At 32.0% G+C, this 144,179-nt stretch overlaps 13 protein-coding genes across 13 annotated transcripts in view; 8 read left to right on the top strand and 5 right to left on the bottom strand.

The window, feature by feature from the left end:
- Positions 1–1,308, top strand: part of LOC139515200 (mucin-22-like) — a 1,934-nt gene extending 626 nt beyond the window's left edge. Inside the window, exons 1-2 of the mRNA XM_071304764.1 lie at positions 1–590; positions 917–1,308. The exon at positions 1–590 is cut by the window's left edge and continues 626 nt beyond it. Of these exons, the coding sequence (XP_071160865.1) occupies positions 1–590; positions 917–1,308 (982 nt within the window). The remainder of the gene's footprint in view (positions 591–916) is intronic.
- Positions 1,309–1,482: 174 nt separating this feature from the next.
- Positions 1,483–3,339, top strand: LOC139515199 (mucin-22-like). The gene is made up of 3 exons (XM_071304763.1): positions 1,483–1,516; positions 2,291–2,686; positions 2,828–3,339. The coding sequence occupies exons 1-3, from the start codon at positions 1,483–1,485 to the stop codon at positions 3,337–3,339; spliced, it is 942 nt and encodes a 313-aa protein (XP_071160864.1).
- Positions 3,340–6,865: 3,526 nt separating this feature from the next.
- On the bottom strand, positions 6,866–10,864 carry LOC139515198 (uncharacterized). The gene is made up of 3 exons (XM_071304762.1): positions 10,819–10,864; positions 8,359–8,433; positions 6,866–7,206 (listed from the first exon to the last, which is right to left on the bottom strand). Exons 1-3 carry the CDS (start codon positions 10,862–10,864, stop codon positions 6,866–6,868), a joined length of 462 nt encoding a protein of 153 aa, XP_071160863.1.
- On the bottom strand, positions 8,359–45,584 carry LOC139516263 (eIF-2-alpha kinase GCN2-like). Its single transcript, XM_071306261.1, has 11 exons — positions 45,357–45,584; positions 44,469–44,593; positions 43,751–43,853; positions 42,191–42,364; positions 40,184–40,264; positions 39,621–39,805; positions 32,457–32,584; positions 31,364–31,524; positions 30,127–30,237; positions 13,919–14,070; positions 8,359–8,433 (listed from the first exon to the last, which is right to left on the bottom strand). The coding sequence occupies exons 1-10, from the start codon at positions 45,459–45,461 to the stop codon at positions 13,921–13,923; spliced, it is 1,323 nt and encodes a 440-aa protein (XP_071162362.1). The 5' UTR covers positions 45,462–45,584; the 3' UTR covers positions 8,359–8,433; positions 13,919–13,920.
- LOC139516261 (E3 ubiquitin-protein ligase TRIM71-like) lies at positions 15,681–17,607 on the top strand. The gene has a single exon (XM_071306259.1). It carries the CDS (start codon positions 15,688–15,690, stop codon positions 17,374–17,376), a length of 1,689 nt encoding a protein of 562 aa, XP_071162360.1. The 5' UTR covers positions 15,681–15,687; the 3' UTR covers positions 17,377–17,607.
- On the top strand, positions 25,177–27,165 carry LOC139516262 (E3 ubiquitin-protein ligase TRIM71-like). The gene has a single exon (XM_071306260.1). The coding sequence runs from the start codon at positions 25,248–25,250 to the stop codon at positions 26,934–26,936; it is 1,689 nt and encodes a 562-aa protein (XP_071162361.1). The 5' UTR covers positions 25,177–25,247; the 3' UTR covers positions 26,937–27,165.
- A 3,558-nt stretch (positions 45,585–49,142) lies between the features above and the next one.
- On the top strand, positions 49,143–64,917 carry LOC139515197 (ABC transporter G family member 7-like). Its single transcript, XM_071304761.1, has 2 exons — positions 49,143–49,251; positions 64,484–64,917. The coding sequence occupies exons 1-2, from the start codon at positions 49,143–49,145 to the stop codon at positions 64,915–64,917; spliced, it is 543 nt and encodes a 180-aa protein (XP_071160862.1).
- Positions 64,918–65,148: 231 nt separating this feature from the next.
- Positions 65,149–69,713, top strand: LOC139515196 (mucin-22-like). The gene is made up of 5 exons (XM_071304760.1): positions 65,149–65,298; positions 66,774–67,019; positions 67,504–67,749; positions 68,234–68,479; positions 68,964–69,713. Exons 1-5 carry the CDS (start codon positions 65,149–65,151, stop codon positions 69,711–69,713), a joined length of 1,638 nt encoding a protein of 545 aa, XP_071160861.1.
- A 490-nt stretch (positions 69,714–70,203) lies between these two features.
- LOC139515195 (mucin-22-like) lies at positions 70,204–73,311 on the top strand. Its single transcript, XM_071304758.1, has 4 exons — positions 70,204–70,626; positions 70,902–71,495; positions 71,771–72,307; positions 72,640–73,311. Exons 1-4 carry the CDS (start codon positions 70,204–70,206, stop codon positions 73,309–73,311), a joined length of 2,226 nt encoding a protein of 741 aa, XP_071160859.1.
- A 2,861-nt stretch (positions 73,312–76,172) lies between these two features.
- On the bottom strand, positions 76,173–82,504 carry LOC139516270 (uncharacterized). Its single transcript, XM_071306270.1, has 4 exons — positions 82,395–82,504; positions 80,308–80,366; positions 78,666–78,740; positions 76,173–78,190 (listed from the first exon to the last, which is right to left on the bottom strand). Exons 2-4 carry the CDS (start codon positions 80,330–80,332, stop codon positions 77,850–77,852), a joined length of 441 nt encoding a protein of 146 aa, XP_071162371.1. The 5' UTR covers positions 80,333–80,366; positions 82,395–82,504; the 3' UTR covers positions 76,173–77,849.
- Positions 82,505–84,040: 1,536 nt separating this feature from the next.
- LOC139516256 (eIF-2-alpha kinase GCN2-like) lies at positions 84,041–127,705 on the bottom strand. The gene is made up of 15 exons (XM_071306253.1): positions 127,473–127,705; positions 125,282–125,406; positions 124,131–124,233; positions 122,881–123,054; positions 121,011–121,091; positions 120,446–120,630; positions 118,774–118,901; positions 117,493–117,653; positions 115,687–115,797; positions 106,473–106,625; positions 93,786–93,850; positions 92,960–93,071; positions 91,413–91,513; positions 90,697–90,830; positions 84,041–84,287 (listed from the first exon to the last, which is right to left on the bottom strand). Exons 1-15 carry the CDS (start codon positions 127,575–127,577, stop codon positions 84,100–84,102), a joined length of 1,926 nt encoding a protein of 641 aa, XP_071162354.1. The 5' UTR covers positions 127,578–127,705; the 3' UTR covers positions 84,041–84,099.
- On the bottom strand, positions 98,934–102,963 carry LOC139516265 (uncharacterized). The gene is made up of 2 exons (XM_071306263.1): positions 102,768–102,963; positions 98,934–102,030 (listed from the first exon to the last, which is right to left on the bottom strand). Exon 2 carries the CDS (start codon positions 102,020–102,022, stop codon positions 101,051–101,053), a length of 972 nt encoding a protein of 323 aa, XP_071162364.1. The 5' UTR covers positions 102,023–102,030; positions 102,768–102,963; the 3' UTR covers positions 98,934–101,050.
- On the top strand, positions 111,248–113,203 carry LOC139516258 (uncharacterized). The gene has a single exon (XM_071306255.1). The coding sequence runs from the start codon at positions 111,282–111,284 to the stop codon at positions 112,968–112,970; it is 1,689 nt and encodes a 562-aa protein (XP_071162356.1). The 5' UTR covers positions 111,248–111,281; the 3' UTR covers positions 112,971–113,203.
- Positions 127,706–144,179: the final 16,474 nt, after the last annotated feature.

Here is a 144,179-nt window from a genome sequence, read left to right as displayed (position 1 = left end):
CTCTGATAACACTACAGTTGATGCTAATAACTCTGATAACACTACAGTTGATGCTAACATCTCTGATAACACTACAGTTGATGCAAACATCTCTGATAACACTACAGTTACTGCTAACAACTCTGATAACACTACAGTTGATGCTAACATCTCTGATAACACTACAGTTCATGCTAACAACTCTGATAACACTACAGTTCATGCTAACATCTCTGATAACACTACAGTTGATGCAAACATCTCTGATAATACTACAGTTGATGTTAACATCTCAGAAAACACTACATTTGATGTTAACAACTCTGATAACACTACAGTTGATGCAAACATCTCTGATAACACTACAGTTGATGCTAACATCTCTGATAACACTACAGTTGATGCTAACAACTCTGATAACACTACAGTTGATGCTAACAACTCTGATAAAACTACAGTTAATGCTAACATCTTTAATAACACTACAGTTGATGCTAACATCTCTGATAACACTAAAGTTGATACTGACAACTCTGCTAACATTAAAGTGGATACTGAAAACTTTGATAACACTGCAGTTGATACTGAAAACTCTGCTAACACATCAATGGGTATTGATAACTCTGACAACAGGTAGTGAATACTGCATGACAACTGTGATAACATCACAACTCTGATAACTCTTCAGTAGATATTGATCGATACTGTAAACTTTGATAACGCTGCAGTCGATACTGACTATTCTGATAACAATATCGTAGAAACTGACAACTCTGATAACACAACCATTGATACGGACAAATCTGATAACATTATCGTAGAAACTGACAATTTTGATAACACAACAGCCGATACTGACAACTTTGCTAACACTACATTTAATACTGACAAGATTCTTAACATACAGTGAATACAAACAAATTTTATTACTCTACAGTGGATACTGACAAATCTAAGAAAACTGCAGTTTATGCTGATAACTCTGGTAACACCACAGTGGATACTGATAACTCTGGTAACACCACAGTGGATACTGATAACTATGATAACACCACAGTGGATACTGATAACTCTGGTAACACCACAGTGGATAATGATAAATGTCATAACACCACAGTGGATACTGACAAATGTCATAACACCACAGTGGATACTGACAAATGTCATAACACCACAGTGGATACTGACAAATGTCATAACACCACAGTGGATACTGACAAATGTCATAACACCACAGTGGATATTGATAAATGTCATAACACCACAGTGGATACTACCAATTTTGATAACTCTATAGATAATGCTGAGAAAACCGTTAAATTACAATAGATAGTGACAAATCTCATAATTATAAAGTAGACACTGACAAATCTGATAAAACTTTACCACTACTGAAATATAAATTCACAAAGCAAACGGACATATCCAACAAAAGTACAAGGGACCACAATACAAGATACTACAATGAACGTTAAACACCTTTCTACCAGAGTTAACAAGAACATGTTGCAGCACCATAATGATCAGCCAAAATTATGTAATAGATGTTTCATTGACAGCAACATCAACTGTACAGAGAACCCAAACAAACTCTATAAATCTAATTGGATAACTGACAATTTTCGAGGCAACGATATGCTGTTACAAATTTAACAAAACATGAGCTTACAATGCATATTAAACAGCTATTTCCATTGTAAATCCACGCTTAAACGTCATAGAAACAGATGATAACTACCCACTATTATATAACTGCCAACCTACCAATAGACATTAAGGCAACGATAGAAAACATTAAAGAAACGCCAATTTGCCGACAAGCACTGGATTGAAAACAGAAAACATCAAAGAGACAATCAAAAACAACAGATTGATCACATTAATCAACCAAACCGACAAAAAAAAATGACATCAAACATCAGTGGATCAATGGATCAACTGTTATATGATAGTCTGATTTGACAAAAGGAACAACTCACAACGTTTTCTACAAAACAAATATAACCAATAGGTGATACTTCGGATATATTTTCAAATGTCTTTAAATTCTGTTATGTAGAAAATTGTGGATTGAACCTGGTTTTATAGGTAGCTAAACTTCTCACTTATATGACAGTCGCATCTAATTTTATTATATTGACAACGATTATGTATATTATCTGTTGCTACATTTTGTTGTAGATCAGTTATATATATATACATGGTGATATACAAAACATACGTTGGTTAGGTGCAATTCTAGGGTTAGGCTTTTCTTCTTTAGTATCATAACACTCACTGCATACTGACAACTCTGATAACCCTACTGTAGATAGTGACAACTCTGATAACAATACAGTTGTTACTGATTGCTCTGATATTATTTCTGTGGATACTGACAACTCTGATAACAATACTGTGGATACTCAAAACTTTGATAATAAAACCGTGGATACTGTCAACTCTGATAACACTACAGTGGCTACTGACAACTCTGATATTATTACTGTGGATACTGATAACATTACCGTGGATACTGACAACTTTGATAATATTACCGGGGATACTGACAACTCTGATAACAATACTGTGGATACTGACAACACTATCGTGGATACTGACAGTTCTGGTAACATTACAGGGGATGCTGAAAACACTTCAGCATATACTGACAATTATGATATCATGACATTAGATACTGACAACTCTGATAACACTGCAGTGGACTGTAACAGTAGATACTGACAACTATGATAACACTACAGTAGATATTGATAACTCTGATATCAGTACAGTGGATACTGATAACTAAGATAACACCACAGTGGATACTGACAACTCTGATAACACTACTCTGATAACGCCACAGTGGATACTTACTATTCTGATATTATTACTGTGGATACTGACAACTCTGGTAACATTACCGTGGATAATGACAACTCTGATAACACTACAGTGGATACTGATAACTCTAATAACATTGCTGAGGATACTGACAACTCTGATATTATTACTGTGGATACTGACAACTCTGATACCATTACCATGGATACTAACTACTCTGATAACATTACCATGGGTATTAACAACTCTGATATCATTGCCGTGGATACTGACAATTCTGATAACATTACAGTGGATACTGATAACTCTGTTATCACTACGGTGGAAACTGATAACTCTTATTGCATTACTGTGAATAATGACAATTCTGATAGCATTACAGCGGATACTGACAACTCTGATAACATTACCGTGGATACTGACAACTCTGATATTATAACTGTGGATACTGACAACATTACCGTGGATATTGACAACTCTGATAACATTACCATGGATACTGACAACTATAATAACATTAACCATGGATACTGACAACTCTTATAATATTACAGTGGATACTGACAACACTACAACATAAACTGGCAACTATGATATCATGACATTAGATACTGTCATCTGATAACACTACAATAGAAATTTACAACTCTAATAACATTAGGTTACTACCTATTTAATAGTTTTACATTTGATGTTAGTTTGTTTTGGGGAAAATGCTCTTTTGAACTTTTATTCATATTTGATATTTGCTATCTTGTTCTTGATTATTCCTCCTTGGTTAATAAGCGCCTGGTTTAAAATGGTCAATCAAGTTTTTTTTCATTTTTTGTTATTTTTCTATTAATATATTATTATTTCCTTCATTTTATTGTATTTCAGATCTACAAGGTTATATAATTAACATATGGTTGCTGGACGCTTTCTAGGAAGAGGTTTTTCTTCTTTAGTATCATTTTTTGGTTTGTGTTTGAATCATGTTTGGTATGTGATGTTTTAAATTTGTAGATGTAAAATGAACACTTTTTGACTCAATAAAAATATGTATTTCATTGAGTACTTATTTTCATTGATAGAAGGAAAATTAAGAAGACTTTCACAGTTTTTTTTCTATCTTAATTTCTCAACGTATAATTGTCTATTCTAAAAACAAAAACAAACATAACTTAGTCAAAATGAAAATGAAGGTGTATTCATGTCCAAATATTCTTAAAATTTTGAATAACTAAATTTACATAATTTATTCACGCATGACTTTTTAACAAAAAAGGTATATAAATTGACCTTAACATAATGTCATGTAAAATTTTCATGAAATCTTGTAACTCAAGACTTTTCAATTTCTAAATTTCATATGCTAGAAACAGGAGAATGAACTAAGAAAATCAGTAGGGGTAAATTTGGAGACTTTAATTCATATTTTCTTTACCTCAATTTTTGTACTTTATATAACGTTTTCTATTTGATAAAATAAATCATGAAGAAAATTCAAACTTGCTAGTCATATTGAGGGCCCTTTATAGCTTGTTGCTCGGTGTGAGCCAAGGCTCCATCTTAAAGACTGTGCTTTGACCTATAATGATGTTTCTTTTACAAATTGTGACTTGGATGAAGAGTTGTCTCATTGGCACTCATACCACATCTTCTTATATCTAATCAGAAGGTTTTAACTAAACTAGTTTTGATACCATATGAATCATGGAAAAATCAAATATTTGATTGATCATTTTTATCATCTTTTAAATCTTCAATCTTCAGTTTCAACAAGTGCAAAATTTGTTTTTTTATGATTTGAAATTTTATCTTTGAAGGAAAATTTGTCGAATATTTTTTCCTTTTCATTTCAACCAAGTATGATTTAGATACCAGAGGTCAAATGTATTTTTCTATGAATTTTTGTTGTTGACATTTTTGTATTTCAACCAAGTACAATTTTGATAGTAAAGTCCAATGTCTCGGCCAATGTATTTCTATGAAGTATTTTGTTGACACTTTTCAGTTTTGTATTTTAACTATGTATGATTTTGATAGTAATGGCCAATGAATTTTTCTATGAAGTTTATTGACATTTTTGTATTTCAACCAAATATGATTTTGATAATAATGGCCAATGAATTTTTCTATGAAGTTTATTGATATTATTTGTATTTCAACCAAGTATGATTTTGATACTAAAAGACAATGCGTTTTTCTGTGATTTTTTTGTGTTGTATTTTAGTTGTTTCTTGTTGCTAGGTGTTGTCAGTCTCTTCTACCAAGGATTTGTACAGTAAGATCAAAATCCTTCCTTCGAGTTACAAGTTTTGAATGGATGGCCCTTTGATATAATCAGCCTCACTCAAAAAACATATTGGTCAAACAAATATAATAAAACACAAGCAATTAGTTTATTACAACAATTTTTATTTCTCTGGAATTTTGCTCAAAATATTTGACAATCTCGTATTAAAATTCCCTAAAATTTTTCACAAGTCCCTAAGCATCAAGCTCAGCTCCACACTTCACCACACACATCATTGCAATCTTTCATTTCCTCATAGTCAGACACATTCAGACAATAATCAATTTCAGTGTATTTTTGGTAAACTCGTGCATGATTGTCTAAGATTTTCTGAAAATTTGATACATCTTTTTCAGTTATTTTTTGTTCATTCTGGCATTGAAATGATAAAAAATGTAAATATATATTTATTAGGGAATCATAAAAGAAGTATAGTTAAGAAATGTAATATCGGACATCTTGAAACAATCTAAAATAATTGCTACAGATATACATATAAATATGTCTTTCTCTAGTTAAAATCAGTACAAAAAGATAAAGGAAAGATTTCAGCAGTCTCTGACATTAATATTACTTTACAATTAAATACACATGTAGTAATTACATCCCAGTTTAAAATCTGCACTTTAACATTTTTTTAAAAACATCATAAATAAATGGTCAGCACTTAGAAATAACATAGTACTTGTTTTTAGATAAAAGAAAAAAACAAAAAAAATCATTCTGTAACAAATCACAAACCAAAAACAAATTGGTTAATTATCAAAAAAATAAAATCTGGCAGATCGAATAAATATCAAGCTTAAAATTTGTTCAATCTAAAAAAAAAAATATTCAAACAAACTTCAACAAAAACAACAAAACATTTACAAATTAAACTGCAAGTAGATCTAAACAGCCTGGCCAGAAAGTATAAAAATGTCACACAAAGAAAAAAATGTCCAAATAATGATTTTTCACTTTCATACACAATAACATATATAAACATACATTCAACAAACATCTTTACTATACAAATAATTTGCACCAAATACTTTTTTTAACATGCACCATTAAATAAAATGTCCACTTCCAACACAATGGAACTGGCTATAATTACAAAGGAATAATAATGAGGTTAATCTTAAAGCTTTAATTTAATTGGTCACCCCACTACAGGGCAACTCTTCTGATTGGTTTAACAATGTCATGTGACAAAAAATTCAAATATTCCATGGCACAAAAACATATTCCTTCAACTGAAGAGTTGATGTTTGACAGAATATACTTTGACGTGGAATGCTTTACAAAGTCATGGCCATTCAAATGTACATTTATTTTGATCATCATGAGGTATGCGGCACATATGTGACCAAGACGTGTTTCTTGTCCAGAGACAACAAAATACATATATAATACTTGGCAACTCATTGTCAACATGAACTGCGTTTTTTTTTAATAATACTTTTGCGTAGTTTTCACCATATCCCATTATAACAAGTTGTGAAGACTAGTTTTAAAACTGCAGTCAGTTGTCGACTCCCTTACTCTGTAGAATGACTAGCACACCAGTTACTTCCCTTGGCTAGCCTGCAACCGTTAGGAATTAGATTCCACACAATGAGTGACTGCTAAATGATTGAGAGATCACTGTGATTGTATAATAAAATAGGCCGTAGTTTTAAACTACTGGACCCACAAATACTTTTTAGTCACGCTTTATTCCTTGGCTTAATTGTATGTTCGCAGGCCAAGCCAAATGTCCTTGTTCTTTTTAAAGCACAATGTTTACTCCTGATTTTTTTATCCAGCATGAATATCCTGAATGTGTGCACCCATACTGTGCAAGCTGCCATGTAATGGAGGACTTTGAGCAGATCCCATCGACATGGGACTCATGCCGTGGGCTCCGTGTCCCATCATCATATGATGCTGATGCCCTGGTATTAGCATTGCTTGCGAATGAACTGGTGGTCGTAACTGTGACATCTGAGAGTATGAACTACTGCCAGTGACAGCAGTACTTCCGAACATGTCACTACTATGCATACCCTGAACTCCAAGCATATCGTATCTTTGTCCTTCCATATGAGAATATCCCTTCATTTGATCATACATTTCACTACCATGTCTTCCTTGGAACACTGGAAATAAAATATTGTTTGTTTTCTATGAGCTTATCCTTTGAACCAATTAAGCTTTACAATAAAATTTAAACTGTGAACAAATTACACTTAAGCTGTGAACAAATTGACTTAACCTTTGATGAACCATTAAGCCTAATCTGAGATTAGCAAATTCATTATAATCTGATCTTTCAATTTATAATTATAGGTTAGACAATACTTGGTCATGTTTTATGAAGATTTAAGCCCAAGGCGAAGCCGAGGGCTTAAATCTTCATAAAACATGACCAAGTATTGTCTGACCAATTTAGAACATATTCACACTTTCGAGTGACCTACACAATTATCCTTTCCCATTGTAATATTCAAACCTGAATAAGAGTTCACTTTTTATAATGAACTAAATGTAAAACATAGGTAACCATCATTTCAATGGATGGAATGAAAAAGCATTGACATAGTTTGTGAGGACCGTATGGATAATAAACTGTTTTTCATTTGCTTAAGGTAAAATTTAATACTTATATATCTTGAGAATTTTTTTAATTTTAAAAAGCAACACAATGTTATATAAATGCCCTTTTTGAAATTTGACTTTTTTTTAAATATAAAACTCTCTGTATCAATATTTAAATTCAGACCATTCAGCATTAAATGCTTACTTTTTATTTTAAAATTTACGTGTATTTGTGTTTCTCCAAAAATTTCTTGGCTTTATATATCAACAGTCTGGCATTGTTTTCTTGAGAGAAAAAAATCCGTCAAATGTCAGGTATACAAATTGAATAAGTATTATTTTACCTACATCCTTGACCAAATTGTTTTTGTTTATTCTATATATGTGTACCATTAGAAAATGCATGAAATTTGGAAAAATTCAAAATGTTTTTATTTTAATCTTTGCTCTTTCATCTTTAATCAGTAGGCTATTTTCCCAAGGAAAATGACTTAGGGGGATTGTACACTTCGTTAGTGCAGCTATTAAGAGTCCACTTTCATAATTAACTAACAATGAAAAGTCATTCATGTATAGCATTTCATAGTGCATGGAAAACTATGTACTTTGAAAAGTAGAGGGCAAAAAACTGACTTTTCATTGGACGAGAAGGGGTGAGTATGTTCTAAGAGTATGTAATATGTGTACTAAGTAGGGATCTAAGAACTACTTACTGTGAGGACTCATATGTGCCATGGCCTGGCTATCCCAACCCATACTCTCTGGACTATATCCATGACCTCCTGGTGCTGAAAAGATTAAGACAATGATTATGTTTGTCTTTGTATTTATCTTTATAAAACAGCTGTTTTTACATACAGTATAATTATTTTGTACTTAGATCAAATATTTGTGGTCGTAAACTTCACAGATCATAGTAATTCTTTCGAAATTTCAAATTTCAACAAAATAAATATTATTGTTTTGAACCGAAAGTGCTATTAACGAAAAAACACTTTTATTGCCGAACAATGGTGCTTACATACATAGGTATTTTTCGATAATATCTTACTCCTAACAGCATGTGAAACAAAGAACGGCCTTGTATAAACTGAAAACAGATAGGGAACACTAGAGGTACATCTAGATCACATTTAAACCATTTAGTACCCACTTACAGACTCTCGTTTTGAGGGAAGAGGAATTTCAATTGGAAAGATTTTCGCTCCTCAGGAGATGTGAGATTCTATCAAGAATAACAAGCTTAAAAGAAATGCAATTTTCATAAGAGCCATGCCACCAAAGATAAAAGTTTCATCTCAGTTTCAACTGGAAAATGTTAAGCAGAAATTCAAGGATGATCAAATTAATCAGCAAAATCGTGTTACTGAACTTCAGTCTCAATTAGAAAAATTGGTAAATGAAATAATTCAAGCTCGCCGAATAATTGCCAAATTCATTGACCAAACATCAGATTTAAAGCAGGAAAATGAAAAACTCTCAATAACTGTAGACCAATACAAAGAGTCAGAAGCTGTAAGAAATCAAATACTGGAAGAACTTACAAAAAGGGAACAGTGAACTATTAGAGGAACTAGAGGAATATAAAGTGATAGAAGAAGAAAATATGATGTTTGATTCAGATGGTGAGGAAACATATTTTATTACGAACAATAATGTTGACAAAATACTGGAGAAACAAAGTGACACTCATCTTAAATTAGTTTCAAAACTTAAGGATGAAAAAAGAACTCTAAAAAGTAAAATGGAACATCTGACATCAGTTCAATGTGCAAATTCAACCCTAGAGAAACAAGAAACTAGACTAAATACAGTGACATGTATGCCTCTAATAAATATTGTTGACAAATTGATTCAAAACCAGAATTCAAAACATTCAACCAAAATTAATTCAAAGAACTCAAAACACAAATCTCGTGTTTCCAAAAATACATTTTAAGCTGTTATTCAAAAACTTGTGGAAATGTTTTAGTCGGACGGGGAGAAATATATCACAGAGTTAAAATGACTTTCAGATGTGTTTAGGTTTTTAATGCTAATGTTTGAGACTCAAAGAATTTATCATTAATTATGTTTTATATTATATATTCTACTTGGACAATAAGTTAATATATATCTAATTGATAATGGACATTTTATAATCAAAGGTGACAATAATGCCTCAGGGTTTAATCCTTTATCCTTCTTAAATTAGAGACATTGCTAAAAGAGTTGTATTAATTATTTATCTTTCTTTATCTGGATGATAACTTGTTTATATTTGTCAACACATTATGTAATAATTGATCTTAGCTTATTGTTTAATTCTCATATATATATGTTCCAGACCGTATGAGTATTTGGACCGTACGCGTACGGTCTGGACTGTATGCGTACTTTTTCAAAATACTCATATGGTCGGACCGTACGCGTACGGTCTGACTAATATTAAGAAGTTGGTCAAGTTTATTAGATACCAATGCATATAACAGATCAACATAACCTAACTGTCAAATTAGTATGAAAAAGTTCAATTTTAGTTGTAATGCAAACTTTGTATTTTAACTATTTAAAAAAATCAGGCAAATCAAATCTGTTAATCTCTTGTATTTAGCATGTCGATCAGTACATTTATAGAATTATGATCACTGAAATTGAAGATATCTGAAGTTAACATAATGTTGAAGGAAAATAGAACATTTAACAACATTGAAGGACAAAAAACGCAAATGGAAAGGAACATGCATGAACTGCAAACATTTTAATTTATTTGTCGTAGCAAGTATCACATAGGGGGGGAGTACCAAAATAGACTTTAGATATCCAATTGAACAAATACATATTTAATTTCAATGGTTCGTTTGTACATTTTATCCATCCAATTGTAACAATTTGTAAAACTAGAAATAAAGATAGTGGTACATGTTTGTTTAAATTTGAATTTTTCAATTCACATAAATGATCAAGTAACATGCATGGTCAGCTCGTACTGGACCATACGCGTATACTCATACGGTCGGACAGTACGTGTATGGTCGGACAGTATGAGTATACGTTTACGGTCCAGACCGTACGCGTACCGTCCAAATACTCATATGGTCTGGAACATATATATTGAACTATTTTGTGAAAGATATAAGTTTGGAAGTCACAGCGTTGGTGACAAGTTCCAGTCTTGGAAATAAATTATATACTAAGTGGAATTAATCTTCTGTGTAATACTGCTAGTCTATGGTGCATGGTTACTTAGGTTTAACATTTAGTTGTAACCAAATCCTCATATCAGTCTCCTAGTTTTAGACTTTGGATTTCATGGTTACAGTATGCTTTCTTTATCAGCTGATAGTTTACTTTAAGCTTGCTTGCAGGATTAGCAAGCATTCTTTGTTACATACAGCTTCAATTAAATTGTTTTGCATCTTAAGGTGGTACCCAACACTTTCACTAAAATTAATTTGGCTCGTTTAATTTTCATAAAATTTTGACAATGTATTTACTTTGACCCTTTAACAAAAATATAAAAATTTCAAAAATTTTGAGCCAACCGTTTTGTCAAAAAAATTACACTGGTTATATAGCTGTTTGACAAACATCAATTTTGATCATTGAGAAGCTCAATATTCCCTTTACAACACAACGTTATTAAAACGTTTCGCTGACTTTACAGAGTTATCTCCCTGTAGTGTTAGGTACCACCTTAATTGATTTAAATTGTATGTTTTATCTCTGTATGATTTAATTATATATATTGATCCAGATAAAAAAAAATACTTCAACCTAAAAATTTGCAAGGGTTCCGCGGAACCCAGTGTCTTGCTACTTTTGCTGTTAATGGCAGGCTCAACAAAAATGAGGAATTAAATCAATAAAAAAAAATTCTCTCAATACTATAGTTTGATTGTAAGAAGCTTCTGTCCAAGTTTGGTAAACATCCAGGATAATTTATGCATCTCATAATTGTTTTAAAAACTTTAACTGCAGACTTTCTGTAATGTTAACTGGAAGAAAAACTAAGTCCATTTATAAGTAAAATACTGAAAAAATAGAATTTTGTTTTTAATAAATTTACTTCTGGATACTATCTTATGGTCATAAACAAGCTTCCATCCAAGTTTGGTACAAATCCAGGATAGTTTAAGACAGTTATTAATATTTTAAAAACGTTAACCACAGAGTTAAAGTAATGTTTCCTGGCAGAAAAAACTAAGTCCATTTATAAGTAAATTACAGAAACAAGAGTGCACATGCTGAAATGTCTTGCCTTCTTTACTAATCCTTGATATTATGTTGATAGTCCTAAATATAAAGCTTTATTACAAATGTCACATAATCTTAACATAAACCAAGAAAACTAAACCTTGACCAATGAACCATGAAAATGTGGTCAAGGTCAGATGAACCATACAACAAATATAGTTATATATAACCTATTGCTTATAGTTTAACAAACAAAAAATAAACCACAAAACTTAACACTGAGCAATGAACTGTGAAAATGAGGTCAAGGTCAAATACAACCTGCGCTACTGACGTATAGATCATAAAATATTTCCATACACCAAATATAGTTTGACCTACTGCTTGCTGGTAATAGAAAAAAGTACAAAACTCATAAACTTAACTGTGACCACTGAGCCATGAAAATGAGGCCCAGGTCAGATGACACCTCCCAGTTGGACATGAACACCTTACAATTATTCCATACACTAAATATAGTAGACCTATTGCATACACTTTAAGAAAAGCAGACCAAAACACAAAAACTTAACTATAACCACTGAACCATGAAAATGAGGTCAAGGTCAGATGACACCTACCAGTTGGACATGTACACCTTACAATCATTCCATACACTGAATATACTACACCTATTGCTTATAGTATCTGAGATATGGACTTGACCACCAAAACTTAACCTTGTTCACTGATCCATGAAATGAGGTCGAGGTCATGTGAAAACTGTAAGACGGGCATGAGGACCTTGCAAGGTACGCACATACCAAATATAGTTATCCTATTACTTATAATAAGAGAAAATTTAACATTACAAAAAATCTTAACTGTTTTTTAAGTAGTCACTGAACCATGAAAATGAGGTCAAGGACATTGGACATGTGACTGACGGAAATTTTGTAACATGAGGCATCTATATACAAAGTATAAGTATCTAGGTCTTCCACTTTCTTAAATATTAAGCTTTTAAGAAGTTAGCTAATGCCGCTACCGCCAGATCACTATCCCTATGTCGAGCTTTCTGCGACAAAAGACAAAAACAGAATTTTTTTCAAACAAATTTACTTCTGGATACTTTCTTATCATCATAAACAGGCTTCTGTCCAAGTTTGGTACAAATCCAGGATAGTTTAAGAAAGTTATTAAAATTTTAAAAACTTTAAGCACAGAGTGAATGTTATGTTTCCCGGCAGAAAAACTTAGTCCATTTACAAGTAAAATACGGAATAACAGGAATTTTATTTTTACGAAATTTACTTCTAGATACTAACTTATGATCATAAACAAGCTTCTGTCCCAATTTGGTAGAAATCCAGTATAGTTTAAGAAAGTTATTAAAATTTTAAAAACTTTAAGCACAGAGTGAATGTTATGTTTCCCGGCAGAAAAACTTAGTCCATTTACAAGTAAAATACGGAATAACAGGAATTTTATTTTTACGAAATTTACTTCTAGATACTAACTTATGATCATAAACAAGCTTCTGTCCCAGTTTGGTAGAAATCCAGTATAGTTTAAGAAAGATATTAAAATTTCAAAAACTTTAACCACTGGGTGAATATTTGTGGACGCCGCTGCCGCCGCTGCCGCCACTGCCGCCGCTACCGCCACTGCCGACGACAATGACAGAATGTAGGATAGCTATGTCTCCCTTTTTCGACTAAAGTCGAAGGCTCAACAAAAATCACAAGTCAAATGTTGAAGATAAAATTGAGAATGGAAATAGGGAATGTGTCAAAGAGACAACAACCAGACCATAGAAAAAAACAACAGCAGAAGGTCCTCAACAGGTCTTCAATGTAGCGAGAAATTCCCGCACCCGGAGGCAACCTTCAGCTGGCCCCTAAACAAATATATCCTAGTTCAGTGATAATGAACGCCATACTTATTTCCAAATTGTACACAAGAAACTGAAATAGAAAAAATACAAGATGTTGCTTTTGTTGTCTATTGTGTTTGTGGATTGCTGTCGCATAGACAATAATTTATCCCGATCCTAATTATACATATTTAATTGAACAAGCATATACTTTGAATATAATTTAAACATCAGTTACCTACCCTTAGATACTTATGTACCACATCTTTTTTGTGTAAATATCTAATCCATACAAAATTCCCTCTGTGTAATCCTTGATGATATCTACAGATAGTGGACGTGATTCTGTTATATGTTTGTTGAGACTAGCACCTCCAGAGTAATCCATTAAAATCTGTTTGGAAAATAAATAAAAACAATTATAAGATATAGAACAAAATTATATAATTGTCTTATATATAGTACATGTACTGATTTCATGCTAAGAAATCAATTTGAAAATGTAAAAAAGAATTTCTCATGTTTAACACAATTGATAACAGTACCAGTTAAATAGAATTAGTTGTATCTTAATTGGTAATAACATTAACAGTACATTTTTTACTTAACCAGATGCACATTTTGCAATTCAGTGCCAATCTGCCTAAAAATAAGACAGTGGTGAAAATATGACAAACAAGAATGTGTCCATAGTAAACGGATGCCACACCCGCACTATAATTTTCAATGTTCTGTTGACCGTGCAATTGGGGTCAAAACTCTAATAAAGCATAAAAATTTAAAAGATCATATCATGGGGAAGATGTGTACTAAGTTTCAAGTTGATTGGACTTCAACTTCATCAAAATCTACGTTAATCAAAAACTTTAACCTAAAGCAGGACAGACAAGACAAACGAAGAACGGATGAATGGACGAACAAACGAACAAACGAACGAACGGACGCTCAGACCAAAAAACATACTGCCCTTTAGTGGAGCATAAAAATTATACAATGGTCTTATATACGCTACTGATTTCATGCTAAGAATCAAATTAAAAATGTAAAAAAGAATTTCTCATATTTAACACAATTGATAACAGTAATGTTTTTAAAAATATAATTAGTTGTAAATATGACTTTCCTGCATGACTGATACAAATGCAACAACATATATTTCTATTCAAAATATTGACTGAGACCCATTGTAAGTCACATGACTCATGTCATATCAATATTTGTTACAAATGATAAATGTCCTTTGTGATGACTTGACATTGATATCACTAAAATTATAATGCTCTGTTAGCATCTTCAACCATAATAGCATTAAAGGTTCAAATTTTGACTGCATCTCGTAAAAGAGTCTCTTCAGTACTAATGTAAGCCAAACAATTTTAAAGTCTAAAACCTAATTCAAACATTGAAGGGCAGATCAAACCAAAATGGACAGAAAAGAAAGTAGTCTAAACAAGAATATGTGTCCATCCGTCTCATTGCCCCGCTCATACTATCACATTTCCATATTCAGTAAACCGTGAAATCTGGTTCAAAACCCTAATTTATTTTGTGTTGATTTTTAAGTTTCAAGTTGACATGACTACAACTTTATTGGAAACTACCCTAAACAAAACTTTAACCTGATCAGTGATCTGTAATATATGGGTGAAAATCATTATTTAGCATAATTTTTTTTAAAGTTCACATCATTTTTGAACTTGATTTGGAATGGATGGATGCATTGATAAACAGAAAGACTAACAGTCAAACAGACTAAAAAATAAGTAGATTATCTTAGGGACAGTCAGTTAAGTTAACCTAATTAGTTGTAAATTATTGTAAGCATGTGCAATATAATATTTATGGTCTTCTCAATCATGGTATTTAAATTTACACAAACGATAAATTATTTGTTCACTGTTATCATGTTTCAGTATATTCACTAAGTACAAGGGTATTTAACTTATTGATCATAACAACTTAAAAATAGATCAAACAAGGAAGTGAAATACTTTGAACACACCTGACAAATATGGCTTCCTCTCAGCCGTTTGGAGGAGGTCAAGTTCCTGTTAATTGTAAATTATGTAAAACAGATAGACCAATTCAGTGGAAATGCATGGACTGCAGTATTATGATGTGTGCCCATTGCAAGGACAATGTACATTCTCAATTCAAAAATGCACTTGATCATAAGATCATCAAAAGAGAAGAGATTGGACTGCATAAGGAAGAACTGGATTTTACTAATATTAAGTGTAATGAACACACTGGACAATCATCATGTCTTTACTGTAATACATGTGAAATCCTAGTGTGTCCAACCTGTGTTGCCAAAGTTCATAAGAAGCACGATTTAATCGAAATTAGTGATGCATACAACATCAAAGTAGAAATATTAAAAAAAGGACAAAGTAAAATGCAGAAGAGTAATTATACAACCAATGCAAAGAAAGACCAGCTCAATAAATTAGTGTCCGCTGAAAATATAAAGTATAACAAGGAAAAAAGAAATATTCAAAGTCATGAGGAAACCGTAAAACAACAAGTAGAACAATATTTTAAAGAACTCAAAAATAAACTGGAACAGAATCACGAAACTGTTTTATTATCAGTCAAATCTGATCTTAATGCTATATCATCATTCACAAACCAGAAGGAGGACAAAATCAATGAAGTCCAGGACTGTATTGACATTTCCAATGCCTCGGAGTTTTTCAAAGAGGTCAAGAAGATGGAGAAATTCACTGAAACCCAAGAACCACGAACCAGGCCTAGCTATAGTTCTTCACAGAAATTTATTCCAGGGAATTTTACCCAATCAAACATTGGATCGCTACAAGATGATGGAAACTTGTCAGCAGAAATAAACACCTCCCTAGTCATCAATAGTGAGTACCAGACTGAACTTGAGTCAATAGCATTAGTAGGTCCATGCCTTGATCAGACAATTTGGATAAGTTCTGGTAGTTATGGAATGTTACAGAGAGTAAAACCTGAAGGAACCAACCTAAAGGTGATGTCTAAATTAAACATTGAAGTGTATGGAATGGCAGTTACTCCATCTAATCAACTCCTTCTGTGTGCTAAAGGTAAAAAAAGTTTACAACAAATCAGCAGTAGTGGTGAACTGACTGATTCTGTTTATAATGTATCACCTTTACTTCCCAATGCTATCCATGTTATCAGTGACAATAAACTAATAGTAGCAGCTTATAATAATGAACTAAAAAGAGAAACTGTGATCATTATGAACAAGAAAGGAGACAAGGAGACTGTGTATGAAAATGATGAACATAATCAACCTATATTTAATAACCCATGGTATATAACCACTACATGTACTGGAAATATACATGTAGTGGATAGGATTTCAGATGATGCTAGAGGTAAAGTAGTGGTCTTAGGACAAGGAGGACATATCATAAACCAGTATACAGGTCATCCAACTATCAATAAGAGTAAACCATTCAAACCAGTACGCATTGTGACAACACCAAGTGACAATGTTGTTGTGACAGATCTGAATATTCCAATCTTACACATCCTCAATGACAATGGTCATTTGATTTCATATTTCAATACCAAGGATATAGGAATAGAGTTTCCAATTTCTCTTGCTATCAACACAACTGGACAACTTTATATAGGATGCAGTAGGGCTGCAGGTACTAAAACTAAAGATGCAAAGCTATATGTAATAAAAATTGAAGGATTCTAAAACTTTCAAACTTTAATGAAAAAGAAATATGTGAAATAGTATAAGGCAAACAATATCCATGTCATATGCATATGACAACTGGACTGACAGCTTACGAGTGAACTTACCAGAACTGATTAGACCAATATCTTGTATAACAGTTATTTTCCTTTTTATTCAAAATGTTACTTTTCAAGCATACCATGGATCCCAACTAAAGCCAAAGATCATAATAAGAATTACCTTAATTGATAGTGAAATTATTTTTAGTTTGATATCTGACAAATATGTATAAAAGGGGGACATAGTGTATTGACAATAAGACAGCAACTTAAAAACAAAAAAAGAGATCTAAACAAGAGAAATATATGCATCAACAAACAGTCTTCAATGATAAGTGAATATACCAGAATTATTATTATTAACACTATCAAAAAATAAAATCAATTGTCGAAATAATTGTCAATGGACGTCTCCCCCTTTACTAACATACATTTTTGGTTGGTTGATCCGTTGGTGATTGATTTTTGTTGGTTGTTCCAACATCCAACAAGATCTGAGGATATTTTCTAAATATTGGTTTGTTGGTTTATCGTTACCCAGTTATCAAAGTTAGAAATGAAAGTTCATATTGATCAATTGATTGATTGATTTGTTGATTGATAAGTGGATTAATTGTTAAGCAGTTATCACAGGTAGAAATGAAAGTTCATATTGATCAATTGATTGATTGATTTGTTGATTGATAAGTGGATTAATTGTTAAGCAGTTATCACAGGTAGAAATGAAAGTTCATATTGATCAATTGATTGATTGATTTGTTGATTGATGTGGATTAATTGTTAAGCAGTTATCACAGGTAGAAATGAAAGTTCATATTGATCAATTGATTGATTGATTTGTTGATTGATGAGCTGATTATTCTTTAAGGAGGCTTGTGGTTATAAAAATTTCAGAAATTTTTTTTTTTTCATTACAATTTTTTTTACAGCAATAATCATTCCAAAAAGTCAATTCGTTTTGACCCCAGATGACTTTCAAAATGGATATATCACCGAAAAAGCTCCAAATTATCTCCCTTTGGTGCAAAAATGCAATTTTTTTGCATTAAAATTGAAATATCTTTTTTAACTCAACGGTGATATATATTTTTTTTCATTATTTTTTTTTAAATAAGCTGTACTTAAACTACTCTATTGTAAAATTTGGGTGAGTTCTGTAATTGCTTTCTTTTTTTATTTCGATATAATCTATATTTCTCCTATTAGTTCAACAGAAAAAAAGTAATTTTACAAAAATGTATGCTTCTCTCGAAGGCAGATTGTGAGAATAAATGTCCGGTGACCCCATGTTTTTATTCTATATTTCTATTAAGTATAAGATGAAGTTTATTTATAGAAAAATATAGGGAAATCCCATATAAGGAAAAAATTTGGTTTATACCCGCGAGCCCCCTTAATCAGTTGTCACAGGTAGAAATGAAAGTTCATATTGATCAATTGATTGATTTTATTTGTGGAGGAAGCAGGAGTATCAACAGATATCCCTGAAAAATATGCCCAATTACTGGTTGCTTGATTGATTAATTGTTGGCGTTTAACACCACCTTCACACTTGGCTATATTATATGATCAGTTTTATTGGTGAAAAAGCACAAACAGAGACCAACCAAAAATCTGTCAAATTTTGATTGATTGATTGTTGGGGTTTAACACAACTTTGACCTTTGGCTATATTAAGTAATCAGTTTTAATACTTGAGGGAGCAGGAGTACCAACAGGGACCCTAAATATCCACTTAATTACTGGTTGTTTGATTGATTGATTGTTGGAGTTTAACACAACTTTCACCTTTTGCTCTGTTTAGTGTCCAGTTTCTTGGTGGAGAAAGTAGGAGTACCAATAGAGCCCCACCATCCTAACGACCAATTACTGGTTATTTAATTGATTGCTTGTTGGTGTCTAAAACCACTTTTCTGACAATTGGCTATACTACAGTGATTAGTTTTATTGGTGAAGAAAACACGAGTAACAACAGAGACCCACCAACCTAAAGCAGGCAAACTCCATTCTAGTCAATTGAAATCTGAGTCAAAAGCACCTTGCCAAATTGAGTTGAAACTCAAGATTTTTTTATTCGAGCGTCACTGATGAGTCTTTTGTAGACAAAACACGCGTCTGGCGTTTATATAAAATTTCAATCCTGGTATCTATGATGAGGTTATTCACAACCTCAATGTTGACTTGCTAGTGTAGATGAACTACTTAGACCACTCATCCACTGAGACTGAAAACCGGAGATAAAGGTTAATAGACAAAGATTTACAGTGATAAATAAACACATTACATTCAATATTTACTGTATAATAGAGTAATCAACAAGTGTGGAAGCATGAAAGTGACTACCAGCATATCATTTATCCATAATAAATCACAAAATGCTTAGAGTCTTCAAGTTCTGTTCAAATGATAGATGTCAGACAAACATACTTATATGAAAAAGAGAAAATGTCAGTTTATGCCTATGAGTTGCTACAGTAAAGCTACACAATAATAAATATAACTAGAGACTCTCAAGAGTCTGTGTCGCTCACCTTGGTATATGGGCATATCAAACAAAGGACACTCTCCAACACTGTAGAAGAGAATAGACCATGACAAAAAATCTGTATTTTGTTGATCTTGTATATCTGATCTTTTAGTGTTTAGTTTCTTTGACTTGGCAAAGTTTGGATAAATTTGTCTTAGTAGTTTCAGGAGAAGAACTTTGTAAAAGATTACAAAAATTGTAAAAAAAAATGTTAAAAAAGTTTATATGACCGCAGAGGTCGATCCCTGAACAGTTGGGACAGGTATGGACAAAACATTTAAGCGTGATACAGCTCTGAATTTGGATTGTGATCAAATTTTTGACATTATATGGGTTTTTTACACAAAACAAATGTCAAGATTTTACAAATCAATTAAAGATTTCTTCTTCAAACTTATTTAAATCTAAAATTAAATAGTTGACACAGCATAGGTTTCTGACACAGAATGAATGTGGTCTAATGAACTTAAAATTTGTTTTGCCTTTAAGCAATTCACTATGCTGTTGAATATTAATCCTGTCAAAAAAATGTTTGAAGAAATTTTCTTTTTATTTATGAAATCTGAAATGAGAACAAGTATAGACACAACTTTTAAGCTAAATATATTTTAGATAAGATAAGGAAAAAAAAACTTCATCAGCAACATTTTATATTGGCAAATTTCCAATGAAGTTATTTACATAAAGTTATTGGCAAATAAAAATAGAAAATGACATCATAGTCATGTCTGGCAAATGTCCAACATACATTATCTAAAAACATTTTAGATAAGATAAGGAAAAAAAGCTTCATCAGCAACATTTTATATTGGCAAATTTCCAATGAAGTTATTTACATAAAGTTATTGGCAAATAAAAATAGAAAATGACATCATAGTCATGTCTGGTAAATTTCCAACATATATTATCAACTACTATTCTATACAAAGAAAGATAACTCCAATTGAAAATTAATTTTGTGCAATTAGATATTTCTTGCTATTGTGCAATACTGTGCAATTGAAAATTTCTTGCTATTGTGCAATACTGTGCAATTGAAAATTTCTTGCTATTGCACAATACTTAATATGGAATCCTGAATTGGACCAACTTGAAAACTGGGCCCATAATCAAAAATCAAAGTACATATTTAGATAAAGCATATCAAATAAGCCCAAGAATTTAATTTTTGTTAAAATGAAACTCAGTTTAATTTTGGACCCTTTGGACCCTTTGGACCTTAATGTAGACCAATTTGAAAACTTGACCAAAATTAAGAATCTACATACACAGTTAGATTTGGCATATAAAGAACCCATTTATTCAATTTTTGATGAAATCAAACAAAGTTTAATTTTGGACCCCCATTTGGACCAACTTGAAAACTAGGCCAATAATATAAAATCTAAGTACATTCTTAAATTCAGCATATCAAAGAACCCCAAAGATTCAATTTTTGTTAAAATCAAACAAAGTTTAATTTTGGACCCTTTGGACCTTAATGTAGACCAATTTGAAAATGGGACCAAAAATTAAGAATCTACATACATAGTTAGATTCGGCATATCAAAGAACCCCAATTATTCAATTTTTGATGAAATCACACAAAGTTCAATTTTGGACCCTTTGGGCCCCTTATTCCTAAACTGTTGGGACCAAAACTCCCAAAATCAAACCCAACCTTCCTTTTATGGTCATAAACTTTGTGTTTAAATTTCATAGATTTCTATTTACTTATACTAAAGTTATGGTGCAAAAAACAAGAATAATGCTTATTTGGGCCCCTTTTTGGCCCCTAAATCATAAACTGTTGTGACCTCAACTCCAAAAATCAATCCCAACCTTCCTTTTGTGGTCATAAACCTTGTGTTAAAATTTCATTGATTTCTATTTACTTATACTAAAGTTATTGTGCGAAAACCAAGAATAATGCTTATTTGGGCCCTTTTTTGGCCCTTAATTCCTAAACTGTTGGGACCAAAACTCCCAAAATCAATCCCAACCGTCCTTTTGTGGTCATAAACCTTGTGTCAAAATTTCATAGATTTCTATTCACTTAAACTAAAGTTATAGTGCGAAAACCAAGAAAATGCTTATTTGGGCTCTTTTCGGCCCCTAATTCCTAAAATGTTGGGACCAAAACTCCCAAAATCAATCCCAACCTTCCTTTTGTGGTCATAAACCTTGTGTTAAAATTTCATTGATTTCTATTCACTTTTACTAAAGTTAAAGTGCGAAAACTAAAAGTATTTTGACGACGATGACGACGACGCCAACGTGATAGCAATATACAACCAAAAAATTAAAATTTTTGCGGTCGTATAAAAACTGCATTTTACATGTATGTACTATATGTTTTTCCATGGCAACCATCTTGGTTAATGGGCAGGGTCATCGGATACATTTTAAAAACTAGATACCCTAAGAATGATTTTAGCCAAGTTTGGTTTAATTTAGCCCAGTATTTTTAGAGGAGTAGATTTTTGTAAGAACTTACAAAAAATTCAGAAAAGGTGTGAAAACTTGACTCTAAAGGGGTCAATTGACCATTTCGGTCATGGTGACATATTTGTGACATACTTTGCTGAACAATTTTGCTATTTACAGTTTATCCCTTTATTTTTAAATATTCAAGATAATGATTTAAAAACTAAAATTTCCTTAAAATTACCAATTTAGGAGCAGCAACCCAACAACCGGTTGTCTGATGTGTCTGAAAATTTCAGGGCAGATATATCTTGATCTGAGGAACATTTTTACCCCATGTCTGATTTGCTATAAATGCTATAAGCCAAAAACTGCATTTTACCCCTATGTTCTATTTTTAGCCATGGTGGTCATCTTGGTTGATTGGCGGGGGTCATCAGATACATTTTTTTAAGCTAAATACCATAAGGATGATTTAGGCCAAGTTTGGTTTCATTTGGCCCAGTAGTTTCAGTGGAGAAGATTTTCTAAAAGTTAACAGACGAAGGACGACGGACGCCAAGTGATGAGAAAAGCTCACTTGGCCCTTTGGGCCAGGTGAGCTTAAAACAAAATATAGGGGATCTCATCCTTAATGTTGCTAAAATCACAAGAAAAATGTTTCAATGAAACATGATTTGATTAGAATGATATCTATACTATGGCCTACAGTAGCCCATGATAGGTCATGTTATATTGAGCAATTTTGAAATTAGTGATCAGATAATTTTTGAGTTGTTAGAGAATATACAAATATCCTGAGTATTAGATTGCAGGTCATGACAAATTAACTGATGCACCAACTGCAGAAAGCTCTAGTCACTCAGCTCATATAAAATCACTGTTTTTCACACATGTCAATATCAGTAGTGTTTAACAGTTCAAAGGGAGAAAACCAGATACTCTGCAGGGCGCAGCTTTATATGACCGCAGAGGTTGAACCCTGAACAGTTGGGGCAAGTATGGACACAACATTCAAGCTTGATACAGCTCTGGATTTGGATTGTGATTAAATAGTTGACACAGCATAGGTTTCTGACACAGAATGAATGTGGTCTTATAAATTTAACAAATTTAATTTACCTATTATGGTCTAATATCCAAAATCTAAATACATGGCCATGGCTTGATTCAGCATTTCGAAGAATCCCAAGAATTCAACGTTTGATGAAATCAAACAAAGTTTAATTTTGGACCCTTTTGACTTTAATTTGGACTAATTTGGTAACAGGGCCAAAAAATCAAAAATCAAAATACATGGTTAGATTAAGCATATCAAAGACAGAGAACCCCATACATTCAATTTTTGTTGAAATCAAACAAAGTTAAATTTTGGACCCAATTTGGACCAACTTGAAAACTGGGCCCATAATAAAAAATCTAAATACATGTTTAGATTCAGCATATCAATGAACCCCAAGAATTCAATTTTTGTTAAAATCAAACTTAGTTTTATTTTGGACCCTTTGGACCATAATGTAGACCAATTTGAAAACAGGCCCCAAAATTAAAAATCTAAATACAGCGTTAGATTTGGCATATCAAAGAACCTCAATAACTCAATTTTTGATGAAATCAAACAAATGACCTAATGTAAACCAATCAAAAAATGGGGACCAAATTCCAAAAACTTAATACACTGTTAGAATCAGTATATTTAAGAACCCCAAGAATTCAAGAATAAAACCCCATTGAAATTGGTCAAGAAATAAGCAATTCATACAAAGTATAAGAGAAGTATTGTTTTTGGTCCCTTTTTGGCCCCTAATTCCTAAACAGGTTTGGGCCATACCCCCAAAATCAATCCCAACCTTCCATTTTGGGAATGGAACCTTGTGGTTCAATTTCAGAAAGATCAATACACTTACACACAAGTTATTGTCTGGAAACTAGAAAAATACTTATTTTGAACCCTTTTTGGGCCCCTTGTTCCGAAACTGTTGACACCAAAACCCCCAAAGTCAATCCCAACCTTCCTTAAGTGGTTATAAACCTTGTGATAAAATTTTATCGATTCCTATTCACTTAAACTAAGTTATTATCTGGAAACCATCCGTCTTCAATCGACGCTGACGACATGATACCAATATAAGACCAAATTTTTTTTAATATTTGCGGTAGTATTAAAAGAGAAGTGCATTACTTTAGTTTTATATAATGTCATTTCCTATGATTAAATCTCAAAGATCGTAAGAAATTATTTTACAAGTCTCTAACAATTACTCATTTTTACAGTACTATTTCAAGTTAGGTTAAAGTTTGGTGCCTGTTGAAATGTTAAAACCTGTTGCATTTATTTCCACCTGTTCAAAGTCAGAAATCTGTTAATCAGTGGTTGTCGTTTGTTGGGCTGGATTTTAAGTGTTTCTTGTATCTTGTTTTTATATAGATTAGACTGTTGGTTTTCCTGTTTAAATTGTTTAAACTGGTCATTTTGGGGGCTTTTATAGCTTGCTGTTCGATTAGAGCCAAAGCTTTGTGTCGAAGACCCAGGCGCGGATCCAGAAGGGGGGGGGGGTTCCGGGGGTTGGTACCCCCCCTTTTTTTTTGACGATCAATGCATTTGAATGGGGACATGTAATTGGAACCCCCCCCCCCCCCCCCCCCCTGTGTCCTGGGTTAGGAACCCCCCCTTTTTAAAACTTTATGAAAAACTTATACTTATCAAAAGTTTATCATATATTTATCAGTATCCTCAATTTTAAATATGATATCACTGAATATACATAACTACCTATCTTGTGCATTATCAAAAAATAGATACTATGGTACAATCATATGACACATTTACATTACACCAATAAATTAGTTTAACTGAATATTTTTTTCTATATCATACAACTTGTGACAAACTTAATATGGCATGTCCTCAACCACATGGAAGTGGTCAAGTACCTGTTAAATGTGGATTATGTGAAACAGATAGATCTATACAATGGAAATGCATGGATTGCAGTATTCTGATGTGTAGTCATTGCAAGGAAAATGTACATTCTCAATTCAAAAACGCACTTGATCATAAGATCATCAGTAGAGAAGAGATTGGATTGCATACTGAAGAACTGGATTTTACCAATATTAAGTGTGATGAACATGCTGGACAATTCTCATGTCTTTACTGTAATACATGTGACATTCTTGTGTGTCCAACATGCTTTGCCAAAGTTCATAAGACACATGATTTAATCGAAATAAGAGATGCATACAACTTGAAAGTAAACATGTTGAAAAAAAGACAAAATCAAATGCAGAAGAGTCATTCTAACATGAGTGAAAAGAAAGATGAGCTCAATAAATTAGTGGCAGCTGAAAATGTTAAGTATCACAAAGAAAATCAAAATATTCTTAGTCACAAGAAAACTGTAAAAGAACTAGTAGAACAATATTTTAAAGAACTCAAAAATAAATTGGAAAAGAATCATGAAACTGTTTTAACATCAGTTAAATCTGATCTGAATGCTATATCATTATTCACAACCCAGAAGGAGGACAAAATAAATGAAGTCGAGGACTGTATTGACCTTTCCAATGCATCTGAGTTTTTCAAAAATGTCAAGAAGATTGAGAAATCCACTGAAATCCAAGAACCACAAACCAAGCCAAACTATAGTTCTCCACCAAAATTTGTTCCAGGGAATATTAACCAATCAAACATTGGATCATTACAAGATGATGGGAACTTATCATCAGAAATAAACATCTCCCTAGTCATCAATAATGAGTACCAGACTGAACTTGATGTTATAGCATTTTTAAGTCCATGCCTTGATCAGTCAATTTGGATAAGTTCTGGTTCTTTTGGAGTATTACAGAGAGTCAAACCTGAAGGAACCAATCTGAAGGTGATGTCTGAATTTAACATTAAAGTGCATGGAATGGCAGTTACTCCATCTAATCAACTCCTTCTGTGTGTTTTGGGGGAAACAAGGTTACAACAAATCAGCAGTAGTGGTGAACTGACTGATTCTGTTTATGATGTATCACCTTTACTTCCCAATGCTATCCATGTTATCAGTGACAATAAACTTATAGTAGGAGCTGGTAATGGTAAACTAAAAAGAGGAGCTGTGATCATAATGAACAAGAAAGGAGACAAGGAGGCTGTGTATGAACATGATAAACATAATCAACCTATGTTTAGTAAACCAAGGTATATAACCACTACGAGTAATGGAAATATACATGTAGTGGATAAGATTTCAGATGATTGGAGTGGTAAAGTAGTGGTCTTAGGATATGGAGGACATATAATAAACCAGTATACAGGTCATCCAACTATCAATAAGAGTGAATCATTCAAACCAGTACACATTGTGACAACACCAAGTGACAATGTTGTTGTGATGGATCTGGATACTGACATCTTACACATCCTCAATGACAATGGACATTTGATTTCATATTTCAATACCAAGGATATAGGAATAGAGTTTCCATATTCTCTTGCCTTCAACACAACTGGACAACTGTATATAGGATGCACTAGGGCTGCAGGTAGTCAAACTAAAGATGCAAAGCTATATGTAATAAACATTGAAGGATTCTAAAACTTTCAAACTTTAATGAAAAAGAAATATGTGAAATAGTATAAGGCAAACAATATTCATGTCATATGCATATGACAACTGGACTTACAGCTTACGAGTGAACTTACCAGAACTGATTAGACCAATATCTTGTATAACAGTTATTTCCCTTTTTATTCAAAATGTTACTTTTTAAGCATACCATGGATCCCAACTAAAGCCAAAGATCATAATAAAAATTATCTTAATTGATAGTGAAATTATTTTTAGTTTGATATCTGACAAATATGTATGAAAGGGGGACATAGTGTATTGACAATAAGACAGCAACTTAAAAACAAAAAAAAAGAGATCTAAACAAGAGAAATATATGCATCAACAAACAGTCTTCAATGATAAGTGAATATACCAGAATTATTATAATTAACCCTATCAAAAAATAAAATCAATTGTAGAAATAATTGTCAATGGACGTCTCCCCCTTTACTAACATAAATTTTTGGTTGGTTGATCCGTTGGTGATTGATTTTTGTTGGTTGTTCCAACATTCAACAAGATCTGAAGATATTTTCTAAATATTGGTTGGTTGGTTTTTCGTTACCCAGTTATCAAAGTTAGAAATGAAAGTATATATTGATCAATTGATTGATTGATTTGTTGATTGATGAGTTAATTATTCGTTTAGGAGGCTCATGGTTATAAAAATTTCAGATTTTTTTTAATTTTTTTTTTTCATTACAATTTTTTTTTTTACTTTATTAGTTGTTAATTTATTAAACAGCAAAAATCATTCCAAAAAGTCAATTCGTTTTGACCCCAGATGACTTTCAAAATGTATATATCATAGAAAAAGCTCCAAATTATCTCCCTTTGGTGCAAAAATGCCTTTTTTTTGCATTAAAATTGAAATATCTTTTTTAACTCATCGGTGACCTGTATTTTTTCATTATTTTTTTTAAATAAGCTGTATTTTAACTACTTTATTGTAAAATTTTGGGTGATTTCTGTAATTATGTTCTTTTTTTATTTCGATATTATCTTTATTTCTCCTATTAGTTCAACAGAAAAAAAGTAATTTTACAAAAATGTATGCTTCTCTCGAAGGCAGATTGTGAGATTAAATGAACGGTGACCCCATGTTTTTATTCTATATTTCTATTAAGTATAAGATGAAGTTCATTTATAGAAAAATATAGGGAAATCCAATATTGAAAAAAAAATTGGTTTATACCTGCGAGCCCCCTTAAGCAGTTATCACAGGTAGAAATGAAAGTTCATATTGATCAATTGATTGATTTTATTTGTGGAGGAAGCAGGAGTATCAACAGATATCCCTGAAAAATATGCCCAATTACTGGATTTCTTGATTGATTAATTGTTGGTGTTTAACACCACCTTCACACTTGGCTATATTATGTGATCAGTTTTATTGGTGAAAAAGCACAAACAGAGACCAACCAAAAATCTGTCAAATTACTGGTTGTTTGATTGATTGATTGTTGGGGTTTAACACAACTTTCACCTTTTGCTATGTTTAGTGTCCAGTTTATTGATGGAGAAAGTAGGAGTACCAATAGAGCCCCACCAACCTAACGACCAATTACTGGTTATTTAATTGATTGATTGTTGGTGTCTAAAACCACTTTTCTGACAATTAGCTATACTACAGTGATTAGTTTTATTGGTGAAGAAAACACGAGTAACAACAGAGACCCACCAACCTAAAGCAGGCAAACTCCATTCTAGTCAATTGAAATCTGAGTCAAAAGCACCTTGCCAAATTGAGTTGAAACTCAATAGTTTTTGATTCGAGCGTCACTGATGAGTCTTTTGTAGACAAAACGCGTGTCTGGCGTAAATATAAAATTTCAATCCTGGTATCTATGATGAGGTTATTCACCACCTCAATGTTGACTTGCTAGTGTAGATGAACTACTTAGACAACTCATCAACTGAGACTGAAAACTAGCTTTAAAAAATTGCTGGACAAAAAAGTTAACTGACAAAGAATTACATTGATAAATGTAAACATTACATTCTAAACTTACTGTATAATAGAGTGATCGACAAGTGTGGGAGCATGAAAGTGTCTTACCAGTATATCATTCATTCATAATAAATAACATGCTTAGAGTCTAACAAACATAAAGAAAATGTCAGTTCATTTCTATAGGTTGCTAGATTTGATGTCAGGCTACGCAACAACAAATATACAAAATATAATGGATCTCATCCTGAATGTTTCTAAAAATTTGACAATCAAAAGAAAAATGAGTTTGTGATACATGAAATGATATTCATTGTCTCAAGTAGTTTATTTGGGCATGTTACATTGAGCAACTAAGGCAACTGTAAAATGTAGGCATAAGTGATCAGATTGGGATGTATTGTACTGGACAATTTCATAAAGATTTGCTTTTAAATGATTCATGAAAAATGATCTGACACCCAGACTCAAGGATCCAAAAAATGCATATGAGACACAAAAAAGAAACAGAGGCACAGACTCCAGGCGCCAAAAAGTCCAACAAAAATGAGCTGACGCACAGACTTGAGGCCAAAAACTTTAACCTGAAGCAGGACAAACTAACGAATGTGCGGATGGACGAACGGACAGACAAACAGACCCACAGATCAGAAAACATAATGCCCATAATATGGGAATAATAAATGGGGCATAAAAATTGGGCATAAAAATTGTTGTGTTTGGCATTTGACAGGAACAGTGCATTTCAAGGGTACCATATGTACATTCCATTTATATACTTTCCATATTCTGCTGAACTGATTTTACAAGTTAATAACAGGTTCATCTAAATACTTATTAGCAGTATAATTGAGATTAACATGCAGCAATTCTAATCATATAGATCAGGATTTCCTGTGGCACATATGAAAATACTGAATCTGCTTCCTATCTACACTAGAAACGAGGATCTCTAAGGAGGTCTCATTGTGGGGTCTGATCCCAGATCACGCTTATTTAGTGAGAATCCTGTATCCCGCTTCTCATTGCCAAAATAGCACATGTAATTACCCATGTCCTGGCTGTCTTCGTTTCTCATTTTCACGCTTAATCATTTGATTTTTTTATGTGTTAAAAATTCAACCAAGCCCACATTACGCTTAGAAAATTTATTTTCAACAAAAATTCTGACATTTATGAATTTTTCTCAAAAAATTGCTAAAATCTTTATTCATATTAACTTACATAAACTGTACATTTCCCAGCTTCCTGAATATATTTAATAGCTAAGTAGTGAATAAGATTTTTATGTCGTAATCGAATCAAGCTGTGTATTTCTTGTTCAATGCTTGTAATCTGGAATAAAAAAGCAAAAACTTTGATACCATATTTGTATTGCCATTTGGACATCTGCAATACTTGAACTTTGAACATCATAAAACATTCACTTTTTTTTAAGATCATTAGCCATTTTCTCTCATAAATTCAATTTTTACAAACATTTTTGCCTTTAGCTTGTTATAATGTAAAAAGAGGGATAAGGTGGATAATCATCAACAAAATACATGACATCACATAAAACACCAAAATTTTTCACACCTTTTGGTGTCACTATTATACTAGGACTTGCCTACCCTTTCACACCCCTCAGTTCACCCTTACTGAGTTTCATTGTCATTGCTTTATCTTTAATCTTCTATCTGGGGCCTTGTGGAAAGTTGTTTGTTTCTATGCCTTTATTCTCTTAATTTTCTAAAGTCTCTTTAGTTTTCATTTTCTCTATACTTTCTGGTTATTTATGTCATTGGGTTGTTGTCTCATTTACATGTACCCACATTTCTTTGTATTCAAATTTAAAAAAATTACATTCATTAAAAGTTACCGACAACTGCACAAAAGATATGCAAACACAAAAAAATATATATTCAAAGGGAAACAACTCGGATTTTTAAATGTAAATTGGTCATAAGTGAGACATAAAATTGAGAATGGAAATGGGGAAGGTGTCAAAGAGACAACAACCAGACGATAGAACAGACAACAGCAGAAGGTCACTAATAGGTCTTCAATGCAGTGAGAAACTCCCACACCCGGAGGCATCCTTCAGCTGGTATATATACAATACATGTTGATTGTTGGACAATATAAAAATAAAAATATTAAAGCTTTTCTCCTGTTTCGTAGTGAGTACATTCTATATTTTCAAAAATATACATACGTTGATGTTATCCTGCAACTAACACTTGCACTACTTGATCATAAGTCTGTTAAATTCAAATCATTGCCTATAATTTTAAAACAAATCGACAAACACGGATAAATGTTCATAACAAAATTGCAGCATGAGAAAAATTCTACCTAGAGCTTGAAGGCATGTTGTCCTCTTAGTTTTCTTATTAATCTCAAAGTGTTTTCACATTTTTAAGTTGTCCTCTCAACGACATTGACCAATTACATTTTTTAACTCATTTCACTCATGTACCTGTTTTAAGTAAGTAGCACCCTCTTTGTCTTCATAATCAACTCTTTGAGTTCTTTTCTGTTTTATATGGCGCCACTTTAAAACCCATTCTGATATAGCTACTAATTCTCCACTGGCTGTATCTATCCCAGCATACACTGTACTACCATGGACGCTATGACCTACAAAAACATATGTTATCTTAAAATAATTTGCATAAAGCTACTAATTCTCCACTGGATGTATCTATCCCAGCATACACTGTACTTCCATGGACACTGTGACCTACAAAACATATGGATTTTTTATTTGATTTTTGGTGTGTAATGCCACTTTTAAGCACCCCATTTAGGCTATTTCATAGTGGCCAGTTCTTATTGGTGGAGGAAGCCAGAGTGCCTGGAGAAAAACACCAACCTTCGATAGAAAAACTTACAATCCTAGTCAATTAAGATTGAATAAATATGGATGAATGGACATTCAACATCAAAAGACAATAATAGTGTTGAAGTTTCAAAACACTCCTTACTGTCCTGTGCTTTGTAGAAAAACAGTGAAGCCGTGGTGTAGTAGTTAGTGCAGCGGACTTCTAACACAAAGGTCCCTGGTTCCATTCCCTTTCCAAGATGAAAGTTTCAGGGACTGAATTTCGGCTCTCCCTTAACACCATTTGCGAGTATGGTCTCGAGGAAACGATGATAGTCCGTCAGAAGGGGATGATAAATGGCTGACCAGTGTTAAGAGAGAGCCATATCTCATGCACCTTAAAGACACCCTTGTAGATTTCGTAAAAGAGCAAGCTAATGCCGCTACAAGGCAGCACTCGCACCTGCAAAGTGGAAAGGGATTAATATAAGTTGCAAAACTTGTTTCCAAATCCACTATAAATAAATATGTTTAACCTAGTGAAGCAGTGAAAACAGTGATATACAGACCATTTCCTGCTTAAATATCCAAACATACTTTCGAGAGAAAAAAATACTATATTTTCTCATAAAAATTTCGATGACAAATTCTGTACATTCGTTAAATTCTGTACATTTGTTTATGAAAAATTGTGCATTTACCCACTTTACACTTCTAAACAATGGGATGGATAAAGTGAAAACATTACCTAAACATGTGCCTCTATGTATTGTTCTCTCTGATTTAGTATTGAAGGCTATTACCACTATCCCTCCAGTATGGTCTTTACATTGGTGATCAGAATCATCGGTATCTCTCAATGGGGTACTGGTCCTCCTAAATATATCAAAATAGAAAATGTAAAATAAAATAAACTTGAGGCTCCAAAATTACTCACTTGGATAGAAGCATGGTTACTGAAATAGTGCAAGCAGGATATACTACATGTATTCCTCATATGGATCAATGATAAACTGTTGAAAATCTTGGATTTCTAGAGGCCATATCATATAAAATATCCATTAAGGGCTATTCCATTAAAATGTTAGTGGGATGGTAGGAAGGGAAGTTTAATTATTGAATGTGGGTCATGGGTCTATTTTCAGTATGCTTCTATTACTATTATTCAAAATTATCTACAAAATGGTTCTTGGTTGTAGGGATATTTTAAAAGTCCCTTACTAACCTCCCATATACATTTTAATGGAATAGCCCTAATGGTTTTGAGGACTCATTTATGGTTTTTTTCATGTTCAATGTCGGTGATTCCAAAAGATTTCACTTCCTCAAAGTTTAAAAATAGTTTCATACCTTATCATGTGATACATGCATCAGTCCATCTGTTTTTAAGGTTTTTTTCATATATTTATTACCATTTTTAAAAAGTTTAAAAGCAATCTGTATATAATCTTATAAAATAGTACAACAGAAAACTTTTCTAAAATATAGCAGTTATCTCCCATTGTATATATGTGTAAATAAGATTGGTATTTTTTATTTACATGTATATGAAGCAAATTAAGTGTGTAAATGCAAATCTTGTGCAAATAGTTTCAGATAATGTCCTTACAAAAATATGTGTACCTTCCATTGTTAATACTTATTAAATGGAAACAATGAGCATTTAATAAAATTACTTTTTATAGATATAAGAAGATGTGGTATGAGTGCCAATGACACAACTCTCCATCTAAGTCATAATTTGTAAAAGTAAACCATTATAGGTCAAAGTACAGTCTTCAACACTGAGCCTTGGCTTACAATGAACAGCAGGCTAAAAAGGGCCCTAAAAATGACTAGTGTAAATCATTGAAATGGAAAACCAACAGTCTAAACTATATCAAAAATGGAACAATTTGTTCCCAAGTTGAGATTTTTAATAATAGAGTTATACCTACCAGTGAAAATTGACATTTATTAAATTAGAATATAATTCGTGTTAACTAGTTCTCATCGCAAACATCTAGAAGATCTAGAAATAAAAACATCCCTAGGATGTCCGATCACCTTACCTGTGTAATACACCCCACTACAGGTAAATATACAGGTATTCTCATCAGTTTTGATTTTTGTCATGTTCCTTCAATCTACACTTACATGTATCTCGAAATTCATCTGGGGGATGGTGGTGGCCCCTTCACTGGTAGGTATAACTCTATTATTAAAAATCTCAACTTGGGAACAAATTGTTCCATTTTTAATAATATTCATTATACCTACCAGTGAAAATTGACATTTATTAAATTAGAATACTCACTGATTCCAAAGCAGTGTTGAATTCATTCAACGGTGGTGGATGAATTTCCTTTTCTTCAAGAAAAAATCCACAAACAAATATCTTTCCAACAGGATAAAATACTACCACCATAACAAAAAACCCACTATTTACATCTATATACAGCTACATGTTATACTGCAAATACAAATAAAATATCATACAAATAAATGAATTTGTATGCTTATATCCTATTCTAAAACTTTAGTGGCATCAAAATCTCGCAAATAAAACTTTGTGAATGTTGATTCAACTGCCCAGTCGGCAGAATCTAGAATTGATTTCAAAGAAGCTCCCTTGTACAAAGCCCAACTTGGAGCTATAGCACATGTGGAATGTGCATTTACTTTCATATTGTCATCATTATATGCTATTCTAATAGCCTGTACAATCCAACTTGAAATAGTTGCTGTTGATACCGGTTTGTGCGGTTCATTTATTCCCAGAAAAAGCTTAATTCTTTCTGATTCACTCAACTTTCCTCGAAAATTCTTAGTTTTATCCAAATAAACTGAAAGAGCTCTTTTTGGATCTATTAAAGTTTTCTCTGGAAAACTGGGAACAAATAATTTTTCTCCAAAATGTTTTTGTCTATCTTGCTTGGCTAAGCCATGTCTTACAAAAGTAATACCCTTACTTTGAACTCTCATTGACTTGTCATCAATACGGAGACTTTGCAAATCACTACATCTTCTGAATGTAGTTATGGCAACTAAAAACACTGTTTTTAAAGTTACATGCTTTAAATCAACTTCTTGCATAGGCTCAAAAGGTTTCTTCTCAAGAGCCAGTAACAATAATTCTAAGTTCCATTCAGGCAGAATTTTAACCTTAGGAGGTCTAGAATTAAAAACACCTTTGATAATTCTAACTATGTTAGGATGTTGGCCGACAGGAAAATTTTGCACTGGAGGTAACACTGCAGATAACATAGATCGATAACCTGCTATTGTCCTATATTGCAAACCAGAATGAAATAAATAAGCCAAAAAATCGGCAATCTGATTTAAATTTGCTGAATATGGATCAATTTGTCTCTCACCACACCAGCTATTAAACTTTTCGAATTTTGAGGAATAGTCCTTTTTTGTACCATCGCGCCATGAAGCTGAGAGCAATGTTCTTGCTGATTCAGAAAATCCCTCTGTTTTAAAACGTCTGTCGAAAGAAGCCATGCTGTCAGATTTAATATTTCTGGATTTGGATGAAACATTTTCATTTTGGACTGAGACAACAAATTGTCCATTACTGGTAGTCTTATTGGGCATGCTATCAGTAACTGTAAAATCTCTGTGTACCAGTGTCTCCTTGGCCACTGGGGTGCAATCAAGATAATCTGACAGTGGAACAGCCTCATATATTGCAATATCCTTGGAATCAGACAAATTGGGGGAAACACATACGCGTACATGTTCTCCCAAGGAATTGTCAGAGCATCCAAGGCCAGAGCATTGGGATGAGGAATCCAAGTGCAAAAGATTTCTGTCTGGCGATTTTCCCATGACGCAAACAAATCTATCAAAGGAGTTCCCCATATCTGAAAAATCTGCTGCACTATTGACTTGTTCAGAGACCATTCTGTGGGACAAACCTTTTCCCGACTCAAATGATCTGCCAAAACATTCTTCTTGCCCATTATATGGGCTGCTTTCAATACTATGTTGTTTTGAATTGCTATCTGCCATAGCTCCCAAGTCAAGTAACATAAATTTGGTGACTTCGTCCCCCCTTGACGATTTATGTATTGCACTACGCTTGTGTTGTCGCTCCTTATCAGAACACATTTTCCCTTCAAAATCTTCAGAAAATGCTGAACTGTCAAAGTTACAGCTTTCATTTCCAAACAATTTATGTGCCAAAGTTTCTGTTCTGAGTTCCAAACTCCCTGAAAAATCTGTTTTCCCATATGACCCCCATAACCTTTCATTGAAGCATCTGTCGTTATGGTCACATTGATTTTCGGCAATTGCAAATATCGGCCTTTCAGAGTGTTGGCTGAATTTTTCCACCATAAAAGATGGGATTTCAGATGTTGTGTCAATGGAACATGTGCCAACATATTTTTGCTGACTGGTCTCCAAAAACTTAACAAATGAAGTTGGATGGGTCTCATAAACAGACGAGCATTGGGAATCAATTCGATGCATGATGCCATCATCCCCAAAATTTTCAAAAAATCTAGAGCCAAATTCTGACCTGAAATCATTTTTTCTAGTAAAATCTGTAATTTTTCTATCCTTTCCATTGTTGGATAAACTAGGCCCTTGTCTAAATGAAAAACTCCCCCTAAGTAAGTTATCACTTGACTTGGAACTAGGCTCGATTTGTCTATGTTTATCATAAAGCCTAGTGAAACCAACAGATTGAGACATTTCAGACGCTCCTGAACTAATTGCTGTTGGTTTTGATTGACTATCAACCAATCGTCTAAATATACTGACATTCTGATATTTTGAGTTCTCAGATATGCAGCTACTACTGACACCAGTTTTGTAAAAATTCGAGGAGCACATGTTGGGCCAAAGCACATTGCTTTCCATTGATAACATTGATTTGCTATGCAAAACCTCATGTACGGACGATGTTTCTGAAAAATTGGTACATGGAAATATGCATCGCTCAGATCTATTGAAATTGCCCAATCTTTTGGTTTCACTAGATTTATGACTTTGCTCATTGTGTCCATCTTGAAATGGACTTTCTTTAGATGTGCATTTAATGGTTTTAAATTTGTCACAGGTCTCATTTTCCCGTTTTTCTTTGGCACCAGAAATAGTGTACTGTAAAAACCTGTGAGAGATTCCGGAAAAAATACTTTTTCTATAGCATCTTTTTCTAATAAAGAATTTATTTCTGCCAAAAATATATCTGCGTTTTTGTGAGATAGTATTGTTTTCTTGATGCCTGTCCATGCAGGTCTTTGAAGAAATTCCAGTTTGTAACCTTCCTCTATTATAGAAAGTACCCACTGATCTGTTGTTATCATTTTCCAATTTTGAAGAAAATATTTTAGACGCCCCCCTACCGGAATCTCTGTACACATCATTAAACATGAGCCTACCTTTGAGTCAACTGTTGTTCTTTCTGGGGATCCGAAAAGACCCCCAGCTACTCTGACCAGCCTTGTTGGTCTTGTCCTTATTTGACTCTTTTGCAGGACCCTTATAGCCTTGATTGTCTCTTTGTGGCTGTCTCCCACTATTTGATGTCTTAGGCACATTGAACCTATTGTTATTTGAGCCTCTAGTCTTATTGGCATTTACAATATTATGCTCAACATTGAACTTGGGAGTTTTATTTTGCCAATCTCTGTCAAAATCTGCCCTTCTCTTCCTACCCTGACCTAGTTCAGGTAATAAATCATTCAATTGATCTTTTTGTTCCTTGCGCTTTTCAAGGCATGTCTTAAGACCATTCCCAAAAACACCTTCTCCTGATAGAGGCAAATATTGAGTTTTGTCTTTTATATCAGACAAATTCACAAGACCTGATTCATGTGATGCAGCCTTACGTCTGACTAAATGAAAGAATGCACCAGTCCTACCCGACTGGTCCAAAGACTTAGTTGACATTGAGAACAAATCTTTCACAATTTGACAACATGATTCTTTCTCCTCATGCTCTAAAGACGGAGAATTTTCAAGCTTCCCAAGCAGAGTACCCATTGTCTGTTGCATATACATGCCTGAAATCACATTCATTCGAGACGCCATTTGCCCTTGATATGAAAGTTTTTCAATTTGTTTTAAAGGCTGTGTATATAATTGCCTATGGCCAGTATCCCATGACTTTACTGCCTTTGGCCCATGATTCTTTCTCATCATTGGTTCTAGCAAGTCGTCCAGACTAGGAACTTGCAAGAACTCTACAGCACTATCATGCACAGGAAAACAACTCCTGTATTCCTCTCTATAAGCGGAAAGTTTCTCTGGGTGCTGACACCGCCAGGAGTTTTCCAAAATAGTGACTTGTGCCTGATCCATAATCAACCCAACACTACCTTTATCATTGTTTGAGGCAATATCCTCACTAAACAATTCTGACAAAACATTATGTCTAGTTATATTGTCTGAGCTTAACTCAACATCTTTGTTTACATCATTTGAAACAGTTTTTAATTGTACATGTTTCATAAACCTTTCACCTTTTCTAGCAACACTACCTGTTGACTGCTCAAATCTAATTTCGCTCTCATTATCTGACTCATTGTCAGAGCGAATATCACCAAGTATATCCCTTTCTATCGGATTTACATGAATAGAAATTTCCGACCTTGCGTCGAAATCTATATTTCTAGAAATTCTAGGAGAACCCAAATCCTCGTCTAGATTTGAAACTAGTGGGATGATGGGTCTAAGGGTGTCAGATCTGAGAAAACCTTGTGTTTCTCTATTCTGACCCCTTGAATCTGGATTAGTTTCAGATCTGGGCATACCTTGCGTATCCCTATTCTGAACTATACTCTCGTTATTTGCCCCTCTAACATTGGCTAACGACTGCATCATGCTAAATAATGTATCAAATTTACTATCAAAATTGTCTTGCAAACCTTGGATTTTCTTGTCATATTCCTGCTGCAATGCAGTTGACTTTGACGGCTTTTTCTTAGCCTTACCAGTGGTTTTGGTTCTGGACATATCTTTACTTGCCGGTAAAAAAGATGGCGTATCTTTGTTTACCTCCTCCGAATTCTCGTGCACCTCGAGATCGGATTCCATGCTCAAAAATATATTTAAATTTTCAATTTAAACGATATATTATTAAAACTTTGTTATCTAAAGAAGTCTTCAATAGAAAAAAACTAAATTTCTAATTTTGTTGAAAACTTTGCAGCGACGAGAACATCTGTTCGCTAGCTCGCAAAAATTAAAACTGATGAGAATACCTGTATATTTACCTGTAGTGGGGTGTATTACACAGGTAAGGTGATCGGACATCCTAGGGATGTTTTTATTTCTAGATCACCTAGATGTTTGCGATGAGAACTAGTTAACACGAATTATATTCTAATTTAATAAATGTCAATTTTCACTGGTAGGTATAATGAATATTATTAAAAATTAGAAACAAGAAAAACTTATGAACCACATCAACAAACTACAACCTCTGAACACCAGGTTCATGACACTTACATCATCGTCATGTATGTGAAGCAGCTATATTTTCCTAGTCTAGTTGTCATAAATAGAAAAAATATGAATATTTTAAACAAATATATTTGAATCTGCATCCATGAAGTGTGTTTGGTCTATAGCTACCAAATGAAAATTTAAGAAATGAAATATGATAATATAGGATCAAGTATGTGTATGTAGGTGTAATACCACCAAATCAAAGTATGTCACATCAGGTTGCATATGTAAAAGGGTTGAAAAAAATTATTACCTTAAATTTGACATTTCAGTAAAAAATTGTGGTTTCAAAGCACCATTATTTTTTTAATTGGTGTTTCTATAGAATATTTTGGAAACTTGAGGTAACATGGTTTATACTATTAAAAGCTGGTACACAGGAAGAAAAATGATGCAAATTTTATTGATTAACTCCCATGACTGCTTTTTTAAAAGGACATAAAATAAAAACATAACAACCACATACCTTCTTCTCTTATCCTGGTTATATTTATTCTCATTACTTGGCAGTACAATTAATGGCGAGGGTGAATGAGACATTCTTGGTCTTCTAGGAGTACTTGGTGTACCAATTGGGGAACATGTTGGTACTTCAGTAATAGGAGTAGCTGGTACAGCTTTCTCTGGCTCTGTTGGTTTCTCATCAGATATCTAATTATAGAAATAAATAGATAAATATATGGATCATATCAAGACGATTGTACTACTAAACGATTTATTTCAGTACCTTACTTTTAAACTAATGCAAATACAATTTGGTAGCTGTATTTATTTATTTCACAAGATATTCATTTCTGCAGTCAAGCATATAAAGAGTAAAACACATTGATGGTTAAATGACTGTTATACTGTATGTCCAACAGCAAATATTTCAATAATATTTAACATGAAAATTTTGTCAGGTGAATATTATTTGTACTTTGATAACAGATTAGGAAGAACAAATAGATTCATAAATTAGAAAACATAATATGGCCCCGGAAGTTCTATGAAAGACATATTAGAAAAGTATAAACATTTGAATTGTACCTGTTTGGTCTCCTTTATTTTCTTTGTTTCTTCTTTCAGAGCATGTTGTCTCTTCTGTATTTCATCCTCTAGAAGTTGTCTCTGAAAAAGGCAAAGCACAAGATTATAAGTTAATGAATAAAATTCATGTGTGTGTCTGAAGTTAAATTCAAAGAAAAAATTAACATTGAATTTGGTGCATCAAACCTTTTTAACCCTGTCACATGCTTTATGCACCTGTCCCATGTCAGGAGCTTGTATTTTAGTGGTTGTTGTTAGTTCATGTCTGTAATATTTGTTTTTGTAAACTGTTTTCTTATAAATAAATTAGGCTGTTAACTTTCTCAATTGAATTTTTCATCTCTAAACTTTTTATAGCTTGCTGTACAGTATGATTTTCTAATTGTTGAAGGTCTTACAGTTGCCTATAATGGCTTACATCCACTTCACTTGAACTCTGTTTGATATTTATCTCATTGGCAATCATACCACATCTTCTTATTTTTATACAGTACCATTATTTTACTTTCAATAAATATATGACACATCATTAAGACATTTGATTTATTTTAAAAATGTAGAGCCTTCAGTATTTTACAATAAACAAATGTTTTAAAAAAGTTGTTAACCCATATAATATATTAATTCATCTGTGTTTCTTAATCAAATTTGAAAATGCCATTTTATTGCTTTAACACTTCTAGAAAGTTTATGTTTTCATGATAAACAGAAGATATTGAAAGATAATAAAAACAATTGTTATATTCACAATTCACAAATAAAAAAATATCAAAATTAAATCTTTAGCAAATTGATACTTGCTAGTTGTTACCACTTCCCCCCTCCCTAATTCAAAACCTCTTCTGCAACTATATCAGAAAATCTATTTAGTGAATTAGAAGAAGTAACAGATATAAAAGACCTACCCTTAAATAAATCAATCCAACAATTATAAGATTTGCACAATGTTGCTATTGAAAAAATTCTTTGAATGTCATAATGAAATTCTCAGTTGTTGAAGAAATTGCAAAAATTAAAATGCTTTTAGGGATTTTAAATCAATGTTAATAAGTATCATTGAACATTGTATTTAATTAAAAAAATTTCAGATCAGTGCATTATTTTATTATTGAACATTGTATTTAATTATACTATTCTAACATGAAATAAAAGAAAATAATACTTATCTATATGAAACCCTGTTCTTATAGATACTAACAATTTCAGGGTACCTTACAGTTAAAGCTGTAGCGGTAAGTATTATTTACAGTTTTGATAATAATTAATTAGTTCATTTGGAACTCTTATCGAGGCTGTCAGTGGGGAAAAGATCTCACCAATGCAAATATTGTAGTTTTGTGCTAGAGTTATTTCCCTTGAATTTTATATACTTTATTTATCTAATAAAATCAACTATGATTTAAGGGAAATATCGCTATTTCCATGATCCCATTGTGATATCACTATTTCCATGATCCCATTGTGATATTTGATAACACTGTCTTTCCAGAATACCGGTATATTATTAATTTCTGATTCTTTTAAAAAGAGGATAACTCCATGGTTTGAAATACATGATGTAAGGTCAAAGGCCAAGGGTAAATCAATGTTATGATCAAACAAAAACATCAAATACATCTTTTTCTTCTTTTCTTTTCAGAAAATCAAGTCTTTTCTGTTGTTCTCAATTTTGTAACATCATTTTAAACAATTTAATACAAAGTAAATAGATGTTTTAACTTGTTGCAATTGGTCACTTAATCTTTTTTTCAATTGCTAATTCATTTGATTTGTTTTGATTTAATGTGTTTTTAACGCCACTTTGAAGCACCGCTTTTTGGGCTATTTCATGGTTGCCAATTCTTATTGGTGGAGGAAACCAGAGTACCAAGAAAAAAACACTGACTTTTGATAGGAAAACTGACAATCCTAGTGCTAATTCATTTGAGTATAACTTCATGGTTTTAAATAATATGGTTTTAGGTCAAAGGCAAATCACTGAAATAATAAAACAAAAACACTGAATACCTCTTTTTCTTCCTTTCTTTTCAGAAAATCAAGTCTTTTTTGTTGTTCTAATTTTTGTTTTTCCTGTTGTTTCAATTGGTTACTTAACATTTCTTCATAAAAAGATTTCTGTGGACCTTTGTAGTTATCACGAAGAAATGTCTGTACATGTTGAGCTAGTTCTAGAACCATAACCTGAAAAAGGTATAAAAAAGAAATGTCTGTACATGTTGAGCTAGTTCTAAAACCATAACCTGAAAAAGGTATAAAAAACAAATGTCTGTACATGTTGAGCTAGTTCTAGAACCATAACCTGAAAAAGGTATAAAATAAGAAATGTCTGTACATGTTGAGCTAGTTCTAGAACCATAACCTGAAAAAGGTATAAAAAACAAATGTCTGTACATGTTGAGCTAGTTCTAAAACCATAACCTGAAAAAGGTATAAAAAACAAATGTCTGTACATGTTGAGCTAGTTCTAGAACCATAACCTGAAAAGGGTATAAAATAAGAAATGTCTGTACATGTTGAGCTAGTTCTAGAACCATAACCTGAAAAGGGTATAAAATAAGAAATGTCTGTACATGTTGAGCTAGTTCTAGAACCATAACCTGAAAAGGGTATAAAATAAGAAATGTCTGTACATGTTGAGCTAGTTCTAGAACCATAACCTGAAAAAAATTATAAAAAACAAATTCTGCAACATTTTAAACATTTGTATATGTATATGAAGTATTGTAAAGAGATGTTTTGAATTTGTTGCAGTTGGTCATATAATCTTTTTAAACTGATGGTTAACAGCTACAGTATATAAGAAAATTAACAACATTTCCATGTGGTTTATCTACAATAAATGTATGTATACAAAAGAGCTACCATGACATTAACATTAATTCTATGTCATACAATACTAATTTGAAAAAAACAAATAAATAAAGAATCATGTATTATGTTAAAAAGTGGTATATTTTAATATGGGATTTATTTTCGCTATAAGATAAAATCATGTAAATATCCCCTTGAGTAAATTTGACATTTAAAAAAACAAGGGACAAGAACAAGAGAAAAATTTGATCTCCTACGCAGATGTGAAAGGCTTTGTCACAACTATTTACATGACTTAATAAAAAAGTGCTGCATTTTTTCCAAGAGTGCAGTCTTTATAATTCACTGAGATTATAATTCTAAACATGAATTTATGAAAGCTACATATCTGGATAATAATAAATGAAGTTTAGGCTTTATGACAGTATTAAGTCTGCATCTAAATAAAAAAAATCAATCAAGACAAGACAAGACAAGAGTAAAAGAAGTAAAAGTTAAAGAGAAGAAACAGAGTTATCCCTCTTTGTACTGATTTGCTCCTCCTCTACATTTGTATATTTGTTTTCAATTTTTTAAAGAATGTATATCATGTTAAATGTAGATTTCTTGTAATGTATGTTTAACTATATAAGTATAGTATAAACTAAAAAATATTCTATCTCTTCAGTTAATAAAATTTCAATAATAGCACAGTCACATGTCCAGGCTTTAATAATTGTACAAAATGTAATTTATTCTATATTACACATAAGTTACCTCTCCAACCATTGATTTGGCACGTTCTATAAGTTCTGTATTCAACACAGCAATTTGTTCATTAGACAGTCCTTTGGAATTTTCTAGACTTATTTCTGGTACCCTTTAAAAAGAAAAGACTTATACAGTATAACATCTTTGAAGATATTTTATTAATCAAACAATTATCTCCCTTGTATACAAATAAAATGAAAAAATCTCTAACACAAAAAAAAACATCATTAACAAACCTTTAGAAATGTAAAAACTGTAGAGCTAAAGACTTTTCTTAACTGCTGTGCTAACTTTTGTCATTTAATTCGTATTTAAGAAATTAATTTGTATTGTTTAATTTCTTTGTTGGGTTGCATTCCCACAGAATCAAATCATAAATGTACGCTTGTTTTAATTTTTGTGATTTTGAATACTGGACACTTCCTGGACAAATTGGTTAGCTTGTTTTTTGCATTGCTGTATAAAGGATGGTATGGTCACATCTGTAGCTGTTTTCATGAAAGGAAACTATAATTTACAAAGATTGATAGGTGTGAAATATAATTTTGTACACCATCAAATGTGTGAAAGTCTCATAAATTGCTTGTATGTGTGGTCACTCTATTTTGAAAAAGTCTTCCCCTTGGTACATTTATATCATATAAATGCATGTTTTAATTAATAGTCCTAATACATACATGTAAATGTATATATTTATCTGTATCATTTTGTTTTTTAAACTTACAAATCAGGATATTTATTTGGACATTTTATAACCATATGGATCATGCTATCACTGTCAGTCGTCCCTGCTACACTTTCTGACTGCTGCTGTTTCAGTATCAAACATATATGCAAAGGTCTCTCAACCTAAAATACAGAACAACATATAAATATATTTATTCAAAACTGGACAACAAAAGTGAACTTGCTGTTACAGTACATTGATTTGGTTAAAATTTAATCTTTTTGTGATGATTCACTCTGAAATACCCATTCGTATATTCCTTACGTCATACATTCAGATACATGTATCATAAAATGTACATATACCCAACCAGCAGTTACATGATCTATGACAACCTTCAGGTATTTATATAGCTAATTTTGGCTGAATTTTTTAATTACATGTATGAACCATCCTTCACATTGTATTCACTCAATCAGTTTGGTGGTCATCCTGAATCATGCATAATGTGGTGAAATTGGACACTTATCTGGGGATTCCGTAACCTATTTATAGATGGTTCTTCCCCAGTATATGTTTCGGGAAAAAGAAGACAACACGATTTGCCTGGCAGACCCTGGTCAGCCATTTCATTCACAGCAGCCTGTGCGTTAAGATAAACCTTAGAGTATACCTTGAGGACACATATTGCCTTGTATAATAACCAACAGGTCACAGTTACATACTTATCAATCATGTCATAGAGATATTACAATAATAATTTTTTGAACTAATATGCATTTTTCTATTGGAGTTTTTTAATACTTTTACGGCATAGATATATATATATATTACCTAGACAGACACAAGAGAGGCTTGTGTTTAAGTAAAACTACTTCAAATTGCAATAAGTAAATACTTTTATGAATTATAATGCATAGCCCATGTCGTGTACAAATTATATACCTTCCATGCGACCTTCTTTCTAAGATCGACAACATCGTCCATGTAAACCGCTTGCAAAACTTGCCATTCCTCTTCTTGTCGCTGAAGAAGAGAGTCGTCTGCCATTTCATAACTAGCACGGACTCCTATTATACTCGCATACTACTGCTTTCAATGGCATTTTATCTTACAGGATACGATAGCACAGAAAATATGAGTTGTTTACATTTATAACGTTTCATCATCAGTCCATCGGAACCGGAAACCCACGAGAGAAGCTAAAAACTACTAACCAATCCCGACCTCGTATCTCATTTAAAAAAAAAAAGACTGCGAAGTCGCGTCTTATTACGCTAGTTTATCCCTTTATGATTATCAACTCGTTAAGCAAGCAAAAAGTGCTTATTGCACTGAATGATCTATGACTGAGTGCCTTTCTGTGCATCTCGTTTTGGATTGTTCCAAATAAATAACCTTTTCAGTTTGGTTTAAAATATTTCCAAGCACCATTTATGTATATAAGTACAACAGAAACATTCAAAACTTAAAGTTTAGAGGTTAAACTATCAAAAACTAAGGTGCCAGATTTATTTATGAAAAAAACCCATCTTTTTGAAATGAAAATCTGTTATATTGAACTGATTTCATAGGACAATTTCTCACGTGCATATCTGGTTTCCTTTTTTTCTTCATCCAGAAATTTAAGTATAAAATTAAATAAATTTTATTAGCATTTACTTTTTGTCATCTTTTTCATTAAAGGTCCAACTTTTTTAAGTAGACAACAACATTCATATTGTTCAAACAACAACATTCATATTGTTCAAACAACAACATTCATATTGTTCAAACAACAACATTCATATTGTTCAAACAACAACATTCATATTGTTCAAACAACAACATTCATATTGTTAAAAAAAATTCAAAAAACGATTTTTCCAAGGTTCAAAAGAGTTAAAAAAAATGTTATCATAGAATATCCATTGACTTTTCTTTATTTAAGTACTGTATAAACATAATGAAGACAAAACCATGTATTCATTTAAAGATACAAAAACATACATCTACATATTATTCTTAGGTGCATTACTTTTTATTTAAAAAAAAAGATGTGGTATGATTGCCAATGAGACAACTCTATCCACAAGAGACCAAATGACACAGAAATTTTTAAAACAACTATAGGTCACCGTACGGCCTTCAACAATGAACAAAGCCCATACCGTATAATTAGCTATAAAAGGCATCGGAATGACAGTATAAAACAGTTGAAACGAGAAAACTAGCGGCCTAATTTATGTACAAAAAATGAACGAAAAACAAATAAGTAAAACATAAACAGACGACAACTACTGAATTACAGGCTCCTGATTTTGGACAGGCACATACAAACAGAATGTGGCGTTGGTTTAACATGTTATAGTGGACACACTAGCCCCTTTTCTCCCTAAACCTGGGATAGTGGTGTAACAGTACAACACAAGGACGGAACTATAAAAATCAGTTCAAAAGGGCTTTACTCATCAGATAGACAAAAATACAAATACTACAAATATAAGTGGACGTGGCCACGAATACTTGTACATCCAAACAACAAAAAGACACTAAATACAGATCTGAGAGTACTTAGTCGCAGTTACTGACAGCTAATTCAGAGCCACTAACAACTTATAAAATAATCATGCATCTATATATATATATTATAAGACAAAATTATCAATTAGTACACATCCAACATCCAGTGGATTTAGTATAAGACGTCATAAACAGTCAGAGTTGTGTTTGGCTTTGAACTAGTGGTCAGTAACTGCGGGTACACTCAGATTGATCTGTGCTTAGTGTGTTTCTTTTTTTTTTTGGGGGGGGGGATGAGGGATGACCAATGTCCCTGCTCGCCCGGTCTGTGTTTTTTGTTCGACATTTTCTACGATATCTACTTATAAAAGTTCACTTTTAGTCGTTGAGTCAACGGAAAACGTAATTGAACATTTTTCTTATTCCAACTTAACATTCCACTAGTTATTCCATGTTTAACCCCGCCACCTTATTTATGTATGTGCCTGTCCCAAGTCAGGAGCCTGTAATTCAGTGGTTGTCGTTTGTTTATGTGTTACATATTTGTTTTTCGTTCATTTTTTTAACATAAATAAGGCCGTTAGTTTTCTCGTTTGAATTGTTTTATATTGTCTTATCGAGGCCTTTTATAGCTGACTATGTGGTATGGGCTTTGCTCATTGTTGAAGGCCGTACGGTGACCTATAGTTGTTAATGTTTTTGGTCTTTTGTGGATAGTTGTCTCATTGGCAATCATACCACATCTTCTTTTTAATAACATGCAGCCACCGAGTTAAATTAAATTTGACAAAATAACGGCTTTAATGTCACAAAGAACCGACACACGTTGTTGTTACCGCCAAGTGTTAGGAAGATCAGAGAATAAGAAATAGGATCACTATACATAAGAGTGAAAACAGTTTTTCAAAAAATATGTAACGTTGGATAGCCGTATTTTTCACATAGCTTTGTTGTTTTAATCTTCAAATATATTAGATATTACTAAGCATACGACCAAGGGCTATAGAAACATAAATGAAACATATACTGAATTTGTTTATAAAGTAATTAGTGTTTGATAACATTTTTTTGTTTTGTTTTGCGGAGGAAATTTCGAAGATTTAGTTTTAAATCATAGGAATTGTAGGAACAGTATGCGTAACTAGATATAGGTAGATGTGGTGTGAGTGCCAATAAGACAACTCTCCATCCAAAATAACAATTTATAACAGTAAACCATTATAGGTCAATGTACTGCCTTCAACACGGAACATTGGCTCACATTCGGAACAATAAGCTATAAAGGGCCCCAAAATTACTAGTGTAAAACCATCCAAACGAGAAAAACAACGGTCTAATCTATATAAAAAACGAGAAACGAGAAACACGTGTAAATTACATAAACAAACGACAACTACTGTACATCAGATTCCTGACTTAAGACAGATTCAAACATTTGCAGCGGGATTAAATGTTTTGATATATAAAAAAAGAGAAGATGCGTTAATATTGCCAACGAGACAACTCTCCACAAGAGACCAAATGGCAGAGTAATTAACAACTATAGGTCACAGTACGGCCTTCAACAATGAGCAAAGCCCATTCCGCATAGTAATATATAGATGTATGTCTGCTTTGTTTCGATCTTATAAGGTAAACCCTTTTTAACTGATTTTAATAGTTTGTTCATATGTTGAACTGTTACATCACTGTCCAAGGTCAGGGGATATAGGCGCCACATTTGTATGTGCTTGTTTCAAGTCAGGAGTTTGGAGTTAATGATTGTCGTCAGTCGATGTCTATCATATTTGTGCATCGTGCATTATTTAGTGCATAAATCAGTTCGTTCATTTTTTCGTTTGAATTGTTTTACATTTGTCATTTAGGGTCCTTTCATAGTCGACTATGCGATATGGGTTTTGCTCATTGTTGCATATAGTTGTTAACTTCGATGCAATCAGTTTGGTTTCTGGCGAAAATTTGTCGCATTTGCACTACTACCACTTGTTCTTATTTATATGTTTAAAATTTCTAAGGGTTTGATGTAAAATAAGGAGATGCGGTATGGTTGCCATTGAGACAACTAACCAACAGTCCAAACTGACGTGAATTTAATTAATTATAGGTCCCCATCAAGCCTTCAACAAAAGCAAAAACTGAGTAGTCAGCTATAAAAGACACCGATAAGTTAAATGCGAAACAGTTCAAACAACAACAAAATACGTCGGCCCCGTATATCAAACCGAAACCATGGAAACAGTTAACGAAAAACAGATAAAAGAGACAGAAACAAATACAACCACTGATTTAAAGAGTAACTTTGGAAATACACATATAGAATGTACTAATATAAAACATGGTTAGTTACTGCAAGTATTCTCAGATCTTATAAACATTTTTTTTTTTTTTTTTTTAAATAATACGTTAGACAGTGCATGCGTCCAAAGTGCTTTTCTGAATTTACCTTCATCAAGGAACGCTCGAATACTTGAAAGCCATGAATTTATAAAGCATAAACAGTTGAAGCTATTATATACTAGTAACCAAATAGGACCTAAATACATTAAATTTCATTTTTGTGAAGTATCTGAGCCCCGTTTCTGAGAAACTTCTATTTCCTTAGATTATCTTACACTATTTTAAAGGAAACCATCCCTTGTCTAATATCAAACTGAAATGTTCCATATCGTCGCTGGGCTTCTAAAATGTCGTATATGACTTTTTTGGCTAAAAATACTTCTTGACATCAATGGTCTCGGCGGGAGGAAATCTTTGGTATACCAAAATAGCATACAGTTAGACCAATCAAAATGTGTGAAATAAGACATATTACAAAATTGCCAATGTCATTTGTTTGTAAAGTTTGCTTCCAAAATGTTGTATGAAAACTTGAAAATCGTTGTAGAATGGCTTTGGGAAAAAATAATTGTACATTTCTTTATTTCTGTGAAAATAGTTTAAGTTCTTTGATAATCCAGAAATGTCAAAGTTTTTATTTCACTGCTATTTACAAAAATGTTCAAGTTCACATACGACATTTTGGAAGCATGCATTTTACCAAAATTTTCAAAGCCTGTTTGTGAGATATTTTTTTATTGAAAAATTTGTAATTTACAACATTTTAGAAGCCCAGCGACGATATAATGGTATATTCATATATAAGCTTCTTATACATCCATGCGCTTTTGTTGATTTACTTTCATCAGGAATGCTGAAAGCCGAATATTTGAAAGCCATGAATATATAATAACATAAACATTTGAAGAGCTATATGACCAAAGAGGGACCTATAAAATATATCAAAACTTATCTACCTTAGTTTCTTACAAATTCAAAATTTTGCAATAATGGACAATTTTAGAAAGGTTTGTTAAAATCATGTCAGTGCCGAAGTACTTACTACTTCAGCTATAGTATCTTTTATCATTTTAATAGAAGAAATTATATTTTCAAAGCTTATCAGAGACAACTCCAGCGTATCTATCAACTGTAACCTCCACGATATTACAAGTGTGTTATCTCCCTTTGTATATTGTCCATGAACAATATGTAATGCAACAGAAATAATGTCCATGGCTATCAGCCAGTGCAACATAAATATTACACGGAGGCAATTTTCTGAGGCAGGATGACATTTTGTGACCCTTTAATTTCTTGCTTCAAATTCTTATCAACACTTTGTCGATCTTTGTCGTGTTCTTATCAGAGATGTATCTGTAATTTCCTGCAAAGATCCCTCTAACGAGGACATTATCGGTGACTCCCATGTCAAAAGAGACCGCGACCAAATATTTTATCTCATTTTATAATTAAATTATCTTTTATGTTGAATATCAGGCATTTTTTAATTCTCAGATTTGAACTTTCGTTACAGGTTTGCAATAAGTTAAATTATTTAATGGGATGGTAATGACAACACTTAAAAAAAATTAATTTAATTTTCGATAACGGAGTAATAATTTATAAATGTTCAAAAATAAATAAAAATCTGTAAAATACAAAAAAAGCGCAACATTTTAATGCATTGAAAATTGAAGACGATACAGCTGTCATGTACCTCAAAATGTCGTTAATTTCATCAGACAAGTCTTATAATTTTTGCTTAAAATTAACATATTGACGATGGGCGTTAATTTTTTATCTATTCTTCGTAGCAATTTGTAAAATTGCAAATTAGGACGAAGAAAATGGACCTAGTATTTTGCAGAAGTATGTCTTGTTCTCTTGGACAAGGACATGTCAAGTTAATATTCCATCTCCGAGCGAGCTCACTCGACTGTAAAAATGTTCACATGTATGTTGTCAAGTTTTGATGTGTTTTACATTCAAAGATATAATTTAATTGTATCGGTAACAAGCTGAAGCTGGGAAATTATAGCTTCTTATATAGAGAGATAATTAAACTTCATCAAACCGAAAAATTTGGTTCCTTCAAATCCAACTGCAAAAAGGCGTCTGCGAATTGTTCTAAGTGATTTGAGCCTATTTGACAGATTACTGAAAATAAATATAGCCTAGAAGATTTAATTAGCAAATTTGGGGAATAAAATTCATGGCATATGTTACTTTTTGTTGTTGCTAAAAAAAGACAAGAAAAAGTATCTCAGAAATTCGTTTCTTAAAAATTCGAAAGAATCAATATAGCGATGACCCGTTTTTGGTCAACATATTTTTCCATGACAAATGTATTCTTATTACTTTAAACACCAACCACGGACCTGTAATCACTTTTGTTCCTAAAAAAAATGAAACAAGATCGGAAACAAAATACAAAGTGAATTTCTGAAGGAAAAAATCTAATAGGATGCAACACACACGCACATAGGAATGAAAATAAGAGAAGGGTTAGAAGATAATTATGAGTGACAATTCGCAAAGTAAATTTTCTTGTAACAGAATAATACCGAACAAACAGGATATTGTTGGGAGGATTAAAGCATACAAATGTTCCCAATAAAATATTTATTTTAATATAAAATACCAAAAATGTAAATTGTAAATTCTTTCCTTTGTTCCTGAGGTAACTTTGTCTTCTATTGAATTAAAATCAGTTAATATATTTACAGTCCATGACAGAAACGTGCTTACAATTTTTATTATAAAATAAAACATTTTTATGAAACATACGCGATGAAAAATATATATTATATTTAATTATATTTTTTTTTATTATCAATATAAACCTAAAATTCATTCTAAATACATATAATATTTTTCTATAACATGTATATATATGTTTTTTTATTTAGCTGAGCTTTCAACTATCCAGCTTTGAAGGTAAATGTAAAAAAGGCACTTCGGACGCATGAAATTTATAAAGTGTTTTTTTCATATTTTTCTATCATGTATAGTCTAAGCCCAACTTACTGACAGTAGAGCAAACCGTTCAACATTGTGTAGAACTATTTTTTTGTGTATTAAAACATAAGATTTCTTTATTTATTCAATACATTACACTTCATAATTATGTACACATATAGAAAAAAGAAAAACAATTCTATTTATTTATTCTCCTACATTCACCCCTACATTGGCCAAGGCTACAAAGACACGAAGACAACGAAATAGAAACATAAACAAGAAAACACACAAACAAACAAAAAACAAACAAAACTATAAGATATATATGAGAAAAAATAAACTTTTGGTACACAGATGTGAACATAAATAAAAATAAGGAGATGTGGTATACATGTAAACCAACTTATTTTCGCGTTTATTTTATTTTGCGTTACGACCTTTCTACAGCAGCAATTTGACATTTTCGCGACGATTTATATGCGCGTTATATTTCTAATCGCGAAAAAAGGTTGATTTTACAGTAATTGCAATGACACAAATATCTACCAAAGTCCGAATGACGTGAATAATTGATTTATAAAATCAGAGACAGCTAGCCTATAAGAAGGGTTTTATTTCGGGTTAAGAGTTTTAGATTTTGTGTATCGGGACAACTTGCGTCAAAATTATTTATTATTATCATTCTATTTATAAGTTCTCTAAAAATATCTTTTCGTTCTGCTGATTGTTCATTGAAATGACAATGAAGAAAAACATGATGTATATCTTCCACCTCATCGCAGCTCTATCAGTGAACTATCTGTGTTAAACTGGAAATTGTTTCTATATTGTTCTGTTTCTATGGACCTATACTGATGATGTCTATCAATAACATTAAATAAATTGACCAGTTTTCATAAAAGTTCGAGCTAGCCACAAAACTAGGTTCAACCCAACATTTTTTTCTTAAAATGTCCTATATCAAGGAAAAGAGCAGTTGTTATCTTATAGTTCGTTTCTGTGTATGTTGCATTGTCGTTTGTTTTTTGTACACTTCAGTGTTTCTGTTGTTTTGTTATTTTCATCTTATATTTGATGTGTTTCTCTCGGTTTAAGCCGTTTGTAACCCGGATTTGTTTTTTCTTTCAATCGATTTATGACTTTCGAACCGCGGTATACTACTGTTGCTTTTATTAATAGTACATTTCCAGCCCTATAAATGATCAGCGAGTATTAACATAAGTAAATTATATACTCTTTAGTAAGTAACTTTACTAAAACGGATGAAAGTGATATAGACACCAGGTCTACGTGTTTACCTATATGAAATACTTCAGTTTTTTGTTTAGTTTTGTTTACGAGTTATGTTAAATCAATTTGAATAAAATTGGACGTGATCGAGAAACGGATTTTACAGAACTTATTTATATATGTCCGACATTGCTGGACTTTGCAGACGATTCCGTAATATTTTGTCGTCAATAGCGAACAGTTCTGACGACATCATTCAATTTTTTATGCACATAAATGGGTTTTTACATGAACAATCTAACCAAATTTAGGCAATTTTCAACGACTCATAAGCTTGAAAAATAGCGCGGCGACTCATTCTTTTTTATCATATTTTTGAGAAAAAAAAAGCCTTTATTAAAATCTTCATTTTTGATAATTATAAGAAAAATCGGTCTCCAAAAGTATATACTTATGATCTACCTTAAGCGAATGTCATAGAAGTGAGAGGTTTAGCTAGCTATAAAACCAGTTTTAATCTAAAAGTTTCTACATATCAAGTCAGGAATATGAGGTTATTTCCATATTTCGTTTGACTGTTTGAGCTATGGATTTTACCATTTGATAAGGGACTTTCCGATATGGATTTCCTTGAGGTTCGGTATTTTTGTTATTTTTCCTTTTTCGTGCACTTTAAAATCAGTTCAGGACATAAACATATCACTAAATTTCAAATATGTTCTTAAAAAACCCTGCATTTTACTTTTACTCAGTTTCATTTTTTTCCTTTTTGGAGATCATTAAAAACCTGATGCAAAACCAAGAAAACCACACGTTTGGCCTTAGATTACTGAGTAGATCTGTCCCGAATGTTTATTTACTTTACTTTCGGTACCCATCTCAAAGAACCAAAACAAGCGTCGATGATTGATCTCCCTTATCAAAATCATATACAAACTTTATTTCCCAAAAACTCATTATAGATTTGATCAAATAATTAAAAAAGAAAGGACCCGAAGCAGTGAAAATTAAAACCTTTCGTTAATAACGTTTTTAAATCGAAGCTTTGAAAATGATACACCTTATCGCATATCGTTATATGATAAACATCTCTTTATGAAAGTGGTCATTTGCATTGAAAATTAAAAATGGTGCTAAGCACATTCAGTCATCGCCATGCAGCATAACTAATTATAAACGCCTAGGTATTTTTATAGCCCGTCTGCACCCACTGTACACTATAACCGACCAAATATCAAAATTCAAAGTAGTATTTATAAACTTCCGATTTGAATCGGTCCTTTTCTTGTTTCTTTTATCACTCCAAGTTATCTGATTAAATTAAATACTTATGATACACGTCATCAAATTAAAAAAGGTTTAGATTTGAAAAAAAGATTTGTTGACGTTTAAGAATTGAACACCATTGAACAGACGACACTTTGATGTCTAAATTAAACAGAGGTTACAACATATTGAACAAAGATAATTTATTGTTTAACGCTAACGTCCAAACATTTATGATACAAGAATGTCGAGGACCAAACCACTGAACATCAAAATGAAAATAAATAAATAAATATATAAATTTATAAATAGATATACAAAGAATTAGTTAAAGAAAGTGAAATAAATGAATAAAAATAACTAAATGAATAATTATATAAACAATTAGTTAAAAAGCAAGAAAATTGAAAAAAAAGTAGAAGAAAAAAAAGAATGAAAAAAAAGACAATAAATAAATAAATAATTTATTTATTAGATAAATATTTTCTTAAATAGATAAATAAAACAGGTCACAAAATGTATATATTTCTTATGCTAAAAACTTGAATTTCAGAACAGAATGAGCTGACTTGTGTGTGATGCGAAGCAACATCACTGTCATCACTGACTATAGCTGAAAACGTTAGTCCATAAAAAACTAAACCAATTCTATAGTAGACGACCTCATTTTAGACCGAGGCACAAGTCTGACCTCATATCAACCAAAGCTTAGGTAAAGACAAACAAGGAAGCGCGTATCTAAAGATTTAATCCGATAGCAAGATATAGAGCTCCCAGTTGGACAATTGGCCCGTTAAAAACAAACTTTGAGTATACATATTAGCTCTACCTAGCAACATATAGTGCTACAGAAAAGCTGCGGACAACAGCAAATGCGAAATAACAAGTCTAAAGTCACTTTAGAAAAATCAAAATAACCAATAATAAATTCCAATTAATTGCCATGACAAAGTTCTTAGTTTGATAGGGAAGTTCTAATAAAGTGGACGCATTGGTCTCAGTAAGCGAAGTCTGTCTCACAAGAGCCTGAGGTTTTTATTTCGAAATCTTTCTGTTCATTATTTATTATTTTGCTTTTGCATTTCTTGTCTTATTTGTTGATTTAGTTTGAGGAATTCTAGTCTTCCAATGCCGTATACTTTGGTTGATAAATATATGAATCATTGAAGTCTACAAAAATATTCAATGACGATCAGCACACTATCAAAAACCCTAGATAACAGAGGTTTTGCTCCAAGTTAATACGTCCACCCCTCAAATAAAAGTAATTTTTATGATTGTATAAATAACTTAATCAAACTAAAATCATTTCAACTATTTGAAAGCAATGAAATACACTCCGCCTATGACAAGAGGAAAAATGTAAAGAAAACGGATCTATATGCATAGCAACACAAGAAATGGCAAATTTGCTCGGGATCCGTAAGCTTAGATTATGTTTTAATGGCAACGTGAAAACAATGGTTCTACAAAAACAAAAACAAAACAGTTATCGAATCTTCTAATATAATATACGATTCTATTTGTAGTCCAATAAAAACGAGGACGGAAACAGGGAATGTATAAAAGAGACAACAACCCGACCAAAGAACTGAACACAAGGACAGAATGACACCAATGAGAAAATGCCGCGCCTTCAACTGGCCCTTTAACAAACACATTTTCCTTTTATTCATTTCATTATTTCGTAAAAAAAAAAAAATCGGCAAGAAAGGAACAAAATGGTGGATAGTTGTGTCAAAATGGCTGTTTGTGCGTGGTGTTGTTATCTTTTAGAGTGCACTGTATAACCCAAGTGGATAGTTGTCATATGGACTATCATACCACATCATCCTATCTTTATATGGATAACTCCTTAAAACAACGGTTAATGTGTGAACATACAAGCAACACAATGAACAATGAACTCACATAGTTCTGCCAATATCATTGAAGCAGTGATTAATCTGCTAACAACTTACTGAAGAAAGATAAATCTGCTAATTACTCACGAACAAAACAGAATCTGCCAAAATATCAAACGAACAAAGACAAATTTGCTAACAATACAATAAGCAAAGATACGTCGAAAAATAAAAGATGAATGATAACTAACCTTCTAAAACAGAAGGAGTCGATTTGTATATCAGACGAGTAACGTTCAAAGATGCACCGTACCCTAAAAACCGAATATACAATGCATGATTTCAGTGAATAAAAAAACTGACAACACTTTATTAGGAAATGTTGCACCAAGAAGGATAGAACAACACGCAAAAGAAATTGTAAGCAGTAATAACACTTCAATGATGCAGCAAACTCAACACAACGACCAATCATAGAACTACTAACAAAAGTAGATAACAAAAATAACACAACGACCAATCATAGAACTACTAACAAGAGTAAATAACAAAAATAACACAACGACCAATCATAGAACTACTAACAAAAGTAAATAACAAAAATAACACAACGACCAATCATAGAACTACTAACAAGAGTAAATAACAAAAATAACACAACGACCAATCATAGAACTACTAACAAAAGTAAATAACAAAAATACCAAACTCTAAGGAAAATTCAAAAATGAAAGACCCTCATCAAATTGCAAAATCAAATTTTCAAACTCAGGAAACTAATGTAAAACAACTGTCATAGTTCTGGCTTGATACAGACTTTTCATTAGTTAGATGATGGTACACTAAATCAGCAAAATTAGTTTGATATGTTTGTTATATTTGCTAGAAACATAATGACGTCTCAATGAGCACGACTATAAGTATATAAAAAAGAACAACGAGCCATGCATATATGATAAAGGTGTTATTTGTTTTACAGTTTGATTTAGAAGAAATACCAACATAGATTTTTAATACAGTTAATTAACTTATTACTAACACAATTCTATATTAAATATTCTTGTACATTGCAATTGTTATAAAATACATCAAATAACATAATTACAAACCTAATCTTGATTTATATCCTTTTTTTTTTTAATATCGTGTAACGTCACTTTTGTGGTGTTGATACAGATGTGTGACGGACAGTTCGTGGTTTTTGTTTTTTTTTTGTGTGCTGTCCTAGGTTGTTTTACGTATTCGTTATTATTCTGTGGACCATGTCGAAATGTTCTATTATATTGTTTATTTATGTATTATTCTGTCCTGATTGTTTTTGCATTTATTTGTACCGTAATCCTGTCATGTAATGTTTTCATTTTAGTGGTGTATTTAACATTGCCATAAAAGCGCCAGGTTGGGCTAGCAACACAACGAGGTTTAAACCCACCATTTTGTTATAAAAATGTTCTGTACCAAGTCAGGAAAATGACATTTGTTATCTTATAGTTCGTTTCTGTGTGTTTTGCATTGTCGTTTGTTTGTTGTTGCATTTCAATGTTTCTGTTGTTTCGTTGTTTTCCTCTTATAGTTGATGCGTTTCCCTCTGTTTTAGCTTGGAACCCGGATTTGTTTTCTCTCAATCGATTTATGACTATTTAACATTGGTATACTACTGTTGCCTTTATTTATCATTTGCAATGAAAAATTGCAAAAAAGCACAACGAACAATATTATAGCAGATAAACGAACCAATAATCAGCTATAAAGCAATTAACATTGTTGTAGTTACCAACAACACAATGATCAATTATGTTGATGTCTCAAACAAGATGAGATTTGAAACAGCTGACAACTGCAAACAACACATTGAATAATGGTAAAGCTGCCATTACATAATCAGAATTGACACAGCTGCATACAACACATTGCACAATGATAAGGCTGCCAAAATAAAATGACCGATGGAAGATCAGGCACAACAAAACGAACAATAAAAAATCTAACAACACAAAGTGAGTAATGGTAAAGCTGGAAACAACACAATTAGCTATGACAATACTGCCAATTCAAAATTAGCAATGGTATATATATATATATTTATAGCTGCAAACAACACAATGTACGACGATCAATAATATAGACACCAACAAATGGGAAATGATATATATAGCTGTTAACAACACAATGATTATGCTGCTAACACCAAATGAGCAATAGGGCATTGCAAACAAAAAAATAAACAATGGTATAGCTGCGAACACGAAACGAACAATGAAACAATTAACGACCTATACAAAACGAGCAATGGCACTGCTGCACACAAAACAAAGAATAATGATGAAGCTGGGAATACAAACAACTTAACAACTGCATTTAACATCATAAGCAAGAGCAATGATACAGCTGCAAAACATAAGCAAAGATAATTCTGCCAACGTAACATGAACAATGGTGAAGGTGCAAAGACAATGAGCAACGTAAAAGCTGCCATTACACAACAGTACAGCTGCAAACAACACAATGAACAACTAAAATGCTGCCTACACAAAATGAGCAATGGAACAGCTGCAAACAACCCAATAAGCAGTGATCAATTTCCCGACACACAATGAGTAGTAATACAGATGCAAAAAGCACTATGATAAATGATAATGCAGCCAACAAAAAACGGCAATGACACAGCTGCAAACAACACAATGAGCAACATTAAAGCTGCTATTAAACAACGGGCAATGGAACAGTTGCAAACAGAACAATGGTGCAGTTGTAAATGGAAGCAGTCAAAAACAAAATGCTACTATATGTCAATCAGAAAAGTTTATCATTAACATAATGACAAGCTTAAAACATTAACACAATGAACAACTTAAAGCTGCCATACCGCCCTGAGCATCTCAAAACATTAATACAATTATCATTTCAAATCTGACATTAACACAATGACCAACTTAATTCTGACATTAACACAATGACAAACCCAGAGAATTCACACAATGACTAACGTAAAGCTGACATTAACACAATGACTAACTTAAATATGTCAATGCGATAATGACTGATATTAAACATACTTTAAAATAGCCAATGATCGATACATCTAATAAAAGTACGAACCCACGACTGACAAAGGAGGTATCAAAATACAAAGGAATATATACTAGTAATCAATTAGCATAAACAGTGGTTATAATTCTTATAAAAGTACAATAACTTGCTACCAAGGTGGCAATAGCCAATATTTGCCAGCGATATATCTGAGAACAACACAATGACCAAAATGAAATGACATACCGGAGTAAACTTTACAAAGGTAGGGATTATAAATTGGACAAACGCACAATGAGCAGTTATTATTCTGACAATTTTACTAGTATATTGACGAACGACATACCTGACAGTATAACACTAACCAACGATAATTTATAAATCTGACAATAAGACGATAACCAGTTACAAATCTGACAAAAGGGACGATAATTAGTTACAAATCTGACAACCTGGCGATAATCAGTTATTAATTTGACAAAAGGGCCGATAATCAGTTACAAATCTGACAATTGGGCTATAATCAGTTATAACTATGACAATAACAGAATGGCCAACGGTAGATCTAACAGTAACATCTTAACCTAGCCGATAATGATTATAACGTTACAAAACACAACAATAACAACTGGCGATAATCTTACAACAACTTAATGATCGATTATATAGTTATACAAATATACATTTGTTAATAAGAACATGAATAACGAGTCATCTTGCATTTTACCGCGCGATACAAATCCGACAATAACAAAACGACGAATTTGACAATAACAAAACGACTAATTTGACAATAACAAAATGACCAATTTGACAACATAGTGTAATGACAATCGACGTACTAACAACAAAGTGTAATGACAATCGATGTACTAACAACAACAGAATAGTCACAGAACGTGAAAACTATCTATTTGTCTTCCAGTTACCCAATGACTAATGAGAAATCCGATAACCACTGATACTAACTTGAACAAAATGTATACCAATAATTGAAATTTAATAATCATATTAATTCATAGTACATAATGTTATGAAATGAAATGCTATGAGCAACAACAAAAAATGACAAATGATACATGGAATACGAATTCATAATATATAAAGTAACACAACAAATACTTTAACGAAAGCACATCGAGAAGCAATAACTATGACAGGGACAAAATGACAACCTTATCTTGATTCAAATACTAACATATGACTTATCATGATTTTAACAAAAACGTTATGAAGAACATCATCATTCTATCAATAACACATCGACTAATATCACGATTTTAACAATAACATAATGACTAATGACACATATGACAATAACACGATAAAACTATTACTAATCGTGATTTCAACGATAACACACTACTGCGGATTCCATTGAGTGTGTAGCCAAAGATAATATCTTTGGTTAGCATGCTTGTTAGCTGAACCGTGAATTCATTGATAGGTTAGGTAAACTACCATACTTGAAGAATAGACTAGTCCGACAGAAAACCAATCGATCTGTCTGTTGGACTATGCTACTTCGAAAGGAGGGTAGTATACCTGACCTAATAATGACTTCACAGTTCAGCTAACAAGCAAGCTAACCAAAGATATTACCTTTCGCTACACACTCAATGGAATCCGCTGTAACTAATAACACGTGGATCAATAACGAGTATAACAATAATATGATGTCGAACAATATATCTGTCAATGATATCATAATTAAAACAATAACACATTGACTAATATTATGATTCTAACAACAACACATTGACTAATATTATGATTCTAACAACAACACATTGACTAATATTATGATTCTAACAATAATACATTGACTAATATTATGATTAAAACAATAACACATTGACTAATATTATGATTAAAACAATAACACATTGACTAATATTATGATTAAAACAATAACACATTGACTAATATTATGATTCTTACAATAACACATTGACTAATATTATGATTCTAACAACAACACATTGACTAATATTATGATTAAAACAATAACACATTGACTAATATCATGATTCTAACAATAACACATTGACTAATATCATGATTCTAACAATAACACATCGACTAATATTATGATTCTAACAATAACACATTGACTAATATTATGATTCTAACAATAACACATTGACTAATATCATGATTCTAACAATAACACATTGACTAATATTATGATTAAAACAATAACACATTGACTAATATCATGATTCTAACAATAACACATTGACTAATATTATGATTCTAACAATAACACATTGACTAATATCATGATTCTAACAATAACACATTGACTAATATTATGATTAAAACAATAACACATTGACTAATATCATGATTCTAACAATAACACATTGACTAATATTATGATTAAAACAATAACACATTGACTAATATCATGATTCTAACAATAACACATTGACTAATATTATGATTAAAACAATAACACATTGACTAATATTATGATTCTAACAATAACACATTGACTAATATCATGATTCTAACAATAACACATTGACTAATATTATGATTAAAACAATAACACATTGACTAATATTATGATTAAAACAATAACACATTGACTAATATCATGATTCTAACAATAACACATTGACTAATATTATGATTCTAACAATAACCCATTGACTAATATTATGATTAAAACAATAACACATTGACTAATATTATGATTCTAACAATAACACATTGACTAATATTATGATTAAAACAATAACACATTGACTAATATTATGATTAAAACAATAACACATTGACTAATATCATGATTCTAACAATAACACATTGACTAATATTATGATTCTAACAATAACCCATTGACTAATATTATGATTAAAACAATAACACATTGACTAATATTATGATTCTAACAATAACACATTGACTAATATCATGATTAAAACAATAACACATTGACTAATATTATGATTCTAACAATAACACATTGACTAATATTATGATTAAAACAATAACACATTGACTAATATCATGATTAAAACAATAACACATTGACTAATATTATGATTCTAACAATAACACATTGACTAATATTATGATTGTAACAATAACACATTGACTAGTATTATGATTCTAACAATAACACATTGACTAATATTATGATTAAAACAATAACACATTGACTTATATTATGATTCTAACAATAACACATTGACTAATATTATGATTAAAACAATAACACATCGACTAGAATCATGGTTATAACAAATAATATATTACTTAACAACAAATCTAACAATAAAACGATGAAACATTTACTAATAATGATTTTTAACGATTACACATGAACTAATAATGAGTCTAACAATAATATCATGGCGAACAACATATCTTTCAATAACATTTGACTAATATCATGATTAAAACAATAACACATTGACTAATATATCATGGTTGCAACAATAACACATTGACTAATTGTAAATCCGAGTAGGTGTGCGATAAGGGGTAGCCATGCGATAAAGGGTGCGTATTAATGTTGCGCGATATGGATTAAACAGCAGGATATTTATCATATATTCAAAACTACTGTATTTACTCCTAAATATATGATAAAAACTAATATTATGATTCTAACAATATCACATTGAGTAATATTTAACACATTATTGTTATTAAAATGATTGTTATTAAGATTATAACAATGACTTAAAATCAAATATACTTTTGTCAATAACACATTGATTCTAACAATTATAAACCGACTAATCATGATTTTAACAATAATGTGTTGACGAACGATATATCTGATAATAGCACAGTAACGAATCATGATGACAAACGATAAATATGCCAATAACACTGATTTGGAAGATTTAACATTTACTCAACAAAATATCAAGGTAATAACAATAACCCAATAACACGATAACAAAACATCTGACCAAAGACTGGCTGAAGGTTGCATTTATGTAAATATTGACAATGCAATTTCCCATAGGAACTCCTTTTACGGCTAAAACTGTACCACTTTAACTATGAAGTTTTGAAAAAAATCTTATCCTAGAATTGAAAGTTCATATGCACCACAATTTTTTTCAAAGGTCAAAATATAGGGCTGTGCGGCATATTTTCAACGTTTATATGCCCTGAACTTCTCAGAGTTTAAACTTACACTAATTTTCTTAACTACCCCTACTTCGAATGAAAAGTTACCACAGATTTCAATGTAAACAATATGCACGTGTTTATTTACTGGTAACATTCCCCAGTTCTGTCTCTGCGATATGGAACACAGAGAGTATAACTGGGAACCAGTATGTAAACAAAATCAATTTTCTATGAATATGCAATTACTCCCCAAAAGAGGCTTGATTTTAGAAACAGCTGTATTTACAAAGTGCAACCTGAACCAAATAACACGATAACAAAACATCTGACCAAAAACTGGTTGAACCAAATAACACGATAACAAAACATCTGACCAAAAACTGGTTGAACCAAATAACACGATAACAAAACATCTGACCAAAAACTGGTTGACTCATTACAGATCTGCCTAACAAAGTAAATACAACCGACTTTATTTCTGAAAATAACAAAAAAGAAGAAATAAAGATACTAGTATGACAGAAATTAATACCTACAAATGTGTAATATTACAGCAATACAATGATTAAAGACATAAGATTTATTTCATTGTGATAACAAGATAAACAATGCTGAATATAAAAGAAAAGAACACGATTATCTACGAATATTGTCTGTGGATACATTTATTATTTTCTATGGTTATCACTTTGAGTTTATTTGTAGCTATTCATATTTGATCTATAAATATATACATGTTAGAAAGTCGTTCAGACTTAAAAGTTGGTTAAACGTGTGACAAATCTGATAATATGACTGGACACAACTCTGATATCAATTAAGAGACAACTGACAACTCTGATAAAACTGTAGTGGATACTGACAACTTTGATAACACTACAGTGGATTCTGACAACTCTGATCATAACACCACAGTGAATTCTGACAACTTTGATAACATATTACTGGATACTGACAACTTTGATAACATATTACTGGATACTGACAACTTTGATAACATATTACTGGATAATGACAACTTTGATTACACGACAGTTGATACTTACATTTCTAATAACACTAAAGTTGATACTGACAAATCTGATAACTCTATAGTGGATACTGACAACCCTAATAACACTGAAGTAGACACTCAAAACTTTGAGACAACTACCATGGATACTGACAACTCTGACAACATTACAGTGTATACTGACAACTCTGATAACGTTACAGTGGATATTGACAACACTGATAACATTAGGAGTGGAAACTGACAACTCTGATAGCATTACAGTGGATACTGACAACTCTGAAAACATTACAGTGGATATTGACAACACTGATAACATTAGGAGTGGAAACTGACAACTCTGATAGCATTACAGTGAAAACTGACAACTCTGATAACATTACAGTGGATATTGACAACACTGATAACATTAGGAGTGGAAACTGACAACTCTGATAGCATTACAGTGGATACTGACAACTCTGATAACATTACAATGGATACTGACAACTCTGATAACATTAGAGTGGAAACTGACAACTCTGATAGCATTACAGTGCATACTGACAGCTCGGATAACACTACAGTGGATACTGACAACTCTGTTAACACTTCAATAAATACTGACAACTTTGAAAACAGTACAGTATATAGCATTCTCTTATGGTTGGGGCCTGTTATCTAACTCCCACGTGAATAGATATTTTTTGTATCACACCGTACGGAGTGTGATATGAAAAAGTGATATCAAAATTACGTTAATTTGATTGGTTTATCTCGTAAACTTCCAATATTTTCATTGGCCGTTGATCAGGTCATTATTCACTGGAAAAGGTCATGCTGGGACTACTTTTTTTCTTGACAACTGATTGTTTACTTCCGGTTTTCGCGATTTTCGTCTGCTTTATCGTCTGCATAATCTAATATAAATCTTATCATGGACGAAGAAATAAAGAAAGGAACCCGTATACGGTTATGTAACGGAGCAAAGGCATTATAACTGGCACAAATTCCAATTTCAATTTCCCTCTGTATGCGACAGTAAAACTACCGATGGACGTCCGCAAAGCTTCAAATACAATACAGTTATCTCTATTCTAATGCAAAACAAATTCATAATTAAATTTCAATCACAATTTCAGTGTAAAATCCGCGAAAATTCCGCGAAAAGATGTTATCTTCTTTAATCCCTACACTGCGTGACGTCATAGGTATGCTTCCGGTGTCATACATAAACACCGGGCGTTTTCTGGCTTATGTGCCGCTTCAGAATGTAATAAAATTTGATAAAAAGAAGATTTTAAGGCGCAACAATGAGTTATTTGTTAATTATTGTAGAAAAACGTGTCAATACACTTGTTACAAATTAGATAACAGGCCCCAACCATAAGAGAAAGATCAGTACGCGTTGCAAAGAAAAACGGCCGTAGCAACACAACTCGCAACAAATAGGCCACGCACATACAACTTTTTGCCATAAGAGAAATAGGTTTAACAACTTGTGAGAATTAGATATCGCTTGATATCAACTCTCGTTATTTAATTTCAATAATAATAAACTCGCCATAGGCTCGTTTATTATTATTGAAATTAAATAACTCGAGTTGATATCAATCGATATCTAATTCTCACTCGTTTTGAAACCTATAAATAACTATGATAACGCTACAGTGGATACTGACGACTCTGGTAACACTACTGTGGATACTGATAACTATGTGCTACTACAATAGATATTGACAACTCTTATAGCGTTACTGTGGAAACTGACAACTATGGGCTACTACAATGGATATTGACAATTCTGATAGCACTATAGTGGATACTAAAAACTCTGATAACACTACAGTAGATACTGACAACTCTGATAACATTACACTACAGTAGATTCTGACAACTCTTATTACACTGCAGCTGAGACTGACAACTCTGAAAACACTTAGTGGATACTGATAGCTCTGGAAACACCAGAGTGGATACTGACAACTTTGAAAACACCAAGTAGATAGTGACAACTATTATAAAACTACAGTAGATACTTATAACTCTGATAACACTACGGTCGATACTGACAACTATGTACCACTATAGTAGATACTAATAACTCTGGTAACATTGCAGTGGATACTGACAACTCTGATAAACATTACAGTAGATACTGACGACTCTGTTAACATTACAGTAGTTAGTAACAACTCTGATAACACTTTGTGTACAGTAGATACGGACAACTTTGATATCATGACGTTAGATACTCACAACTCTGATAACATTACAGTAGATACTGACGACTCTGATAACACTACAGTAGATACGGACAACTTTGATATCATCACGTTAGATATTCACAACTCTGATAACATTACAGTAGATACTAGCGACTCTTGATAACACTACAGTAGATACGTACAACTTTGATATCATGACCTTAGATACTCACACCTCTGATAACAATACAGTAGATACGGACAACTTTGATAACATTGCCGTGGATACTGACAACTCCGTTAATACTACAGTAGATACTGATAACTCTTATAACACTACAGTGGATACTAAATGCTCTGATAACACTACAGTAGATACTGACAACTCTGATAACATTACACTACAGTAGATTCTGACAACTCTTATTACACTGCAGCTGAGACTGACAACTCTGAAAACACTTAGTGGATACTGATAGCTCTGGAAACACCAGAGTGGATACTGACAACTTTGAAAACACCAAGTAGATAGTGACAACTATTATAAAACTACAGTAGATACTTATAACTCTGATAACACTACGGTCGATACTGACAACTATGTACCACTATAGTAGATACTAATAACTCTGGTAACATTGCAGTGGATACTGACAACTCTGATAAACATTACAGTAGATACTGACGACTCTGTTAACATTACAGTAGTTAGTAACAACTCTGATAACACTTTGTGTACAGTTGATACGGACAACTTTGATATCATGACGTTAGATACTCACAACTCTGATAACATTACAGTAGATACTGACGACTCTGATAACACTACAGTAGATACGGACAACTTTGATATCATCACGTTAGATATTCACAACTCTGATAACATTACAGTAGATACTAGCGACTCTTGATAACACTACAGTAGATACGTACAACTTTGATATCATGACCTTAGATACTCACACCTCTGATAACAATACAGTAGATACGGACAACTTTGATAACATTGCCGTGGATACTGACAACTCCGTTAATACTACAGTAGATACTGATAACTCTTATAACACTACAGTGGATACTAAATGCTCTGATAACACTACAGTAGATACTGACAACTCTGATAACATTACACTACAGTAGATTCTGACAACTCTTATTACACTGCAGCTGAGACTGACAACTCTGAAAACACTTAGTGGATACTGATAGCTCTGGAAACACTACAGTGGATACTGACAACTTTGAAAACACCAAGTAGATAGTGACAACTATTATAAAACTACAGTAGATACTTATAACTCTGATAACACTACGGTCGATACTGACAACTATGTACCACTATAGTAGATACTAATAACTCTGGTAACATTGCAGTGGATACTGACAACTCTGATAAACATTAAAGTAGATACTGACGACTCTGTTAACATTACAGTAGTTAGTAACAACTCTGATAACACTTTGTGTACAGTAGATACGGACAACTTTGATATCATGACGTTAGATACTCACAACTCTGATAACATTACAATAGATACTGACGACTCTGATAACACTACAGTAGATACGGACAACTTTGATATCATCACGTTAGATATTCACAACTCTGATAACATTACAGTAGATACTAGCGACTCTTGATAACACTACAGTAGATACGTACAACTTTGATATCATGACCTTAGATACTCACACCTCTGATAACAATACAGTAGATACGGACAACTTTGATAACATTGCCGTGGATACTGACAACTCCATTAATACTACAGTAGATACTGATAACTCTTATAACACTACAGTGGATACTAAAAACTCTGATAACACTACAGTATATACTGACAACTCTGATAACATTACACTACAGTAGATTCTGACAACTCTTATTACACTGCAGCTGAGACTGACAACTCTGAAAACACTTAGTGGATACTTACAGCTCTGGAAACACTACAGTGGATACTGACAACTTTGAAAACACCAAGTAGATAGTGACAGCTATAATAAAACTACAGTAGATACTTACAACTCTGATAACACTACGGTCGATACTGACAACTATGTACCACTATAATAGATACTGACAACTCTGATAACATTGCAGTGGATACTGACAACTCTGATAAACATTACAGAAGATACTGACGACTCCGATAACAATACAGTAGATACTGACAACTCTCATGGCATGACATTACAAACTAACGACTCTGATAACACTACAGTAGATACGTACAACTTTGATATCATGACGTTAGATACACACAACTCTGATAACACTACAGTCGATACTGACGACTCTGTTAACACTACAGTTGTTAGTAACAACTATGATAACACTTTGTGTACAGTAGATACGGACAACTTTGATATCATGACGTTAGATACTAACGACTCTGATAACACTACAGTAGATACGGACAACTTTGATATCAAGACGTTAGATACTGACAACTCTGATAACACTACATTGGATACTGAAAACTCTGATAACACAACAGTGGAAACTGACAACTCTGATAACATTAGAGTGGAAACTGACAACTCTGATAACATTACAGTGGATACTGACAACTCTGATAACATTACAGTGGAAACTGACAACTCTAATATCACAACAGTGGATACTGACAACTCTGATAAGACAGTGGATACTTACAATGCGGATAACACTGCTGTAGATACTGACAACTCTGATAGCATGACATTAGATACTAACAACTTTGATAACACTACAGTAGATACTGACGACTCTGATAACAATACAGTAGATACTGACAACTCTCATTGCATGACATTAGATACTTACGACTCTGATAACACTTCAGTAGATACGGACAACTTTGATAACTGACAACTCTAATAACACTACAGTAGATACGGACAACTTTGATAATATTACCGTGGATACTGACAACTCCGTTAATACTACAGTAGATACTGATAACTCTTATAACACAACAGTGAATGCTGACAACTATGATAACACTAGTGGATTCTGACAACTTTGATAATACTACAGTTGATTCTGACAACTTTGATAACACTACAGGAGATTCTGACAACGTTGTTAACACTACAGTGGATTCTGACAACTTTGATAACATATTACTTGATACTGACAATTCCGTTAATACTACAGTAGATACTGATAAATCTTATAAAACAACAGTGGATGCTGACACAACTATGAATAACTAGTGAATTCTGACAACTTTGATAACACTACAGTGGATTCTGAGAACTTTGATAACACTACAGGGGATTCTGACAACTTTGATAACACTACAGTGGATTCTGACAACTTTGATAACATATTACTGGATGCTGACAACTTTGATTACATGACAGTTGATACTTACATTTCTGATAACACTTTAGATGATACTGACAACTCTGATAACATTACAGTGTATACTGACAACTCTGATAACACTACAGTGGATATTGACAACGCTGAGACCACTACCATGGATACTGACAACTCTGATAACATTACAGTGTATGCTGACAACTCTGATAACACTACAGTGAATACTGACAACGCTGAGACCACTACCATGGATACTGACAACTCTGATAACATTACAGTGGATACTGACAACTCTGATAACATTACATTGGATAATGACAACTCAGATAACACTACAGTGGATACTGACAACGCTGATAACACTACAGTGGATACTGACAACTCGGATATTATTATCGTAGATACTGACAACACTCTAGTTGATACCTATTTAATAGTTTTACATTTGATGTCAGTTGGTTTTGGGGAAATGCTCTTTTGGTCTTTTATTCATATTTGATATTTGCAATCTTGTTCTTGATTATTCCTCCTTAGATAGTAAGTGCCTGGTTTATAATGGTCAATGAAGATGTTTTGTTATTTTTCTATTGATATATTATTTTTTCCTTCATTTTGTTGTATGTCAGATATTGTTCTATATAAAATGGTTGTTGTGAGCTTTCTAGGTAGAGGCTGTTCTTCTTTGGTAACATTTTTTGGTATGTGTAGTCAAATTTTATAACACAACAGAGGATGCTGACAACTATGATAACACCAGTGAATTCTGACAACTTTGATAACACTACAGTGGATTCTGACAACTTTGATAAGACTACAGTGGATTCTGACAACTTTGATAACACTAAAGTGGATTCTGACAACTTTGATAACATATTACTGGATACTGACAACTTTGATTACATGACAGTTGATACTTACATTTCTGATAACACTTTAGATGATACTGACAAATCTGATAACTCTATAGTAGATACTGACAACCATGATAACACTAAAGTAGATACTAAAAGCTCTCAGACCACTACCATGGATACTGACAACTCTGATAACATTACAGTGTATACTGACAACTCTGATAACACTACAGTGAATACTGACAACTCTGAGACCACTACCATGGATACTGACAACTCTGATAACATTACAGTGGATACTGACAACTCTGATAACATTACATTGGATAATGACAACTCAGATAACACTACAGTGGATACTGACAACGCTGATAACACTACAGTGGATACTGACAACTCGGATATTATTATCGTAGATATTGACAACACTCTAGTTGATACCTATTTAATAGTTTTACATTTGATGTCAGTTGGTTTTGGGGAAATGCTCTTTTGGTCTTTTATTCATATTTGATATTTGCAATCTTGTTCTTGATTATTCCTCCTTAGATAGTAAGTGCCTGGTTTATAATGGTCAATGAAGATGTTTTGTTATTTTTCTATTGATATATTATTTTTTCCTTCATTTTGTTGTATTTCAGATATTGTTCTATATAAAATGGTTGTTGTGAGCTTTCTAGGTAGAGGCTGTTCTTCTTTGGTAACATTTTTTGGTATGTGTAGTCAAATTTTATAACACAACAGAGGATGCTGACAACTATGATAACACCAGTGAATTCTGACAACTTTGATAACACTACAGTGGATTCTGACAACTTTGATAAGACTACAGTGGATTCTGACAACTTTGATAACACTAAAGTGGATTCTGACAACTTTGATAACATATTACTGGATACTGACAACTTTGATTACATGACAGTTGATACTTACATTTCTGATAACACTTTAGATGATACTGACAAATCTGATAACTCTATAGTAGATACTGACAACCATGATAACACTAAAGTAGATACTAAAAGCTCTCAGACCACTACCATGGATACTGACAACTCTGATAACATTACAGTGTATACTGACAACTCTGATAACACTACAGTGAATACTGACAACTCTGAGACCACTACCATGGATACTGACAACTCTGATAACATTACAGTGGATACTGACAACTCTGATAACATTACATTGGATAATGACAACTCAGATAACACTACAGTGGATACTGACAACGCTGATAACACTACAGTGGATACTGACAACTCGGATATTATTATCGTAGATACTGACAACACTCTAGTTGATACCTATTTAATAGTTTTACATTTGATGTCAGTTGGTTTTGGGGAAATGCTCTTTTGGTCTTTTATTCATATTTGATATTTGCAATCTTGTTCTTGATTATTCCTCCTTAGATAGTAAGTGCCTGGTTTATAATGGTCAATGAAGATGTTTTGTTATTTTTCTATTGATATATTTTTTTTTCCTTCATTTTGTTGTATTTCAGATATTGTTCTATATAAAATGGTTGTTGTGAGCTTTCTAGGTAGAGGCTGTTCTTCTTTGGTAACATTTTTTGGTATGTGTAGTCAAATTTTATAACACAACAGAGGATGCTGACAACTATGATAACATCAGTGAATTCTGACAACTTTGATAACACTACAGTGGATTCTGACAACTTTGATAAGACTACAGTGGATTCTGACAACTTTGATAACACTAAAGTGGATTCTGACAACTTTGATAACATATTACTGGATACTGACAACTTTGATTACATGACAGTTGATACTTACATTTCTGATAACACTTTAGATGATACTGACAAATCTGATAACTCTATAGTAGATACTGACAACCATGATAACACTAAAGTAGATACTAAAAACTCTCAGACCACTACCATGGATACTGACAACTCTGATAACATTACAGTGTATACTGACAACTCTGATAACACTACAGTGAATACTGACAACTCTGAGACCACTACCATGGATACTGACAACTCTGAGACCACTACCATGGATACTGACAACTCTGATAACATTAGAGTGGATACTGACAACTCTGATAACATTACAGTGAATACTGACAACGCTGAGACCACTTCCATGGATACTGACAACTCTGATAACATTACAGTGTATACTGACAACTCTGATAACACTACAGTGAATACTGACAACGCTGAGACCACTACCATGGATACTGACAACTCTGATAACATTACAGTGGATACTGACAACTCTGATAACACTAGGTTACTACCTATCTAATAGTTTTACATTTGATGTCAGTTGGTTTTGGGGAAATGTTCTTTTGATCTTCTATTCATATTTGATATTTGCAATCTTGTTCTTGATTATTCCTCCTTAGATAGTAAGTGCCTGGTTTATAATGGTCAATCAAGATTTTTTGTTATTTTTCTATTTATATATTATTTTTTCCTTCATTTTGTTGTATTTCGGATATTCTCCTATATAAAAGGTTATATACTTAACATATGGTTGTTGGGAGCTTTCTAGGTAGAGGCTTTTCTTCTTTGATAACATTTTTTGGTATGTGTAATCAATGTTGGTTTGTGATGTTTTAAATTTGTAGATGTAAAATGAACACTTTTTGACTCAATAAAAATATGTATTTCATTTTTGTTGATAGAAGGGAAAATTAAATCAACAAAAACTGATACCAAACAAGTAAGAAGACTTTCACAGTACTTTTTCTATCTTAATTTCTCAACGTACAATTGTTCATTCTAAAAAATCAAACCTAACTTTGTTGAAATGAAAATGAAGGTGAATTCGTGTCAACATATTCTTAAAAAATTGAATATTTAAATTTACATACTTTATTGATGAATGACTGTTAAAGAAAAACACAATATAAATTGATCTTAATAAATTTGTTATGCATTTCAGGCAAATGATTCCTGAAAATGGACTATGAAAATCAGCAGGGGGAAAATTTTGGAGACTTTATTTCATATTTTCTTTACCTCAATTGTTGTACTTTATATATCTATATGATAAAAGACATGAAGAACAAGAATGTGTCCATAGTACACAGATGTCCCACTTGCATTATCATTTTCTATGTTTAGTGGACTGTGAAATTGGGGTGAAAAATCTAATCTGGCATTAAAATTAGAAAGATCAAGTCATAGGAAACATGTGTACTAAGTTTCAAGTTGATTGGACTTAAATTTAATCAAAAACTACCTTGACCAAAAACTCCAACCTGAAACTTGCACTATCCTTTACTATGTTCAATGGACAGTGAAATTTGGGTCAAAAAATCAAATTTGGCATTAAAATTAGAAAGATCGTATAAAGGGTATACGAAGTGTCAAGTTGATTAGACTTCAACTTAATCCAAAACTACCTTGACCAAAATCTTTAACCTGAAGCAGGACAGACAAACAAACAGACGAACAGACACACAGACCAGAACATAATGCCCTCTACTATTGTAGGTGGGCGGACACACAGACCAAAAAACATGATGCCCCTCTACTATCTTGGTTGGGGCATAAAAATGAAACTTTTTATTTTGGGGGCACTTTGTAGCTTGCTGTTTGGTGTGAGCCAGGGCTCCTTGTTGAAGACCTTGACTTGGATGGAGACTTGTCTCATAACACATCTTCTTATATCTAATCAGAAGGTTTTATCTGAACTAGTTTTGGTACTATATGAATCATGGAAAAATCAAATATTTGACTGATCATTTTTATCATCTTTTAAATCTTCAATCTTCAGTTTCAACAAGTGCAAATCTTCTTTTTTTATGATTTGAAATTTTATCTTTGAATGAAAATTTGAGATATGAATTCTTTTTCCTTTTCATTTCAACCAAGTGTTTTTGATACTAAAGGGCAATGTATTTTTCTATGAAGTTTTTTGTTGGCGTTTTTGTATTTTAATACATTTTGTACAGTATAATTTTGATACTAAAGATATATTTTTCAATTAAGTTTTTTGTTGACATTTTTGTATTTTAACCAAGTATGATTTTGATACTAAAGGCCAATGTATTTTTCTATGATTTTTGTTGTTGACATTATTGTATTTTAACCAAGTATGATTTTGATACTAAAGGCAAATGTATTTTTTTATGATTTTTGTTGTTGACACTTTTGTATTTCAATCAAGTATAATTTTGATACTAAAGGCCAATGTATATTTCTATGAAGTTTTTTGTTGACACTTTTGTATTTCAATCAAGTATGATTTTGATACTAAAGGCCAATGTATTTTTCTATGAAGTTTTTTGTTGACACTTTTGTATTTCAATCAAGTATGATTTTGATACTAAAGGCCAATGTATTTTTCTATGAAGTTTTTTGTTGACACTTTTGTATTTCAATCAAGTATAATTTTGATACTAAAGGCCAATGTATTTTTCTATGAAGTTTTTTGTTGACATTTTTGTATTTTAACAAACATATGATTTTGATACTAAAGGCCAATGTATTTTTCTATGAAGTTTTTTGTTGACACTTTTGTATTTCAATCAAGTATGATTTTGATACTAAAGGCCAATGTATTTTTCTATGAAGTTTTTTGTTGACACTTTTGTATTTCAATCAAGTATAATTTTGATACTAAAGTTCAATGAATTTTTCTATGAAGTTTTTTGTTGACATTTTTGTATTTTAACAAACATATGATTTTGATACTAAAGGCCAATGTATTTTTCTATGAAGTTGTTTGTTGACACTTTTGTATTTCAATCAAGTATGATTTTGATACTAAAGGCCAATGTATTTTTCTATGAAGTTTTTTGTTGACATTTTTGTATTTTAACAAACATATGATTTTGATACTAAAGGCCAATGTATTTTTCTATGAAGTTTTTTGTTGACACTTTTGTATTTCAATCAAGTATAATTTTGATACTAAAGGCCAATGTATTTTTCTATGAAGTTTTTTATTGACATGTTTGTATTTAAGCTAGTTGTTTCTTGTTGTTTTTTTTTGCCATGTTGTTGTTGTCAGCTTTTCTTCTACCAAGGATTTGATAGTAAGATACAAATCCTTCCTTTGACTTACAAGTTTTGAATGAATGGCCCTTTGATATCGTCCACCTCATTTAATAACAGGTACATATTGGACAAACAAATATAATAAAACACAAGCAATTAGTTTATTACAACAATTTTTATTTCTCTGGAATTTTGCTCAAAATATTTGACAATCTCGTATTAAAATTCCCTAAAATTTTTCACAAGTCCCTAAGCATCAAGCTCAGCTCCACACTTCACCACACACATCATTGCAATCTTTCATTTTCTCATAGTCAGACACATTCAGACAATAATCAATTTCAGTGTATTTTTGGTAAACCTCGTGCATGATTGTCTAAGATTTTCTGAAAATTTGATACATCTTTTTCAGTTATTTTTTGTTCATTCTGGCATTGAAATGATAAAAAATGTAAATATATATTTATTGGGGAATCATAAAAGAAGTATAGTTAAGAAATGTAATATCGGACATCTTGAAACAATCTAAAATAATTGCTACAGATATACATATAAATATGTCTTTCTCTAGTTAAAATCAGTACAAAAAGATAAAGGAAAGATTTCAGCAGTCTCTGACATTAATATTACTTTACAATTAAATACACATGTAGTAATTACATGCCAGTTTAAAATCTGCACTTTAACATTTTTTTAAAAACATCATAAATAAATGGTCAGCACTTAGAAATAACTTAGTACTTGTTTTTAGATAAAAGAAAAAAACAAAAAAAATCATTCTGTAACAAATCACAAACCAAAAACAAATTGGTTAATTATCAAAAAAAATAAAATCTGGCAGATCGAATAAATATCAAGCTTAAAATTTGTTCAATCTAAAAAAAATATTCAAACAAACTTCAACAAAAACAACAAAACATTTACAAATTAAACTGCAAGTAGATCTAAACAGCCTGGCCAGAAAGTATAAAAATGTCACACAAAGAAAAAACTCTCCAAATAATGATTTTTCACTTTCATACACAATAACATATATAAACATACATTCAACAAACATCTTTACTATACAAATAATTTGCACCAAATACTTTTTTTAACATGCACCATTAAATAAAATGTCCACTTCCAACACAATGGAACTGGCTATAATTACAAAGGAATAATAATGAGGTAAATCTTAAAGCTTTAATTTAATTGGTCACCCCACTACAGGGCAACTCTTCTGATTGGTTTAACAATGTCATGTGACAAAAAATTCAAATATTCCATGGCACAAAAACATATTCCTTCAACTGAAGAGTTGATGTTTGACAGAACATACTTTGACGTGGAATGCTTTACAAAGTCATGGCCATTCAAATGTACATTTATTTTGATCATCATGAGGTATGCGGCACATATGTGACCAAGACGTGTTTCTTGTCCAGAGACAACAAAATACATATATAATACTTGGCAACTCATTGTCAACATGAACTGCGTTTTTTTTTTAATAATACTTTTGCGTAGTTTTCCCCATATCCCATTATAACAAGTTGTGAAGACTAGTTTTAAAACTGCAGTCAGTTGTCGACTCCCTTACTCTGTTAGATTGACTAGCACACCAGTTACTTCCCTTGGCTAGCCTGCAACCGTTAGGAATTAGATTCCACACAATGAGTGACTGCTAAATGATTGAGAGATCACCGTGATTGTAATAAAATAGGCCGTAGTTTTAAACTACCGTACCCACAAATACTTGTAAGTCACGCTTTATTCCTTGGCTTAATTATGTTCGCAGGCCAAGCCAAATTTCCTTGTTCTTTTTAAAGCACAATGTTTTACTCCTGATTTTTATCCAGCATGAATATCCGGAATGTGTGCACCCATACTGTCCAAGCTGCCATGTAATGGAGGACTTTGAGCAGATCCCATTGACATGGGACTCATGCCGTGGGCTCCGTGTCCCATCATCATATGATGCGGATGCCCTGGTATTAGCATTGCTTGCGAATGAACTGGTGGTCGTAACTGTGACATCTGAGAGTATGAACTACTGCCAGTGACAGCAGTACTTCCGAACATGTCACTACTATGCATACCCTGAACTCCAAGCATATCGTATCTTTGTCCTTCCATATGAGAATATCCCTTCATTTGATCATACATTTCACTACCATGTCTTCCTTGGAACACTGGAATTAAAAAAAATTAATAATATTAAATTTTTTATCATGTAATTAATTCTTTCAAACTTAAATTGTCACTTTATAAGTATGCATTGCTATATACTTTTGCTTTGCTTATTTAAGCCCAATATGACACAGAACTTCAAAAAATGTCTTATTTTTTCTTCTACATGTTATTAGGTAGCTGTCTCATTTGTATATACCCAATATCTCCTTCACATTCAATCTCAATATTAATTCAGAAAGATTTCATGTGCTTTAACAATTTGTACATTGTTTGTTTTCTATGAGCTTATCCTTTGAACCAATTAAGCTTCACATTAACTTTTAAATTGTGAACAAATTACACTTAAACTGTGAACAAATTTACTCAACCTTTGATGAACTATTAAGCCTAATCTGAGATTAACAGATTCATCTTAATCTGATCTTTCAATTTATCAGAACACAAAATATGTACAGGGGTGTTTAAACTACTTACTGTGAGGACTCATATGTGCCATGGCCTGGCTATCCCAACCCATACTCTCTGGACTATATCCATGACCTCCTGGTGCTGAAAAGATTAAGACAATGATTATGTTTGCCTTAGTATTTATCTTTATGAAACATCTGTTTTTACATGCAGTATAATTATTTTGTATTCAGATCAAATATTTGTGGTTAGAAACTTCACCGATTGTATTAATACTTTCGACATTTGAAATTTCGACAAAATTAATATTACTGTTTTGAACCTAAAGTGCTATTAACAAAAAAACACTTTTATTGCCGAACAATAGTGCTTATATACATAGTTTTTTTGAGAGAATATCTTACTCCTAACAGCATGTGAAACAAAGAACGGCCTTGTATAAACTGAAAACAGATAGGGAACACTTAGAGGTACATCTAGATCACATTTAAACCATTTAGTACCCACTTACAGACCCTCGTTATGAGGGAAGAGGAATTTCAATTGGAAAGATTTTCGCTCCTGAGGAGATGTGAGATTCTGTCAAGAATAACAAGCTTAAAAGAAATGCAATTTGCATAAGAGCCATGCCACCAAAGATAAAAGTTTCATCTCAGAGTTTTACCTTTAGACTGCTTACAGAGAGCTAATTAACAACAACCCGCAGATGAAAACTAAATTGCTGATGATATATGCCAATTTTGTGTTAAATAGCTTTTTAAAATATCAGGATACCAGGGCGAAAATAGCCTTGTAGATAAAAAAAATATCAGCGTACAAGTGAGAAAATGATAGAAAGAAAAATAAAAAGCAAGTTTGCATATATTTATAAAACACTCAGCTACTTATTATTATGCAATTTATTGTTGAAGTTCCGCAGAAACAAAGACGACAAAAATTAATATTTTTATTACGACATAAAAAACTTTGTTCCTCAATAAAAGGCATCAACTTGCACTATACTAGAAGGCACTAAATGCTTTATGAATTATGTATAAAATCTTTAAGGTTTTAAAATAAATATAACTGGAACATGCAGAAGGAAGTAAATTTAGTTAATACTTTTCTCTTATTTGCATATTTTTGACAGTTGATGGGTTTATGGGTTTAATATTATGTAAGACTACAATGGTTTATTGTTTCACTTGCAACATGCCAAAATGACCGTGTCATGAATTTTATAGAGAAAAACCAATGGTAATGTGGTTATAATGACAAATGTCTTCATTTCATTTCCGTCATTTTTATACCTACTAAACAATATACATTAGATTTTAATTAAGAAAAGGAAATCATAATTTTTGTGTTTATTTTTTTGTTCGTATTCTATTGTCAGGTTGGCATTCTGCAAGTCACAATAATTTATAATCCTTAAAGCTTAGGCAATTAAATGGCCATTTGGATTGAAATTGAAATGCTTGATGTATTTCCATACCAGAAGGTTTAAATCCAGAAAGGGAGAGGAGTGTAAATTTGCATAGTTAAAAATACATGGAAAGTTTTATGTTTTAATTTAAATGAATTTTTCAAGTTTATTTTTTTTTAGGTTATTAGTATAAAATTTTGGCAAAAACAAACCAATTGTTTTGTATAAGGGAATTAATATATACTAATTGCTGTCCTCTGAAGTGTCCTGTGGCAAATATTACAAAAATATTCATATTCTTACCTGCTCTATTTGATTGGTCAATCATTGGTTGCACTATTCTTCGCCTTGCATTAATAAACCTGGAAATAAAAAAAAATTAAAATTAAAAATTAACTTTTTAACCAATATTATTTTTGCACTGGCCTTTTCTAATTATCAACAAAATAATTTGACTTTGGCCTAATTGTGGACAAACTGTCACTAAGGAAAGATTAATGACTGATATACAAGTGAGGCGCCACACAAAAACCAGAGTCTAGATCATCATTTGCCAAGATTTAGACAAATTCTCATTACTAAGGTGACCTCTGACCTCCCCTATCAACCTCAGTACAGATATTTACTTCTAAATTACAACCGAAACTTAGCCAAATTTCACAGTTTATCTTCAAATTGTTGACAAAAGTCTTTAAACCATTCAAAAATGCATTTAATTCATAATAAATGTTTGTTGAGAAATGAAATGGATCAGGGGAGAAGGCTGGTGAAAACATCTTTTGCCCTAAATTACTTCTTTAGAGCCATTAAAATTTTTTCATGAGATTAAGTTACAAGTTGATGAGCCTTTCGGATTCCTATGCCATTAAATTCCTCATCACCCTGCAGACAACCCTAATGATATTATTCTTCTCATTTTTATTTATTTTTGCTAATTATTCCAATTCCCAGATGTAAATATAGAATTCATGGGGAACAAACTGCTAAGTAACATGTTGTATACAAAAGCATACACTACTAGTCACTTTAATATGTAATAAGGCAAGGTTGATTTACACATATGGTTCTACTTTCAATAATCACCAAACTTTTATGCTAAATTCTTAAAATTTCAAAACAAATAGACAACAAACACATGAAAATTCCAAAACTTTTTCAACAAAAACATAAAATTGTTAAAAAAAAAAAATTGTCCCTACACTTCCAATTTTTTCCAACTGCAAACAAATTTTAACTATCTAGTCTAACTATGAAGAAAAACCCTTCTCACATGTTTACAAAATGTTTTGAAATTTTCCAACTTGATTTGAAGTTTTTCACACCCAAGTTGATTCTCTGCTCATTTGTATGTGATAGATATCAAAGACTTCAAACAGATACTCCAATTACTTAAATAGCTACAACGATTTGAAATCTTCAAAACTTTTACACAGATACAAGTTGAATCTTCTTCGTTTAATAACCCATACATATTACATCAAACAAATCAAGCAATTACTGAAATAGCAGTGAAAGTTTGCCTTTTGAACTTATGCATGTTGCATTCCAGATTAATTGTATCATAGAGGGCAATTTAAACGTTGCTTAATGTGCAAACAGACTGCTTGCTTTCTGGTTGTAACAAAGTCAATACTGTGTGTTTACACAATCAGATTCAGAGTCAACACTTGTAGGAGAATGCCTTAATGAATTTGAGGAAGCTGATTAATCTAAATATTATCTTGTCCAAACTCCCAATATAATCTTCTAGGTCTTTGTTTTCTTAACGAAGTTCCACTTTATTGATATTTAAAATGAGTAAAAAAAAAAATTGCCCTCCTAAATATCTTGTTTATTTTATACTGTATATAATTTGAGAAGAGTAAAAGTTTTCCGAGTACCGATTTAAAAAAAACAAGAATGTGTCCAAAGTACACGGATGCCCCACTAGCACTATCCTTTCCATGTTCCATGGACCGTGAAATTGGGTAATAATCTAATTTGGTATTAAAATTAGAAAGATTATACTATAGGGAACATATGTACTAAGTTTCAAGTTGATTGGACTTCAATTTTATCAAAAACTACCTTGACCAAAAACTTTAACCTGAAACTCCCACTTTCATTTTCTATGTTTAATGGACCGTGAAATTGGGGTCAAAAGTCTAATTTGGCTTCAAAATTAAAAAGATTATATCATAAGCAACAAGTTTACTAAGTTTCAAGTTGATTGGACTTCAGCTTCACCAAAAACTACCTTGACCAAAAACTTTAACCTGAACGGACGGACCGACGCACGGACGAACGGAGCCACAGACCAGAAAACATAATGGCCCTCTACTATCGTAGGTGGGGCATAAAAATGCCCTTCTTCATTAAGGAACTGCTGTCGCTGGTTGATTGATTTTTACCTGTTGTACCAGTACCTGTGGTCGTGGAGCAGGATGTTGATGAATTACTGTGTGCTGGATCCTCACTAGTTTCAACCCACGAATTATAATACCTGTCATATAAAATAAGTGGTAGTAGTTGAAAATCTAAACGAAGTGATATAGTTTAGTAATTCATGATGCAAAATCACCAAAAGAAATTAAAGTAAGGAACAACCCTTAAATTGCTGTTCTTTATCTCAAAGTAACATCATGATGCACAGATCACACTTTACTGCAAGTTCAAATGACTCTTCAGTTTGATATTTTATTAATTGCAGTTTGTGCATTACATTTTCATATATTTTAGGTCATTGCAGATCATTTTCAAAAATATTTTTTTCTATTTAGTAAACAAACATCCAAAAATTCATCTTACATGATTATTGTCTTCCACAATGTACTGTGGATTCTTTACTATTTTTTGGATACTAATTTTCCCTGGATTTCATGATTTCAGGGGAACCACAACTTACATTTTTCAACAAATAGCTAATTTTCTTTATGAAAATTCTAAAAGATTTTTTGTAATATCAATCAAACAATGATAGAAATATCCACAAAAATGTAAGCTTTCTATAAAAATTGTTACCCAAAAAATTAGTTACCTGACAACATTTTCATGATTGAGATGAGACAGTAATTTGACCTCCCTGGTAATTTTCTTGTAGAAGTATTTACTTTTAGGATTCAATGGTATTCTTTTAATTCCATATTTTCTTCTATCTAGTTTATTTCTAACCTGTAAAAGAGAATAAAATGACGATACAATCATGATACCAAAACTTATATATGTAGATGTCTTTACATACGAACTAAATATTAATTGAAATCTGTTCAAACTGATGATTAAGTTCTGATTAGACAGGTGATCAGCTTACACAGTTTAAACTTTTATAGAATATCTGATTGATGAATTCACTTTAGACAGGTTTTTTGTTTATGCAGCGTTATATTTTCATCAATTTAACTGTTTTGTAAAAGTACTTTTTTATTTAAATTCACAAATTAAGAACTTAAGGGGTTATTTCAATGTTTGTAAAGCAATTAAAAATAATGATACATCATTGGTTGAATATCCATGGTTTAGGATGTTGTGAACCAATCACAATATTTGGTGAAAATCTATGACAATATTTTTAGAATGCTTAAGATTTTGAAATGGCAAATACATTGGTAATCAAAACCATCAGTATCAGTACTGAATGCAACTGTCATACACATAATCTGAAACTATAAATTTCAAAGGAATAATGAACCATTAGACACCATGCTTCAAAAAGCAAACAAATCACAAAATCTGGGTCAATACTCCTATTTGGCATATATTTTCCAAAGTTCATATCATAACGAATAAATGTGCTAAGTTTATATTTGTTTCAATCACGATACTAAATTCTTTATACTAAAATCTCAGTGTATCACAAACTATCTCTGACCAACAAAAAAATGTCAGACAAAAAAAACATTCTGTCACACAGAAATTTTCAGATTTTTTCTTTGAAAATATAGTAGAAAAACATCTTTTTTGGTCAGACAAACCTTAGAACAGTTTGGCACAGACTGGTTTAACCTGATAGTGACTGACACAGGAGAGGACAGACAGTCAGACAGATAGACATACATACCTGACAGCCATTTGCTTCCCATTAAACCTGCTCGATGAAACAAGTAAATGGAGTCAAGGTCACATGACAATGCTAGTTCTGGACGTAATTACCTCAATGACATCACCAAATCCTCCTTTCCCTAGAGACCTAAGGACTTCAAATTCATTTGTTAGACGGGACTGTCCACTGGCCTCCAAGGCCGTGATGAAAGGTAAATCTGCTAAGTCATCATCTTCTGAATCATTGTCTTTGTTTACGCCTTGTTCTATAATTAGAAAAATACTATTACTCATCCAGTTATCTTTCCTTTTTTTGAAGTTGGGATTTTTAGTTTTCGTAATGATTGAGAATTTGATACTGCTTGTTAACAACTATCTAATTTCAAAATAATTATAAACAATCTTAGGTGAGTTTATTATTACTATTCAAATGAAAAGACAAGAGTTGATATCAAGCAATATCCAATTCTCACAAGTTGTTGAACCTATTTCTCTTAGGGGTCATCCATAATTGTCAACCATTTTCCAAAGTGTACAAAACGTACACTTTTTCAGACCCCCCGCCCTCCCTCAAAAAGTGTACATCAACCATTTTCAGATTTCAAGAGAGGAATCAATCATTCTTAATAAAAAGAAGATCCTGTTTATTATATTTTAGTTTAATTTAGAAATTTGCTTTGAAAATAAACTAAAACATAACTGACTGTTTTATTTGATGACATCTATCTGTGATGCTTGTGTTTTGTTAGAATAAAGAGTTCGAAGATTAGTGTTTCCCCTATCACACAGTGGGAACTCCAATGAAAAAGGGCACCTAGAGCATGCAAAAGATTAACAAAAGGGCACATAAACTATGCTAAGAATCAAAGAAAGGGAAATGCATAATTATATTGCATTGGTAAAGTATGGACTGACAGTTGTTGATGGAATCAGAGCTAAAGACAGCAATCAATAAAAGTGTAATGTTTTAAAACATTTTAAGTTTTTAAATTTCCCGCCTGTATTTCTATTTAAAAGGTCCCTGTAAATATGCCATTCATGGCACTATTATAGTTTATGTATATACAGTACTTGCAACCTTAGGCGTTACTATTTCAGCGATCAGTCAGCGGTCATCGATCAGTCACCGATCAGTCAAGTTCGCGTCAAACTCACGTCAGCAATCCGTCAGACTTATAGTAAAAGTAATTGACTGATCGGACTGATCGGACGGATAGTACCAATCGACCTTGATGACGGATTGAACTTTAATACGTCACATGATAAACTAATACAAATTACGGAATCTTAGTTTCGTTTAATCTAATTAAAATGGCGACTCTTGAAAATCGAACGTTCAATGATACATTTTGTTTATTAATTATTTAGCAAAGTTTTATGAATTGAAATGAAAAGAAATGTACAGATAAAACCTTAATTAAAATATCATCATTAAAGAATGGTCTTTTTCGTTTTATTTAGGTTATATATTTTCAAAACCGGCGAGTTCTAAAACGGTGTCTACATCGCGATTTTTATTTCATTATTTTCCAAACATGAGAAGAAATATTTGCATTTTTGCCAACACGTACAAAAAAATAATATCTCTTTCCTTAAGGTAAACATAATTTATGATGAACAACCAATCCTGATGGACAAAAAGTAATGCAATCATTTATTTTAAGTATTTTAAGTCTCATTACATCTCAATTCTAATTAGCAGACTTGTCTCAAGATGGTAAAATAACTGATTTCAAATAAAATAGTATCATCTTTAATAAAAAGAAGAATAATTTTGGTTATTTTAAACAATGCGAATAAAATTTTAGTATGATTTCTCTGACATTCCTTTAATTTTATGAACAAAAAAACTATTTTAAACTATAAAAAGTACAAAATCCAATGGCGGTCAATAATTTTCAGTAAAATGAAGAAATATTTGCATTTTAGGTAAGGCGTAAAAAAAATTAAAATCTTTTTCCTTAAAGTAAGCATGTTTTATGAAGAACAGCCAATCCTGATGTACAAAAAGTACTGAAATCATATGACGGTTAATAATTTGTATCAAAATAAATCAATAACTGCATTCTTATTCCACAGAAATAAAACTTTAAGTATTTTAATTCTCGTTATATCTCAATTCTAATTAGAAGACTTGTCTCAAGATGGTAAAAATAACTGATTTCAAATAAAATTGTATCTATTTTGATAAAAAGAAGAATAATTTTGATTATTTCAAACAATGCGAACAAAATTTTAGTATGATTTTTCTGATATAATTTTAATTTAAAAAAAAAAAACTATTCTCAACTATAAAAAGTACAAAAATCCAATGGCGGTCAATAATTTTCAGTAAAATGAAACAATATTTGCATTTAGGGAAACGTACAAAATTTTATATCTTTTTCCTAAAAGTAAGCATATTTTATGAAGAACAGCCAATCCTGATGTACAAAAAGTACTGAAATCATATGACGGTTAATAATTTGTATCAAAATAAATCAATAACTACATTCTTATTCCACAAAAAATAAAAGTTTAAGTATTTTAATTCTCATTATATCTCGATTCTGATTAGAAGACTTGTCTCAAAATGAAAAAAATAACTGATTTCAAATAAAACAGTATCATATTTGATAAAAAGAAGAATAATTTTGATTATTTTAAACAATGCGAACAAAATTCTAGTATGATTTTTCTGATATTATTTTAATTTTATAAAAAAAATATTCTCAACTATAAAAAGTATAAAAATCCAATGGCGGTCAATAATTTTCAGTAAAATGAAACAATATTTGCATTTTAGGAAACGCATACAAAAATTTAATATCTTTTTCCTAAAAGTAAGCATATTTTATGAAGAACAACCAATCCTGATGTACAAAAAGTACTGAAATCATATGACGGTTAATAATTTGTATAAAAAAAACCAATAACTACATTCTTATTCCACAAAAATAAAATTTTAAGTATTTTAATTCTCACTACATCTCAATTCTGATTAGAAGACTTGTCTCTAGATGGTAAAAATAACTGATTTCAAATAAAATAGTATCATTTTTAATAAAAAGAAGAATAATTTTTTTGTTATTTTTAACAATGCGAATAAAATTTCAATATGATTTCTCTGCCATTCCTTGAATTTTATGAAAAAAAAACTATTCTAAACTATAAAAAGTACAAAAATCCAATGACGGTCAATAATTTTCAGTAAAATGAAGAAATATTTGCATTATAGGAAACGCGTACAAAAATTTTATGCCTTTTTCCTGAAAGTTAGATTATTCTATGAAGAACAGCCAATCCTGATGTACAAAAAGTACTGAAATCATATGACGGTTAATAATTTGTATCATAACAAATCAATAACTGCATTCTTATTCCACAAAAATAAAAGTTTAAGTATTTTAATTCTCACTATATCTCAATTCTGATTAGAAGACTTGTCTCTAGATGGTAAAAATAACTGATTTCAAAAATATTGTATCATTTTTAATAAAAAGAAGAATAATTTTGGTTATTTTAAACTATGCGAACAAAATTTCAATATGATTTCTCTGCCATTCTTTTAATTTTATGAAAAAAAACTATTCTAAACTATAAAAAGTACAAAAATCCAATGGCGGTCAATAAATTTCAGTAAAATGAAAAAATATTTGCATTTTAGGCAACGCGTACAACAATTTAATATCTTTTTCCTTAAAGTTAGATTATTTTATGAAGAACAGCCAATCATTATGTACAAAAAGTACTGAAATCATATGACATTTGTATCAAAATAAATCAATAACTACTTTCTTATTCCACAAAAATAAAAGTTTAAGTATTTTAATTCTCATTATATCTGAATTCTGATTAGAAGACTTGTCTCAAGATGGTAAAAATAACTGATTTCAAATAAAATAGTATCATTTTTGATAAAAAGAAGAATAATTTTGATTATTTTAAACAATGCGAACAAAATTTAAGTATGATTTCTCTGACATTCCTTTAAATTTATGAACAAAAAAACAATTCTAAACTATAAAAAGTACAAAGTCCAATGACGGTCAATAATTTTCAGTAAAATGAAGAAATATTTGCATTTTAGGTAACGCGTACAAAAATTTAATATCTTTTTCCTTAAAGTAGGCATGTTTTATGAAGAACAGCCAATCCTGATGTACAAAAAATACTGAAATCATATGATGGTTAATAATTTGCATCAAAATAAATCAATAACTGCATTCTTATTCCACAAAAATAAAAGTTTAAGTATTTTAATTCTCATTATATCTCAATTCTAATTAGAAGACTTGTCTCAAGATGGTAAAAATAACTGATAGCAAATAAAATAGTACAATATTTGATAAAAAGAATACTAATTTTGGTAATTCTAAACAATGGGAACAAACTTTTAATATCATTTCTTTGACATTCTTTTAATTTCATGAAAAAACAACCTATTCGAAACTATTAAAAGTTCAAAAGTCCAATGGCGGTCAACAATAACCATTTTCGTAGAAATAAGTTCATGTTAACAGAGTCATATAATACAATTATGTATTATATGTCTCTGATGTTTATAATATTTAATACGAAAATATTAATCAACACAAACAATTTAACGCTCTAAGCATCTTATTCTGTTTTTACTTTTGTATTGCAACTAATTTTATTACAAATTATAACGTGTAAATTAAGGTGTCTTCGTAGAGGTCCGCGTTCATCGATTGTAAACACTGTGGAGTTCGGTTTACATAAGAATTTTAAAATATACGTATCCGTCCGATCCGTGCATAAATTTAATTTACTGATCGATCGGTGACAGTTGTCAGGGTAACTCTCACATAGGTTATTTGACCTATCTGACGGATCCTATGGGTCACCGATCACCGATCACTCATCAATCAGTCAAACATCCGTCACCGATCATTCACCGATCAGTCAAGTTCACGTCAAACAGTAACGCCTAAGGTTGCAAGTACTGTATACTGTAACGTGTACATATATTGGATAGTTTTTAAGGTTAAGATTAAATTTCAATTTGAGGTGCTCCTAATTAAAGGAGGCTTATACTAAGAAAAATAAGTTTACTTCCGGTTTACTGTTTTGGAATACATTACAAGGAAATTAATTTAAGGACCAGTTTAAAATCTTTTCACAAAATGCCGTCTTGTCAAGATCAATACATAAGAATTTAGTGTTTCCATCAGTTTTGTTTATTAAACAGAGTGAAACGATAACGATCTATAATAAAGCAGGTGAAATTGACAATCGGGGGTACTGAGAAATGCTTGCAAACTTTTTGTTTAAATTTTTTTACAACTTAAATTTACATTTTTGAAAGATTTAGTTTTCATATGATTTGATCTGTTAATCGTTCAATCCGGATTGAGGAATTATGATATCGAAACAAATATCATCAAGTGAAAATAATAAAGAAGAAATAAGAAGAGAAACACACCCAAGCCAATTCTCGATTTTATACATCGACCTTCCCTACGGAAGCGAAATAAATTCTGGAAATTAAAAAAAAAGCGTACGGTAAAAATGTTGATTTTTTAACCCCTCCCCCCAAGTGTACGTTTTGTACACTTTGGAAAATGGTTGACAATTATGGATGACCCCTTAATTGGTAAACATTCTTTTTATGTTGAATAGAAAAGATTTTGACTAGTTGATCTAGTCTTTTGAATTCAATGAGACTATCGTAAAAATGAGAGGTTAAGCGCTATAAAATCAGATTCAATCAACCATTTTTTACATTTGAAAATGTCTGTACCAAGTCAGGAATATGACAGTTGTTGTCCATTCATTTGTTGTGTTTTGTCATTTGATTTTGCCATGTGATTAGGGACTTTCCGATTGAATTTTCTCCGGAGTTCAGTATTTTTGTGATTTTACTTTTTTTTGCACATGCCAGTATGACATCATATGTTCTGTTCCTGTGTCAAACCTCATCATCAGACTATCTAAATCTTTTTGAATGCTCCAGAATGTGATAAAATTTGACAAAAATAAAACTTTGGAGTTATCTCCTTTGCCATTGGGGAAATGTACATAATTATATTGGAAAGATGTTGGGCCAAATTGAACTAACACATATTCTTTTTCTCAAATCTTTATTATCCTTGAAAAAGTTCCAAGGAAACATTATACATTCTAATGCAATAATGCTTGAAACGTTCATTTTGATTTGATAACATCATATATTTAAATGTTGTTTTCTACCAGTTTCATTAGAATGGAGATAACAATATTGTATTTTAGGCTCAGACAGCATCAATTGGTAATTTAATGATTGCTAGTACATGTATCTGTTCACTAGCTCGTCCCCAGTAAACTTAATTTGCGACCATCAAATCACCAATTGATGCCATCTGAGCTTAAATACAGTATTGTTATCTTATGAAACTGATAGAAAACAACATTAAGTAATTTAATTCGCCTTTAATTCAATTTGCAACCATTAAATCACCAATTGATGCTGTCAGAGCTTAAAATACAATACAGTTATCTCTTCATTGTACAACTAAACTATACTCATTTTGGGTCTTTTATAGCTGACTATGTGGTTCGGACATTGCTCATTGTTGAAGGCCATACAGTGACCTATAGTTGTTCATTTCTGTGTCATTTTGGTCTCTTGTGGAGAGCTGTCTCATTGGCAATCATACCACATCTTCTTTATTATATAACAAATACACAACATACTTTTCTCATTTTCTTCTGTAGCAGCAGGTTTGTGAGGAGCATAATGAATGGTGTGTGGTAATTCTTCTTTGATAAAACTATGGTCCAACAATTGATAGACTGACCAACGATGTCTCTCATCTTTCATCAAACATCTAAAATAAAAAATAAAAAAATTATGTATGAAAATTTTCTATTGCAAATGACACTAGCTTATGAAGCTGATATCATTTCAAATATTAGCAGCCGACAGCTGTACACTTATACATACTTGATTTCTTCTCAAGCTGAGTTTTTTTTAATTAGTGAAAAGGCAAAGTAAAATTATTCATACAACTAAATATAAGTTATACATAAGTATAACATGTTTGCTGAACTAGTACACAATTTTGTTTAAGGACCAGCAGAAACCCACCTCTCCGATGCAGGATGTTGAAGACCCATTGATGGCCTTGGGCTATTTTCTGCTCTTTAGTTGGTTGTTCTCTTTGACACATTTCCCATTTCTATTTTCAGTTTTATTTTGCCATAGCATTCATTGACATTCTCTTTTCTACTTATGAGTTTGAATACCGCTTTTTTATTATCTTCCACCTCTCATTTTCATAAACAATTATACATAGTCAAGAAATCTCGAAACAAGGGGGAAACATGATAACCTACTGAAAACATTTTCTTTTTTAAATCTCAGATCAAAGTCAGATTAATAAATATAAGTCATACAACACTAATCATACTTAGTTAAGAAATCTTGAAACACAGGAGGGAAATTTTGTGGTATTTCTGGCTTGTCTGGATCGGCATCCAATCCAATAGCTACAGATAACAGGATCAAACCCTGTTAAAAACAAGACATAGAATAATAAAATGAAATAAAAAGGCTTTAACAATTTATCTGCCATTAAGTTTATACTTTCTACTTTTAAAACAGAGATTTCCAAGAGTTTTTCTTTGATTTTCATATCTCCATTATTTAATATAAGTTTAAGGACACTCAAGTAGATATATGATTTATGCTTCAGTTTTAAGTTTTCCGGATTATTAGTTTGATTTTATTGTGGGTTTTTTTTTCTTTTTTTCCGGAGGGATGGTAAAAACCATATTTCATCAATGTAATTGGGTTAGTAAGTGCGAAAGATAGGGGCATAAAGATGCAACAATCTATGTTTTCATGTGATAACTCAGAGGCGATCAAGTCTAAATAAAAACTAGAGGCTCTCAAGAGCCTGTGTCGCTCACCTTGGTCTATGTGCATATTATCAATGGACACAGATAAATTCATGACAAAATGGTGTTTTTGTGATGGTGATGTGTTTACTGAACATTCTTGTTGCTACAATTATCTCAATCTATAATGAACTTGGACCAGTGATTACAGTGTCTGATTTGTCTGAAAATTTCAGGGCAGATAGATCTTGACCTGATAAACAATTTTACCCAGTCAGATTTGCTCTAAATGCTTTGGTTTTTGAGTTATAAGCCAAAATCTACATTTCACCCCTATGTTCTATTTTTAGCCATGGCGGCCATCTTGGTTGGTTGGCCGGGTCACGCCACACATTTTTTAAACTAGATACCCCAAAGATGATTGTGGCCAAGTTTGGATTAATATGGCCATGTAGTTTCAGAGGAGAAGATTTTTGTAATAGATTACTAAGGTTTATGAAAAATGGTTAAAATTGACTATAAAGGGCAATAACTCCTAAAGGGGTCAACTGACCATTTTGGTCATGCTGACTTATTTGTAAATCTTACTTTGCTGAACATTATTGCTGTTTACAGTTTATCTCTATCTATAATAATATTCAAGATAATAACCAAAAACAGCAAAATTTCCTTAAAATTACCAATTCAGGGGCAGCAACCCAACAACGGGTTGTCCGATTGATCTGAAAATTTCAGGGCAGATAGCTCTTGACCTGATAAACAATTTGACCACATGTCAGATTTGCTCTAAATGATTTGGTTTTTGAGTTATAAGCCAAAAACTGCATTTTACCCCTATGTTCTATTTTTAGCCATGGCGGCCATCTTGGTTGGTTGGCGGGGTCACGCCACACATTTTTAAAACTAGATACCCCAATGATGATTGTGGCCAAGTTTGGTTTAATTTGGCCCGGTAGTTTCAGAGAAGATTTTTGTAAAAGTTAACAACGCTGGACGACGACGACGCCGGACGCCGGACGCAAAGTGATGGGAAAAGCTCACTTGGCCCTTTGGGCCAGGTGAGCTAAAAATAAATCATAGTAATGGCCCTTTTTTCTTTATAAATCATGATCCTCACCAATTGATAAACATCTCCTTTCTTTCCTCCCCTAACTGGTATCAGTTCTCTATCTCCTGAAAAATGGACACCAGGTCGGGAGGACTCCACAGCATAATATAGATCAGACAGCCTAAAAAATAATGGATAAAGTGGAAAATTTGCAACAACTTTTGTTGTGAATATACTTCAAATTTGTGGTTTCAGGTTCATAACTGCGGTAATTTCACATAACTACTTAAAAGAAATAAGAACACAATATACGCTTTTATTTAAGCTCATTTTATGATTTTTCTCAATTAATTTTAAAATCAGAATTTTGTATTATACAATTATAGCTCTAGAGAAATTAACATGTGCTTCACAAATTTTTCAAAGTTTCAGGTAAGCAGAGACCTATTGGTCATTTCTGATAACAAATCCGCTTAAATGTTCGTTTGAATTAATATTTTGGGGCCCTTTATAGCTTGCTGTTCAGTGAAAAGGGCATAGAAACATGCCATATATCAGTGGCGGATCCAGCGGGGAGGGGGGTTCCGGGGGTTGGAACCCCCCCTTTTTTTGGCCGATCAATGCATTTGAATGGGAGCATATAGTTAGAACCCCCCCCCTTTACTCTGGGTTGGGAACCCCCCTTTTTAAAATGGCTGGATCCGCCACTGCCATATATAATAATTCTGATGAAGGTCTTACTATAACTTTTTATACATTTTGACTTGGATAGAGAGTTCTATCATTGGCTCTCATACCACATCTTCTTATTTATATCAAGTAATAACCCACACCTTACTTTAATCATGCAGCAATGTCTGAATTACATATATCTGCTATCAGATAAAATACTTACCTCTTATCAATACTATAATCACCAATCCTTATTCTACCATTCTTATCAACAACTATACTGGAAGCCTGTAAAAGATGAACGAGCGTAATAATTTTAAAAGAAAACTACAGCATAATGATTGGTGCCATTACAGATTACAGAGGATTTTTTTCTTCCACAAATTCAATTTTTCACTCAAATATTTTGAAATTTGATCAAGGTTTTATCTAGTATTGTATGACATGAAGAAAAACAGAAAGACTGATGCAGTGATGGAGAGAAGGAATATTTCACCATTATTTTTAATTATGGAATTTGCATAATTTCTTGAGCTTGAAATTTTTAATAAATTCCATGTTTATTTAGTATTATAATGTTTTGAGTAGTTCATAACACTTTCCATACAATGTATTTTGTATAGATAGTGTTGTGCGTGGCACAGTACATTCTATTGTAAATGTACTATCTTCATTGTAATAGAAAGTGTTTCTGCGCAGCACAGAACATTGAAGTGCAGAATAAACCTGGAATTTATTTATAATTTCAAGCACAAGAAATTCCATAATTAAAAATAATTCCAATTTTAAATAATAGCCTGTTTTTAATACATACAAATTTTTGAGTTCTATCTAAAATTGAAATTGAACTGAAAAGTTGCAAGAAATCTAGTTGACACTTTTCTTATAATTAATCTTTAGATGAAGACTTCCTTTATGTACTGAATACAATGTTTCGAAGATAAAACTTATTACTGAATTGTAGATTTACCTAACTTTCACCATAGCAATTCAGGTTTCAGGATATATCATAAAAATTGATTACGGTAATTTCCTGGAAGAAAGGAGTATGGCCACGAAGTGCCGATATTGGCCCTGTGAGGTGACAAAAAATAAAAGTGAAATAAGGTTGATCCTTTATAGCTAAAACATATCTATGTATATTGTTATTTTCTATTATAGTAAAAAAAACATATTATTGTGACGTCATCAATGTGACGTAATACCCGGAATCGAACCAGAACGCTCAAAATGTCCAAATTTTTAATGAATTTCACACTTCCTGGTTGAAATTCGCATTGGCCACAGGCCTCGACCAAAATAATGTTACTCTCATTTTGATTGTTTGAAATTTTGACGCAGTTTACAACAATATTTAGCATGGTCGAGGCCTGTGGCCACATCGAAAATCTAACTTTTGCTAACAATCAAATCCCGATTCAACGCCGCCATTTCCGAGGTATGATACATTCATGACATTTTCTGACAAACAACTGTACCAAGAACTTGTAAAATATTGCTATAAATGTGATACGTACAAATAAATTCTAATTGGATAAAATAAATATTATGAATTTTTACGATCAATTCCACGGTATGTGTAATATCTAGCCCGGTCGAACTACTATGCATAATTATATATATAATTATATAGAGCCCAGGTGGTTGTGTGGTCTAGCGGGACGGCTGCAGTGCAGGCGATTTGGTGTCACGATATCACAGTAGCATGGGTTCGAATCCCGGCGAGGGAAGAACCAAAAATTTGCGAAAGCAAATTTACAGATCTCACATTGTTGGGTTGATGTTTAGACGAGTTGTATATATATTGAACATCAGGTACACTGCAAGTGGTTTTTACTGGTTTGTTTATAGTGCGTCATTACTGGTACCCATCATAAGTTGACAGTCCGTTTGTAATGTTAGCAAACATGATTTTTATTGCTTTTACTGTTTCAAAAATCAACTGTTTAATGATTGAAATACATTAACAAGTCATCAATCTTTAATTCTGTTCCGTGTTTCTTTTTCTTTTAAATGGTAGATTAAATGCAGAGACAAACACAACGTTAGGTGCGTCATTACTGGTTCCTCGGGGATATATAGTTGAATGAAAATTAGGCTTTTCTCCGTAACATTCTACAGTCAGCAGATCGATATGGTGCCAACTTCAGAATTTAATACAAATATCCTTTTTATAGATGGATTCACATATTTAATAATTTTGTTTTATAAAGACGAAATCGTCGAAATATAACTTTCATGGAATGCCATCTCATGTTGACGTTTTGACGAAGTGCTTTCTTTCACGTCTGCATTTTTTATCGAGTATGGCATGCCAAGTTAACATTTGTCTTGCATAAATACTACGGATGTTGAAAACAAATAACAGCAAAATTAACAATAATATACATTGAAAATCGTTTGACAAAACACGTTGGAAATCACGTGAGAGTTGGTATATCATATTGCAAAGTGGTTGAATAAGCTTTTCAATATTTTTTTTTTTTCATAAAGATAAAATAACGAGGCCTTGAGAGAAGGGCATGGTGTATACTATCCGTGACATTCAACCAGAACAAATATTCGTTTTATATTGAAAACTGAAATAAGGATGAAACAAAACTATGATACAGCTTGTGTAACTCCAAATAAATATCTGATAGTCATGCGGGATAGCACGTAAAATTGGTCATCAGAATGCATACAAAGATAAATGTTTATCTGGTCCCTTTTTGGTGGTCTCTTTTAAGTTTAGGTGAGATTACTTCAAGCGACCATGCTTACTATGAATAAATTATCTATGAGATATTTTCATATTTCCTGTTTTTGTGGAGGCCCAAGCTTCGTGTTGAATCTGTTTTTATTTATATTTTGTTATTGTTGTTTTTCCTTTTGTCGCCTCTATATATTCATGGTGTTGTTTAATTCTATTGGTCTTATGATTCTTTATTACGCCCCTCCTTTTCTCTTAATTATTATCCATGACAACACATGCAATTTCTTGCTTCCTGTGTGAAATAAATTCTGTAAATTGGTCTCCGCCATAAATATGCATGAAATATTTGCCACTAGACGTTCGTAAAACAACTATCAATCATAGATCAGCAAAAGCTAAAAGTACTATAATGAATTTATACATAATTTTATAGATAATTAACTTTTTTGGTAAAACGAAAATAAAAGAATATCAAAGACAACCACCATTTTATTTAAATGTGTTGTTTGTCTCATGATTATGAATGACTATTTAATGTCCAGCGCAACGTTAAATGCATATTCCGGATGAGATCATGTTAATTTGCACACATTGGCTACTATATGTATACTCATAATATGGACATCACACATGGCGTCAAGAATTTCGGAGCGTCTCTTGAAGACGCAGTATGCCGTAGACGAAAATGACAATGAGCAGAGTGTAGATTAAGACTAGAATATTAATTTGATCATTGTTAGGTTACTGTCAGATTGGCGTTTACCCGAGAAAAAGTTCACAGTATGTTAATTATAGTTATAGATAATATATTACTTGAATAAACGCAGCTTAGTTACATACAATTATGTTGCTACAATCAACGCCAAATTAAAAAAAAACTGATATTCATGGATTTTTATTACCTTTAAAATGAATCCATGCACGTCATTTGGTATCTGGTTGAAAGTAGTCTTTTTTGTAATAATATCAGATCTTGTTATTTTCATACGGATTGAGGCAAGAATCTGTTGAGTTTGACCACATGATAATAAGAATAATAACTAAAACAATCAAACTTTTTTCCAGATAAGAATTATAGTTGTATGTGAAATACTGGGAATACTGAAACACTTTCAACACGAGTAAAACGAGTTAAGATTACAAGATAAAATATAATTAAGAATAAATTGACAATGCAGTAACAGTATTTCAGTCTGAAACCTATAGGGGCATTAGCTGTCGATCGTATTCCCGGATTTCTCACAATTTCTCCTATTCGACTAATAACATACTAAAACGTACATCCAAATTAAAAAAAAACACCATAAAATAAACAATTTACGTTGCATAGAGTCGATAGATATAGTTAGATATTGTGTGAGTGCCAATGAAACAACTCTCCATCCAAATAACAATTTATAAAAGTAACTCATTATAGGTCAATGTACGGCCTTCAACACGGAGCCTTGGCTCACACCGAACAACAAGCTATAAAGAACCCAAAAATTGATAGTGTAAAACCATTTATGCTGAGTTCACACATAATTCGAATTCAATTCGCATTAACTAATTCGAATTAGTTTAATTTGCATTTGAAACGTTTTATGTCCTCACGTCAATTCTAATTCAAATTGCAATGCACGTCAAATTCGCTAAACTGTCCAGACGACGTTAACTTTTACTTCCTATTGACAAAAGCGTTTTTCTAATATGCGAATTGGATAATTCGAATCAATTCGAATTAAAAAATTAAAGAAGAGTGTTTAAACACTATTGGCGAATTCGATTCGAATTCAATTCGAATTAAATGTACGTGTGAACAAGGTATTAAACAGTAAACCCAACGGTCTAAACTATAGTATGAATCATCATTTGGTGTGTATTTTAGTCTAGACGCAATCTAATTAATCATCGTGTCCAACTTCCGAAGACTGCCGACGGTCATATAACTCAATATCAAGATAAAACATAGATATAGATAGATATCGAACTCATGCAATTGGATTTTTTCTAGGTCTGTTTGATTCTATATTGTAGGTTTAACGGTATAAGAATGAGTTTTTGTAGATCGATTCAGTGAACCAAATTGTTTCTCCTTGTTTCACTTCCAATGTAAATGTTCTTTTTCTTTTAACTTCTGAACACGTCTAGTTTATGCGTAACCCTTCTCCAGTTTAGTTATTCAACTGACATTCACATGAATACGAATTTAATGCCGAATTATCCACTTTCAAGTGAATAATTTACTGGCGACGTTTCTTTGCTGATGTTGACAAAACTGATGCAAAGTGGCTGCTAAATGTGAATTATCATTCCACTATTTCACTTTCATTAATGACCGAACAAAAACTGATTTGTTTTTCTATATCTCGTTGTTAATTCCCTTTAACTATACTACTTATATTAAAATTATAAAAAAAGTATTAGTTCTTTTAAAACGTAATTGATAGAAACATGCAAAAGTCGGGTAGATTTAATTGAATATAGCTGAATTGCTTAATGAAATCGTCATTATTAAATATTCGAAAGAAACCAACAGAAGTCAATTTAGGAATACGATATACCAGATAAAAGATAACCCAAATTCGTTGAAATCCCTCGTAATATTTCCAACGACTCCAGATTACCTTCGTTATACAAATGTGAACAAATTGTAAGACAAACTAATATATGATCATAATAAAAAACAACAAATAGTAAGTTTGAATTTTGGCAATTTTTTGTCATGGATTTATTAGGACAGTTCAACTATGTATCAACCGGCCAACGAATTTGCATTCATCGACAATTTCTCATTAATGTCCAAGATAAAAACATTGAAGGGCAACCATCATATGTTTTCTCCAAATGGCAACTGGGCTACCAGACGCCAACTGTGATAAATTCAGCCCTTCAGTAAAACTATGTATTCAGTAAAAATTCTGTCCAATCCATGACGCTTCTTTTGGCAATATCTGAAAATATACAACAAACAGCAGAAAAAATATTCTAAAGGGTGGGATAGGGTGGGTTTTTGTGTTCCTTCAGAGTTCAAATCACGCAATGAACAAATCACGAAAAGCATGCAATTTTATACCAAATAAAAGCGGGAAAACCGCTTATGAAAAATGTAGGTTAACAAAAGACGCTTAAGTCCATCAAAATTAAAGAAAAGTTAACTCTAGTTTAGCAGACGATACTCTCAATTTATTAAATTGATTTAATGCTGAATGATTAAATCTTATTATTAAATATTCGAAAGAAACCAACAGAAGTCAATTTAGGAATACGATATACCAGATAAAAGATAACCCAAATTCGTTGAAATCCCTCGTAATATTTCCAACGACTCCAGATTACCTTCGTTATACAAATGTGAACAAATTGTAAGACAAACTAATATATGATCATAATAAAAAACAACAAATAGTAAGTTTGAATTTTGGCAATTTTTTGTCATGGATTTATTAGGACAGTTCAACTATGTATCAACCGGCCAACGAATTTGCATTCATCGACAATTTCTCATTAATGTCCAAGATAAAAACATTGAAGGGCAACCATCATATGTTTTCTCCAAATGGCAACTGGGCTACCAGACGCCAACTGTGATAAATTCAGCCAAATGCTAGCAAACTCCGTTTGTGAGCATCGCCAAACAAAATTTATCAATCCATGACAAAAAATTCACACTTAAACAAATTCTGAAATTACATAGGTTTTTAAATTCAACCATATCAATTGAACGTAGTAGATCAACCATACTTACAGCAGTTCAACGTAGTACATGTTTATGAACTATACTATACCACAGTTCAACGTAGTATATCAACCATACTATACAACAGTTCAACGTAGTATATCAACCATACTATACAACAGTTCAACGTAGTATATCAACCATACTATACAAAATTCAACGTAGTATATCAACCATACTATACAAAATTCAACGTAGTATATCAACCATACTATACAACAGTTCAACGTAGTATATCAACCATACTATACAACAGTTCAACGTAGTATATCAACCATACTATACAACAGTTCAACGTAGTATATCAACCATACTATACAACAGTTCAACGTAGTATATCATCCATACTATACAACAGTTCAAAGTAGTATATCAACCATACTATACAACAGTTCAAGGTAGTAGAACAACCATACTATACAACAATGCAAATATAAGCAACGTGTACAACTCAACATTTATTCACTTGACCGGAGTCCTATGTTCAAACCAATTTGAAACTGAACTCTTATAAAGGATTTCCCATTTATATGTATAAAAGCGGACCATTATTTCCAGGTCTTATTTGGAAAAAAGTACGTAAATGTAGAGGACAAATCTCATTTGTTTATTTTGATCAACAAACTTTTAAAGTAATGGATCTCCCTTTTTTATCAGTTCAGAAAAACCTATAGTAATAAAAAGCTGACTTTACATGATCAATATATATATCTCGCCTACAATGTATGTTCAACATGTGATGGAGTGGCAAGTTCACTCGCACGTAAAAATGCAGCAAATGCGAAGTTACATGCTGTTTGAAGCTTATAATTGTTATATTTCAAATTGCAACAATAGCCAAATTACCACAATGAAATTCATTTAAATGAATAAAAAGATGACTAAAGCATAGGTATTATTTTTAAATAAGTGATGTCAACTAATAAAACTTTGTCCCAATTATATGGCTATTTTGAAAATGATCATGACCCATTTGAATAAACTGCACAACCCAAGAAAAAACCACCTGCACTGTCAGCATACAAAATTAATGTAAATCAGCATTAGACAAGAGTTCATTTAAATTATATGTAAATTATCTTTTGTTAAAACTTCCTTTTGGGTTTTGTCTATTAGCAGAGTTGTTTTGGAAAGGTGCAATGTCATTCCTATTATACCTAGATGGATCAGTATCAATTTCATTGTCCATAAATCGACGACATCTTAAGGAAGAGTGATCTAAACCACATTTGAGACATGCATGTCTGTATTGGCAATTGCGTTTGTTGCAAAAACCTTTAAAATTAAAATCGTAGCATTTATTACTAACATCAGCGTGTTGTTGTTTTGGAGTACTGGCAGTTAAAATACGTAACCACAAAAAACCATCTATGGATGACCATTTCTTTGTATGATCCCTTGATACCCTTAAACGGAATTGTTGGTCATAAGAATAGCATTTTTCAAAAGAATGATCAGCTGCTGCACCCCTTATTATGGACATATACGAGAAAAGTTCACTTGCCTTTCCAGGATATCTTTCGATAAGGACCTGGGCATAGGCAATAAATGAATCAGTCCAATCTTCAACAGAACTAACAGTATGAGGTTTTTTAACTTTGTTTTGAATAACAAGCATACCCTCATTGATGCCAATTGTGTTTTCATTATTTGTTTGGCTGTTAAAATTCTTACGGTGCATAAGAGACAAATCAATGTATTCAAAATTCCAAATTTTGTCCTTAAGTTTTTGGCTTATAAATATGTCAACTTCATTAAAGCCAGGTAACATTAGAGGTTCATCATAAACTTCATTTATCTCACCTAATGCAGCTAATTGCGGCTCATTCACTCGAATGTCAACAGGTTGCATGGCAACTAATTCGGGTTCATCAACCCGCTGTCTTCTTTCTATATATGCTTCTTGCTCTACATCAGCTGGCGGACGCCTTCCCACGTTTCTCACAACTGGTTGTGGCTGTTGTACTTCCCTGGGAGCCCTCCTAACCCGAAGCTCCGGACCTCTAACCTGGTCCTGTCGGCGACGTCTACCTCTACCTCTTGGCATTGTTATAACTATTATAATCATAAATACAGATTAGATACATGCATCAAGTCTTAAAAGTCCAGATCATATTTAAACATGTATGAATTTAACATAAGATAAATGAATTAATTACTCAAATTTAAATAACTTGAAATACCAAAATGTTTACACTGCGTAGTCTTAACTAAACTTTTGAAATATTTTTTTGCATCAAAACAAATGAAGTTTATTATAAAAACATAACTCAAAACAGCTACGATGTGTGCTTTCTTAACAAAATACACATCGTTTTAAAAACGTTTGATAGCTTCTATTACCAAGCTTAACTTAATTAAACTATGTTTCCGCAAATTAAACACACATGTATAAATCATGTAACGTTTCCGGTCATGTTAATGATAACACGGCATACACAACATACATTGTAATATTATTACCTGTTCAAAGTGTATCGCTAATACATTTAAAACAAAATATATCACCTGTAGTAAAGCATTTAATTTTAATGCTAGTCAATGAAATATAAGTGTGCACAATATAACATAACTATTATTATTAGAATATAGTTTGTTCCGTGTAATATGCTATTCAAGTGAGAGAAAAATTGAATTAATGAATCGAACTATTTGCAAGAAATAACTTTCATTTAAAATCAAATAATTTCTTTTACAAATTACAGAAATAAAAATAATCCGGAAAATACAATTGCAGTAACTAATCTAACTATCAATAAAACATTATGTACTTATCTTATGTCCGAATCTACCTGTCCTTTTTGTGTTCCTTCAGAGTTCAAATCACGCAATGAACAAATCACGAAAAGCATGCAATTTTATACCAAATAAAAGCGGGAAAACCGCTTATGAAAAATGTAGGTTAACAAAAGACGCTTAAGTCCATCAAAATTAAAGAAAAGTTAACTCTAGTTTAGCAGACGATACTCTCAATTTATTAAATTGATTTAATGCTGAATGATTAAATCTTAATAATAGATAACTGAAAATGAGCATTCTATAGTGGCAGTGGCTAATTTTGATTTAAAAAATATCTTAATTAAAACGAGCAAAATAGCATATTTCGATAGCAATGACACCTGCAATATAGTTAAGTTGTTATGTTGCCGGTTCTTTGTAAAGAATGAATGTTAACTTTAGAAAAGTACTACGAAAATAAGCATTGTCATAAAAGAATTAAATTATTACTAGTATTCGTCATTTAGGTGAAGAAGATAAGTGTAACAATATTTGAGATACATATAAACGTTTTAAAACATTTCTGAGTAAAAATTTTGAAAAAAAAGGAATAAAAATAAAAACTATTGTAGATCAATTTGGAAGCAATGAAATTATATTTAATAAAAAAATGTAGTTGAAATTATTTCTAAAATCATTTAAATGCTACAGGTATGCATAAAAATGAAATCTCAGATTTTTAAACTATGCTGTAAAACAATTGAAACATAAAAATCATAAAGCATATAGATCTGGAAAAATAGCCACTGCCTTTGAACTATTACTTTGTCTAGCAAAAAAGTTTTTGGAAACTATAAAAAGGATTTATCGAACTATTTGAAGCAATTATATTTCATTTTCACAGGTGACTAAATATTTCATTCACTTCAGTTTAGGTACAAATGGAGAGAGCAGTACTATATAATGTCAGTAATGTATAAATGGCAGTATATAAAGAAACTAGCGTTCTTTCAAATATTTAATTCTAAATATTTATTTGAGAGTAAAAATTAAAAAAAAAAAACGGTATGATCGCCAATGAGACAACTCCTCATAAGACCAAATAACACAGAAATTAACAGTATAGGTCACCGTATAGCCTTCAGCAATAAGCAAAGCCAATACCGCATAGTCGGCTATAATTACAATTGTAATACAGAAAACTAACGGTCTAATTTACTAAGTATTTATAAAACAATGAACGAAAAACAAATAACATGTAGCAAGCATGACTTGTATTCTTCTGGAATGAGAATGATGTTTATGAGTGCACGTGTGGTTCTAGTGTCTGATGACTTAAATACAAATATAATGTGTTATATGATTATGAAGTACATGCACATGAAATTTAATGTACTGTCTTTAAACAATTTCTTTCTGTTTATCCTTTACTTCCGTACTTGAAAATACACATATACAAATAAGATGTTGTGGTGTGATCATACATTTTTCCGATTGTACATCGCTCGCCAAGATATTTTACAGCTTTCAATCTAATTTCCTTCTGACAAAGAAATCATTTATGACTTTTAATTTAATCTATGCTATAGAAATATGTTTGTTTACGTGGTCTCTGCGATTTATATTTTGTGAATATCAATGCAGATAACGAGTATACTGGCCACTTATACAACATTTAAGTGAAGCACTTACGTGCAGCTTAAACCTTTTAAATACTAGTAAGTTGATATAGTTAAAAAAAAAACACCAATAAATATGGACGAGATTCAAGGAATATTTTGTACAAAAGTTCTTGTGGTGAAAACGTTAAAAAAAAGATAGAAATCAATTTTAACGTTACGCACAAAATGGCTTAAATTCTATTGAACCTTAGTCTTTTCTGACGCCCCGGACAATTATCCAACCGCAGCTACAAGTCTAATGGTTATCATTTTGTGAACTACACTAGTAAGTGATCATTCTGCAGTTATTTCGTAAATTTCTGAGACTGCCGTTTTTAACCCTTCGTGGCCATACTCCTTTAATTTACCAAGATTGTCTCTGTGCTTTTTTCTAGCTCATCACTTATCTATCTCAAGTAATATTATTTATATATATAAGCAGTGTTGTTCAGATGATCGGAATAAGTCGGAAACCAGTTGGTATGGCCTCACGATGTCGATAATCGATTGGGATTTTGTTCAATCGATTGTCGTTATAGTTTCAGAGCTTTTTGCGTTTCAACTTCCGGTCCGTTTGCGGTTTGCAATTATTTGCTCAGTCAAACAAATTGTAACGAAAAATATCAGTCGGATGACAATAACAATGTCAAACATCCTATAATTAAAAACAAAACCATTTTTTCCCCTTTAAAACATGACAAAAGCATTGACTATATATATAAAGATTGATCTTTAAAATAAATAACTTTGTATGAAATACTCTCTCAATACGGATACTTGTTACTTGAGAGCGTACATGAAATCATTCAGATTTTAGACAAAATAATTTCTTTACTTCATTAGAGCGTGTCGCAAATTGCCTTTTATCAATGTTTTATCCATTTAATAGTAGCGTCAAAAAAGTCATATTCCATCCCAAATTGCTTGTCAAACATCGTTTATTTTTGTAAATTTTCTGAAATTTGTCTGCCATTGAAATACATTAGAATCACGGATCGGATACGGTTCAACTATGTAATAATTCCGCATTCTTGCAATTATAAGTTCAGACGCTCGAATGACACAATTGACAGAAAAATGATGATCATAAAAGTGAAAAAAAGGATTCTACACGAATTAACAGACATTGGCTGGATCCTCTTTGTTTACTGTATATATTTCAATGCAAATGCATTGTTTTATTTTTTTCTGTTAATCTTGAATTCCTTAAAGTAAAATACTTTATATATATCTTTTCTTAATGTGAAACATTCAAATGTTTATACTGCTAAGTTATTGAAATTATAATGCGAGTTACACCATTGAAATTTAGAAAAGTTAGTGTCACTTTTGGTAATTAATGTTGTAATTATGAGATAAAATATGTTCAATCTGAATCTGGATTCTAATTAATTCATTTTTATAATTGCTAAATAAAATAAAAATATGAAAAGGAAACAGAAGATCAAATATTAACATATAACACTCTGCAATGAAATGGAATATACACATTAGACATGACCAATGAGACTAAAATGCATATTTTCATTTTAAAAAAGGGCATAGTATTCTGATGCGATTATAACCGATAGTCGGTTGGTTGCTGTCAAACGATTGTAATAGATAATCGGTTGGTAATTTCAACCGATTATCCAACACTATATATAAGATTGCTGTGAAATCACTGTGTCTTTTTTTTTTAAAGTATCAATTTTATTTTAATTCTATCAGTTTGATTCTGATATAAATTTAAGGTATTGCACAAGATTATGTTTTTCATGCAATTGCAGAGGTATGAAGAAGGTACACGCTCTTTATCAGCTGATAGTTTACTTTGAGCTTGCTTGAAGAATAAGCAAGCATTGTTTGTTACATACAGCATTAATTCATTTTGTATTGCCTCTAAAATGATTTAAACTGTATGTTTGTCTCGGTATGATTTAATTATTTATCGATCCAAATAAAAAAAAATTGCTTCAACCTAAAAATCACTAGTCAAATGTTAAAGATATTGCTTATGTTGTCTATTGTGTTGGTGGATTGCTGTCGCATAGACAATAATACCTCCCTCCCCCATATTATTCATATTTAATTGAACAAGCATACACTTTGAATAGAATTTGAACATCAGTTACCTACCCTTAGGTACTTATGTACCACATCTTTTTTGTGTAAATACTCTAATCCATACAAAATCTCCTCTGTGTAAGCTTTAATGATATCTACTGACAATGGACGTGATTCTGTTATATGTATGTTGAGACTAGCACCTCCAGAATAATCCATTAAAATCTATTTTAAAACAGAAATAAAAAATAATTATAAGATATTGAAAGAAAATTGTATAACGGTCTTATATATGCTACTGATTTTATGCTAAGAAATCAAATTTAAAAATGTACAAAATCTATTCACTTCAGTGATGCTAAAGGCCAAAAAAAAATGAAAGTCTAAAACCAAATACACAAATTAAACATTGAAGGACAGATAAAACCAAAAAGGACCAAAAAAAGAAAGTAGTCTTAACAAGAATATGTGTCTATCTGTCTCCATGCCCTGATCATACTACCACATTTTCATATTCAGTGAACTGTGAAATCTGGTCAAAACCCTAATTTATTTGGCATTTATTTTTTATGAGTTTACAATTAAATGAACATGTGAACTAATAGGCGAGTGACTTATTTCAAAAAGACGCTTAGTTAACGACTTTAATGCACCAACCTAACACACGGCTGTATTATATATCATTCGAAAGCTGTTAATCTGTACTTTCTGTTTTGCCCGGTCGTAAAAAAATCGTAAGGTGCAATTTTTGTTAAATCAAGGTCAAAGGTCATGAAAAAACATTCCAATTTTTGCGATTACTAAATAAAACGCCATTTTCTAATTCTTGTACCATAAAATAGTCCAAAAGATCATATGAACTTTATGGAACATGATACATAATATCCAAATCAAACAAAAAATAAGAGATTCGATGCTAAAAATTTCCCGAAAAATTGAAATTTATCACAAATCCTAAAAAAAATTAAAAATTATTCAAAAAGCAAAATATATCTTGGGGAATCGATATTTGTATGCTAAAAAAATAGATAATTGTATATGTTTTAGGTCAAGGAATATTTGTTTTGGAATTTTAAGATGCAATTATTAATTATTGTTCATGGAACAGCCTTCTATTAAAAGTATTTGCAGTTGCCCAAAAATCTGCCATCTGCAAATAGCGATCATTTTGTTAATCTATGTTAAAATAGCACATCGCTAATTGTGAATATCAGGGAGGAGAATGATTTTCCATAATAAAAGAAGGGGTATTTAAAGTAAGAAAAGAAGACATGCGAGGTAATTGAGGTTAAAATATGTTTTTTACGAAGTCAAACTATTTTACTTTTTGTAATCATGTTTAAATTCAAACATTACTTTGCGACTAAATCGTAGGCAAGATTGAAATAAGTAACCTTGTTCAGAAACACTTGGTTGTTTAAAGCGGGATGTAAACGAACTAAATAGAATGCGGCTGATTCTTGTTTAGTTTATAATCGTGTTATAGTAAGTCAAATTAAATGTGTTTAGAAGTTTAATCGCTTTCATTATTTGAATAAAAGATGCTTTGAGTATTTTCTACATAAGCTTTAAAAATACAAAATCATGTCATTGTGTATGTAAAACACTATAAGCAGTTGTGAAATAACAAAATGAAAAAGTTAAATACCCATCCTGACCTCATAAGATCATTCGCTGTTTTAGGAGTGTTCGTTTTCATGGTATGCTATCTTTTTTGGACTGTTGTTCGTCTCTTGGACTTTAATTTTATTTTGTTCATGGTTTTAATTAACTTTATTTCATTCATGGTTTGAGATGTTGATTGTCCCTTTGGTATTATTTTACTTTAAAGACATTAACTTGCAGTAATGAAAATCGGCCAAAAAATCCACTCAAAGTAAAGTGAAGAAGATTAACGCAATAAGACAAATATCCGTGAAAATGACTACATTTGCCCACAGTGATATATATATAGAACCAAATCGTTAACATGATACATTTAGCTACACTGATCTGTAATTTTTAAACCTTTTACTACTTGAATAGTGACGAAATATTTCAAAGGGACATCAAACTCATAATTAAAAACGAACTGACAAAGCCGGGCAAAAAACGAACAAGACAAGCAACAGTATTCAAAACATAACATATAAAACTACAGATTGAGTAACACAACCCCCCCAACAAAAAATATTGAGTGAACTCAGGGGCTCCCAAAGGGTAGGCAGATCATGTTCCACATGTGACACCCTTCTTAGTTTAAATATATTTATTTATAGTGGATTGGGAAACAAGTTTTGCAATTTAAATTAATCGCTTTCCACTTTGCGGATGCGAGTGCTGCCTTGTAGCGGCATTAGCCTGCTCTTTTTCGAAATCTACATAGGTGTGTTTAACGTGCAAGAGATATGGCTCTCTCTTAACACGGGTCAGACCATACTCAGTCACAAATGGTGTCAAGGAAGAGCCGAAAATTCAGTCCCTGAAATTTTCATCACGGAACGGGAATCGAACCAGGAACCTTTGTGTTAGTAGTCCGATGCACTAACCACCACACCACGGTTCTCTTTAACCCGTCTTGTGGCTCATGTATTTCCTAACTCGGTGCCAAGCCTTATTCGGTTGGTGACATTCAAGGCAGAAATGACGGCAATTTGGTTACGTCGATGGAACTTTTTAGTCGTCATCTGGCGAAACAGATAGCTCATAGATGTCAACCAACTCGTAGTGGCGTCCATGAAATTTTCAAAGGGATGATTTCAACTTTGCATTTGAACTCTGGTTTCAAACATTTTTAAACCACCATTTTTCTTCAAATGTCTTGTACCAAGTCAGGCATATGGCAATTGGTATCGAATAATCTGTTTCTTTGTATGTTGGCGTTTGTTTTTGTAGCAGTTCTGTGTTTCTGTTATATCGTTGTGTTCCTCTTATAGTTGATGCGTTTTCCTAGTTTTTGCTTTGTGACCAGGATTTATTTCAGTTACTAGTAAATCGATTGATGACTATTGAATAGCGGTATACTATAGTTGCCTTTATTTCAGAGGAGTTGAGGCTCAATGAAATCGGTCTCCTCCTTTAGTAGTATAGATATGCAGGCGTTGCTATAATGTTGTTACATAGAAATGAAAAGTTTATAATTTGGTAGTAAGGGGTATTTTTATAGGTTGTTTTATGCTCATCTCTTTTGTCGTAAAACTTGTTCTCAACAAACCCTCATCATCGATTTCAAGATACGAGATAGAGTAAACTATATCTGTTGAGTCTTTTATTTTCAATTTCAATGGAAAATACAAGTCCAACATTGTCACAAATTTTGCACTATTCAGTGAGATGACATCATCTATATAATGGGAAGTGAAGTTTCAAGATAATGATAACTTCTTTTCAGTCGTCATCAGCAACTCTTGCATGAAGTCATCCTCGTATGAAAAATGAACTAGTCATTCAAGCTATTCAGGAAGTTTAGTTGTAACTAGAATCGTTGCGTATTAATGGATATTTTTTCTTCAAAATTATTCTTATTTGATGAATTAATGCATGTAAACAACGAACAATGCAATTTAAGCAATGCAGTAGTCAAGTTTTATAATGTGTTTACTAGTTTTTGAAATTCTTTGAAATTTCAATTTTCATCAATTTATTTTCTATTTATTTTGTCTAAATTTTCAATTCACATTAAATAAATAAAAGGTCTTTTCACTACATCAATATTTATAATGAAGCTACAAATCAAACAATTAGAAAAGTCGAAATATGTTTATTTCAGTCTGGTAGTTACATGTACAATGCAGATTGCAATCTCTTATTTTCAGCCCCTTTATTTCAAGCAATAAGATGATTCGCGCACATATTTTTTCACTCTAAATTTTTCAGATTCTTAAGAATTTATTTATTAAATCTTATATTGACCACATACAATGTTTAAATAGGAAAAACTGCTTAAAAGCTGTTTTTTCGCAGATGGCGGTATTTTGGGCAACTGTATGAGTTGTTATGATTTGCTGTTTGATTAGAAGTAAGCATAATTTTAGGAAATTTTATGATGTCAAAAACTTCTTTGATAGTCATTACAGGGTTTTACTTAGTTTTAATTGATTAGCTTTTGCACGAGAAAGAAAAATTTGGGTTTTCACACATTTTGTTCACTTTTACTCGAATTTCAGGAAACATGTGCTCTCTGTCAAAAAAACACTTTAAATATTAAAAAATGCATTTGAATAATGACTGTTAATCTCTCTGCTAAAAATTTAAATTGTTTGCATATGTGAATTTAGTATATAAAAGTCACATAATGCAATCAGGCTGAAATCTTAGAAAATATGCAGTTATTCGTCCTTGGCCTTTGATCTTGATTTGACGGAAATTGCACCGTACGATTTTTAATTTAGCCGTGTGTTAGGTAGGTGCATTAAAAATTTAATTTTATGGTTAAAGTCACTCGCCTATAAAGTTTTAAGTTGATATTATTACAACTTTACTGGAAACTACCCTAAACAAAACTTTAACCTGATCAGTGATCTGTAATATATGGGTGAAAATCATTATTTAGCATAAATTTTTTTAAAGTTCACATCATTTTTGAACTTGATTTGGAATGGATGGATGCATTGATAAACAGAAAGACTAACAGTCAAACAGACTAAAAAATAAGTAGATTATCTTAGGGACAGTCAGTTAAGGTAACATAATTAGTTGTAAATTACTGTAGGCATGTGAAATATAATAATTTATGGTCTTCTCAATCATGGTATTTAAATTTACACAAACGATAAATTATTTGTTCACTGTTATCATGTTTCAGTATATTTACTAAGTACAAGGGTATTTAACTTATTGATCATAACAACTTAAAAATAGATCAAACAAGGAAGTGAAATACCTGGGACACACCTGACAAATATGGCTTCCTCTCAGCCGTTTGGAGGAGGTCAAGTTCCTGTTAATTGTAAATTATGTAAAACAGATAGACCAATTCAGTGGAAATGCATGGACTGCAGTATTATGATGTGTGCTCATTGCAAGGAAAATGTACATTCTCAATTCAAAAATGCACTTGATCATAAGATCATCAAAAGAGAAGAGATTGGACTGCATAAGGAAGAACTGGATTTTACAAATATTAAGTGTAATGAACACACTGGACAATCATCATGTCTTTACTGTAATACATGTGAAATCCTAGTGTGTCCAACCTGTGTTGCTAAAATTCATAAGAAGCATGATTTAATCGAAATTAGTGATGCATACAACATCAAAGTAGAAATATTAAAAAAAGGACAAAGTAAAATGCAGAAGAGTAACTATACAACCAATGCAAAGAAAGATCAACTCAATAAACTAGTGTCAGCTGAAAATATAAAGTATAACAAGGAAAAAAGAAATATTCAAAGTCATGAGGAAACCGTAAAAGAGCAAGTAGAACAATATTTTAAAGAACTCAAAATTAAATTGGAACATAATCATGAAACTGTTTTATCAACAGTCAAATCTGATTTGAACGCTATATCATTATTCACAAAACAGAAGGTGGGCAAAATCAATGAATTCCAAGACTGTATTGACCTTTCCAATGCCTCTGACTTTTTCAAAGAGGTCAAGAAGATGGAAAAATTCACTGAAACTCAAGAACCACGAACCAGGCCTAGCTATACTTCTTCACCAACATTTGTTCCAGGAAATTTGAACCAATCTCACATTGGATCACTACAAGATGATGGGAACTTGGCAGCAGAAATAAACATCTCCCTAGTCATCAATAATAAATACCAGACTGAACTTGATGCAATAGAATCTGTAAGTCCATGCCTTGACCAGTCATTTTGGATAAGTTCAGGTATTTATAAAGTGTTACAGAGAGTAAAACCTGAAGGAACCAACCTGAAGGTGATGTCTGAATTTAACATTGATGTGTGTGGAATGGCAGTTACTCCATCTAATCAACTCCTTCTGTGTGTTTATGGGAAAACAAGTTTAAAACAAATCAGCAGTAGTGGTGAACTTACTGATTCTGTTTATGATGTATCACCTTTACTTCCCATTGCTATCCATGTTGTCAGTGACAATAAACTTATAGTAGGAGCTGGTAATGGTAAACTAAAAAGAAGTGCTGTGATCATAATGAACAAGAAAGGAGACAAAGAAGCTGTATATGAACATGATGAACATAATCAACCTTTATTTAATAACGCAAGGTATATAACCACTACATGTAATGGAAATATACATGTGGTGGATAGGATCTCAGATGATTGGTGTGGTAAAGTAATGGTCTTAGGACAAGAAGGACATATAATAAACCAGTATACAGGTCATCCAACTATCAATAAGAGTGAACCATTCAAACCAGTACACATTGTGACAACACCAAGTGACAATGTTGTTGTGACAGGTCTGAATATTCCAATCTTACACATCCTCAATGACAATGGTCATTTAGTTTCATATTTCAATACAGTGGACATAGGAATAAAACGTCCATATGCTCTTGCCTTCAACACAACTGGACAACTGTATATAGGATGTAATAAGGCTGCAGGTAGTCAAACTAAAGATGCAAAGCTATATGTAATAAACATTGAAGGATTCTAAAACTTTCAAACTTTAATGAAACAGAAATATGTGAAATAGTATAAGGCAAACAATATTCATGTCATTTGCATATGACAACTGGAGTTACAGCTTACGAGTGAACTTACCAGAACTGATTAGACCAATATCTTGTATAACAGTTATTTCCCTTTTTATTCAAAATGTTACTTTTTAAGCATACCATGGATCAAAACTAAAGCCAAAGATCATAATAAAAATTACCTTAATTGATAGTGAAATTATTTTTAGTTTGATATCTAACAAATATGTATAAAAGGAGACATAGTGTGTTGACAATAAGACAGCAACTTAAAAACAAAAAAAAAGAGATCTAAACAAGAGAAATATATGCATCAACAAACAAACAGTCTTCAATGATAAGTGAATATATCAGAATTATTATAATTAAATCTATCAAAAAATAAAAATAATTGTCAATGGACGTCTCTGCCTTTACTAATATAAATGTTTGGTTGGTTGATCGGTTGGTGATTGCATTTTGTTGGATGTTCCATCATCCATCAAGATATAAGGATATTTTCTAAATATTGGTTGGTTGGTTTTGGACAGTGGATATGTATGTTGTGTGAATAATTGATTTATTGATTTGTTGATTGATAAGTTGACTAATTGTTGAGCATTTATCACAGGTAGAAATGAAAGTTCATATTGATCAATAGATTAATCTTCATATTTTTTGAGGAAGCAGGAGTATCAACAGAAATAATGGTTGTTTGATTGATTGATTGTTGGTATTAAACACCACATTTACTCTTGTCTATTTCATAGTGATCAGTTTTATTGGTGGAGGAAGCAGGAGGAAGCAGAGGCATCAAAGATCCGTCAAATTACTGATTGTTTGATTGATTGATTATTAGTGTTTAACATCACTTTCACGTTTGGCTCTATCTAGTGATCAGTTGTACTGGTGGTGTAAGTAGGAGTACCAACATAGACTCACCATACAGATTCTGGTTAATTAGAATCATGCCTTTTTGAGTTGAAATTCACCACCTTAATGTAGACAGGCTAGTGCAGATGAACAACTTAGACAACTCATCCACCCAGAATGAAAATTAGCTATGAAAAAATTGATGGAGAAAAAACCTTAACGATCAAAGATTTATATTCATAAATGTACATATTACATTCAATATTTACTGTATAATAGAGAAATCAACAACTGTGGAAGCATGAAAGTGTCTTACCAACATATCATCTTTTCATAATAAATCACAACATGCTTAAAGTCTTCAGATAATATTCAAAAGTAAAATCGCAAAAATACTGAACTTAGAGGAAAATCAATTCGGAAAGTCCATAATCACATGGAAAAATCGAATAGCAAAACGCATCAAAAACGAATGGATAAGAACTGTCATATTCCTGACTTGGTACAGGCATTTTCAAATGTAGAAAATGGTGGATTAAACCTGGTTTTATAGCGCTAACCCTCTCACTTTGATGACAGTCTCATCAAATTCTGTTATATTTACATTGATGCGTTAACTAATGATTGATTTCAGACAAACATACTAATATGAATAAGAGAAAATGTCAGTTTATTTCTATAGGTTGCTACAGTTTTGTTGTCAGGATACACAATAATAAATATATAGACAACATATAGTAGATATCTTCTTTAAAATAACTTAAAATTGACTATCACAAAAAAATTGTGTCATTGAAACATGAATTGATTAGAAAGACATTCATTACCACAAGTATTCTTCAATAGGCATGTTGAGCAAGTGAGGTAACTGTAAAATGTAGGCATTAGTGATCAGATTGAGATTTAAAATCTTTGCTTTGAATATGATTCATGAAAAATGAACAGACGCCCATACTCAAGGCTCCAAAAAACGAATATGAACATGATAAAGAAACAGTGGACCGGACTCCAGGCAAAAAAAATCCATAAAAAAATGAGCTGACACACAGACTTTAGGCTCCAAAAAAACAATGATCACTCATTTTACATATTAAGGTACTAATGGTTTCACAGATAAAGAAACAAGAATGTGTCCCAAGTACACGGATGCCCCATCCGCACTATCATTTTCTATGTTCAGTGGAACATGAAAATGGCGTGAAAACTCTAATTTGGAATCAACATTAGAAAGATCATATCATAGGGAACATGTGTACTAAGTTTCAAGTTGATTGGACTTTAACTTCATCAAAAACTACCTTGACCAAAAACTTTAACCTGAAGCAAGACAGACGGATGGACGAACGACCAGACAGACAAACAAGCAGATGAACAGACGTAATGACCAGAAAACATAATGCCCATAAATGGGGCATAAAAAGTGTTGTGTTTGGCATTTGTGGCGCATATAAAAATACTGAATCTGCTTCTTATCTACATTAGTAATGATGATCTCTAAGGAGGTCTCCTTGGGCGGTCTGATCCCAGATCTCGTTTATTGTTTAGTGAGAATCCTGTATCCCGCTTCTCATTGCCATAATAGCGCATGTAATTATTACCCATGTCCCACCTGACTTATTTTCCCATTTTCACGCTTAATCATTCGAATTTCATGTGCAACGCTGTAAACAAAAAGCAGCTAATCCCGTGTCATGCTTACCGTAGACCCAATTTATTTTCAACCCAAATTTTGACATGTATGAATTTCTCAAAAAATTGCTAAATTCTTTATTTCTCTCATCTCTTGATAATATGTAAATCATGTCCATAAAAATTTTAACTTACATAAACTGTACATTTCCCTGCTTCCTGTATATACTTTATAGCTAAGTAGTGAATTAGATTTTTATGTCGTAATCGAATCAAGCTGTGTATTTCTTGTTCAATGCTTGTAATCTAGAATAAAGAAAGCAAGAAATTCAATATGTAAATAAGCCTAGAACTTTTTTTATATTACAAATATACACTCTTTATACTGTGGATTTATTATTAATTGTTGAATACCAATTTTTGTGGACTTCTTTGGTAAATATGAACCACAAAATTAAATGTTCAAGGAATGATAAATTTTCTATAGACTTGTATGCAGACTTTCGCAAATTCACGAATCAACTATCCACCAGTATGTAGGTTTTTCTTAATCTACAAAAATAGGAACCCACGAAATTAAATAAATACACAGTAGGTTAAAAATCAATAGTTCTTTAACATTATTAAGATTTTGTACCACCATTGGGGAAAGAACGCAAGATTATCTAATAAGATGCAAGTGACAGCTGTTTTACCCTCAGCACAATTAAGAGCTTTATTTGTTGTTAAGACACCTGCCTAATTGGGAGATTGTAAACTGCCCTCTAGATGGTTTTTTGGTTATTTATGTCATTGGGTTGCTGTCTCATTCACACATACCCACATTTCTATTTTTCACATGTATAAATCTCATCCATACAAAGTAAATGGCAACTACACAAGAAGATATTGCAAACCGAAAATTTTATATTCAAAGGGAAATAACTCTAGCTTTTAAATGTATATTAGCCACAAGGGAGACATGTATAATGTGTATGCTTATTAAACTGACTACACCCTATGGTGCATAGTATGGTACCTGATAGAAGACTACAACCTCAGTTAATTATAGCTGAATTGTCACTTTCTTTGTTTTCAAATACAGAGTAACCTGCCTAATCCGACACCTGAGTATTCCAACATCCTGCTTTAACCAAAACATTTTTCGGGTCCCAAAATAGGGCTATCTTTGCAGAAAAAAACCACAGTATTGCGACACCATGCTTAATCAGACTTTTTTTTGGTTCCCCAGTATGTTGAGGGGGATAGGACCTTTATCGGGACTCCAGGATCAGGTGTTTTTAAGCTCGGGATTTCAGGACATACCCCTTCGGGACCTGGGAATTCTTTTTTTTCGAATTTCGGGATCCGGGATTTTTATTTATTTAAATTCGGGACCTCGGGATTTCGTGTTTTTAAGCCTGGGATTTTGGGATCATGACCCCTCCTATCCCTCCTCTATGTTGGATAACACAGGTTATACTGTATATTTATATATAAGATTTCTCTTTACATAACTTTAATTAAAACTGTCAAGTGTGTGGACAGATGATTTTGAGGTTGGAAATTACGATGACATTTTTGGTAAATCTTAAAAAATTTTTGCATGCAAAATTTTTGAATTTTCACATTTTTATGACGATCTTTCACTATATGTATAGTCAGTGAGTAATTGAGAAAGAGAAATTGACAAAACCTTTCCTCATAATAATCAGTGTTTGCATAGGTGGATCCAGGTGGGCCCTGTGGGAAAAATTTGGTTGATTATATAGGGAATCACTGAAGCGTGACTGGAGCGAGCACCCCCCCCCCCCCTTACAAAAAGTTCTGGATACACCACTGGTTTGATTATCTAAATTGTAAGATTAATGTAGTTTTTTTATTTGAAAGATCATGAAAATAGCTGCTTGGAAAAAACTAGAATGAATCAAACTACTTAGACACTGATAGAATGTTTAAATTCTTATTTATTTCATTTTTTGACGTTAACCAATTAGGTTTTGAAAGCATTTTTTCATTTACCTGTTTTAAGTAAGTAGCACCCTCCTTATCTTCATAATCAACTCTTTGAGTTCTCTTCTGTTTTATATGGCGCCACTTTAAAACCCATTCTGATATAGCTACTAATTCTCCATTGGCTGTATCTATCCCAGCATACACCGTACTTCCATGGAGGCTATGACCTAAAAAAAACAAATATATTCTGTTAAAATTAATTTGCATAAAGCTACTAATTCTCTGCTGGATGTATCTATCCCAGCATACACTGTACTACCATGGACGCTATGACCTACAAAAACAAATATTCTGTTAAAATTCATTTGCATAAAGCTACTAATTCTCCATTGGCTGTATCTATCCCAGCATACACTGTACTACCAAAGACACTATGACCTACAAAAACATATGTTCTCTTAAAATTAATTTGCATATTAACTGTCAAGGAGCCAATTATCAATCCAATCATTAACACAAAATAAATAAATATGGATTTTTATTTGATTTTTGGTGTTTTAACGCCACTTTTAAGCACCGCATTTAGGCTATTTCATGGTGGCCAGTTCTTATTGATGGAGGAAGCCTAGTGCCCAGAGAAAACCACTGACCTTCGATAGGAAAACTGACAATCCAATCATTAACACAAAATAAATAAATATGGATGAATGAACATTCAACATCAAAAGACAATAATAGTGTTGAAGTTTCAAACACTCCTTCCTGTCCTGTGCTTTGCAGAAAAACAGTGAAGCCGTGTAGTAGTGGTTAGTGCAGCGGACTTCTAACACAAAGGTCTCTGGTTTCATTCCCTTTCCAAGATGAAAATTTGAATTTCGGCTCTCCCTTAACACCATTTGCGAGTATGGTCTTGAGGAAACGATGATAGTCTGTCGGAAGGGGATGATAAATGGCTGACCAGTGTTAAGAGAGAGCCATATCTCATGCACCTTAAAGACACCCTTGTAGATTTCGAAAAAGAGCAAGCTAATGCCGCTACAAGGCAGCACTCGCACCTGCAAAGTGAAAAGGGATTAATATAAGTTGCAAAACTTGTTTCCCATTCCACTATAAATAAATATGTTTAACCTAGTGAAGCAGTGAAACCAAACCAAACTGTTAGGTATCAAGTTCTGCCAACTGATATACAGACCATTTCCTGCATAAATATCCAAACATATTTTCTCATAAAAATTTCGATGACAAATTCTGTACACTCGTTAAATTCTGTACATTTGTTTATGAAAAATTGTGCATTTACCCACTTTACACTTCTAAACAATGGGATGGATAAAGTGAAAACATTACCTAAACATGTGCCTCTATGTATTGTTCTCTCTGATTTAGTATTGAAGGCTATTACCACTATCCCTCCAGTATGGTCTTTACATTGGTGATCAGAATCATCGGTATCTCTCAATGGGGTACTGGTCCTCCTGAATATATCAAAATAGAAAATGTAAAATAAAATAAACTTGAGGCTCCAAAATTACTCACTTGGATAGAAGCATGGTTACTGAAATAGTGCAAGCAGGATATACTTCATGTATTCCTCATATGGATCAATGATAAACTGTTGAAAATCTTGGATTTCTAGAGGCCATATCATATAAAATATCCATTAAGGGCTAATCCATTAAAATGTTAGTGGGACGGTAGGAAGGGAAGTTTAATTATTGAATGTGGGTCATGGGTCTTTTTTCAGTATGCTTCTATTACTATTATTCAAAATTATCTACAAAATGGTTCTTGGTTGTAGGGATATTTTAAAAGTCCCTTACTAACCTCCCATCTACATTTTAATGGAATAGCCCTAATGGTTTTGAGGACTCATTTATGTTTTTTTTCATGTTCAATGTCGGTGATTCCAAAAGATTTCACTTCCTCAAAGTTTAAAAATAGTTTCATACCTTATCATGTGATACATGCATCAGTCCATCTGTTTTTAAGGTTTTTTTCATATATTTATTACCATTTTTAAAAAGTTTAAAAGCAATCTGTATATAATCTTATAAAATAGTACAACAGAAAACTTTTCTAAAATATAGCAGTTATCTCCCATTGTATATATGTGAAAATAAGATTGGTATTTTTTATTTACATGTATATGAAGCAAATTAAATGTGTAAATGCAAATCTTGAGCAAATAGTTTCATATAATTTCCTTACAAAATCTTTGTACTTAGTATTTATTAAATGGAAACAATGAGCAGTTAACAAAATTACTTTTTATAGATATAATAGGATGTGGTATGAGTGCCATTGAGAAAACTCTCCATACAACTCAAAATTTATAAAAGTAAACTATTATAGGTCAAAGTACAGTCTTTAACACAGAGCTTTTACTTACACTGAACAGCAAGATATAAAGGGCCCCACACATGACTAGTGTAAATCATTCAAATGGAAAACCAACAGTCTAAACTATATCAAAAATTAGAAACAAGAAAAACTTATGAACCACATCAACAAATTACAACCTCTGAACACCAGGTTCATGACTTACATCATCGTCATGTATGTGAAGCAGCTATATTTTCCTAGTCTAGTTGTCATAAATAGAAAAAATATGAATATTTTAAACAAATATATTTGAATCTGCATCCATGAAGTGTATTTGGTCTATAGCTACCAAATGAAAATTTAAGAAATGAAATATGATAATATAGGATCAATTATGTGTATGTAGGTGTAATACCACCAAATCAAAGTATGTTACATCAGGTTGCATACGAAAAAGGGTTGAAAAAAATATTACCTTTAATTTGACATTTCAGTAAAAAATTGCTGTGTTTCAAAGCACCATAATTTTTTTAATTGGTGTTTCTATAGAATATTTTGGAAACTTGAGGTTACATGGTTTACACTAAAGCTGGTACAGAGGAAGAAAAATGGTGCAAATTTTATTGATTAACTCCCATGACTGCTTTTTTAAAAGGACATAAAATAAAAACATAACTGTTACATAACAACCACATACCTTCTTCTCTTATCCTGGTTATATTTATTCTCATTACATGGCAGTACAATTAATGGAGAGGGTGAATGAGACATTCTTGGTCTTCTAGGAGTACTTGGGGTACCAATTGGGGAACATGTTGGAACTTCAGTAATAGGAGTAGCTGGTACAGCTTTCTCTGGCTCTGTTGGTTTCTCATCAGATATCTAATTATAGAAATAAATAGATAAATATATAGATCATATCGAGGAAGATCGTGCTACTAAACGATTTATTTCAGTACCATACTTTTAAATTAATGCAAATACAATTGGGTAGCTATATTTATTTATTTCACAAGATATTTATTTTCTGCAGTCAAGCATATAAAGTGTAAAACACATTGATGGTTAAATGGCTGTTATACTGTATGTCCAACAGCAAACATTTCAATAATATTTAACATGAAAATTTTGTCAGGTGAATATTATTTGTACTTTGATAACATATTGGGAAGAACAGATAGATTCATAAATTAGAAAACATAAAACGGCCCCTGAAGTTCTATGATAGACATATTAAAAAAGTATAAACATTTGAATTGTACCTGTTTAGTTTCCTTTATTTTCTTTGTTTCTTCTTTCAGAGCATGTTGTCTCTTCTGTATTTCATCCTCTAAAAGTTGTCTCTGAAACAGGCAAAGCACAAGATTTATAAGTGAATGAATAAAATTCATGTGTGTGTCTTAAGTTAAATTCAAAGAAAAAATGAACATGGAATTTGGTGCATCAAACCTTTTTAACCCTGTCGCATGCTTTATGCACCTGTCCCATGTCAGGAGCTTGTATTTTAGTGGTTGTTGTCTGTAATATTTGTTTTTGTAAACTGTTTTCTTATAAATAAATTAGGCTGTAAACTTTCTCCATTGAATTTTTTCATCTCTAAGCTTTTTATAGCTTGCTGTACAGTATGATTTTCTAATTGTTGAAGGTCTTACAGTTGCCTATAGCTATAATGGCTTACATCCACTTCACTTGAACTTTGTTTGATATTCATCTCATTGGCAATCATACCACATCTTCTTATTTTTATACAGTACCATTCTTTTACTTTCAATAAATATATGACACATCATTAAGACATATGATTTATTTTAAAAATGTAGAGCCTTCAGTATTTTACAATAAACAAATAATCTCTTCTATATCAGAATCTATTTAGTGAATTAGAAGAAGTAACAGATATAAAAGGCCTACCCTTAAATAAATCAATCCAACAATTATAAGATTTGCACAATGTTGCTATTGAAAAAATTCTTAGAATGTCACAATGAAATTCTCAGTTGTCTAGCAGAAATTGCAAAAATTAAAATGCTTTTAGGGACTTTAAATCTATGTTAATAAGTATCATTGAACATTGTATTTAATTAAAAAAAAAGTATATAATTAATTTCAGATCAGTGTATTATTTTATTATTGAACATTGTATTTAATTATACTATTCTAACATGAAATAAAAGAAAATAATACTTATCTATATGAAACCCTGTTCTTATAGATACTAACAATTTCAGGGTACCTTACAGTTAAAGCTGTAGCGGTAAGTATTATTTACAGTTTTGATAATACTTATTAATTAGTTCATTTGGAACTCTTATCTAGGCTGTCAGTAGGGAAAAGATCTCACCAATGCAAATATTGTAGTTTTGTGCTAGAGTTATTTCCCTTGAATTTTATATACTTTATTTATCTAAATAAAGTAATAATAATGGTTGAAATTAAAAGATCACTCAAATGGTACATATACATGTACCATGCAGTTTTCTGTATAGATTTAAAAGCAAAATTAATAATAAAATCAACTATGATTTAAGGGAAATATCGCTATTTCCGCGCATGATCCCATTGTGATATCACTATTTCCATGATCCCATTGTGATATTTGATAACACTGTCTTTCCAGAATACCAGTATATTATTAATGTCTGATTCTTTTGAAAAGAGGATAACTCCATGGTTTGAAATACATGATGTAAGGTCAAAGGCCAAGGGTAAATCAATGTTATAATCAAACAAAAACATCAAATACATCTTTTTCTTCTTTTCTTTTCAGAAAATCAAGTCTTTTCTGTTGTTCTCACTTTTGTAACATCATTTTAAACAATTTAATACAAAGTAAATAGATGTTTTAATTTGTTGCAATTGGTCACTTAATCTTTTTTTCAATTGCTAATTCATTTGATTTGTTTTGATTTTATGTGTTTTAACGCTACTTTGAAGAACTGCTTTTGGGCTATTTCAGGGCGGCTAGTTTTTATTTGTGAAGGAAGCCTGAGTGCCCAGAAAAAACCACTGAGCTTCGATTGGAAAACTGACAATCCTAGTGCTAATTCATTTGAGTATAACTTCATGGTTTTAAATGTTATGGTTTAAGGTCAAAGGCAAATCATTGAAATAATCAACAAAAACATCAAATACCTCTTTTTCTTCTTTTCTTTTTAGAAAATCAAGTCTTTTCTGTTGTTCTAATTTTAGTTTTTCTTGTTGTTTCAATTGGTTACTTAACATTTCTTCATAAAAAGATTTCTGTGGACCTTTGTAGTTATCACGAAGAAATGTCTGTACATGTTGAGCTAGTTCTAGAACCATAACCTGAAAAAAATTATAAAAAACAAATTCTGCAACATTTTAAACATTTGTATATAACAGGCTAGTATTTCAACTTATTCTTATGCTTTATATTGTCTTTTAAATTGCATAACACTTCCATACAATGTATTTTGTATAGATAATGTTGCACATGTTGTGCGCCATATAGAACATTAAAATACACAATAAACATGAAAGTTATTAAAAATTCAAGCACAAGAAATTATGCAAATTCAATAATTAAAAATTATTCCAAGTTGAAATAATAGCCTATTATTTTAAGTAATGAGATGTTTTAAATTTGTTTCAGTTGGTCACATAATCTTTTAATACTGATGATAAACAATTTAAATGAAAATGTACAATATTTCCATGGGGTTAATCTATCATTTATAAAGGTCTAACATGGAATTAACATGTAAAAAAATGGTAAATTTTTCATGTGGAATTTATTTTCGCTAATAGACAAACTCATGAAAATATGCCCTGTGACAGACATTGAGTAAATTTGACCCTTAAAAAAAGGAACAGGGACAAGAAAAAAATAATTTCAGGAAAACTTTATCTCCTATGCAGATGTGAAATGTTCTGTAAAAACTATTCACAAAAGTTAATAGGAAAAGTACTGCATTTTTTGCAAGCATGTCCTTTTTACAATTCACTTAAACTAGAATCTAAGAAAACTAATGTCAATATTTTTCAAATCTGGCAAATACTAATTTATAAAAACTTCTTATCTGGATCATGATAAATGAAGATTTAGACTTTAGTACAGTATTTAGTCTGCATCTAAATAAAAAAAAATCCAGACAAGACAAGAGAAAGAAAAATAAAAGTTAAAGTGAAGAAACAGAGTTATCCCTCTTTGTACAGGTTCTCCCCTCCTCCTATGTAACATTTCTAAATTGGTTCAGGATATATGTTAGAGTGCATGGGATGTAAATGTTTGGGTACTGCATGAACTAAAATGTATTATGTCTCTTTAGTTTAAAAAAAATGTCAATCTAAATAAATAATTGTAGTCGCATGACCAGGCTATTGTACAAAATGTAGGTTATTTTATGTTGCACATAAGTTACCTCTCCAACCATTGATTTGGCTCGTTCTATTAATTCTGTATTCAACACAGCAATTTGTTCATTAGACAGTCCTTTGGCATTTTCTAGACTTATTTCTGGTACCCTTTAAAAAGAAAAGTCTTAAACAGTATTACATCTTTGAAGATATGTCATGTATGTTATTTATCAAAAAATTATCTCCCTTGTATACACATGTAATGAAAATACCTATAGTTAACAAATCTTTAGAAGTGTAAAAATTGTAGAGCTATTATTTTGTTTTAACTGCTGTGGTAACTTTTGTCATTTAATTCTCCTAGCAATTATATCAACTGAATGTTAAGGACAAAGTTGTGCTCATAAAAGTCTGTACATTTGTACATTGCAATGTTTTGTTTTGTTTAATTTCTTTGTTGGGTTGCATTCCTTCGGACTCATGTCATACATGTACACTTGTTTTAAATTTTGTGATTTTGAATACTGAACACTTTCTGCACAAATTGGTTCCCTTACTTTTGTTGCATTGCTGGTACGGCAACATCTGCAGCTGTTTTCATGAAAGTAAACTGCAATTTACCAAAATAAATGGGTGTGAATTATTATGTTTAAGGTAGCACAATACAAAGATTTTGTCACTCCCAATCAGACAACTTTAAACTGATGTAATTCAGATCATCCTTCTTAATATTTCATAAATGAGGTACCAAAAGAACTGAGACACAGTTTTGGAGGTCAAGCTGTGTTGTACAAGAATATATAAAATATTTTGGGATGCTATGAAGAACAAAGAAGCTAAATTCATTCAAGTATAGACATCACAATATGGCAACTAATTACATAACAATCAATGATGTAATAATTATTTCATAATGAAATTATTACAATTTGAAAGATTGATCCTTCTTTTTTCTTTTGATACCTCATTTATAAAATTTAAAGAAAGATGAGTGGAATTACATCAGTTTAAAGATGTCTGATTGGGGATGAAAAATATTTGAATTGTGCTACCTTAACACCATCAAATGTATGAAAGTCTCTTAAATTGCTTGTACACAAATGTATGTGTTGTTTCTCTATTTTCCAAGTGTCTTCCCTGGGCATCGTGTACATTTACATTTAAATCAGTCCGTACACATACAAATTTATCTATAATACTTTTTTCTTAAACTTACAAATCAGGATATTTATTTGGACATTTAATAACCATGTGAATCATACTATCACTGTCTGTCGTCCCTGCTACACTTTCTGATTGCTGCTGTTTCAGTATCAAACATATATGCAAAGGTCTCTCAACCTTAAAAAACACAGAAACACAGATTAATATACATGTACAATATACAGTGCTCTAGCTAGAAATCAAAAGGGGCAGGGTGCCAGTGGAGGGCAGGGCACTTTTTATGATAAGAAAAGGCACTGCTATTTTTTTTTGTCTACGTTTCTGTGTGTATCACGAGTTAACGAATCTTTTTTTTTTTTTACTGTATATGTTTTTTTTTTAAATAAAGATGCATTTTAACTATAGTCTTTATTTCATTGTTTGTGTAGTTATGAATTATATAGTACATCTTCATCAACATATTATGTGTTTATAGTTTAACTTCACTCTACCCATTGTCGAAGATTTTTTTTTTATCTTTATAAGAATTTCAACTTTTTATACGTAATATCTCTAACTTTTTGTGTATTACTAATTCATCAATGTTTAGAACATGGATTGCTAAAAGTATAATTATCAAACAGAAATTGCAATATATTTTTTTTAATATGTTCAAAGACAGTTAATATCCTTAAGGTAACATTATTATGTTATTATATATTCAATTGGTTCTTTATTCCTTTTTTTGTTACTAGATAATATTTTTAGAGCACAAATTTGTAATAAGCTAAAACAGGGGAAGTAACTCCAAAATTAATTTCCAACACGTTTGCGTTAATTAAAAACTGTGCTTGTCGCTCACAAGTTGAGATGGAAGGCATTTCTGTCAAGGCATAGTTTTATTTTGATGACTTAAATTCAATTCTAAAGTCATGAAAGTCTTCATTTATACACTCTTCCATTGTGACTTGGAAATCGAAAATGCCGACCCAAGCTAAACACACTCGCTGACACATTCATCTCACTATACAAATCCTTGATCAAATATATGACAAAAAGATACATTGTCCTAATTAAATTACCTAGATATTAACACCTTTGAAGTCTTTGTCATTGTAATTGATTATAATGACATGATTAACCTGGGGGAAATCACACAGGTGTCATATATGTAATTAACTTGGAGATCAGAAATCGATGAAACAAAAGACAATTTTACCAAAACGGCACAAGAGAATTTTGGAAAAAGACGTCAGGGCAGAAGGGCGCGGGTGAAGGCACCCAGGGCGCGGCTGAGGGCACCCAGGGCGCTGCGCCCTTCTATTTTCGGCTAGCGAGACCACTGATATATGTATACATTACTGGACGATGAAAGGGAACTTTTAGTACATTGTTTTGCTCAAAATTTCTTCTTTTTCAATTTTGTAGTGATTTTTCACTTTGAATATGGTGATTCATAGTGAAATACGATAAACCTACTTTGACCTTTAATGGTTTACTTTCATAAATTGTGACTTGGATGGAGAATTTTCTCATTGGCACTTATACCACATCTTCTTGTATCTATTTGCATAATTTTTTAACTGTGCATTTTTGCTTTTGGTTTTTTAATACTTGTGTGAGTTTGTGGTCTAGTGTCTAAGACCTATGGCTACAATGCTGAAGGTCTAGAGTTCGATTTTCACTTGGGATGCTTAAAATATCAGTACATCAATCAGAAGGGTGTTTTTGACCCTTTCACACACATCTCTGGTACCCAGACCAGAGTTAAAACTAGAATGGGTACTATGGGGCCTTAGTTGCCAACTTGGTCGAATTTGCTCCCTACTTTGACCTAGAGATCAATCTGCCAAAAATCTCTTCGGTTTGTCTGTTTCCACTGAGCAGTCAAGTGGTTCTCTCAGAGTACTTCTTCCTCCACCATATTAAAAGATTCGGCCAGTGTCTGATGTCCTAGACTCCTAACACTCCCTGGTGTTGGGTTTGGGGATGGTCCTTTTAAATATTGAACATTGTAAATACATTAGTGACATATCTCCATTAATCCTGATAGGGAGTGTACATGGATTCGACTGTACCCTTGCAGCTCTTGAGAGGTTCTTCGGATAACAGAGGAACTTACTAATACATACAATGTACATACTCTTACAACATAGGACCTAGACAGACACAGGAGAAATTTGTGTAAGTAAAACTACTTTAAATTGCAATAAGTAAATACGTGTATGAATTATAATGCATAGCCCATGTCGTGTACAATATACCTTCCATGCGACCTTCTTTCTTAGATCGACAACATCATCCATGTAAACCGCTTGCAAAACTTGCCATTCCTCTTCTTGACGCTGAAGAAGAGAGTCGTCAGCCATTTCATAAATAGCACAAACTCCTATTATCCTCGCATAATACTGCTTTCAACGGCATTTTATCTTCAGGATACGATAGCACTGAAAATATGAGTTGTTTACATTTTTAACGTTTCATCATCAGTTCGTCGGAACCGGAAACCCACGCGAGAAGCTAAAACTACCAACCAATCCCGACCTCGTACCTCATTAAAAAAAACACAGTGAAGTCGCGTCTTATTACGTTAGGCTATCCTTTTGTCAAAATTTAAGCAAACAACAAAGCTTATTGCACTGAATGATCGATTACCTTTTCGGTTTGTTTAAAGATATTTACCAAGCATCATTAAGAGGTTAAACTATCAAAAACTAAGGTGCATGATTTATTTTAAGACAAAAAAAAAACATCCTTTTGAAATTTAAGTCTGTTAATTATATTGAAGTAATCTTTTTTATTATAGATCAAACTTTTTTAGTATTGTCATACACGTGAGAGGTTTAGCTAGCTATAAAACCAGGCTGTTCAATCCAATCAAAAGACAATGCCTGTACCAAGTCAGGAATATGACAGGTGTTATTCATTCGTTTGATGTGTTTGGGTTTATTTTGCCATTTGATTAGGGACTTTTTGTTTTGAATTTTTCTCGAAGTTCAGAATTTTTGTGATTTTACTTTTTTTATATTGTTCAAAAATGTTTATATTTTTCAAGTTTTAATTTATTTTTTTTGTATATATGTCTCTGCTTTTGTATTAGTTGTTTTTGGCTTTGAACTAGCTGCCAGTAACTGCGTGTACTCTCAAATTGATCAGTATTTGGTGTCTTTTATGTTGTTTTAATGAATAAGTACCCTGACACGCCCGGACTGTTGGATATATATATTAAAAAAAATATGCGTAATAATTGCCAATGAGACAACTCTCGACAAGTGACCAAATGACATAGCAATTTGCAACTATTTGTCACTGTACGGTCTTCAACAATGAGCAAAGCCCATATCGCATAGTCAGTTATAAATGTATGACTCCTTTGTTTCGATCTGATGAGGTACATTTGTAAGTCATTTTCAACTTATTTTTAAAGTGCGTTCTTATGTTGTACTGTTACACCACTGTCAAAGTTTGGGACGACATCAAAAGTTCAATGAAGGATAAAAAAAAAGTTTTTTCACTGTTTGAATTGTTTTGCATTTGTTATTTTTTGGGACCTTTTATAGCTGACTATGCAATATGACCTTGGGTTTTGTTCATTGTTGAAAGCCGTACTGAGACATGTACTAGTGTTAACTTCCATGTAATGTGGTTTCTGGTGAAGAGTTGTCGCATGGGCAATTATGCCACATCTTCTTATTTACCATATACATTTTATATGGGTTTGATATAAATAAAGAGATGTTGTATGAATGACAATGAGACAACTTACCAACAGTCCAAAATGACGTGGATTTAACTAATTAAAGATCACCATAAAGCCTTCAACAAAAAGCAAAATCTATATCATATAATAATATATATATAGTCAGCTTTAAAAGCGTTCCAAACTTCACCAAACCTCAATTGGCAACGGTGAAATACCAAACGACTGGAAAGAAGCAACAATAGTCCCACTATTCAAAAAAGAAGAAAAATATATTGTAGTAAATTATCGACCAGTTTCACTAACTTCTATTTCATGCAAAGTTCTCGATCACACCATACGCAGATCTCAGTCATCACATTTTTGGAAAAAAATCACATCTTGACAGACAGTCAGCATGGATTAAGAGCTCGTAGATCCTGTGAGACACAACTAATTTCAACGATAGAAGGAATTTCCAAACAACTGAAATCAGGGAAAGATCAAGTGGACGTAATTTTACTCGACTTTGCAAAGGCTTTTGACAAAGTCCCACACTGCAGATTACTCAACAAACTTAACCACTATGGCATTAGAGACGAAAACCTGAAATAGATCTTAGAAAACAAGAAACAACAAGTGGTAGTTGGGGGCTGTAAGTCAACACTAGGAGACGTACTTTCAAGGGTCCCACAAGGGACTGTGTTAGGACCCTTACTCTTCTTAGTATTTATTAACGACTTATATACCAGAAACAGTTCAACATTCAACTGTCAAACTATTCACTGACGACTGCCTCCTATTCCACCATATCAAGAATTTCCAGGACGAAGCCAAACTACAACAGGACCTTTCAGCACTAGAAGACTGGAAAAAAATGCACCGTCATCCGCATTAGCACCAACAGTAAATCCAAAAAAGAGACTTACTATAAATTACATGGCCACACTCTCGAAACTGTACCAACCAGCAATGTCTAGGAGTAAATTTCAGTAAAGGACCTACAATGGAAACATCATGTTGACGTCACTTCCAAAAAAGCCATCAGATTACTTAGGCGTAACCTTTGAGAATGCAACAAGAATGTACGAAATGCAGCCTATATGTCTCTGGTCAGACAAACACTAGAAAATCCTCGTGCGGCATGGGACCCTCATACAACTGAGGACGTAAACCGCTTAGAACAAATGCAAAGGAGGGCCGCCAGGTTTGTAACAAACAACTACACTGATAAAACACCTGGATGTGTTACAAGTATGATTAAGACACACAGATGGGAACCACTAGCTAACAGACGAAGTAACCATCGACTCGTCATGCTTTACAAGATCCAGCATGAGCTAGTGAACATTGATGCCAGTTCCATCTAAATCCTATATCAACCACTGGCAAACCAGAGAGTATATAAGTACTCATACTTTCCACGGACTATGCAAGAGTGGAACCACCTTCCAACAGCTACAACTGAAGCTCTGACAATAGAGAGGTTCCAGAGTGCACTAGCCAACAATAGTGCACATCAGAAACCAACACCATAGACAGCAGCCAAGTGTACATAGTTTTAAATTGTATATATTCGGAACGTTTTATTTATAAATAGTTACAGGAGAATTGCGGTCTCATTCTCCGCCTAGTGGACTTCATTCCCTTAAAGAATTAAGTCCTTAGCAAGGAAGGAGAAGGAGAAGGAGATAAAGACCCCGATTTGTTCAAATGCGACACAATTCTAACAACAACAAAACCCGTCGGCCATGAAAACGAAACAGTTAACGAAAATATACCCGGCCTCTGATCTCTACGTTGTGTCTTTTATTTTAGAAATGTATAAATACGCTATACCACGTCCGGTCTTCGCGCTTGTGTGTGTGTGTGTGTGTGTGTTTCTGCATTGAATCGATCTAAGGAGTTGAGTCCTTTTCAACTAATTTTTATACTGACCGTCTCAGTTCTTATGCTGTACTATAACTCCACTGTCCACTTCAGGGAGATAGTTGTACCTTGGTGCCTTTAAACATGTTAACCCCATCACATTATATATATGTGTCGGTCCCAACTGAGAAGCCTGTAATGTAGTGGTTGTTGTTTGCTGCTGTATATCATATATCTCTTTTCGTTCAGTGTTTTGTTCATAATCAGGTTGTTCGTTTTCTCGTTTTACATTTGTAATTTCGGGAACTATAGCTGAATATGCGGTTTGGCTTTTGCGAAAACTTGCGGGGGTGGAGGTGAAGTGAAGGCGTGTGCTGCAGAAGAGTCATGCAGTTCCTGCTTCACTTGTAAAATCCATAGTGCATGTGAATGAATACAACTGTCCGCATGGATGTGCGAATTCCATATCTTTGATGATGGCGATTTAGACGTGGTATTATACAGACAGCGTGGGTATATTGTTGAAGACTGACTTGTCATCGAGATGCCTTTTTGTCATTGTTTTGTTTGGTTGCTGTCTCGTTGATGTTTACCCACATCTTCTTTAAATTTCGAAAGTCATGTTGTCATTAGTAAGTGTTGTCTACTTATAAATGACTCAAACCATGGTTTGGCTTGAGGTTTTGTCTTTGAATTCAATATAATAGTACTAATCTACCTGAACTGATTATAGTTTTTGCGACACAATTCGATTACGTGTATTTTCATAAGGTTCGGGGTTATTATTTAAAAGCTTTCTAACAACGATCGATAAGATAAGGGAAAGGGTGTTGGGCTTTTCTTTAAAATTAGCTAAAAGTGTATGTTGGCAAGTTTGTGAAGCATATGAACCCCATAACTTAGAAACTTCTATTTCCTTATAGATTATTTCTAACACTGTTTCAAAGCAAACCAGCCCATGTCTAATATCAAACTAAAATTATCCATTACGATGGTATTTTCTCATTTAATTAACATGTATTCCCTATAAATTAAGAGCATTCAAGCACTTTTCTGGATTTACTTTCATCAGGAATGCTCAAAGCCCGAATATTTGAAAGCGAAGAGCTAGCTATATGACCAAAAAGGGACCTAGAAAAAAGTAAAATCACAAAAATACTGAACTCCGAGGAAAATTAAAAACGGAAAGTCCCTAATCAAATGGCAAAATCAAATGATAAAACACATCAAACGAATGGACAACAACTGTCATATTCCTGACTTGGTACAGCCATTTTCAAATGTAGAAAATGGTTGACTGAACCTGGATTTACAGCCAAATTTATCTACCTTAGTTTCTTCTAAATTCAAAATTTATAAACGGACAATTTTGAAAAAAGGGTTGTTAAACATAATATCAGTACCGAAGTAATGACTATTAAGTTATTTCTGTTTTCTATAGTATCGTCTATTATTTACAAATTAAATTATATTTTTTAAAGCCTATTAGAGACAACTCCAGCGTATCTATCAACAGTAACGTCCACGATATTACAAGTGTGTTATCTCCCTTTGTATATTGTCCATGACCATGTAATGCAACAGAAATAATGTCCATGACTATCAGCCAGTGCAACATAAATATTACACGGAGGCAATTTTCTGAGGCAGGGTGACATTTTGTGACCCTTTAATTTCTTGCTTCAAATTCTTATCAACACTTTGTCGTGTTCTTATCAGAGATATATCTGTAATTTCCTGCAAAGATCCCTCTAACGAGGACATTATCGGTGACTCCCATGTCAAAAGCGACCGCGACCAAATATTTTATCTCATTTTATAATTAAATTATCTTTTATGTTGAATATCAGGCATTTTTTAATTCTCAGATTTGAACTTTGGTAACAGGTTTGCAATAAGTTAAATTATTTAATGGGATGGTAATGACAACACTTAAAAAATTTTAATTTAATTTTTGATAACGGAGTAATAATTTATAAATGTTCAAAAATAAATAAAAATCTGTAAAATACAAAAAAGCGCAACATTTTAATGCATTGAAAATTTGAAGACGATACAGCTGTCATGTACCTCAAAATGTCGTTAATTTCATCAGACAAGTCTTATAATTTTTGTAAAAAATTAACATATTGACCATCGGCGCTAATTTTGTATCTATTCTTCGTAGCAATTTGTAAAATTGCAAATTAAGACGAAGAAAATGGACCTAGTATTTTGCAGAAGTATGTCTTGTTCTCTTGGACAAGGACATGTCAAGTTAATATTCCATCTCCGAGTGAGCTCACTCGACTGTAAAAATGTTCACATGTATGTTGTCAAGTTTTGATGTGTTTTACATTCAAAGATATAATTTAATTGTATCGGTAACAAGCTGAAGCTGGGAAATTATAGCTTCTAATATATAGAGATAATTAAACTTCATCAAACCGAAAAATTTGGTTCCTTCAAATCCAACTGCAAAAAGGCGTCTGCGAATTGTTCTAAGTGATTTGAGCCTATTTGACAGATTACTGAAAATAAATATAGCCTAGAAGATTTAATTAGCAAATTTGGGGAATAAAATTCATGGCATATGTTACTTTTTGTTGTTGCTAAAAAAAAGGCAAGAAAATACGATATTCAGAAGAAGTATCCCAGATATTCGTTTCTTAAAAATTCGAAAGAATCAATATAGCGATGATCCGTTTTTGCCGGGTCAACATATTTTTTCCATGACAAATGTATTCTTATTACTTTAAACACCAACCACGGACCTGTAATCACTTTTGTTCCTAAAAAATTAAACAAGATCGGAAACAAAATACAAAGTGAATTTCTGAAGGAAAAAATCTAATAGGATGCAACACACACGCACATAGGAATGAAAATAAGAGAAGGGTTAGAAGATAATTATGAGTGACAATTCGCAAAGTAAATTTTCTTGTAACAGAATAATACCGAACAAACAGGATATTGTTGGGAGGATTAAAGCATACAAATGTTCCCAATAAAATATTTATTTTAATATAAAATACCAAAAATGTAAATTGTAAATTCTTTCCTTTGTTCCTGAGGTAACTTTGTCTTCTATTGAATTAAAATCAGTTAATATATTTAAAGTTCATGACAGAAACGTGCGTACAATTTTTATTAAAAAATAAAACATTTTTATGAAACATACGCGATGAAAAATATATATTATATTTAATTGTATTATTTTTTTTTATTATCAATATAAACCTAAAATTCATTCTAAATACATATAATATTTTTCTATTACATGTATATATATGTTTATTTATTTAGCCGAGCTTTCAACTATTCAGCTTTGAAGGTAAATGAAAAAAAGATACTTCGGACGCATGAAATTTATAAAGTGTTTTTTTCATATTTTTCTATGTATAGTCTAACCCCAACTTACTGACAGTAGAGCAAACCGTTCAACATTGTGTGGAACTATTTTTATGTGTAGTAAAACATAAGATTTCTTTATTTATTCAATACATTACACTTCAAAATTATGCACACATATAGAAAAAAAGAAAAACAATTCTATTTATTTATTCTCCGACATTGGCCAAGGCTACAAAGACACGAAGACAACGAAATAGTAACATAACAAGAAAACACACAAACAAACAAAAAACAAACAAAACTATAAGATATATATGAGAAAAAATTAACTTTTGGTACACAGATGTAAACATAAATAAAAATAAGGAGATGTGGTATACATGTAAACCAACTTATTTTCGCGTTTACTTTATTTTGCGTTAAGACCTTTCTACAGCAGCAATTTGACATTTTCGCGACGATTTATATGCGCGTTATATTTCTAATCGCGAAAAAAGGTTGATTTTACAGTAATTGCAATGACACAAATATCTACCAAAGTCCGAATGACGTGAATAATTGATTTATAAAATCAGAGACAGCTAGCCTATAAGAAGGGTTTTATTTCGGGTTAATAGTTTTAGATTTTGTGTATCGGGACAACTTGCGTCAAAATTATTTATTATTATCATTCTATTTATAAGTTCTCTAAAAATATCTTTTCGTTCTGCTGATTGTTCATTGAAATGACAATGAAGAAAAACATGATGTATATCTTCCACCTCATCGCAGCTCTATCAGTAAACTATCTGTGTTAAACTGGAAATTGTTTCTATATTGTTCTGTTTCTATGGACCTATACTGATGATGTCTATCAATAACATTAAATAAATTGACCAGTTTTCATAAAAGTGCGAGCTAGCCACAAAACTAGGTTCAATCCAACATTTTTTTCTTAAAATGTCCTATATCAAGGAAAAGAGCAGTTGTTATCTTATAGTTCGTTTCTGTGTATGTTGCATTGTCGTTTGTTTTTTGTATACTTCAGTGTTTCTGTTGTTTCGTTATTTTCATCTTATATTTGATGTGTTTCTCTCGGTTTAAGCCGTTTGTAACCCGGATTTGTTTTTTCTTTCAATCGATTTATGACTTTCGAACCGCGGTATACTACTGTTGCTTTTATTAATAGTACATTTCCAGCCCTATAAATGATCAGCGAGTATTAACATAAGTAAATTATATACTCTTTAGTAAGTAACTTACCTATATAAAATATTTCAGTATTTTGTTTAGTTTTGTTTACGAGTTATGTTAAATCAATTTGAATAAAATTGGACGTGATCGAGAAACGGGTTTTACAGAACTTATTTATATATGTCCCACATTGCTGGACTTTGCAGACGATTCCGTAATATTTTGTCGTCAATAGCGAACAGTTCTGACGACATCATTCAATTTTTTTTATGCACATAAATGGGTTTTTACATGAACAATCTAACCAAAGTTAGGCAATTTTCAACGACTCATAGCTTGAAAAATAGCGCGGCGACTCATTCTTTTTTATCATATTTTTGAGAAAAAAAAGCCTTTATTGAAATCTTCATTTTTGATAATTATAAGAAAAATCGGTCTCCAAAAGTATATACTTATGATCTACCTTGAGCGAATGTCATAGAAGTGAGAGGTTTAGCTAGCTATAAAACCTAATCTAAAAGTTTCTACATATCAAGTCAGGAATATGAGTTTTTTTTCCAAGTTTCGTTTGACTGTTTGAGCTATGGATTTTACCATTTGATAAGGGATTTCCGATTTGGATTTCCTTGAGGTTCGGTATTTTTGTTATTTTTCCTTTTTCGTGCACTTTAAAATCAGTCCAGGACATAAACATATCACTAAATTTCAAATATGTTCTTAAAAAACCCTGCATTTTACTTTTACTCAATTTCATTTTTTTCCTTTTTGGAGATCATTAAAAACCTGATGCAAAACAAAGAAAACCACACGTTTGGCCTTAGATTACTGAGTAGATCAACAAAGAAAACCACACGTTTGGCCTTAGATTACTGAGTAGATCAACAAAGAAAACTACACGTTTGGCCTTAGATTACTGAGTAGATCAACAAAGAAAACCACACGTTTGGCCTTAGATTACTGAGTAGATCAACAAAGAAAACCACACGTTTGGCCTTAGATTACTGAGTAGATCTGTCCCGAATGTTTATTTACTTTACTTTCGGTACCCATCTCAAAGAAACAAAACAAGCGTCGATGATTGATCTCCCTTATCAAAATCATATACAAACTGTATTTCCCAAAAACTCATTATAGATTTGATCAAATAATTTAAAAAAAAAGGACCCGAAGCAGTGAAAATTAAAACCTTTCGTTAATAACGTTTTTAAATCGAAGCTTTGAAAATGATACACCTTATCGCATATCGTTATATGATAAACATCTCTTTATGAAAGTGGTCATTTGCATTGAAAATTAAAAATGGTGCTAAGCACATTCAGTCATCGCCATGCAGCATAACTAATTATAAACGCCTAGGTATTTTTATAGCCCGTCTGCACCCACTGTACACTATAACCGACCAAATATCAAAATTCAAAGTAGTATTTATAAACTTCCGATTTGAATCGGTCCTTTTCTTGTTTCTTTTATCACTCCAAGTTATCTGATTAAATTAAATACTTATGATACACGTCATCAAATTAAAAAAGGTTTAGATTTGAAAAAAAGATTTGTTGACGTTTAAGAATTGAACACCATTGAACAGACGACACTTTGATGTCTAAATTAAACGGAGGTTACAACATATTGAACAAAGATAATTTATTATTTAACGCTAACGTCCAAAAATTTATGATACAAGAATGTCTAGGACCAAACCACTGAACATCAAAATGAAAATAAGTAAATAAATATATAAATTTCTAAATAGATATATAAAGAATTAGTTAAAGAAAGTGAAATAAATGAATAAAAATAACTAAATGAATAATTATATAAACAATTAGTTAAAAAGCAAGAAAATTGAAAAAAAAGTAGAAGAAAAAAAAGGAATGGAAAAAAGACAATAAATAAATAAATAATTTATTAGATAAATATTTTCTTAAATAGATAAATAAAACAGGTCACCAAAATGTATCTATTTCTTATGCTAAAAACTTGAATTTCAGAACAGAAGGAGCTGACTTGTGTGTGATGGGAAGCAACATCACTGGCATCACTGACTATAGCTGAAAACGTTGGTCCATAAAAAACTAAACCAATTCTAGTAGACGACCTCATTTTAGACCGAGGCACAAGTCTGACCTCATATCAACCAAAGCTTAGGTAAAGACGAACAAGGAAGCGCGTATCTAAAGATTTAATCCGATAGCAAGATATAGAGCTCCCAGTTGGACAATTGGCCCGTTAAAAACAAACTTTGAGTATACATATTAGCTCTACCTAGCAACATATAGTGCTACAGAAAAGCTGCGGACAACAGCAAATGCGAAAGAACAAGTCAAATCCGCTTAAATAATATAGAAAAATCAAAATAACCAATAATAAATTCCCATTAATTGCCATGACAAAGTTCTTAGTTTGATAGGGAAGTTTTAATAAAGTGGACGCATTTGTCTCAGTAAGCGAAATCTGTCTCACAAGAGCCTGAGGTTTTTATTTCGAAATCTTTCTGTTCATTATTTATTATTTTACTTTTGCATTTCTTGTCTTATTTGTTGATTTAGTTTGAGGAATTCTAGTATTCCAATGCCGTATACTTTGGTTGATAAATATATGAATCATTGAAGTCTACAAAAATATTCAATGACGATCAGCACGCTGTCAAAAACCCTGGATAACAGAGGTTTTGCTTTAAGTTACGTCCATCCCTCAAATAAAAGTAATTTTTATGATTGTATAAATAACTTAATCAAACTAAAATCATTTCAACTATTTGAAAGCAATGAAATACACTCCGCCTATGACAAGAGGAAAAATGTAAAGAAAACGGATCTATATGCATAGCAACACAAGAAATGGCAAATTTGCTCGGGGTCCGTAAGCTTAGATTATGGCAACGTGAAAACAATGGTTCTACAAAAAAAAAAAAAAAACAGTTATCGAATTTTCTAATATAATGTACGATTCTATTTGCAGTCCAATAAAAACGAGGACGGAAACAGGGAATGTATAAAAGAGACAACAACCCGACCAAAGAACAGAACACAAGGACAGAAGGACACCAATGAGAAAATGCCGCGCCTTCAACTGGCCCTTTAACAAACACATTTTCCTTTTATTCATTTCATTATTTCGTAAAAAAAATAATCGGCAAGAAAGGAACAAAATGGTGGATAGTTGTGTCAAAATGGCTGTTATTACGTGGTGTTGTTCTCTTTCAGAGCGACTGTATGGTCCAAATGGATAGTTGTCATATGGACTATCATACAACATCTTCCTATCTTTGTATAGATAACTCCTTAAAACAACGGTTAATGTGTGAACATACAAGCAACACAATGAACAATGAACTCACATAGTTCTGCCAATATCATTTAAGCAGCAATTAATCTGCTAACAACTTACTGAAGAAAGATAAATCTGCTAATTACTCAGCGAACAAACCAGAATCTGCCAAAATATCAAACGAACAAAGACAAATTTGCTAACAATACAATAAGCAAAGATACGTCGAAAAATAAAAGATGAATGATAACTAACCTTCTTAAACAGAAGGAGTAGATCTGTATATCAGACGAGTAACGTCCAAAGATGCACCGTACCATACAAACCGAATATACAATGCAGGATTTCAGTGAATACAAAACTGACAACACTTTATTACGAAATGTTGCACCTACAACACTCAACGACCTAGAAGGATAGAACAACACGCAAAAGAAATTGTAAGCAGTAATAACACTTCAATGATGCAGCAAACTCAACACAACGACCAATCATAAAACTACTAACAAAAGTAAAACAACGAGCCTTGTATATATGATAAAGGTGTTATTTGTTTTACAGTTTGATTTAGAAGAAAAACCAACATAGCTATTTAATACAGTTAATTAACTTATTACTAATACAATTCTATATTAAATATTCTTGTACATTGCAATTTTTGGTATAAAATACATCAAATAACATAATTACAAACCTAATCTTGATTTATATCCTTTTTTTAAATACCGCATAACGTCACTTTTGTGGTGTTGATACAGATGTGTGACGGACAGTTCATGGTTCCGTTTTTTGTGTGCTGTCCTAGGTTGTTTTACGTATTCGTTATTATTCTGTGGACCATGTCGAAATGTTCTATTATATTGTTTATTTTTGTATTATTCTGTCCTGATTGTTTTTGCATTTATTTGTACTGTAATCCTGTCATGTATTGCTTTCATTTTAGTGGTGTATTTAACATTGCCATAAAAGCGCCAGGTTGGGCTAGCAACAAAACGAGGTTTAAACTCACCATTTTGTTATAAAAATGTCCTGTACCAAGTCAGGAAAATGACATTTGTTATCTTATAGTTCGTTTCTGTGTGTTTTGCATTGTCGTTTGTTTGTTGTTGCATTTCAATGTTTCTGTTGTTTCGTTGTTTTCCTCTTTTAGTTGATGTGTTTCCCTCTGGTTTAGTTTGTAACCCGGGTTTGTTTTCTCTCAATCGATTTATGACTATTTAACAGCGTTATACTACTGTTGCCTTTATTTATCATTTGCAATGAAAAATTGCAAAAAAGCACAACGAACAATATTATAGCAGATAAACGAACCAATAATCAGCTATAAAGCAATTAACATTGTTGTAGTTACCAACAACACAATTATATTGATGTCTCAACAAGATGAGATTTGAAACAGCTGACAACTGCAAACAACACATTGAGTAATCATAAAGCTGCCATTACATAAACAGTATTGACACAGCTGCATACAACACATTGCACAATAATAAGACTGCCAACATAAAATGACCGATGGAAGATTAGGCACAATACAACGAGCAATGATTAATCTGCCATTACTTAATGAGCAATTGTACAACTGCATACAACACAACGAACAATAAAAAAAAAAGTACAAACACCATGAGCAATGGTAAAGCCGCAAAAACACAATCAGCTATGACAAAACTGCCAATTCAAAATGAGCAATGATACAGCTGCAAACAACACAATGTACGATCACCAATAATATAGACCACCAGCAAAGAAGAAAATGGTATAGCAACAACCAAAAAAATGAGCAATGATAAAGATGCAATTACATAAAGAGCAACGATACATCTGCGAACACGAAACGAACAATGTAACAACGGCCTATACAAAACGAGCAATGACACTGCTCCACTTAAAACAAAGAATAATGATGAACCTGTGAACACAAAATTTACAACGGAAAAACTGCATTTAAGCAATAATAAATCTGCCAACATATAAAGAGCAATGGCACAGCTGCAAAACACAAAAAAAGCAATGAGAATTCTTTCAACGTAACATGAACAATGGTATAGCTACAAAAAACAATGAGCAATGTAAAAGCTGCCATTAAACAACAGTCGATAGTACAGCTGCAAACAACACAATGAACAACAAAACTGTTGCCTACACAAAATGAGAAATTGAACTGCTGCAAACAACATATTCAGCAATGATCAATCTGCCGACACATAATGAGCAATTGTAGATCTGTCCATAACACAATGAGGAACGATAAAACTTCATGTTTATAATGAACAATGGAACAGCTACAAACAAAACATGAGCAATATTCAATCTGCCGACACATAGTGAGCAATGGTACAGCTGCAAACAACACAATAAGCAATGATAATGCGGCAAACATAAAATGAACAATTGATTGACAGAGCTTCAAACAACACAACGAGGAATGCAATTGATGCCATTACACAGCTGGCAATAGTAAGCTGCAGACAATATAATGTTCAATGATAATGCAGCAAACAGAAAATGGGCACTGACACAGCTTCAAACAACACAATGAGCAACATTAAAACTGCTATTAAACAACGGGCAATTGAACAGTTGCAAACAGCACAATGGTGCAGTTGTAAATGGAAGCAGCCAAAAACAAAATGCAACTATATGTCAATCAGCAAAGTTTATCATTAACACAATGACAAACTTAAAACATTAACACAATGAACAACTTAAAGCTGCCATACCGCCATGATCACCTCAAAACATTAATACAATTATCATTTCAAATCTGACATTAACACAATGACCAACTTAATTCTGACATTAACACAATGAAAAACCTAGAGAATTCACACAATGACTAACGTAAAGCTGACATTAACACAATGACTAACTTAAATATGTTAATGCGATAATGACTGATATTAGATCTACTTTAAAATAGCCAATGATCTGGATATATTTAATAAAAGTACGAACCCACGACTGACAAAGGACGTATCAAAATACAAAGGAATATATACTAGTAATCAATTAGTATAAACAGTGGATATAATTCTTATAAAAGTACAATAACCTGCTACCAAGGTGGCAATAGCACATATTTGCCAGCGATATATCTGACAACAAAACAATGACCAAAAAGAAATGACATACCGGAGTAAACTTTACAAAGTGAGGGACTATAAATTGGACAAACGCACAATGAGCAGTTATTATTCTGACAATTTTACTAGTATATTAACGAACGACATACCTGACAGTATTACACTAACCAACGATAATTTATAAATCTGACAATAAGACGATAACCAGTTACAAATCTGACAACATAGCGATAATCAGTTATTAATCTGACAAAAGGGCCGATAATCAGTTACAAATCTGACAATTGGGCTATAATCAGTTATAAATATGACAATAACAGAATGGCCAACGGAAGATCTAACAGTAACATCTTAACCTAGCCGATAATGATTATAACGTTACAAAACACAACAATAACAAATTCGAAAATATGAAAATACCATTGTATTTACCGTAGTTGACACATCGTTAATTCTAAATCTGATATATAAGTATCAATAGCAAGTCTGACAATAACCGATGAATCTTTCCTCATCTATAATGGTCAACTAATTTTTTAATAACTTTAAAATAACGCTATGACCAGTGTGTTGAATGTGTAATAATTGATAAATATATAAAATGGCTAGCGATAATCTAACAACAACTTAATGGTCGATGATATGGTTATACCCAATATACATTTGTTAATAAGAACATGAATAACGAGTCATCTTGCATTTTGCCGCGCGATACAAATCCGACACTAACAAAACGACGAATTTGACAATAACAAAACAACTAATTTGACAATAACAAAATGACCAATTTGACAACAAAGTGTAATGACAATCGATGTACTAACAACAAAGTGTAATGACAATCGATGTACTAACAACAAAGTGTAATGACAATCGATGTACTAACAACAACAGAATAGTCACAAAAACTATTCAAATACTAACATACTGACTTATCATGATTTTAACAAAAACGTTATAAAGAACATCATCATTCTATCAATAACACATCGACTAATATCACGATTTTAACAATAACATAATGACTAATGACACATCTAACAATAACACGATAAAACTATTACTAATCATGATTTTAACCATTATACATGAACTAATAACACGTGGATCAATAACGAGTCTAACAATAATATGATGTCGATAGTTATCAAAAGTACCAGGATTATAATTTTATACGCCAGACGCGCGTTTCGTCTACATAAGACGCATCAGTGACGCTCAGATCAAAATAGTTAAAGAGCCAAATAAATACAAAGTTGAAGAGCATTGAGGATCAAAAATTCCTAAAAGTTGTGCCAAATATGGCTAAGGTAATCTACTCCTGGGGTAAGAAAATCCTTAGTTTTTCGAAAAATTCAAAGTTTTGTAAACAGAAAATTTATAAAAATGACCATATAATTGATATTCATGTCAACACCGAAGTGCTGACTACTGGGCTGGTGATACCCTCGGGGACGAAACGTCCACCAGCAGTGGCATCGACCCACTGGTGTAAATATTAATCAAAAGTACCAGGATTATAATTTTATACGCCAAACGCGCGTTTCGTCTACATAAGACTCATCAGTGACGCTCAGATCAAAATCGACAATATATCTGTCAATGATATCATGATTAAAACAATAACACATTGACTAATATTATGATTCTAACAATAACACATTGACTAATATTATGATTCTAACAATAACACATTGACTAATATTATGATTCTAACAACAATACATTGACTAATATTATGATTCTAACAACAATACATTGACTTATATTATGATTCTAACAACACCACATTGACTAATATTATGATTCTAACAATAACACATTGACTAATATTATGATTCTAACAATAACACATTGACTAATATTATGATTCTAACAATAACACATTGACTAATATTATGATTCTAACAACAATACATTGACTTATATTATGATTCTAACAACACCACATTGACTAATATTATGATTCTAACAATAACACATTGACTAATATTATGATTCTAACAATAACACATTGACTAATATTATGATTCTAACAATAACACATTGACTAATATTATGATTCTAACAATAACACATTGACTAATATTATGATTCTAACAACAATACATTGACTTATATTATGATTCTAACAACACCACATTGACTAATATTATGATTCTAACAATAACACATTGACTAATATTATGATTCTAACAATAATACATTGACTAATATTATGATTCTAACAATAACACATTGACTAATATTATGATTCTAACAATAACACATTGACTTATATTATGATTAAAACAATAACACATTGGCTAATATTATGATTAAAACAATAACACATTGACTAATATTATGATTCTAACAATAACACATTGACTAATATTATGATTCTAACAATAACACATTGACTTATATTATGATTAAAACAATAACACATTGACTAATATTATGATTCTAACAATAACACATTGACTTATATTATGATTCTAACAATAACACATTGACTAATATTATGATTAAAAAAAATAACACATTGGCTAATATTATGATTAAAACAATAACACATTGAC

The sequence above is a fragment of the Mytilus edulis genome, chromosome 3 (genome assembly GCF_963676685.1).
Source record: "Mytilus edulis chromosome 3, xbMytEdul2.2, whole genome shotgun sequence".
Classification (NCBI taxonomy): Eukaryota; Metazoa; Mollusca; class Bivalvia; order Mytilida; family Mytilidae; genus Mytilus; species Mytilus edulis.
This window is presented reverse-complemented; position numbering and strand designations above follow the sequence as displayed.

Coding starts and splice junctions, on each gene's coding strand:
- LOC139515196 (XM_071304760.1), top strand. CDS start 65,149: ATGGATACTGACAACTCTGATAACATTAGAGTGGAAACTGACAACTCT. Junction 67,020..67,503: donor ACAACTCTGATAACATTACA/GTAGATACTAGC, acceptor GTAACATTGCAG/TGGATACTGACAACTCTGAT. Junction 67,750..68,233: donor ACAACTCTGATAACATTACA/GTAGATACTAGC, acceptor GTAACATTGCAG/TGGATACTGACAACTCTGAT.
- LOC139516263 (XM_071306261.1), bottom strand. CDS start 45,461: ATGGCAGACGACTCTCTTCTTCAGCGACAAGAAGAGGAATGGCAAGTT. Junction 40,265..42,190: donor AAAGAAAGGAAGAAAAAGAG/GTATTCAGTGTT, acceptor TGCCTTTTTCAG/AGACAACTTCTAGAGGATGA. Junction 31,525..32,456: donor ACATAGAGGCACATGTTTAG/GTAATGTTTTCA, acceptor ATGTTTTTGTAG/GTCATAGCGTCCATGGTAGT.
- LOC139516261 (XM_071306259.1), top strand. CDS start 15,688: ATGGCTTCCTCTCAGCCGTTTGGAGGAGGTCAAGTTCCTGTTAATTGT.
- LOC139515195 (XM_071304758.1), top strand. CDS start 70,204: ATGACAGTTGATACTTACATTTCTGATAACACTTTAGATGATACTGAC. Junction 71,496..71,770: donor TAGTTTTACATTTGATGTCA/GTTGGTTTTGGG, acceptor ATAACACAACAG/AGGATGCTGACAACTATGAT. Junction 72,308..72,639: donor ACAACTCGGATATTATTATC/GTAGATACTGAC, acceptor ATAACACAACAG/AGGATGCTGACAACTATGAT.
- LOC139516258 (XM_071306255.1), top strand. CDS start 111,282: ATGGCTTCCTCTCAGCCGTTTGGAGGAGGTCAAGTTCCTGTTAATTGT.
- LOC139515198 (XM_071304762.1), bottom strand. CDS start 10,864: ATGCACCATAGACTAGCAGTATTACACAGAAGATTAATTCCACTTA. Junction 8,434..10,818: donor CAGAAGATTAATTCCACTTA/GTATATAATTTA, acceptor TAATCTTTTCAG/CACCAGGAGGTCATGGATAT. Junction 7,207..8,358: donor GGCACATATGAGTCCTCACA/GTAAGTAGTTCT, acceptor TTTTATTTCCAG/TGTTCCAAGGAAGACATGGT.
- LOC139516262 (XM_071306260.1), top strand. CDS start 25,248: ATGGCATGTCCTCAACCACATGGAAGTGGTCAAGTACCTGTTAAATGT.
- LOC139515199 (XM_071304763.1), top strand. CDS start 1,483: ATGTTGCAGCACCATAATGATCAGCCAAAATTAT. Junction 1,517..2,290: donor TAATGATCAGCCAAAATTAT/GTAATAGATGTT, acceptor ACCCTACTGTAG/ATAGTGACAACTCTGATAAC. Junction 2,687..2,827: donor TGATAACACTGCAGTGGACT/GTAACAGTAGAT, acceptor ATAACGCCACAG/TGGATACTTACTATTCTGAT.
- LOC139516270 (XM_071306270.1), bottom strand. CDS start 80,332: ATGATTGACCAATCAAATAGAGCAG. Junction 78,741..80,307: donor TGACCAATCAAATAGAGCAG/GTAAGAATATGA, acceptor TAATCTTTTCAG/CACCAGGAGGTCATGGATAT. Junction 78,191..78,665: donor GGCACATATGAGTCCTCACA/GTAAGTAGTTTA, acceptor TTTTAATTCCAG/TGTTCCAAGGAAGACATGGT.
- LOC139515197 (XM_071304761.1), top strand. CDS start 49,143: ATGGAAACAGTTAACGAAAAACAGATAAAAGAGACAGAAACAAATACA. Junction 49,252..64,483: donor ATGTACTAATATAAAACATG/GTTAGTTACTGC, acceptor ATATCAATTAAG/AGACAACTGACAACTCTGAT.
- LOC139516256 (XM_071306253.1), bottom strand. CDS start 127,577: ATGGCTGACGACTCTCTTCTTCAGCGTCAAGAAGAGGAATGGCAAGTT. Junction 118,902..120,445: donor AACCAGGATAAGAGAAGAAG/GTATGTGGTTGT, acceptor TGATATATTCAG/GAGGACCAGTACCCCATTGA. Junction 93,072..93,785: donor GATTATAGTATTGATAAGAG/GTAAGTATTTTA, acceptor ATTATTTTTTAG/GCTGTCTGATCTATATTATG.
- LOC139516265 (XM_071306263.1), bottom strand. CDS start 102,022: ATGCCAAGAGGTAGAGGTAGACGTCGCCGACAGGACCAGGTTAGAGGT.